The sequence below is a fragment of the Lynx canadensis genome, chromosome D2 (genome assembly GCF_007474595.2).
Source record: "Lynx canadensis isolate LIC74 chromosome D2, mLynCan4.pri.v2, whole genome shotgun sequence".
NCBI classification, from domain to species: Eukaryota; Metazoa; Chordata; class Mammalia; order Carnivora; family Felidae; genus Lynx; species Lynx canadensis.
In genome coordinates this window covers 12,474,990-12,619,168 of record NC_044313.2, presented here as the reverse complement: position 1 = coordinate 12,619,168, position 144,179 = coordinate 12,474,990, and the positions used below count along the sequence as shown (strand labels likewise).

The 144,179-nt window shown below is 43.2% G+C and overlaps 1 protein-coding gene and 1 long non-coding RNA gene across 6 annotated transcripts in view; both read right to left on the bottom strand.

Annotated features, from left to right (window-relative positions):
• Positions 1-45,825: 45,825 nt before the first annotated feature.
• CACUL1 (CDK2 associated cullin domain 1) lies at positions 45,826-129,250 on the bottom strand. 5 transcript variants are annotated; one of them, XR_003972740.1, is made up of 11 exons: positions 128,636-129,250; positions 102,003-102,129; positions 100,985-101,087; positions 78,167-78,262; positions 75,595-75,697; positions 69,797-69,886; positions 65,134-65,272; positions 58,792-58,835; positions 58,170-58,358; positions 46,281-46,385; positions 45,826-46,139 (listed from the first exon to the last, which is right to left on the bottom strand). XR_003972740.1 is itself a non-coding variant. In XM_030333994.1 (9 exons), the coding sequence occupies exons 1-9, from the start codon at positions 129,000-129,002 to the stop codon at positions 58,318-58,320; spliced, it is 1,110 nt and encodes a 369-aa protein (XP_030189854.1). In that variant the 5' UTR covers positions 129,003-129,250; the 3' UTR covers positions 53,424-58,317. The 5 variants fall into 5 exon arrangements, 1 of the variants encoding a protein (XP_030189854.1); XR_003972738.1 differs by lacking the exons at positions 45,826-46,139; positions 46,281-46,385 and adding an exon at positions 53,424-53,845 and having other exon boundaries at positions 54,150-58,358; XR_003972737.1 differs by lacking the exons at positions 45,826-46,139; positions 46,281-46,385 and adding an exon at positions 53,424-54,254 and having other exon boundaries at positions 54,996-58,358.
• A 9,652-nt stretch (positions 129,251-138,902) lies between these two features.
• Positions 138,903-144,179, bottom strand: part of LOC115527604 — a 13,059-nt gene continuing 7,782 nt past the window's right edge. The window contains exon 2 of the long non-coding RNA XR_003972974.1: positions 138,903-140,604. This is a non-coding gene — a long non-coding RNA (uncharacterized LOC115527604). The remainder of the gene's footprint in view (positions 140,605-144,179) is intronic.

Genomic DNA, 144,179 nt, shown 5'->3' with positions numbered 1-144,179 from the left:
ACTCTCTGATTATTTCACTTACGTACTTAAGGCTCAGCCTGACCTGGGGCCAGTCTGGAAGAATGATGTGGGCACACTAGTGTGTATATGACAAGAAGGTGTGCAAACTGATGGGAACCTACAGGCCACATCTAGGAGGAAACGTGGAAGGCACTGAGGCTGTTTAGGTTAAAGAAACCAAAGAAGAGTAATTAGCAAGACCTAGGGGCAGAGCGGGAGAGGCCGAGGGCTCCAGAAAATGGACTCGTAAGATTGTCTTGAATACGAAGTTTCCAACAAACACATTCTTCATTAATATATTTTTACTCCTGAGAATATAGCAAGTAGAATCCTTTATATGCAAAAAATATTCTTGGTGCATATATTTTCCTTGAATATGTTTTTTAATGAGTTCATTAGAGTCAATGAATATATCATCTTAAGGCTATAGCCTTATGAACATGTTCTTATATATTCATGCTGCCTCATCTTCCTGTCTTTTCCTCTGGGACCCCCACCTCTCTACTCCTCATCATTAGTCTCTGTTCTACAGCCTGTGGCTTCGACAACAGGGAGCAGGGGCAAAGACGCACTGAATTTCCTTAAAATATCTCTACGAAGACAAAGGGAAACCAATAAGTTAAAACTATCTAGTTTTCTTTAATTTTTTACTTGATTTTTTTTTTTTTTTTTTTTTTTTAGTCAATGTGGTGAATTGACAATGGGTAGCCGCAAATTGATCTTCTGTGAATTAGCCTGGTGGCGGGTTTGGAAAGCTGTGAGTTTTAGCTGGCTGCAAGTCAGGTATGAACTCACTGTGCTAGTCTATATCAGGGTAATTAGAAATAACACTGGCTAATAAGAAAGCTCTGCCTATTCAGAACAGTATTAATGATAATGACCCTTCCCTTTGACCAAGGTTGAATCAGAGGTGGTCAGCTGACCCTGACCCAAGCAAGGCCATCAGAATTCTTCCCTAAGACTTTTCGGATTGAGGGGCACCTGGGTGGCTCAGTCAGTGAAGCGTCCGACTTCGGCTCAGGTCATGATCTCGAGGTTTGTGAGTTCAAGCCCCGCGTCGGGCTCTGGGCTGACAGCTCGGAGCCTGGAGCCCATTTCAGATTCTGTGTCTCCCTCTCTCTCTGACCCTCCCCCGTTCATGCTCTGTCTCTCCCTGTCTCAAAAATAAATAAACGTTAAAAAAAAATTTTTTAAGACTTTTCAGATTGAAATTGCAAAAGGGAACAAGCCCTCCCTAAGACAGATCCTCGTCTCACCCACCCTGGTGAAATAAGCCGCTACCTGCAGGGAGAGAATAGACCTGACTGGCAGAGAGTGAGTGGCAAAGGATGTGGAGCAAGAGAGCATCTTGACAGGGTTCATGCACCTGGATCCCACTCTTCCTGAAGCCCAGGAGGAGGTGGCTAGTTCCAGTCTGAACGGATGAGTCAGGACATGCTTAGAAATGAGTCTTAGTAGATGAGAGAGATTTAAAGAGGGAAAAAACCTCAAGACCTGGGAGGTGACAGTGGCCCAGCCCAGAGGTGCCAGTGGTACAGGTGGCTGAGCAGTTTGGATGAGGAGAGTTAGGTGCATAGCACCAACTGGGGAGACAGGGCCAGATCTAGAGGAGACCTGTAAGCTAGACGCAGCCAGAGCTTTGCTGTCTAGGAACAGGGACCCACTGACGGGGATCTTCAAAATGAAGCTCAATGCAGGGAGGATAAAGGATTGAATGAAGAATGGCAGGAGGCGAGACATCCATTGGTAGACTGCCCCCTAGAGGTCCAGGTTAGCAGTGAGGGGAGCCCAGCGAGGCAGGGAGAGTCACGGAAGGGTATTGCTAACTCCCTAAACCACCCTTCCCACCACTGGATGCACCACCTTCTGTGTGGGGCTGGGGGTGGGGCGAGAGGTGCCAAAGGGAAGGGAAACAGGCAAAAGCAGCAGCTTCCGATGGTTTCACATACTACCCAGAGCACCTAGAGCGCGCACACCTGCCTGTCCTGGGTTCCTCAAATGCTGGCCTGGCGCATTGCCCCTCAAGGTCGGCTGGACAAGCGCGTTTCTCCTGAGCTTGCCAATTTAGCTCTTGTATCCACTGGCAAAACTTGGTTCCTCCTTCTAAACCAGAGATCCCCTCTGACCTATACATTCCACCCGACTTTTTATCTGTCCAAAAACGGAGCTCAGATAGAATTATTTCGTCCATCTGCCCTTTCTGCTTCATTTTTTCCCTCATGTCACTCCACACTGAAACGTGCTACCAATAAAATAATGATGCTATCCTGGTTGACATAATTTCCCTTATTACGCCATATAATCAATTTCTAGACCGCTTCTTCTGCACAGGAACACCTGCTTATCCAGCCCGATGGCTATACCAAGGAGCACTTTTTTCTTTTTTATCGCCACAGATGGAGGGCTTTGATTTGCTTCCTCGTCCCTCTGTCCTGTGTACCCCATAACTCCTGCCATTTCTCACAATGGTTTTTTAAGTTCTGTGCTGCCCATTGTCAAGGTAAGCTTCTTTCACCATGAAAAGGCAACATCATTTTTTGCCACTGCATTTCGGGGCCTTCTGAGATGTCAAGGGTGATGTCCTTAAAATTAAGCACCTTAAAATTAAGCACCTATGGGGCGCCTGTGTGGCTCAGTTGGTTGAGTGACTGACTTCAGCTCTGGTCACGATCTCACAGTCTGTGAGTTTGAGCTCCGCATCGGGCTCTGTGCTGACAGCTCGGAGCCTGGAGCCTGCTTCGGATTCTGTGTCTCCCTCTCTCTCTGCCCCTCCCCTGCTCATGCTCTGTCTCTCTCTGTCTCAGAAATAAACATTAAAACAAATCTGTTTTTTAAACTTAAGCACCTGTCCCTGGGGGCAGGACCAGGTACTACCAGGTACAGGAGCACTCTGTGGCTTGTTGGCTCCTTGGGACAGAACTCTTCCCTTGCCCTTCCACTGGGGCACCTCTGGGACTCCCCAGGTGGGAGTGCAGGGCGGGGAGGGGCAAAAGAGCCTGGGACAAACAGGCCCCCATGCCAAGGGGCTTCTGTGCAGCATCGTGCAGACAGGTCCATTGTGCCCTCTCCTCTGAAAGGATCTGAGTTCTGTCAGCTTCCGGTCAAGAAGCAAGATGAGCTTGGGTCACCTGGGTGGCTCAGTCAGGTAAGTGTCTGACTTCAGCTCAGGTCATGAGCTCATGGTTTGTGAGTTCAGGCCCCACCTCGGGCTCTATGCTAACAGCTCACAGCCTGGAGCCTGCTTTGGATTCTGTGTCCCCCTCTTTCTCTGCCCCTCCCCCCACACACTCTGTCTCTCAAAAATAAATAAATGTTAAAAAAAAAAAAAAAAAAACAAACCAAGATGGGCTTCTATTTCCCTGGCAAGGACACTTGGGACACAACATTACTTCCCTTATGGCCATGCTCAGAGCTGGGCAGGACCCAGCCCCACATCCACGTCTGGCCCAGCTCTCTCATAACAGTCCCAGACTCTTGGTGGGGACCCTTGTGACCTGATGACATACTGCACACTGTCAGCCTCAGGGTCAGCCACAGGCAAGTGAATGCGCTCACAGCAAGTGCTGGGAAGATTACACAACAGTCCACTTCCTTTTACTCCTGTCTTTCTAGGTTTCACCACCCTGTTAAACATAATCCACCTTTCCCATAAGTACTGCCCATGAATCTCCTAGCTAAACAATCAGAACTTGTGTTTAAATACCTGTGTTTCCCTCGAGGTCTACAAATGTCCATTTCCTTGGCTCTTTTTGACTCTTGGCTTAGCTTTCTGGAATTGACCTCCAAGTGCGTAGGTGTAGACATCACCTGCTGGAGAGCATCTCTTGAATACCAACAATCTGAAAAGAGAAACCCAAAACTCTCCCCAGAGAAACACCAAGGAGTCCTAAGGTACAGAGTACCCAGCACAATTTAAAAAAAAAAATAATGTTTTCATACATTTAAACAGAAGATAAAACTGAAAGGAAGAGAACAGAAAACAGGAGCTCTTACAGTTTAGCTTCAAATCCTCCTCCAACCTCCTCCACTTGAGCTCTGTATTTGAAGGTTTTGGAGCTTAAAAATGTCACTTCTCCCCTAACTCTCACACTCTGCCTCTATCACGCTTACATTTCGGTGCCCAGGTGTGCAGGCTTTTTCTCCGCCCCAAGGATCCAGCCCCAGCAGGATGTCCTCCAATTTAACTCAATTAAATTTAACAATTTAATTTAATTTAATTTGACAATTTAATTCTAATACTCTCTACCTGGAGACGGCATCAGATCCCACAGGGTAAGGGCTCTCAGTCCCACAGATGTGGCCCCTCACCCTTCAGGCACCAGGTTATTTCTTGCCTGTGCTTCTGATGGGCTATAAACTGGAGGTCCCCACAACACGTGCCTTGGGTTTGGTAATTTGCTAGAGCGGCTCACAGTATTCAGGGAAACAATTTACTTAACTAGATTATGGGTCTATGATAAAAGGAACATTATACGGGTCTATGATGACTCAGGAACAGCCAGAGAGAAGAGGTGAACAGGGCTAGGTATGGGGAAAGGAATATGAAGCTACCGTGGCCTCTCCAGGCACACCACCCTTCCAGTACCTCCGCATGTTCACCAAACCAGCATTTTTTTGGAAGCTTCATTATGTAGGCACGATCGATTAAATAAATCATTGGCCCTTGGTGACAGAGTCGGTCTCCAGCTCCTCTCCCCTCCCGGGAGGCAGGGCTGAAAATTTCAACTTTGTAATGGGGGTTGGTTCCCATGGCAACCAGCCCCCTTTCCCCAGTCACCTATTAACATAAAGTCAAGTGTTGAAAGAGGCATGTTATGAATAACAAAAGATACCCATTTTACCTCCATTACTCTGGAGCTATTTCAGGAACTGGGAACAAAAACTAAATATTATATCATTAGAACAAAATATTATAACAAAAGATGTCCCTATAGCTCTTCTCACCTTAGGAAATCACAAGCATTTTAGGGGTTATATTCCTGGAAGCTTGGAGGAAGACCAAAATGTATATGTATCTTGTCATATCACAGTGTCTCAATTTTCTCTTCTCCTTTAATTTCTGTTTCCACTTTTGCTAATTTCTATTTCTCTGTCATAAACACCTTTAGTGCAGAACCCTATCTGTTTTCTCAGAGGGATGTGGATACCTACCGCGGCGCGGTCTCACAGTTCCTTAAATTAACCAAGACTATCAAAAGGAGAAAATCAAATTAATATCTGAAGTCTTCTAAGAAATGTGCTGTGGCAGAGACTGCTCTGTATTCATGGAATTCTATTTCCTTTTCCTCCTGGAGACAAGCTGGACTAAGTTTCCCGGCCTCTTGTGCACTTAGGTTGGCCATGTGACCAAGCGCTGGCCAGTGGAACGAAGGTGGGCTTGTTGAACATCACTTCCAGGTCTGGCTGGAAAAAAACTCCTTCCTTCGTGATCTTTCTTTTCCTTTCTGACAGCTGACTACAAAGAGGGCAAGGCCTTAGAAGATGAAAGACCGCATCATGGAAGTGAAAGGGCGGGCCTACACCGGCCGACTCCATCTTGTTCTGTGTCCTTCACCTTGACCACACCTCCTCCCCTTGAGTAACCGCCCCCCCTCACCTGCCTAACAGGACTCGGACCCTTCCCCAGCCAATCGGCTGAGGCTACAGCCATTACCTCACCAACTGCCCCTAGGCCCCAATAAAACCTTTGTCCTTCTGAAACTCACTCTCTCTCCCCGGTATCCCACCGCTGCGTCGGTGCAGGTGGGGGATTGAGCTCGAGCTAGCTCGAATAAAGGCTCTTTTGCTTTTACATCGGACTCGGCTCCCTGGCGGTCTTTGGGGATCACGAATTCTGGGCATAACATTTGGGGGCTCGGCCCGGGATCCCCAAGACCCCCGAGGGACCCCCGACCCGGAGAGCCTGACTGGCCATGGTTAGTGTCTGTTCGTTCTGTCTTTTCTGTGTGAGCTCATTTCTGGAGTTCTGGTAGTGCCCGACGCGGTCTAAGTGGGCGCACTGGAGGACCACGGGCCGGGAGTTTCGGAAGACGTTCCGATCCTCCCTTCTGGAGGGACGTGGAATCCCCTCATCGGTTTTGGAGGGACGTGGAATCCCCTCAAAGGTCTAAGCTAGCTTTCAGTTTTGCTTCCATGGAGTTGGAAGACTTTCTAGGGCCCCTCTGTCTGTTTTTGTGTTTCTCTGTTTTGTTCTGTGGACTTACTGGACGGACGTTATGGGACAGACTCAGACTACTCCTCTAAGTATTATGACTGATCACTTTAAGGATGTGAGGGGAAGAGCTAACAACCTCAGTGTGGAAGTCCGAAAGGGTCGGTGGCAGTTTTTTTGTTCTAGCGAGTGGCCAACTTTCAATGTCGGATGGCCACCAGAGGGGACCTTCGACCTCCCTACCATCCACCAAGTCAGGAGTGTCCTCTCTCGGCCTAAGACGGGCCATCTTGATCAGCTCCCTTACATTATCACTTGGCAGGACCTTGTAGAAGACCCACCCTCTTGGCTTAAGCCCTTCCTAGCCCCGCTCCCCCCGGAGCCAAAACCCATTCTTGTTTTGCAGGGGACAAAGAAGAAGAAAAGTCTCACCCAGCCTTCACCCCTCTACCCTGTCCTACAAGGGGGGGCTGAGGAAGAATTAATTTTTCCTCCCCCGTATAACCCCTCTAGGATGCCGGAAGAACACCATCCTCCCCCTCCGGGGGAGGCAGACGCTGTTCCGAGAGCCGGTGCGGAAAGGCTCCAGTGGGAAGCCCGCCCTTTACCAGACAAAGGGCTCAGAGGGAGCAATCCGCCTCCGCCGCCGACTCCACTGTTCTGCCCCTGCGAGACACCGGACCCCCAGACACGGAGGGGAATCAGCCCCATCACTGTTGGCCTTTCGCCACTAGTGACCTCTACAATTGGAAAGCTCAGGATCCTAAGTTTTCCGAGAAACCGGCAGGGCTTATTGATTTATTAGACTCTGTTCTTTTTACCCATCAGCCCACGTGGGACGATTGCCAGCAGCTTTTGCAGGTCCTGTTCACGACTGAGGAAAGAGAATCCTCAATGAGGCCCGAAAACTAGTTCCGGGCGCAGACGGGAATCCCACCACCAACCAGGCTCAGATAGATGCCTCCATCCCCTTAACTCAGCCCCAGTGGGATTTCAACACGGCAGAAGGTAAGGAGAGGCTCCGGGTCTACCGCCAGACTCTAATGGGGCGTCTCCGAATGGCTGCTAGAAAGCCAACCAATTTGGCCAATGTAGGAAATGTACAATAGGGAAAAGATGAATCTCTGGCTGCCTTTTTAGAACGGATCAGGGAGGCATTCCGTACCTATACCCCCATGGATCCAGGGGCTCCGGAAAGCAAGGCAGCTGTTATCATGGCCTTTGTAAACCCATCGGCCATAGACATTAGGAGAAAATTACAGAAAATAGATAGACTAGGAGAAAGAAGTCTGCAGGACTTACTGGTGGTAGCCGAAAAGGTATATAATAACCGGGAGCCTCCTGAGGACAAGCAGGCTCGCGCCGTGGCGGCTGCCAGCAGTAAGCAGACTCGAGACCTGGCCAGAATACTACTAGCTATCATTGCTGACTTTCCCGAGGAACGAGACCGCCGTCTCCGGCAGCTGGCAGACGACGCAAGAAAAGGTAAAGGAACCACCAAGGGGGGGATGCAGAGGCTGCAGAAGGATCAGTGCGCATACTGCAAGGAGATAGGGCATTGGGCTCGAGATTGTCCGAAAAGGGCCGGCGGGAAGGGAAGCAAGACTGATCGAGTAAAAGTCCTAGAGCTAGATGAACTAAGTGATTAGGGGAGTTGGGGTTCGGACCCTCTCCCCGAACCCAGGGTAACTCTTAAAGTGGAGGGGACCCCTGTTGACTTCCTTGTCGACACCGGAGCACAACATTCGGTCCTCCGCACCCCACAAGGAAAACTAGCCAGCAAGAAGTCCTGGGTACAAGGGGCAACTGGTATGAGCCAGTATTCATGGACTACCCGAAGAACAGTAGATTTGGGGACGGGCCGGGTATCCCACTCCTTTATGGTAATACCAGAATGCCCCTACTGTTAGGACGGGACTTACCAAGATTGGAGCTCAGATAACTTTCAGACAAGGGGGGCCTCAGGTCACCGATGGCAAGGGCCACCCCATCCAGGTCCTGACCATGAAACTGGAGGATGAATACCGCCTCCACTAGGAGGCGCTCCCGAGAGGATAATATAGACAGATGGCTACAAGAATTTCCCTTGGTTTGGGCAGAGACGGGGGGGGGGGGGGGGGATAGGACTAGCCGCTCACAGGACCCTGGTCCTGGTAGAACTCAAGCCAGGAGAGAGTCCGGTAAGGATCAAACAATACCCCATGTCTCAGGAGGCCCGGAAGGGGATCCAGCCACACATCCGGAGACTACGAAGCCTAGGGGTACTAGTTCCTTGCCAGTCTCCCTGGAACACCCCCCTACTGCCGGTCAAAAAGCCTCACACAAATGACTACCGACCGGTACAAGACCTCTGGGAAGTAAATAAGAGGGTCGCAGACATACACCCAACTGTTCCCAACCCATATACTCTCTTGAGCTCCTTGGCGCCCTCCAGGGTCTGGTATACTGTACTAGATTTAAAGGACACCTTCAGTCTGCCCCTGGCACCCCAGAGCCAACCCCTGTTCGCCTTCGAGTGGCATGATCCGGAGGCAACATTGCTACAGTGGGCAACTCACCTGGACACGGCTACCTCAGGGATTCAAAAATTCGCCCACCATCTTCGATGAGGCAATACACGAGGACGTGGGTGAGTACAGAAGGGAGCACCCTGGCCTCACCCTCCTACAGTACGTAGATGACATCCTGATTGCTGTCGACACGGCCAAAGACTGAACGAGGGACCCAGGACCTGCTGGCTACCCTGGGGGCCTTAGGGTGTACCGGGCATCCGCGAAGAAGGCTCAGATATCCAGGGAGAGGGTAAGTTACTTGGGATATATCCTGGAGGGCGGACAGCGGCGGTTATCAGATGCCAGACAAACTGACCCTAGGACAGGAGATCTGGATCACGACCCCACATGCCATTGAAGGGGTCCTGAAACAGCCTCCTGATATATGGATGAGCAACACACGTATGACTCATTACCAGAGCCTCCTACTCAACCCTCCACGAGTGCAGTTCCACCCCAGTGCAGCCTTCAATCCTGCAACCCTGCTGCCTGACCCTGACCTAGGTGCTCCACTACATGACTGTGCGGGAATCCTGGAACAAGTACATGGATTCTGGACGGACCTGACCGACCGGCCCCTCCCTGATGCCACTTGGTTCACTGATGGCAGCAGTTTTGTGCGAGATGGACACAGGTATGCGGGTGCAGCAGTGGTCACCGAAACGGACACCGTATGGGCGGAGGCTCTACCCTCCAGAACATCAGCCCAGCGAGCAGAGCTCATAGCCCTCACCAAGGCGCTGATGCTGGGAGCTAGAAAACGGCTTAACAACTACTGGACTTGGGAGACCCAGTTTTACTAGACCAGCCCAAATACTCCCAGGAGGAGTTACAGCGGATCAAGAAACTCCCCATGGCCCAGGAGATAAAGGGATGGTGGTATATACCTAACAAGGAGTTCGTGCTGCCAGACCGGCTTGGAGTCTCAATATTAGAGCACATGCATCGGTCTACTCACATGGGGGCCCGAAAATTAAAAGACTTAATCCGACATGCCAGAATCAAGATTCACCAACAAGACACCAAAATAGAGGAAGTTGTATCTGCCTGCAAGACCTGCCAACTCACCAACGCGAGGGGCACGTCAAATAAAAAAGGAACCAGGCTCAGAGGCACCAGACCGGGAGCCCAATGGGAAGTCGACTTCATTGAAGTCAAGCCAGGAAAGTATGGTTATAAATATCTTTTAGTATTTACAGACACCTTCTCTGGCTGGGTGGAGGCATACCCAACCAAGCATGAAACGGCTCAGACGGTGGCTAAGAAGCTACTAGAAGACATCTTACCCAGGTATGGTTTTCTTGCCATGGTAGGATCAATGGACCAGCTTTTATCTCACAGGTAACACAGGCAGTAGCCAAGGCAGTGGGGGCAAACTGGAAATTACATTGTGCTTATAGGCCCCAGAGCTCAGGACAGGTAGAAAGAATGAATAGAACCCTAAAAGAGACCCTTACCAAATTAACCATGGAGACTGGCGGGGACTGGGTGACTCTCCTACCGTACGCCCTTTACCGGGTTAGAAACACTCCTTACACTCTGGATTTTACTCCCTACGAGATCATGTTTGGCAGGCCACCCCTGTTATTCCCAACCTTCGGGCTGAACTTCTTGCTGAGTTTAAAGATCAAGAACTTTTTCTTTCCTTGAGAGGGCTCCAGAGGGCGCACAAGGACATTTGGCCGCGCCTCCGTGCCATCTACGAGGCTGGCCCAACCCCGACACCTCATCAGTACAGGCCGGGAGACTGGGTCTACGTCAAGAGACACCACCGAGAGACCCTCGAGCTGCGCTGGAAGGGACCCTACATCGTGGTGCTGACAACCCCCACCGCTCTCAAAGTAGACAGCATCGCGACCTGGGTCCATCATACCCACGTTCAGCCAGCGGACCCCTCCTCGATCTGGAAGGACTTCGTCATGCGATGGGCCATCAGTCGGGACCAACACAACCCGCTCAAGCTCAAGCTACAGTGCATTCGACCCACCTAATATTGGTAACTCTGTTAACTCTGCTTGTCATTGCTCATGCTGCCAGGAGTCCCCACGCCCCCCAAAACATCATAGACACTAGCTCGGGGACAATACTTAATCAGACCTCCCAGAGCCACCCCAGGGACACTTGCTTCCCAGAACTTTGTGCAAACCTCCAAACTCTGTTCCCCTTGTCACCATAAATGCAGCCGGTCCCTTGATTGGGTCTGTAAGCTACATGACAAGGGGGGAATGAATGGGCGGGCCTATTGCCAGCTGACTCCATCTTGTTCTGTGTCCTTCACCTTGACCACACCTCCTCCCCTTGAGTAACTGCCCCCCTCACCTGCCTAACAGGACTCAGACCCTTCCCCAGCCAATCAGCTGAGGCCACAGCCATTACCTCACCAACTGCCCCTAGGCCCCAATAAAACCTTTGTCCTTTTGAAACTCACTCTCTCTAGCTCTCTCTCCCCGGGGTATCTCAACCCCGCTGCGTTTGTGCAGGTAGGGGATTGAGCTCGAGCTAGCTCGAATAAAGGCTTTTTTGCTTTTGCATCGGACTCGGCTCCCTATAGAACAGACTAAGCCCCCCTCCCCCTTCCCAATGACCACTGCTGAACCATAGTGAACTGTGACATGAGCAAGAATTACAATTTTACGGGTTGCCTGGGTGGCTCTGTTGGTTGAGCGTCAGACTCTCAGTTTCCACTCAGGTCATGATCTCATGGTTTCATGGGTTCAAGCCCCGCGTTGGGCTCTGTGCTAGCCATGAGGAGCCTGCTTGGGATTCTCTGTCTCCTCTCTCTGGCCCTCCCCCACTCGCGCTCTCTGTCTCTCCCAAAATAAATAAATAAATAAATAAATAAACTTTACAAATTATTTAACAAATACAATTTTATTGTATTAAGCCATTGAGATTGGGGACCTTTGTTGGATGGGTCTACCCCAAATTATACTTGTGCCTAGGAAGATAATTTTAAAACTTCCACCCAGGAAGTTTACAGGACAACTGCCATGTCTGTGACCAGGCATCCCCAGACTTAGAGTCTGTACTGTGCTCCTTAGGAATCAACCCACAAAAGGCTAAGACACAGATTATGACAGGTTCAGTTCCACAGTGACCTTACATTTAGATATTTCTCAATATCCTTCCAAACAATTGGCATATTTTTCCCATCCCCAGGAGTTTGGGGAGCCACACTAAAAAATAAAACAAAACTCAGCCAAGTCACCCTGGTAGGGTGCTTGTAGAGAAGCTTTGGTGTAGATATCTGAATGTTTGCATGAATTAGCACCTGTACCTACACTCATAATGTACCTTCATTCAAAAGCCTTATCGAGGGTTACACATCTCCTGACACCTTTCCAGACTTCTCCCCTCCTACCCTTCTCCCTTGCCCAACCCCAACTGCCCTGGGCCATGCAAAGTCTTTTGTCTGGGTCCCCTAAGCAGTAAGAATATCCATCTCCACCATCAGGCTGCTGACCTGCCATTAACACCCGCCTGCACGGTTCTGGGGTGTCACTGCTTCTCTCTTGCTTGCCTCTGCCATGACCGACTGGCACAGGCTTGAATGTCACTTTCAGTTTGGTTCATCGTCCTAACCAGCCACTTAAACGCCTGGCAGCTCAACAGTTTGTTCTTAACTGCTGGACTGTCTAAATAGCTCCCACTCAGACATTTCCAGAAACTCAAAGGCATCAGATTCCAATGCACTTGGGGGCTGATGGCTCAGGTGTGCCTTTTTCTAATCCCCCAGCCTTCCTTTTCCCCCCTCTCCAAGTCCTTCTCTCATCAAGGTCTGGTGGCATCACGGAGTTTCTCCTGGATTTATCAGCTGAGCTCCTATTTCTACTGACTAATGTTGAAGCCTTTCTATCATCCCATATCATAACTTGCTCTCTGGTCAACAGTTGTGTCAGTCATGTGGAGACAACAGATTCTGACCGAGGGGAGGGAAGGACGGGAGGCAGATTCCAGGGGCTCTGGCTTGTGTGATGGTAAGAGAAGCATGCTTAGGGGCAGATGGCCGTTTCACTTTGGGACATGCTGTGTTCGAGGTGTTGTCATCCAACCCAGTGGAGATTCCAGAAGGATTTATGAAGAGGTCTGTTGGGTGCTTCCCTGTGCGGATGGAAGGTGAAGGGCATGGGCGCAGACCCCCTGCCAAGTGTGCTGTCGCAGGGGCTTCTGAAGCCTGGGGGGCAATTAGAGTATCTGAGCCACGGGGATCCGCCAATGCTGGGGGGGAAAAAGAAAAAACAAAAACAAGAACGGAAGAAGCTTTTTGCCATCTAGCAAAGCATCAGTGCGGTCAGCACATTTGTACCAGAGAAACAAGCACGGCAGCTGACACCTGCTGCTCTAGCAGTGACAAAATAAAAACAAAACCTGAGGCCCCCGCTCCTGGGGAGCCACTGCCTCTGCCAGGTCACAGTGGCCTCACACAAGCTCTTTTTTTTTTTCCTGCCGTAATAATGACTCTCTAGAGATATAACCACCATCATATGAACAGCATGGACACTCTGTGAAAAGCCTCAGATGGGAGGACACGGGAAGGCCGCAAGAGAGCCAGTTGGAGGTCGGGGGGACTTGCACCTTCCACCCTCCCCGTGGCAGGAAGGGAAGAGCTAAGGGGGGCCACGGCTCAGAGAGGAGCTGGGAGCTCAGGGCTGGCTGACAAACCAGCTGCACCGAATCGGGTGCAGAAAAGAGTTGGTGACAGCAACTCCGTGACCAATGCAGCTCCTCTCCCCCTCCGGGCTCCCCAGGTGGTCGTAGGGGAGCGTGGGAGTGACAATTTTGCCAGTCCGTTCCCATACTCGCTTCTGACCGTGCAGTGGATGCATGTTTGGAAAAGAATGGGCCCGTGCGAGGGCTGTTGGGACCTCCCCAAGCCCCTCAGCCCTCGGCTTTTTGACACCCCTCACCAAGGTAGGAGACCCTCCAAGATATGGATTCCCTGCAGTGAGGAGGTCTGAAAGCTGATGCTTCTGACTTGCTGTGTGATTATGGAAAATTACAACCCTCTTCTGTGGCTACTTCCCTCATATGATGCATAAAAGGCAGTTAGCATAGTGAAAGGTTTGTGGCAAATGCTCCATAAATATTAGCTATTTTTATGCCCATGGTGATGATAAAGTTAAATAGGGCGTTTAGACTAAGGACCCATTTCCAAGGCCCCTTCCTCACTTGTGGTGGAACCAGCGAAACATGTTCTTAACGAGCTGATATAATAATCATCACAGACACTATTTATAAGCACCTACGTGCCAGGCACTAGAGTCCCGTCATTTCATTTACTTTTCATACATACCTTGCATGGCAGGTAATATTAACCCCTGTTTGGAAGATAACAAAACTGAAGCCCAGAGAGGTGAAATGACTTGCCCAAGGTTACCAGCTAATAAATGGCAGAGCTAGAGCTGGAAACCAAGTCTTTTCATTACACCACCGAAGCCACCTCTGTAAAAAATGGAGAAGTCCTATTGAAACAGTATAATGCTTGCAAAAAATCAACATTAGACCAATAGAATAGAACAGAGAGCCCAGGAATCAATCCAAGCATCACCAGTCAACTGATCCTCAGCAAAGGCATCAAAAGCACACAATCCGGAAAGGACAGTCTCTTCAATAAATTGTGTTGGGAAAACTGGCTATCTATATGCAAAAGGATGAAACTGGACCCCTATCTCACACCATCTACCAAAATCAACTCAAAATGAATGAAAGACTTAAATGTAAGATTTGAAATTCTAAAACGACTAGAAGAAAACATAGGGGGAAAGCTTCTTGATATTGGTATGGGCAACACTTTTTTTTGGATATGACAGCAAAAGAGCAGACAACACAAAAATAGATAAACCAGATTGTAGCAACCTAAAAAGCTTCTGCATAGCATACCATTAAAAGAGCAAAAGACAATCAGTGGAATGGGAGAAGATATTTGCAAACCATATATCTGATAATGGGTTAATATCAAAAATGTTCATACAATTCCTTAGCCAAAAAAAAAAAACACCCCAAATAACCCAATTTAAAACATGGGCAAATGACCTGAATAGACATTTGTCAAAAGAAGACATACAAATGGCCAACAGGTGTATGAAAAGATGCTCTACGTCACTATTATCAGGGAAATGCAAATCCAAACCACAAGATGTTACCTCACACGTGTCAGAATGGCTATTAGCAAAGAGACAAGACAACAAGTGTTGTTAAGCATGTGGAGAGAAGGGAAGCTTGTACAACATCGGTGGGAATTTAATTTGTACAGCCATTATGAAAAACAATGTACAGTTCCTCCAAAAATTAAAAATAGAACTTCTTAATGATCCAGTTTCCCACTTCTGGGTATACATCCAAAGGAAATGAAATCAGGATCTCAAGGAGATATGTGCACGCCATGTTCACTGTAGCATTATTGACAATAGCCAAGAGAGGGAAACAACCTAAATCTGTCCATCAACAGATGAATGGATAGAGAAAATGAGGCCAATCTCAAGTGTTCTCACTACAGAAAAAAGTAAAGGTAAGTGTGTGAGGTGATGGGTAGGTTAATTAGCTTGATTGTGGTGATTATTTCACAATGTACACATTTTCAAAGCATCAAAGTCATATACCTTAAATTTATACAATTGTTTGTCAATTATACCTCAGTACAGCTGGGTAAAAGAGAGAGAGGGAGAAAAGCCCTCTACCTAAGGTGACCACATAATTTATATCCTGGGAGCAAACATTTTATTGGGTGACCAAATGTCTTGGTTTACCCAGGACTGGGAGTTTCTTGGAACATGAAACTTTCAGTAACAAAACTGGAACAACCCTGGGCAGACCAGGACCTTTGGTCACTCTACTTTTGAGGGTGAAAAGGAACCAGAGTATCCATCCATTCAGTTTGTGATACTTTCATATTCTCCTTGTGATTTCTTCTTCGACCATTGGATTGTCTAAAAGTGTGTTGCTTCATTTCCAAAATATTTGGAGATTTCCTAGATATTTTTTATTTCAAGTGTAATTCCATTTTGGTTAGAGAACATCATTTATATTAGTTTAACTTTTTGAAACTTATTGAGACTTGTTTTGTGGTCCAGCATATAGTCTACCTTGGAGAGTCTTCCATTTGCAGGGGAAAAGAACATGTGTTTTCCTGTTGTGGGGCAGAGGTTCTATGAAAGTCAACTAGGTGAAGCAGGTTGATAGTTTTGTTCAGATTGTCCATATATTTTGTCTACTTGCTCCGTCAACTACTCAGAGAGGGTAATAAAATTTCCTACTAGGATAGTAGATTTATCTGTTTTTCCCTTTAGTTCTATCGCTTTTGTTTCTTGTATTTTGAAGCTCTGTCATTGGGTGCATATACACTTAGGATTGTTATGTCTTCTGATGAATTGGCCTTTTCCATTATTAAGAAGGATCTCTCTTTATCCTTGGCAATATTTATCTTGAAGTCAAGATTAAATAATAAGCTCCCTTCTGACTCTAAAAAAGAAAAAGTTAAGAAAGTATGTATGTCCCTGCAGCAGCCTTGACTCATTTAAAGTCAGAGATATTCTGTGGGGTTTTTTTCACTCCCTTTTTTGGAACATGACATATCTCAACATTTAGAACATCCATTTATGCAAAAAGAAATGTTTTGATTGGTTTAAACCTTTCCAGATGTGACTCCAACTTGGCTGCAAGAGAAGCTATTTCTGTCAGCTGGGTTGATAATACCTTTGTCTTGGGAAAAAGCAGAAATTTATCAGCTCTCTTAGACCCAAATCACTGGGGTTGGGGGACAGATGCTAATGCTGCCCTTTGGAAAAGTCAGAAACACAGGTGACCTTCCCCGGTAACAACCTCCTTCCTTGTGGCTTGTCTGTCATTTCATCTGCACAGAGACACTCTGGGATATGATGGGGCCTTAGGGTCCTTTGAAAGCAAATCAACAATTTATTGAAGCTCATTATGAAGCCAGAACTTATAGAGGGCCCATGGGGATGTGTGTGTGTGTGTGTTGTAAAAAAAAAAAAAAAAAAAAAAAAAAAAAAAAAAAAAAAAAAAGATGAGTCAAAGGCATATGTGTGGTTTCTGGTTTAGAAGACAGGAGAATGGCATTTCCAAAGACTGGGGTAGGGGTGTTGGTTGGTCCCACGTTATTTCAGTATTGCAACCCCCATGTTCAGCACAGTCCTAAGCACCCAGTAGATGCTTAGTATGTATTATTGGATGGTTCAATAACTAAATGAGTAACGCCAAAGTCAGAATGTGCTCTCAGAGAAAGTAAAGGAATAAATCTGGGGTCAAAAACCTTGCTCCTTCAGCGTATCCTATTAGTCAGGGTTCAGTTGCATATAACGATAACCACCCTGGTTAGTTTAAGCAGACGTGAATTTAATTCCCAGAATCGAGTGCTTACCGTGTCATTGTTAGGGACGGAAGAATAAATAACCTCTAGGCTAAGAAGAGACTCCAAAAGAACTTCACAGAACTGGTTCACCCAGGAGAAAGAATCGCTACTTCTGCTGTAACCAGGAAGCCGTGGACTCAGGAAGCGACCGCTGGCTCCAGGTCTACACCGCTGGTGGTCCGGCGTCAAGAAGCTGCCCCTAGAAGGGCCAGCTCCAGAGCTGCACTGTGCCTGATGGAAACACTGCCACGAGTCTCGCACTTAACTCAGTTCTGAGCTCCGGGTCCAAGAAAGCGCATCCGGTTAGTGAATCTGAATCACTTCTGGAGCCACAACTGCAGGGACCTTGGAAAACAGAGATCTTAGCTTTTCAGCCTCTGCTGTGACAGGAGTTACCCTAGAAGGAGGCTGAAACAGGATCCACCACAGACACCTAGCTGGTAACCTCAGTCTGGTTGGTGTAAGAAAATCGGGGTGCCTGGGGGCTGGAGGTTCACATGCTAAGCATTTCAAGAACATTGTGCTGGCCACATCTGCCTCTTTCCATGAGTGGAAAGTCCTGGCAGAGAAGGGGCTGGGTAGGGAGCGGGAGGAGACGCCTGGAAGGGAAGCAGGAAAAGCAAAGCAAAAGGGAGAGAAACCAGGAAGGTGGATGTGGCGGGTCATCATTAGAGAAGATGAGGCTGGTCAGCCGCACCCTGGGTTTGACCAGAGGACGCCCTGGTGAGCCTGGAGGAGGGACCAGGGAGGGAGAGCAGGGAGGGAATAACACAGTGGTGGCATTTGGCAGGATCTGGCAAAGCTGGGAAATGCACACCTGAACCTTTGTGACAGGAACTCACGTGCATGCTCAGGGAGACAGGTGCACGCAGAGGCCCGCGGAATTGGGGGAAATCACACCAGCAGAAAGCGGTCTGTTCATACAGTGAATTCAGACGTCAGAAAGAAGTGTGTGTGTTATCTATATCATACCCCTAACACAGATTTCACAGACAAAATGTTGGATGAGACAAGCATGAAGACAAATGACACGTAGAGAACGATTTTATGTCATCGCTTTTAATTTTTTTAATGTGATTTTTTATTTATTTTTGAGAGACAGACACAGAGCACCAGGGAGGGATGGGCAGAGAGAGAGGGAGACACAGAACCTGAAGCAGGCTCCAGGCTCCAGGCTCCAGGCTCCAAGCTGTCAGCACAGAGCCCGACGCGGGGCTCGAACCTACAAATTGTGAGGTCATGACCCGAGCCGAAGTTGGACACTAAGCCACCCAGGCGCCCCTATTTTATGTCATTTTTTAAAGAGTACTAATCCTGCTGTGGACACAGGGGTGTGTGCCCATCACAGTGTGGAAGGGGCTATAGCAGCCTTGCAGGAAGTGACCGCAAGGTCATGGAGGAGAGAGACAGAATGGGGAAGCCGGTTGAAAAACCTTCCGCTCCATTGTTAACGTTTACTTTTGCTTTCTTTTATTTTATGTTTACTATTTGTTTTTTAATTTTTTTTAATGTTTATTTATTTTTGAGACAGAGAGAGACAGAGCATGAACGGGGGAGGGTCAGAGAGAGAGGGAGACACAGAATCCGAAGCAGGCTCGAGGCTCCGAGCCGTCAGCACAGAGCCTGACGCGGGGCTCGAACTCACGGACCGCGAGATCGTGACCTGGCTGAAGTCGGACGCTTAACCGACTGCGCCACCCAGGCGCCCCACTGTTTGTTTTTAAAAAGCATATACGAAAATAGGATAATAGGGTACCTGGGTGGCTCCATCGGTTAAGTGTCTGACTTCGGCCCAGGTCACAATCTTGCATTTATGAGTTGGAGCCCCACACGGAGATCTGCGCTGATAGTTCTGAATCTGCTTGGGCTCTCTCTCTCTCTCTCCCTCTCTCTGTCCCTCCCCCTGTCCCTCCCCCTGTTCTTGGGCACACACGCGCGCGCACGTTCTCTCTCTCAAAATAAACTATAAAAAAAAAAGAAAATAGGATAATACGTTAACAACTAATAAGTGGTGACAATATGGGTATTGGTTATATGCTTTTTGTACTTCCTTTACTGTGGTGTTTCACTTCTCACAAAATAAATTTTTGTTTTCAAGAAATGGACATGAGTGATTCTGAAGTGGTTTTGCACATTTAACACAAGGCAATGACCATTTGTTTCTTGCTGTCACGTGTGGATCCGATGATTGCTGCCCAGAGGGGCCCAGCATATCCTGCCTCTCCCGAGGTTTAGGCAAATTGATGGGGCTTCAGGCAGCTCCTCTCGGCATATGAGATTTTTTTTTTTTTTTTAATTTTTTTTTTCAACGTTTATTTATTTTTGGGACAGAGAGAGACAGAGCATGAACGGGGGAGGGGCAGAGAGAGAGGGAGACACAGAATCGGAAACAGGCTCCGGGCTCCGAGCCGTCAGCCCAGAGCCCGACGCGGGGCTCGAACTCCCGGACCGCGAGATCGTGACCTGGCTGAAGTCGGACGCTTAACCGACTGCGCCACCGAGGCGCCCCACTATTTGTTTTTAAAAAGCATATACGAAAATAGGATAATAGGGTACCTGGGTGGCTCCATCGGTTAAGTGTCTGACTTCGGCCCAGGTCACAATCTTGCATTTATGAGTTGGAGCCCCACACGGAGATCTGCGCTGATAGTTCTGAATCTGCTTGGGCTCTCTCTCTCTCTCTCCCTCTCTCTGTCCCTCCCCCTGTCCCTCCCCCTGTTCTTGGGCACACACGCGCGCGCACGTTCTCTCTCTCAAAATAAACTATAAAAAAAAAAAAGAAAATAGGATAATACGTTAACAACTAATAAGTGGTGACAATATGGGTATTGGTTATATGCTTTTTGTACTTCCTTTACTGTGGTGTTTCACTTCTCACAAAATAAATTTTTGTTTTCAAGAAATGGACATGAGTGATTCTGAAGTGGTTTTGCACATTTAACACAAGGCAATGACCATTTGTTTCTTGCTGTCACGTGTGGATCCGATGATTGCTGCCCAGAGGGGCCCAGCATATCCTGCCTCTCCCGAGGTTTAGGCAAATTGATGGGGCTTCAGGCAGCTCCTCTCGGCATATGAGATTTTATTTTTTTTTTTTTAATTTTTTTTTTTCAACGTTTATTTATTTTTGGGACAGAGAGAGACAGAGCATGAACGGGGGAGGGGCAGAGAGAGAGGGAGACACAGAATCGGAAACAGGCTCCAGGCTCCGAGCCGTCAGCCCAGAGCCCGACGCGGGGCTCGAACTCCCGGACCGCGAGATCGTGACCTGGCTGAAGTCGGACGCTTAACCGACTGCGCCACCGAGGCGCCCCACTATTTGTTTTTAAAAAGCATATACGAAAATAGGATAATAGGGTACCTGGGTGGCTCCATCGGTTAAGTGTCTGACTTCGGCCCAGGTCACAATCTTGCATTTATGAGTTGGAGCCCCACACGGAGATCTGCGCTGATAGTTCTGAATCTGCTTGGGCTCTCTCTCTCTCTCTCCCTCTCTCTGTCCCTCCCCCTGTCCCTCCCCCTGTTCTTGGGCACACACGCGCGCGCACGTTCTCTCTCTCAAAATAAACTATAAAAAAAAAAAGAAAATAGGATAATACGTTAACAACTAATAAGTGGTGACAATATGGGTATTGGTTATATGCTTTTTGTACTTCCTTTACTGTGGTGTTTCACTTCTCACAAAATAAATTTTTGTTTTCAAGAAATGGACATGAGTGATTCTGAAGTGGTTTTGCACATTTAACACAAGGCAATGACCATTTGTTTCTTGCTGTCACGTGTGGATCCGATGATTGCTGCCCAGAGGGGCCCAGCATATCCTGCCTCTCCCGAGGTTTAGGCAAATTGATGGGGCTTCAGGCAGCTCCTCTCGGCATATGAGATTTTATTTTTTTTTTTTAATTTTTTTTTTTCAACGTTTATTTATTTTTGGGACAGAGAGAGACAGAGCATGAACGGGGGAGGGGCAGAGAGAGAGGGAGACACAGAATCGGAAACAGGCTCCAGGCTCCGAGCCGTCAGCCCAGAGCCCGACGCGGGGCTCGAACTCCCGGACCGCGAGATCGTGACCTGGCTGAAGTCGGACGCTTAACCGACTGCGCCACCGAGGCGCCCCACTATTTGTTTTTAAAAAGCATATACGAAAATAGGATAATAGGGTACCTGGGTGGCTCCATCGGTTAAGTGTCTGACTTCGGCCCAGGTCACAATCTTGCATTTATGAGTTGGAGCCCCACACGGAGATCTGCGCTGATAGTTCTGAATCTGCTTGGGCTCTCTCTCTCTCTCTCCCTCTCTCTGTCCCTCCCCCTGTCCCTCCCCCTGTTCTTGGGCACACACGCGCGCGCACGTTCTCTCTCTCAAAATAAACTATAAAAAAAAAAAGAAAATAGGATAATACGTTAACAACTAATAAGTGGTGACAATATGGGTATTGGTTATATGCTTTTTGTACTTCCTTTACTGTGGTGTTTCACTTCTCACAAAATAAATTTTTGTTTTCAAGAAATGGACATGAGTGATTCTGAAGTGGTTTTGCACATTTAACACAAGGCAATGACCATTTGTTTCTTGCTGTCACGTGTGGATCCGATGATTGCTGCCCAGAGGGGCCCAGCATATCCTGCCTCTCCCGAGGTTTAGGCAAATTGATGGGGCTTCAGGCAGCTCCTCTCGGCATATGAGATTTTATTTTTTTTTTTTTAATTTTTTTTTTTCAACGTTTATTTATTTTTGGGACAGAGAGAGACAGAGCATGAACGGGGGAGGGGCAGAGAGAGAGGGAGACACAGAATCGGAAACAGGCTCCAGGCTCCGAGCCGTCAGCCCAGAGCCCGACGCGGGGCTCGAACTCCCGGACCGCGAGATCGTGACCTGGCTGAAGTCGGACGCTTAACCGACTGCGCCACCGAGGCGCCCCACTATTTGTTTTTAAAAAGCATATACGAAAATAGGATAATAGGGTACCTGGGTGGCTCCATCGGTTAAGTGTCTGACTTCGGCCCAGGTCACAATCTTGCATTTATGAGTTGGAGCCCCACACGGAGATCTGCGCTGATAGTTCTGAATCTGCTTGGGCTCTCTCTCTCTCTCTCCCTCTCTCTGTCCCTCCCCCTGTCCCTCCCCCTGTTCTTGGGCACACACGCGCGCGCACGTTCTCTCTCTCAAAATAAACTATAAAAAAAAAAAGAAAATAGGATAATACGTTAACAACTAATAAGTGGTGACAATATGGGTATTGGTTATATGCTTTTTGTACTTCCTTTACTGTGGTGTTTCACTTCTCACAAAATAAATTTTTGTTTTCAAGAAATGGACATGAGTGATTCTGAAGTGGTTTTGCACATTTAACACAAGGCAATGACCATTTGTTTCTTGCTGTCACGTGTGGATCCGATGATTGCTGCCCAGAGGGGCCCAGCATATCCTGCCTCTCCCGAGGTTTAGGCAAATTGATGGGGCTTCAGGCAGCTCCTCTCGGCATATGAGATTTTTTTTTTTTTTTAATTTTTTTTTTCAACGTTTATTTATTTTTGGGACAGAGAGAGACAGAGCATGAACGGGGGAGGGGCAGAGAGAGAGGGAGACACAGAATCGGAAACAGGCTCCGGGCTCCGAGCCGTCAGCCCAGAGCCCGACGCGGGGCTCGAACTCCCGGACCGCGAGATCGTGACCTGGCTGAAGTCGGACGCTTAACCGACTGCGCCACCGAGGCGCCCCACTATTTGTTTTTAAAAAGCATATACGAAAATAGGATAATAGGGTACCTGGGTGGCTCCATCGTTAAGTGTCTGACTTCGGCCCAGGTCACAATCTTGCATTTATGAGTTGGAGCCCCACACGGAGATCTGCGCTGATAGTTCTGAATCTGCTTGGGCTCTCTCTCTCTCTCTCCCTCTCTCTGTCCCTCCCCCTGTCCCTCCCCCTGTTCTTGGGCACACACGCGCGCGCACGTTCTCTCTCTCAAAATAAACTATAAAAAAAAAAAGAAAATAGGATAATACGTTAACAACTAATAAGTGGTGACAATATGGGTATTGGTTATATGCTTTTTGTACTTCCTTTACTGTGGTGTTTCACTTCTCACAAAATAAATTTTTGTTTTCAAGAAATGGACATGAGTGATTCTGAAGTGGTTTTGCACATTTAACACAAGGCAATGACCATTTGTTTCTTGCTGTCACGTGTGGATCCGATGATTGCTGCCCAGAGGGGCCCAGCATATCCTGCCTCTCCCGAGGTTTAGGCAAATTGATGGGGCTTCAGGCAGCTCCTCTCGGCATATGAGATTTTATTTTTTTTTTTTTAATTTTTTTTTTTCAACGTTTATTTATTTTTGGGACAGAGAGAGACAGAGCATGAACGGGGGAGGGGCAGAGAGAGAGGGAGACACAGAATCGGAAACAGGCTCCAGGCTCCGAGCCGTCAGCCCAGAGCCCGACGCGGGGCTCGAACTCCCGGACCGCGAGATCGTGACCTGGCTGAAGTCGGACGCTTAACCGACTGCGCCACCGAGGCGCCCCACTATTTGTTTTTAAAAAGCATATACGAAAATAGGATAATAGGGTACCTGGGTGGCTCCATCGGTTAAGTGTCTGACTTCGGCCCAGGTCACAATCTTGCATTTATGAGTTGGAGCCCCACACGGAGATCTGCGCTGATAGTTCTGAATCTGCTTGGGCTCTCTCTCTCTCTCTCCCTCTCTCTGTCCCTCCCCCTGTCCCTCCCCCTGTTCTTGGGCACACACGCGCGCGCACGTTCTCTCTCTCAAAATAAACTATAAAAAAAAAAAGAAAATAGGATAATACGTTAACAACTAATAAGTGGTGACAATATGGGTATTGGTTATATGCTTTTTGTACTTCCTTTACTGTGGTGTTTCACTTCTCACAAAATAAATTTTTGTTTTCAAGAAATGGACATGAGTGATTCTGAAGTGGTTTTGCACATTTAACACAAGGCAATGACCATTTGTTTCTTGCTGTCACGTGTGGATCCGATGATTGCTGCCCAGAGGGGCCCAGCATATCCTGCCTCTCCCGAGGTTTAGGCAAATTGATGGGGCTTCAGGCAGCTCCTCTCGGCATATGAGATTTTATTTTTTTTTTTTTTAATTTTTTTTTTTCAACGTTTATTTATTTTTGGGACAGAGAGAGACAGAGCATGAACGGGGGAGGGGCAGAGAGAGAGGGAGACACAGAATCGGAAACAGGCTCCAGGCTCCGAGCCGTCAGCCCAGAGCCCGACGCGGGGCTCGAACTCCCGGACCGCGAGATCGTGACCTGGCTGAAGTCGGACGCTTAACCGACTGCGCCACCGAGGCGCCCCACTATTTGTTTTTAAAAAGCATATACGAAAATAGGATAATAGGGTACCTGGGTGGCTCCATCGGTTAAGTGTCTGACTTCGGCCCAGGTCACAATCTTGCATTTATGAGTTGGAGCCCCACACGGAGATCTGCGCTGATAGTTCTGAATCTGCTTGGGCTCTCTCTCTCTCTCTCCCTCTCTCTGTCCCTCCCCTGTCCCTCCCCCTGTTCTTGGGCACACACGCGCGCGCACGTTCTCTCTCTCAAATAAACTATAAAAAAAAAAAGAAAATAGGATAATACGTTAACAACTAATAAGTGGTGACAATATGGGTATTGGTTATATGCTTTTTGTACTTCCTTTACTGTGGTGTTTCACTTCTCACAAAATAAATTTTTGTTTTCAAGAAATGGACATGAGTGATTCTGAAGTGGTTTTGCACATTTAACACAAGGCAATGACCATTTGTTTCTTGCTGTCACGTGTGGATCCGATGATTGCTGCCCAGAGGGGCCCAGCATATCCTGCCTCTCCCGAGGTTTAGGCAAATTGATGGGGCTTCAGGCAGCTCCTCTCGGCATATGAGATTTTATTTTTTTTTTTTAATTTTTTTTTTTCAACGTTTATTTATTTTTGGGACAGAGAGAGACAGAGCATGAACGGGGGAGGGGCAGAGAGAGAGGGAGACACAGAATCGGAAACAGGCTCCAGGCTCCGAGCCGTCAGCCCAGAGCCCGACGCGGGGCTCGAACTCCCGGACCGCGAGATCGTGACCTGGCTGAAGTCGGACGCTTAACCGACTGCGCCACCGAGGCGCCCCACTATTTGTTTTTAAAAAGCATATACGAAAATAGGATAATAGGGTACCTGGGTGGCTCCATCGGTTAAGTGTCTGACTTCGGCCCAGGTCACAATCTTGCATTTATGAGTTGGAGCCCCACACGGAGATCTGCGCTGATAGTTCTGAATCTGCTTGGGCTCTCTCTCTCTCTCTCCCTCTCTCTGTCCCTCCCCCTGTCCCTCCCCCTGTTCTTGGGCACACACGCGCGCGCACGTTCTCTCTCTCAAAATAAACTATAAAAAAAAAAGAAAATAGGATAATACGTTAACAACTAATAAGTGGTGACAATATGGGTATTGGTTATATGCTTTTTGTACTTCCTTTACTGTGGTGTTTCACTTCTCACAAAATAAATTTTTGTTTTCAAGAAATGGACATGAGTGATTCTGAAGTGGTTTTGCACATTTAACACAAGGCAATGACCATTTGTTTCTTGCTGTCACGTGTGGATCCGATGATTGCTGCCCAGAGGGGCCCAGCATATCCTGCCTCTCCCGAGGTTTAGGCAAATTGATGGGGCTTCAGGCAGCTCCTCTCGGCATATGAGATTTTATTTTTTTTTTTTTAATTTTTTTTTTTCAACGTTTATTTATTTTTGGGACAGAGAGAGACAGAGCATGAACGGGGGAGGGGCAGAGAGAGAGGGAGACACAGAATCGGAAACAGGCTCCGGGCTCTGAGCCGTCAGCCCAGAGCCCGACGCGGGGCTCGAACTCACGCACCGCGAGATCGTGACCTGGCTGAAGTCGGACGCTTAACCGACTGCGCCACCCAGGCGCCCCTCGGCATATGAGATTTTAAATCCGCACAGCTTCTGCTCCTGGCCTGGAGTCTGTCCCCAGGGTGGTTGTGGGGCAGGCGGGCAGGCTCAGCAGCCTAGAGGGGGGAGGTGGACGGGCCGCAACCCCCCCCCCCCAGCCCGCTGCCCCCCTTCCAGAGCTGGAGGAAGCGACAGATACCTCAGGACCCAGGGTCCCCTCCCTGAGCTTTCTTGAGGAGTCCGAAGGGAGGAAGAAGGGCGTGAGAATAGGATCCGAGAAGAACAGACAAACCAAGGCAGTGACGCGGAGAGTCCTCAAAGCAGGTGGATAACCTGCTCCCCGCCCCCCTCACGGTGGATGCTCGTCTCAGCTTATCTCCTCCACGTCAATAAATTCTGCTCTCCGGAGCAGAGACCGGGAGAGAGCCCATCGGCTGAGGGACCATGTACACCAGGATCTGAAGCAGACGCTTAATTTTACTGGGAGATGGCCACTCTCCCATCTCCCAACAAACCTGAGGCTGGCTTAGGGCTCTCCGGTCACAAGCAAGAGAAACTGACCTCGGAGAAGGCAAGCAGGAAGGAATCTGTCGGAAGGAGACTGGTTACCTCATGGAAGTGACAAGAAAGCTAGAGAAACAGGATCAGAAGAGGGCCTGCGACCCGGGCACATCCAGGGGTCTAAAGGGCAGTGGGACCCTCTCAGTGGTCTTATCGGGGCTTGGCTGCCAGTTGAGGAGCACCTGTCATTCTGAGGGTGTCCCTACCTAAAGGTGCTTTGATTGGCCCACTTCGGTCACATGATCACTCTGGCGGGGGGACGGGGGGGGGGGGGAGGGCAGGACACCCTGGTTCACGCCCCTCTGATCTTGCACATGGTGGGGATGGTAATTGTCCAAAAGAAAATCAAAGAACTAGGGCACCTGGGTGTCTCAGTCAGTTGAGCGTCCGGCTTCAGCTTAGGTCATGATCTCATGGTCTGTGGGTTCGAGCCCTGCTTCGGGCTCTGTGCTGACAGCGTGGAGCCTGGAGCCTGCTTCAAATTCTGTCTCCCTCTCTCTCTGCCCCTTCCCTGCTCAGGCCCTATCTCTCTCTCTCTCTCTCTCAAAAATAAATAAACATTTTTTAAAAAAGAAAATCGAGGGGCGCCTGGGTGGCGCAGTCGGTTAAGCGTCCGACTTCAGCCAGGTCACGATCTCGCCGTCCGTGAGTTCGAGCCCCGAGTCAGGCTCTGGGCTGATGGCTCGGAGCCTGGAGCCTGTTTCCGATTCTGTGTCTCCCTCTCTCTCTGCCCCTCCCCCGTTCATGCTCTGTCTCTCTCTGTCCCAAAAATAAATAAAAACGTTGAAAAAAAAAATTAAAAAAAAAAAAAAAGAAAATCGAGAAGCTGTTACCGAAGGATGGAAAAGAGATGTTGAACGGCCAGTTAACAGCCAGGGACCCTGGGACACACACCCATTTTATAGATGAGAAAGCTGAGGCCCAGAGAAGTTAAATAATTTTCCCAAAACCACACACTTAGAGCACAACTGGGATTCCAGCTCTAATCTTTGTATTCCAAAGCCCATGTATTTCCCACACCCTATTCCCAGGTCCCCAAAGAACATGAGCTGGCCAAGGGAATAAACATCACCCCACAAGTACTGCCCCGTCTGAGTTTTCCCTCTGTACACTGGCCTTCTGAAAGCTATGACTTCTCAAAATTTCCGTGCATTCTCATCCCAGATGGACATTAAGGCCATGACCAAGCTCAGGACTTATTGCCATGGTGTGGGATGCTGCTAGAATAATTGCCTTATTATAGCAGACCCAGAGACGTAATTTCTCAAACCGTCTGGCTAGAGTACGTGCCTGGGAAGGACAAATTAAGATGCCCTTGGAGAGACTAATCAAATAATAAATGGCAGACACACTCCTGAGATTGCTGGTTCATGGAGAAGTAGCCCTGGAAGCTGTTAAGGACTCTAAGCCCGAGACCGCAGGGACTGCGCACCTGCCTTTACACCCTCCCCACTCTGAGTGTCATTCTAGGGGGATGGGATGGGGAGAGAACTGGGTTCCAAATGGGAAGCTTTCCAAATGCGTGAAATGAGCTGCTTTCCCTCTTGAAGAACCCGGCTGATCATATTTGGGATAGAACATTTTAGATACAATCTCCCAGTGATCTTGTCACCATGATAATGACCATGATTTAGGCTGTGCTTCTCTCCTCCTGTGGCTAGGATGGTTTTGAGGGATAATCCCCTACTGCCCAGCTCTGAGTTAAGAGTGCATGTGCACACGCATGTGTGTGTGTGTATCCCACAATGCACAGAACAGCTCCGAACGAGAGTCACGCACCCCAACATGTATCAGGCTTTCTCAGCCTCAGCACTACTGACGTTTGGGGTCAGTTATTTCTTTGTTGGGGGGGCTGTCCCATGCACTGGAGGACTCTTAGCAGCTACTGCAGGCCTCTGCCCTCTAGACCCCGGGGGCACCCCAGCCCCCTCTGTCTTCAGCTCCTTCGTCCTTTCCAAGCCTGACCCCACCCATCTCAGCAGCAGCTCTGACATCCGAGGTCAGGAACTGCTGGGCTGCGGGCCAATTTGGGTGGGTTTCGTTTAGGTTTGGTTTGCTAGTGTTTTAAAGGCTTTAATCAGCTACCTACCAGCAGAGAAGTCAAACTCCCTTCTTGTCCTGATAATTCAGAAAGTCCAGAAAATAGCTGATTTCTCTGGCTGGAGCACAGTGGGGCCTACTCCAGGTGCCCTGTCGCCCTGGCAACCTCCCACCTTCTCCCACCTTCTTTCCCTCCCCACCTCTCCCCCCACCCACCCACCGAGGGGGTCAACCCAGGCTTCACGCACCTGGGTTTGTGCTGCACCTGAAGAGCACTGGGTGACCCTGTCAACGCCCCCTCCCTACCGCAGGGGAGCCTGACGGGTGTGGGTCCCCCAGGGCTCCCAGCAATCCTTTCTCATAAGACCACCTCTCATTTCGGGGTCTCTGACTGCTTACAAGGCTCTCTCTCGGTTTCACGGCCATCTTCATCTTCGTAACAGTTCCAGAAGGTGGGAGGCAGAGGTACAATCTCCCCAAGAGTACCGGTGGGGAAACGGAGGACCTCAGAGAAGTCACGTCGCTCCACCCAAGTGACGCCACGTGTCGACCGAGACGCTGGTTGGAGCCCAGGGTCCTGCTCCTCACTGTGGACCGGATGTTTGCACCCGTCCCTCGAAAGTCACGTGCTGAATTCCTAGCCCTCAGTGTGGCTGTGCTTGGAGACCGGGTCTCTAAAGAGGAAATTAAGGTCAAATGAGCCCCTGGGGGGATGCCGCTCTGACCGGATTGGTGCCCTTATAAGAAGAAACACCTGGAAATACTGTCTCTCCACCCCAAAATGCTTGCCCAGGAAAGGCCACGTGAGGACAAAGCAGTAGTCAGCCCTTCTCAAGCCAGGAACAATCTTCACGGGAACCATCCTGGCCAGCACCTTGATCTGGGAATCGCAGCCTCCAGAACTGTGGGCAAATAAATGTTGTTTAAGCCCTCCCCGCCCATGGGGTCCTGTGATGGCAGCCTGAGCAGGCTAAGACCATACACCCATTTTATAAACTGCCTTTTGCACTGAATAGTGTATCTTTTAGGGTCCTTCCCTGTAAGGGCTACCTCATCATTTTTAATGCCTACATTCAGCTTGTACTGAATATTCCTGAGATGGAGGCTTTTTGTGTGTCAAAGCAATGCCTCCTGCCTTGGAGCAGGGACTCCCCGAGAGCAGTATCTTGAGCCTGCTGAGGTGAGACCAGGACTGGATCCAGCCGGGAGGGCCAGCCCACACCACAGAGCCCACCACCCCCACAGCGCTGGGCAGAGAAGTGAGGGCACCTGCTGAATGTTCCAGCACCTCCCCCCCAAGCCCCCAGGACCAGAACCCCTCTCCAGGGCCCCCTTCCCAGGGCAGGAGCCTCCTTCTCTGGTTGCTCCGGAGCAAGGAGCAAGCGGTGCTGCCGCGAACCCCTGTCTCCCCCCCTCCCCTCAGCACTGGATCCTTCTGGAGGCGCTGCCATAGGAACTTGCCAGGCAGAGGTTAGTGCGTTCCCAACGTGATTAGGGATAATGGCGCTGAGTCACAAGGGAGGTCTGACTGTTTCTCAGCTCGATTTTTGAAATGAGGGCTGGGAAAGTGTGCTGCCCCCCACCACCACCCAGGTTGGCTGCTCGCAGCGCCACTCCCCTCCCCCACCACCCGCTGCAGCTGCCTCTTCTGTAGCACAGGCCGCCCAGAAATAGAAAAATCCCACTTCTAATTAGAGGGCATGAGAGGCCCAGCTCCCGATATCAGGGCTGTTGATACAAGCCGGCAGGATGCCGAGGCAGGACCGCCGAGCCTCCAGCCCACCCACTTTTAAAAATTTTTTTTAATTTAACGTTTATTCATTTTTGAGAGGCAGAGAGAGACAGAGCATGAGCGGGAAAGGGGCAGAGAGAGGGAGACACAGAATCTGAAACAGGCTCCAGGCTCTGAGCCCCCGACGCGGGGCTCGAACTCACAAACTGCAAGATCTTGACCTGAGCCGAAGTCAGATGCTCAACTGACTGAGCCACCCAGGTGCCCCTAGCCCACCCACTTTTAAACCCTTGGTGCCTGCCGCACCTGGCTTGGGCTGGGAACAAAGATCCTGAAACCTCCAGAGTGGAGCCCCAAGACTGGTCAGGGCTGGCCCCATGCTGGATACTGTGCTCCCTCCCCCTCCAGCGCAGCCCCTCGGTCCTCAGGATATAGCTGAGACAGCAGCCCCCAACCCCTCTCCTCCCCAGGGCGGCCTCTAGGCACCCCTCCCTCCCCCAAAGACAGCATGATGGCAAAGAACGGCTCCCTGAACAGCTCCTGTGTGCCAGGCATCGTCCTGAACCTTTGACACAGACCATCTCACTGAATCCTCAATCTTTCTCTGTGCGATGGGACCTAATACTATCCCCTCCACAGATAGGAGAGGAGATACAGAGAGCTTAAGGAAATTGCTTGGTAAGGGGGTCGTGGTGGGCTTTGTACACGGCATGCACCCGTTCTCAAGGGTGATGTGGTAAGAGCCTGGACGGGTGGAGAAGGTCCCAAGTTAGGGTCATGAGCATCTCACTGGGGTGGGAATGAGTAGCACCTCCATTGGATGATGCCCTGATGTCACCGGCATCTAATGCTTTGACTGGGTCAGTGGTCACAGGAGGGAGGGGTCCCCACACCGGTCAGCTCTCCGAGGACACAGGGCATGGGGCAGACTTGCCTGGTGTGGGTCTTTATACACCCATTTGAGTCTTTGCGCCCAGATGCAGCACCTGCTGGAGAAGTTCCGGCCTCCTGCAGCTGTACTGGCACCGTGCCTGGCCCTGTCCCCTCCCCAGCAGGAGGCTGGGAGTCACAATCTTTTTTATTTTTTTTTAAATATTTTTAACTTTACATTTATTTATGTTTGAGAGACAGAGAGAGACAGAGCACAAGAGGGGGAGGGGCAGAGAGAGAGGGAGACACAGAATCTGAAACGGGCTCCAGGCTCTGAGCTGGCAGCACAGAGCCCGATGCGGGACTCGAACCCATAGACTGTGAGATCATGACCTGAGCTGAAGTCGGACACTTAACCGACTGAGCCACCCACGCGCCCCTGGGGGTCACAGTCTTGAGGAAACTTCCAACCCTGTGGGTCAGAGCTCAGCCACTGGGGTACAGGCCCAGCACCATGCCCCAGCAGCTGCTCTGTCCCCAAAACCCCCACAGAAGGCTCCCGGTCTTTTCCATGCCAGTTTGCTGGGCTTTTTAACCTTTGACGCTTGCTCTGTCCTGCCTGTTCCTCACTGTCCACTGGAGACCAGGGGAAGGAAGGAATGGCAAGAGGTGAAGGACACCTGGGAACATTAGCCCAGCCTCAGCCCTCCACCCCAGACAAGAAGGCAGGAGACCAGATTCAGACCCGCCTCCCTCCAATCCAGACTAACTTCTAGGGCTCAGCTGCCTCGTCTCGGCAAGGGACACGAAAGTGACCTACTGGCCGGAAGCAGAGGCCCGGACCAGAGGGCTTCCTAAAGGTGTGGCCAAATCCCCCACTCTCTGATGGGCTGATCCTGGGGTCAGGTACCCTCCCCACCAGGTCACAATAACACCAGGGACCTTCAGGTGCCCCTTGAAGGCCGCAGGATCTGATCTCCTCCTGGTTTCCGGTGGGTGTGTGAGCCCAGCCCAGCCCTCCCCAGCTACCCAGGCTTCCGCCAGGCGGAGGTGGGGCAGCCCAGCCTCACAGGGGTCAGTGATTCTCTGCTCGGCCTTATTGCGGCTTTGCTGCATCACTGCCGCTTTGGAAGATCCTCCTGCTTTGGGAACAGGGCAGCAGAGGAAGGGCAGGCACAGGCATCTAGCTATTCTCTGGCCTCCTGATGCCTCAGTGGGTCTCAAGAAGTGGCTTTGGACCCTTTCTCGGCACTGACATGAAGGGAGACAGTCATGCTGCTAGGGGACTAGGAGAGCGAGGGTGCTGGGTCCAAACTCCTCCCAGCCCCCTGCCCTGCGGGGTGAGTTCCCGCCCCACATCAGGCTCTGTGCTGACAGCTCAGAGCCTGGAGCCTGCTTCGGATTCTGTGTCTCCCTCTCTCCTCTGCCCTTCCCCTGCTCACACTCTCTCTCTCTCTCAAAATTAAATAAACATTAAAATTTTTTTTAAAGATGTATCTTTCGAACACATTTAGCAGCAGATTCCCCAAATGTAAAAGAAGTGAAGGCCATGCCTGATAAATTTGGGGGTGTTGTTCTGGGACAGTCAGGGGTTCACCCAAAGACCTACCTGTGTGGTTTCTCTCCCCAGGGCTGGCCAAAGACTTTTTTTGTGGACACGGAAACGGCCCATGCACCGAGAATCAGTTGGCCAAATATCAAATCATGCAAATGAATTAAAAATATCTTACGCGGAAAATTAGCATAAGTGCTAAAATTCTCTAATGAAACGCTGGTAATTGACTTTCTGCTGATGAAACATCCTCAGCAAAAATGAACTTGCCTTTAATAAGCTACCATATATTGCATTTATCAATCAAATAGGAAATCTGATTGTGAAGACCAGTTGGTCATTTGACAAATTGATGAGTGAGTTTTCTTAGCATGCAGATTCTGGGGCCCCAGTCCAGACTCACTGAATCAGGATCTGCATTTCAAATAGGGTCTCCCGGGGTGGGGGTGAGGGGCCTGGGTGGCACAGTCAGTTAAGCATCCATCTCTTGAGCTCAGCTCAGGTCACGATCTCACAGTTTGCGAGTTTGAGCCCCACATCGGGCTCTGCGCTGATGGTATGGAGTCTGCTTGGGATTCTGTCTCTCCCTCTCTCTGCCCCTCCCCAGCTTGTGCTCGCTCCTTTGCTCTCTCTCTCTCTCTCTCTCTCAAAATAAGTAAATAAACTTAAAAAAAAATAAAGAATCTCCAGGATATTCCAGCTGCTTTTTAAATTTGAGAAGTGCTCATTTACAGCAATGGTTTCCAGCCTTGGCTACACATTAGAATCATGAAATCACTCTCTCTCTCTTTTTTTTTTTTAATTTTTTTAATGCTTATTTTTGAGAGAGAGAGAGAGAGAGAGAGATAACGCACAAGCAGGGGAGGGACAGAGAGAGAGGGAGACACAGAATCCGAAGCAGGCTCCAGGCTCTGAGCTGGCAGCACAGACAAAATGCGAGATCATGACCTGAGCTGAAGTCGGACGCTCAACCGACCGAACCACCCAGACGCCCCATGAAATCACTCTCTTAAAAAGTTATCTGCATCCCCATGTTCGTTGTGGCATTATTCACAATAGCCAAGACATGAGAACAACCTAAGTATCCATCAGTGGATCAAAGGCTAAAGAAAATGTATAGATCTGTATAGATCTATAGATCTATATAGAGATGTATAGATCCGTATAGATCTATAGATCTATACAGAGATCTATAGATCTGTATATCAAATCTGTATAGATACAGATATCTATAAAAAAGCAGGAAATCCTGCCATTTGCTACAACATGGATGGACCTGGAAGGCATTATACTAAGTAAAATAAGTTGGACAGAGAAATACAAATATTGTATGATACTAAGATGTGGAACCCAAGAAAGCCGAGCTCATAGAAACCCAGGGTGTAGATTGATGGGTGCCAGGGGCTGGGGAATGGGGACAAGAAGGAGATGTTAATCAAAGGCTACAAACTTTCAGCCATAAGATGGGTAGATTCCAGGAATCTAGTGCACAGCATGGTGACCATTGTATACTTGTAAGTTGCTACAAGAGTAGATCCTAAATGTTGTCGCCACTACAACAAAAAGTAGTAACTGGGGTGACGGGTGTGTTAACTAACCTTATCGTGGTCATCACTTCACGATATATAGGTGGATCACATCATCACCCTGCACACCTTAAACGGACGCAGTGTTATATGTCAGTTGGATCTCAACAAAGCTGGAAGGGAAAAACAAATCACCTAAGGTTTTATAAACAACCAGCACCCAGGTGTCGGTCCCAGAAGGTCTGAGTTCGTAGCCTGGGGTGAGGTCTGGGCTCCTGGTTTATGAGCTCCCCAGACAATGCTGATGACCAACCAAGGCCTGAGTGACTGCGCCGTCACCTGCACAGCCCGTCTAGGACCTGTGTTTCTCCATCTGCCCTCCCACCTTCTGTTCTCCTGAGGGTCAGGGAGCTCCAAGCTGTGGCAGGGGTTCTCACCAGGGACTGATTTCTGTCATTGGAAGCTGACAGTCGGTCACACTGAGCCATCAGCCAGTGAGACACCTCCTTTTGCAAACGACCAAGCAGTACATCCCTGTCCACATCGCCCTCCACGGGACTAATTACCAGGCAGATAACAGTCTGAAAAGCCAGCCCTGCAGACCGCTGTTCGTGGTCCCCAACCAGGAGCTGGGCCAGCAGCAAAGGGGACAGAGGCAGGGCCAGCCCTCACTGACCACCCACCTCTCCGCCTTCTCTCATGTCTGTAAGCAGGTCTGGAGGGGGTGCCCTGTAGCCACGTGGATCAGAGGGGAGTCAGGGGGCAAGAGGGAGACGCTGGGTTGGGGAGGGATTTGTATGGGGCCAGTAGAGACAGCAGAAGCTGTGGACCCCAGTGGAACTCAAGACCAATATTCTGAAGGCCCCACAAGCTATGCATCTCAGGCTCTAGTGCCCAAGAATCACCCGGGAGGCTTCTTAAAACACAGGCTGCTGGCCCTTCCCCAGAGTTTCTGATTCTGTTGTTCTAGGATGAAGCCCAAGAATTTGCATTTCTTTTGTTTTAAGTTTATTTATTTATTTTGAGAGAGAGAGAGAGAGAGAGAGAGAGAGAGAGAGAGAGACAGTGGGGAAGGGGCAGAGAGGAGAAAGAGAAACAGAGAGAGAGAGAGAGAGAGAGAGAGAGAGAGAGACTCCCAAGCAGGCTCCATGGTGTCAGTGCAGAGCCTGACACGGGGCTCGAACCCACGAACCATGAGATCATGACCTAAGCCAAAACCAACTAACTGAGCCACCCAGGCACCCCAAGAATTTGCATTTCTAACACCTTTTGAGATGATGCTGATTCTGCTGGTCCAGGGACTACAATTTGAGAGCCGCTGCCTTTGAGGATATATTTCGAAGCAGCCCCTCGACTACAGACTCTTCCGCATGGCGGTTGGTGGAGCGGTCTCAGGAGTCAACCAGACCTGAGTTTGAAGCCCAGGCCTGCCACATCTTCCTGGCTGTGTGACCTGAGGCAAGTCACTTAACCTCTCTGTGTCGATTTCCCTTTGGGCCTACCTGCCAAGTGGAGTCAAGGACAGTAGCTATGCTTAGGGTTGTGGGCAAGAACAAGTACGAAACTATCTATCAGGTATCTGGAGCCCTGGGACTCCTCTTGGCTCTCATGAACTGAGCTGTGGTGAGGACAAACCTGGAGAAGTGTGTCTGCCTCCTGTGGGCCTGGCTCCTGCCAGGGTTCAAGTGCACTTCACCAAATTATCTCTTTTAATCTTCAAACACTTAAAAGCTGATGCTAATAATACTCCCCACGGCCCGCCAATTCACAGATTTGGCTGCTCAGAGAGGCCAAGTAATATGTTCAAGGCTACACAGCTAGGAAGCAGCGGGACCTAGATTCAAATCCAGGTTACAGACTCTATTGCCCTCCCGACGTTCTGTCCAAAGTCATTGCACTGATGTGACCTCAGCCTGTGCAGCTGGATACAAACAAATTGTGCCCAGCAGGATCTTGAAATACTGAGAATGGCTCAGTCTCCAGGAGCATGAGAGTGTCCAGTTATCAGTAATTAATGCTTCTAGAGCTGCGATGCCCAGTATAGTAGCCAAGAGCCACACGTGGCTATTAAGAGTTAAGTGTAAATCCACTAAAATGAAATAAAATTTAAAATTCAGTTCTTCAGTTGCACTAACCCCATTTCAGGAGCCCAACAGACACACACAGCTGGAGGCTACCATATTGGAGGGTGCAGGTCTAGAACATTCCCATCTCCCCATAAAGTTCTGTTGGACAGCACTGCTCTAGAGCTTTGATCTAATTGTTCTCTGTACTGTCCTCTATTTTTTAAATTTTTTTCCAAATAAAGAGAAAAAAAGAGGGCCTTGGTCCATTATCAGGAAGAAGGCAATGCTGATTGAATGAAGCGAACATAAATGCTCCTGAACACGTGGCAGGATGCTCGGATCAATCAATGGTAGAAAAATACAAATTTCACTGTACTGGGAGACCATAGTTTGCCTCTCTGAGAATAATCTTGAACACTAGTAGCGCCCCCTGTAGGTCGGGCCGTGGGAAGACAGGCTGCGTCAGCTACACCAGCAGGAGTCTACATTGACTGTTATCCCTCCTAAGGGCGGCGAGTTGGCGAGAGCAAGCCAGAATTTAAACGCACGTGCTATTTTATTCAGCGATCCCACTTTTGGAAATCAATCCTAGAGATAAGCTCGTTCAGGGCCCAAGTGGCAGAGATGCGGGATTTTCATTGCAGCCTGTGTATATTAGGCAAAGCTTGGAAGCAACCCAAATGTTTGTGGATGAGGGGCTAGCCAAATACCTCGATGCACTGCAATACCACGCAGCTGTGGGAGGGAATGAGGACACGGCCTCTGACCTGCAGGGAAGAGATGTCCGAGCAAGGTGGAGGGGAGGGTCCCGAGGGGGATGAATTCGAATACACGCCCGTAAGTGCTTAGGGTTGCATACGGTTAATACGCAATGAAGCTAATTAACGTGGTTGGTTGTCAGGGAGCAAAGGGAAAGGTGAGGCAATTCTGGGCACAGGTGTTCTAGAGGAAGAGAAAGAGAAGAGAGGGGCGCTCTTGCCCTCACGGGCGCCCAGCCCCGGAAGGCACGGGGAGAGGTGCCGAGAGGTGGGTGACACGTGCTGGCACCTGTGATCCTCCCGACAACCCCGGGAGGTAGGCGGCTCCCGTGGGCCCGCCTGGCCTCAAAAGCCCCGCGGCTCCACGCACACGCCGAGGCTCGGCAGCCACACCTGGGCCACCGGCCTCCCGTCCCCTCCCCTGAAGCTTGGCACCCCCGGCTTCCCTCGGCCCCCAGGCCCTCCGTCGTCTTCTCCACCCGGCAGTCACAGCCGCGCCGCCCAAGAGACCTTCCCGCAAGGGTGGAAGCCACCGAGCTGCCACGCATGGCTATCGACTGCTGGAAATGCGGCCGGTGCAACTGAGGAACTGAATGTTTCAGTTAAGCTTTGGAGGGGCAGAGGAAGAGAGAGGATCCCAAGCAGGCTCCACGCTGTCAGCACAGAGCCCGACGGGGTGGGCGGGGACTCGATCCCACGACCCTGGGGTCATGACCTGAGCCGAAATTGGGAGTCGCGGATGCTCCCCCGACTGAGCCACCCAGGCACCCCTAATTTTAATTGAAGAGCTACATGTGCCCAGTGGTGCTGTGTCGAGCAGCACTGCCCTCAGGGCACCTGGTCCTCTGGTCTGTAATCATTTCTGTTCTGAATGGCAGCTGGGAATCGAGAAGCCAAATTTAAACCGTGCTCAGTATGAGCCGCTGCCCCGCTTAATGAGGTAGAGGGTGTGAGGCACTTCAGGCAGAATTCCTGAAAAGATGGTCAAGTTAAAGAAGGGGCAGGAAGGGGGGAGGGAGGGAGAAAATGGGGGAGAGGGTGAACAGAAGGAGGGACGGAAGGAAGGGCGGAGGGAAGGAGGGGCAGGAGTCCACACAACAATCTGCCGGCTGCCCTGCCGGGAGGGGAGGGCTGCCCCCCTGCAGGGCCTCGCAGCTCAGGCATTTCTGCAGCTCCTTGCTCGCTGGGCAAGGGGAGAGGCTGTCCTGGGGAGGGTCCGGCAAGAGCCAGTCTGAGACCACGAGAGCCCTTAAGAGCCACACTCGCCGAGCCCAAATACTGCCTGGGAGAGACTTGGAATCTCCACCAGGACAGGCGAGAAGCCCATCCGCCCTCCTCTGCCCGGGCCAGCCCTGCCTCTGCGGGCTCTCCTGACTGTGTGAAGGCCTGCCTCAGAGGGCGGCCGGGGAGGCGGCTGGCTCTTCCCTTGCCATTTCCCCATCGGAGCCTGACCGGAGGCTACTGGAGACCATCCATCCGCCGTGTCCCGTAAGCCTCTGCACGGCAGGTGCATGACACTGACAGAGGGACCCCGTCAACCTCCCCGGGGCCCCGGGTCAGAGGGCTGGGACGGTACTGACCCTGGAGTCCCAGACACATGCTCAGGAGCTCTAGGGCCCTCCAAGATTTCAGGACGTAGCTCAACAAAACACGCTCAACAAAGAACTGCTGGATGAACGACGAACGAATGGGTGTGGGTCGTGGAGCCAGACCATACGGGTTTGTGCCGTGCCTGCCGGCTGTGCCACCTCGCACCGGCACCTAACCTCTCTGGGCCTCACGTGACTCCCGGGAGGCAGAAAAAGATCGTGCAGGCAGAGTCAGAGCATTAGGGAGAGCTCAAGAAAGGGGGGCTGCTACGGTGAGGGTGAGAAGTCTACCTGCCCCCGGAAGACTGATTTCCACCTGCCGGGCCTCCGGCATCAGTCTGGTCTCACTGCCCACGCCGGGTCAGCGTTGTGTCTGCAGAGAGAACTCTGAGCGTCTGGGAGTGTGGCCTGGTGCCGACCCGGCTCCGCTTGCCGGAGGTCCCCTTCCCAGTGCTCCCGGGATCCTGCCCGGCGCATCTGCAGAGTGCAGTCTGTATTCCCCAGCTCCTGCCCTTCTTGCCTCTGGAGAGCCTCACAATAGGAGGCCCCAAGAGTAGGGAGGTGGAGGGTAGCACGGGGAGACCCTCTGCAAAGAGCACCCTGACTCCCAGCCGGAGCCCTCCCTCGGCGCCAGGTGGCCAAGAATCCTCTTGGCAGGATGCGTCCTGAATCAGGGCTCCACAGACAAGCCCCACGTGTCCTTGAATGTCAGAACCACAGCCGCCAGCGCTCCTGGCCCCTGGTGATGGGTCCACTGGCCCAGGACTCAGGGGCCCGAGAGTCCACACAAGACCTGCCCTATTTCCCCCAGGGCCCGGCCTCATACCGAGAGGCCAGCGGAGCCCTCGAATGACACCCCTCCTCACGCCACCCCTGCTCTCCCCACCCCAGACTCAGACATTGTGAAATATAAGGACAAGAACGGAGATTCTACAAGCTCAATCTCCTTCCGCTGGATAATGAATGGAGCCAGGCTTGGTTGCCAGAGTAACCATTCAAAATCCATTTATTTGAGGAAATCAAGAATCTTGTTTATGCCCATTAATCTATATTAATAAAGCCCTCGACTGCAGAGGGCTCTGGGGAACTCCAATCTGGAGCGCCCCCCGATCCCATCGTCTCCCCAGCTAGCTGGATTGTCACACCACCCTAACTGGGCCGTCAGGCAACAGGCTTCCAGGGGCCGAGCGGCCAGCGGAATGTGCTATGTGCTCGCTGAGCTACAACCGGGCTCACAGGGTTTCCAGGAAAGGAGGGAGCCCCCGCCAAGCCCCTCAGGGGCTTTGCTCGGGGAGGAAAGCATCACGAACTCCAGAAAACAGGACCCACAGACCCAGCATGCTGGGCCCCCATTTGGAGTGTTCAGCTCCTAGCTGTTGCCAAGGGCTCTGTTAAGAGAAACTACAGCAGGGGGACAGGGCCACGGTGTGTCCCTGTCAGCACCCCCACCCCAGGTCCTGACACCAGAATGGGTGCTCAGAGCATGGTGACAGGTAAATGAAAAGGTCAACTAAATTTGGGATTCTAATTTTAGCCCTGGATGAGAAAAGTGGAAAGGTGACTAAGAATTAACTGTCAGACCACATAGAAATTCACACCTTAGACCGGATCGAGTGTGTGTCCCCTTCCCCTCTGTGGTGGGCCCCACGTGCATCCAAGGCCCCTGGAGTTTGAGGCCAAAATGCGTGTGTCTGGACCCTGGTCCAGACCTATAGAATTAGAATCCTAGTGGGGTGGAGGTTAGGGGAGTAACAAGCCTCCCGGCTGCTAGCCCCGCGCACCAAAGCTCGGGACCCCCCTCTTCTTGCCAGTGACAAGACCGACGGGCAAGGGTTGGCCAAGGACCCTTTGCCAGGTAATGTCAGGAGAAGGCCTGCAACCCATGCCGCCACTGCTGAGATGGAGGGGGGGGGAGGGAGGGAGACAGGTGGTGCCAGACCTCAATGTGTCGCGGGGGGCAAGTAGACGTAAGGCTTTGGGCTTTTGCAGCAAGACGGATCCCAGCTGCACATGAGGGGACCCGGGATCTGGCAGCTCTTCTAGCCAGTGAAGTAGAAGCAAGCCAGGCAGGCAGACTCAGCCCAGTGGGGTCTTTGGGGTGATGCACAGTGACTGGTCTGGGGTCCACTGCCACGCGGTGACAGGAGGGCAGCAGAGAGGACAGCGTAGGGAATAGTTCCTGTGGGGCTCTGATTTGGGTCTGGCCATCTCGGCTCTGCCACCTGGGTACCTCTCTGAGCCTCAGCTCCTCGTCTGGAAACCAGGAATAGGGAGAGTTCCCACTTCCTGGGGTACCTGTTGGTGGACTCGAGCTGTTGGTGCAGGTTGCTCAGTTGTATCTGCCTTTCAGAACCTTTCTGGTTCCCTGCTGCCCACTCTCATCCCTCCCTGTTTCTGAGCAGACCAGGGGGAGGAGGGCGAAACAGGAGCCCCCAGACCTAAGGTTCCCAGCCCCATCAGGCTCCAGGTGGCCTGCCCACAGTGCAGTTAAGGGCGAACTCACCCTATCTCATCGATCACATCTTTCACTGCCCATCAGGGCCAATTCAACTGAAATTAGACTCCCATGTTGACCATGAAGAGTTAACAGCATTTCAGCTGCAGAGTGAGCCAGCCCGAGCAGCATTTTGTGGGTAAACGATCGGTTCCTATTAAGTATCCTGAAATGCTGAGGTGGCTCAGAGCCCCATTCCCGCTCCGAGGTCTTCACTGTGGCCCAGGACCAGAAGTACAGCCTTTGGGGACAGACCCAAGTTGGACCAGAGCTCTAGCCCGTGGTAGCTGAGGGACTACAGATCGGTTACTGAATTTCTCTGAAGCCCGCTTACCCCTCTGTAAAACGGAGCTGAAAATGTTATCAGTTCCCTCATAGAACTATTTTGGGGATTAAATGCCATTGTGTATACAAAGTGCTTAGCTCACAGCCTGACAACAGGTACACTCAGTGATTGAAAGCTACTGTTTTTACCCAAGGACTTCCATTCTGGGACCGCAGTCTAGGTATGAATCTAATAAGATGTGTAGATGTGTTGGATTACCATGGAGACCACCTAATCCAATCCGTGGGGGACGCTCAGTGGCTGTTTATTGAGTTAAAAGAAACAGGCATCTAATTTTAGCCCAAAGAAAAGTTAAAAGGCAATTTGAATAGTGGGCTTTGACTAGACAGTATGATGGTTCTGCTGTCATTCTCTGGCATGTGATAATGGTGTTCCTTAAAGGAAAGAAGTCATTCACACTCACTGCGATCAGAGCTGCTCTCGTTTTCCAGGGACCTTCACTAGCCCCACCTCCAGTACAAGCCCCCCTGAGACGGTGGGGGAAATGCAGGCCACAGCCACACGGCTCTAAGTGGCAGTGCTGGGACCTGCCTGCTTCCAAAGAACCGAGCTGCCAACTAGCACCCTGTACCCAAAGTCAGGGAGAAAACCCCATGACGGCTAACACAGCACCAGCTCTCACACATCAGTCTCACCAGGTGGCAGGGTACACACCCGAGGCTCCACGCAGCCCTGCAACATCACCCCCCCCCCCCAAGAGCCACCGTGCCAGGCACAGGTGCAGGGATGGAGCATTGTTGGAGAGGCGATGGCCCTGGGTGGGGGAGGGGGAGACCTGGATTTATCGCCAGCTGGCTCCCTGGGACCACAGTGTAGCAAAAGTCCCTCTGGACTCAGACAGCCCTGCTTGGGCCCCAGGACTGAACCTCACGTGGAAAATGGGGTGGCTAACAATGGTGCCTGCCTCACAGGGCTGAGTGAGGACACATGACACAAGAGTGACAATGCTCAGCACAGTGCTTGGAACAAAGAGGACTCACTCCGTGGCGCTGTTCTTCCTAAATGACCTCATTTAGAGACAGAAACTGAGGCCTGCAGTTCTCATAGCGCTCTTTCCAGATATCACAGGGTGGGTAATGAGGGGGCCGCCCTCGCCCCTGCCCACCCCCAACTGTTAGATTCCACTGTGTCCCCAAAAGGTGCCCAAGGGTCACCCCCTCCCTCCAGGCTGACCTGGCTCCCACTGTCCCAGAAGGTCACCAGTTCCCTCGATGCCCCAGAGACCCAGTGCAGAGGACCAGGGCCCCGGGCTGCAGGGTCCTCCCCGCCAGCTCCCACGGTGGCAGAAATACACTTACTGCTGCCTGAAGATTGGAAACGCATTTTTCACTCTGTCGGGCACTGGGGCAAACGTGATTTACAAATGGCAGGAGGAGAGAAGAGCTGGAAGTGTTTTGCGGTTTGTTAAGCCGTGGTGACCGGGGCGTTGAGAGACGTCCCAGCAGCCATGCAGGGGCATCGCTCACGTGACCAGAGGCTTGGCTGCGCCTGACGGAGGGCTGGGGTGAGCGGACACCTTGATTTCTCTGCAGGGAGCGCTCAAGGACGGGGGCTCCCAGGGACCGCACACCTGGTTACTCCATTCTGGATCCACTGTGACATCTCCCTTTTCTTTTCAACGTTTATTTATTTTTGGGACAGAGAGAGACAGAGCATGAACGGGGGAGGGGCAGAGAGAGAGGGAGACACAGAATCGGAAACAGGCTCCAGGCTCCGAGCCATCAGCCCAGAGCCTGACGCGGGGCTCGAACTCACGGACCGCGAGATCGTGACCTGGCTGAAGTCGGACGCTTAACCGACTGCGCCACCCAGGCGCCCCTCCCTTTTCTTTCCAGAGGGAAAATGCAGAGGAGGAAGAAATCGCCGTCTCCATATTTTAAATATATTAATTTTTCTGCCCCGCACATTGTCTCAGAAGAGCTCCAAAGTGGATAACAAAGTCCCTGCTATGGAGAAGGGATCCCGCCCAAGAGATCTGGGGGTCTTGGCCAGGGCACTTGGGCTGCAAACACCAGTCACTGGCCATGACCCTCTAAGGCAGCGGTAAGGCCGTGGTGGACAAAGGGACAGTGGTCACCAGTTGGGAACAGTGCGGAGAGCCAGGCTTTGGAGCCCCCACACCTGGCTGGGCCAGGGATCTCAGTGACAGGAACCCCACCCAGTCCCTGGCGTGTCCATTCTGGGGAAGGGCTGACTCCTGCCCTTTTCAGACTTCAGACTGCCCCATATGCCATCCCAGCTCCAGGGAAGGAAGCCTGATAACTCAGGTTACCTGCCCACCCAGCGCTAACGGAGGAGGGACAGCTCCCCCAGCAGTGCCCCCGAGACTGTAGTGAAGAGGAGGAGTAATTCCCCAAACAAAACTATATGAAGAAGAGAAAAGGACGGTCAGAAGAACCAAACAACAATGATCACCACCATGGGCCAATTTTTTTGTTTTATAGATGAGGAGACTGGAGGTCAGAGTGGTTCAGTGACTTTCCGGGTGAATTAATGATGGAGCCAAAATTCCCAGTCTGATCCAGATTCTAAGCTGAGCTCTCCCTGCAACAGGGCTCAGTCTCCTCTGAGTATGTTTGACCACGGCTTAGATCCCTCTCCCTCCAACCAGCAAGCAATAATTAGCCACTCGATTGTGATTTCTGGTTGGGCTGGCGGGGCAGTCATTTTAACTCGGGGTGTCTTTGGCTCTGCTGAGAGCGGACTCTTGACAGACCTGTTGGGCACCTCTTCTTCTATGTGTCCTGAAAGTCTGGTCTTCCCTGAGGCTAGGGCTCAGATGGGCTCAGATGGGGCTCTGTTTGCAGGCCGAGCAGCCACCCGGAGCTTGGCAGGCACTGCCCAGCAGAGAATGCTGCTGACACGAGACAGCACGCAGGCTGAGGGCTGAGCATCAATGACAGTAGGCTGAGTTCGTGCCCTGTGGACACTGTCCTCTGCCATCCAGACACCTGGGGCCACCCCAAGGAAGCAAAGTGAGCACTTCCTGGGCACCGGCCCTTGCCAGGCTGTGTTCTGGTTACATCTTGTAGCCCTTACATCCACCCGACAGTGTGCGATCATTAAGGACTGGTTACTAGGTCACCAGCGGGTGACCTTGGACACTTCACATCCGTGGGCTCCGGCTTTGTCACTGGAAAATGAGCATCATTGAGATAGTGGACAGAGTGCCTTGCACAGTGCCAGGCACACAGCCAACACTCGGCGACAGAACGGTGGGAGAGTAACCATGGTGGCGGTTGTTATTCTCACTGAAGGATGAGAAGCACCTGAACCACGGGAAAGTGAAAGCCTGGCCACTCTGGCTTCATAGCAGGAGAAACTGAGGCTCAAAGAGCTGAAGTACCTGCACAGGGACACACAGCTCATACACCAGGAGCTAGCTGACCCAAAGCATCTCTGAGTCTGAAGCGTATGTTCTTTCAACTGCACCACGCTGCCTCTCAGAGGTTCTGGTCTACATCCCAGCTCTGCCACTTGCTCCCCTGGCCTGAGTCTCATGGCCACTCCCCCACCCTGCCGTGTCTCCAGGCCCCGATGGGTCACACTTCACACTGCCACCTTGAATTAGCTTGATTCAGCAGGATTTTCAACCAGCTTGAGAATTCCAGGTCTTGGGAACCGGTGGGTACCCACTAGACCCAGACTATCCTTGGAAAGCCTGAGAGCAGAGGGTACAAGTAACCCAGGAGGGAGGGGCCCCCCGAGTGCCTGGGGAAGACCTCCCAGTTACAGGAGACCCAAGTGCCACGGACTTCAACTGCCCCTCTTTAGAAGCTGCCTCTGATGGGTTGATGGGTTACGATGTCATTTTACCTAAAGCTAGGCTGGTAATACCAATGTCCATCCGATTCTCCAATCCCTCATTGGAAAGCCAAAAATGTACTGTCAACACCAGCAAGAGGACAGTAGGAATAAAACACAGCTTGTTAAGCTCAGACTCTCAGATTTGAAGATAAACACTTATGTCATCTCAACATGGATTTTTTTTATGACAGAGCTTGGCGATCAGCCACGACACCCAACAGCCACGTGCACATTGGAATTATCGTGGCTCCCTGTACGGCTTCTGAAAGAGGAATTAGAAGCTCAGATTCCTTGAGGACTGTTATTTCACACCACTTTATAACCGTGAGAAACCCATGGAATTTTTCAAAAACTCTTTTGGGAAACAGTTTTAGATTTATGGAAGAGTTGCAAAGATCGTACAGAGGGTTTCTATAAATTCTTCCCCCGTTATCCCTGAGTGTTAAAACCTTACGTTTGGTACGTTCATCAAAACTAGGGAATCATCACTGGTACAGCGCTATTAACTAAGCCACGAAGTTTATTCCAATTCCTCCAGCTTTTCCACAAATATCTTTTCTCAATCCCAGGATCCCACGCTGCACTTAAGTCTCCCTGTCTCCACAGTCACCTTACTCCGAGGCAGATTTTGGTCTTTCCTCATTTTTCACGACCTTGACACCTCTGACGAGGGAGCAGTCAGGTGTCCCGTAGAAAGTCCCTCACTTTGGATGTGTCGGACGTTTTCTTGTGTGTAGACTGAGGTTATGGATTTTGGAGAAAATACCAGAGGTGAAGTATCCTCCTCGGTACATCCTACCGGGGGGTACAGGATACCTAAAGGGGTACAGGATATCAGATGACACATGAACAAATAGCTGGGGGAGAATAACGTACTCAAGCAGTATTCCAAGAGGTGTTTTCAGGCATAGGGACATGACAGTCTGTAAAAGAGCCCATGTGGCTGAAAAACACTACCTGAAATCTCTTGCTTCCCAAGAGCTCCATTGGACTTCATGCCAACAGATAGTGCTGCCTGAGAGGACAGGCCTTTCCTGTGGCTCCTCCCACCTCCAGATGCCCCTGGAAAATGCAGGAAACAGTGCAAGTGGGACTCAAGTACCCCATGCAGCTAAGGCCTCACCCTATTATCACCAGAGGAGAGCCACAGACTGGCCTTGAGCACTGGCCCTAGAGGACTCGTGTGTGTGTGTGTGTGTGTGTGTGTGTGTGTGTGTGTGTGTGTGTGTCTAGTTCCTGGCTTCACTAGTAGCTTTTGAGGCTGCTTCATGAGGAAAATCTCTTCCAGGGGATACTCAGGGCATTTTTCTCCCCAGAGCACACCTCGTGATTTTCTCCTGCTCTGCTTCTCTCTCCCCACTAGCCCTTCTCAACCAGGGTTTCTGAGAGAATTAATCCCTTATGCCCCAAAGGCACCCAGTATATGGAACTTCTCTCTGTGCATCTATCTAGAAGCCATGTACCAGCCTTGGGAAAAGTGAAAAAAACAAAAACAAAACTGTTCAAACCATTTTCTCTAGGGCTTCTGTCATGGAACCTCAGTGGAGAAGGTTCTCTCCTAAGGTTATTATAGACATGGTTGAACAGCTTCGGCTAGGGAGGTATGATTAGTAGGTCTTAAGAATTACACTGGGACAGAGCTTACCTCCACCGGAGGCTGTCAGGATGATCAGGTGGTAGAGACAAAAGCATCCTGGCAGATGAAGGCTCAAATCTGCCGCTGCTATGTAACTTTGGACGAGTTTTTAAATCTCTGACATCTTGACTCTTTCATAATTGTTATCTATTGCTCTGTAACAAATTACTCCAAAATGTAGTGGCTCAAAACACCATGTATATATTATCTCATAGTTTCCTTGCAGCAGGAATCTGGGCACAGCTTGGCTAAGTTCTTTGGCTCACCATCTCTCACAAGGCTATGAGCAAGGTGTCAGCCAGGGCAGAAATCCTCGTTGTGTTCAAGTGGGGCAAGATCCACTTCTAAGTTCGCTCAGCAGCTGTTGGTAGAATTCAGTGCCTCATGGGCTGGTACTGAAGGTCTCAGTTCCTTGCTGGCTGTTGGCCCCATGCTACACTCAGTTCCTTGCCAGGTGGGCCTTTACATTCAAGTAAGCAAGTTAGAAGAGCCAGAGTATACACCAGTAAGGCGGATGTCAGTCTTCTGTAATCTAATTATGGAAGTGACACCCATCACTTTTGCTGTATTCATGAGAAGAGTCATTAGGTCCAGCTCACTCTCAAGGGTGAATGAATACCAGGAGCCGGGGATCACCGAGGACCAGGCTAGAAGCTGCCTACACTTCAGTAGAGTAGCACGAATTGCCTTGCTCAAATGCTCTTAAAATTTGCATACAGCACCTGCCACACAGGCAGACGGCCAGTAAACAGCAGCCACTACCATAAAGTAGGTGCTTAGTTCACATCTATTTCCTTTCCCTCTCTTATGCATTTGAGCCATCCTTTTTCATTGACAGAGGATGTGTTTACCAAGCACTAGCTCAACAACATGGTCTTATTTTTGTTATAGGTGAAACTAGTCATACCCAAGAGAGAAATTTTCCCAGCCAGGGACTTGGGTTTTCTTGGGTCTGTGTTCAGGTAGCTCAAGCTCTTCCCAGCTTTGGGTTCTCTACAGTTCCCTGGCTATTCCAGTCAGGGGTGTGCCTATATCCTTGTTGTTTATGGATTCTAGACCTGGACTACCATGACTTTCAAACAAGAGTACATCAGTTCATTCTGAATGAGAATTGGTAAGAGTTGGTTTTTGTGTACATGTGTGGAAAACAAAGCTGATGTAGAATCAGAGGGGTTGTTTTTGGCATCTCCCCGAGGCTCCTAAGTAGCAGTAGTCATTCCCCCGTGCGGTAGATTCAAGCAAACCGATAGTTGCCAACAGCCATTTTCTCTTCCGTCTTCCTAACAGAGACATGGCTCAGTTCTAGCACATCCTCCTCTTGAGGTCAGTGGGAAGGTGAGCCCAACCGAAGCCCCAAGAGGTGAGACTTATTTAAGTCTGCCACGGTGGTCCCAATCTCTTTCCCGGTTATTAGTTTGGGCATGTTTATGTACCCCAACTTCCCTAGTGAAAAGTGAGAGGAACCATGCAGGTGGGCTCATGAGCGAGTTTCTTTGCTCTTAAAAAAAAAAAAAAAAAAGCTGGGAAACAAGGTCTTCTTCTCAAGTGGTTGGCCTCATGTCTGGCAACTGTGCGAGCCAAGACCCTGCGGGAAGCAATTCCAGAACGAGGCTCACATATGGAGGCTGGCAGAGCAGAAAGCCGGAAGGAACCTGGGTCCTTGATGACATCCATGAGCTGCCACATTTATTGATCCTGGAACTGCCCAATCTTGCAATTTCTGTGAGGTAATTCACCTCCCTTAAGATTTAAGCTAGTGGCCTCTGAAGTAAACAAGATGATCCACAGAGGTGCAGGAAGAAATCAGGAGCCAATTATGTTTTTAAAAGTAAAGAAGAGGGGCGTCTGGGTGGCTCAGTCGCTTGAGCGTCCAACTTCGGCTCAGGTCATGATCTCGCAGTTCGTGGGTTCGAGCGTCGAGTTGGGCTCTGTGCTGACAGCTTGGAGCCTCGAGCCTGCTTCCGATTCTGTGTCTCCCTCTCTCTCTGCCCCTCCCCTGCTTGTGCTCTGTCTCCTCTCTCAAAAATAAATAAACATTTTTTAAAAATAAAAAAAAAAAAAAAAGAGTAAAGAAGCTTTGCCCAAACTTCATTAACACAGTGTCTATGTAAGTGGCCAGGTAGCACGCAGAAAACGTGAGGTACGTGCTTCAAGAAGCAGTTTGAGCTCCACAAAGTGCAGCCATTGACAATGGTGCCATCTTGCAGAATACTTATTTTGTATGTCCCCACAGAGCGAGTGGTCTCATGGATGTTATCTGACATAAGGGCACCCTTGCAATACTTTATTATGGACCAGTGCCTGTCTGTAATATGGAATGTGGAAGGTATTAAAAAAAAACAACAACCACTTTATCTGATCCTTCAAGGTAAAGATGACATTCTAACATTAAGAAAGTAGATATTTTTTCCAAAAGAATTCATGTTAAAAGCACTTTCAAAATGGTCAGACATACTTCAACTTTACCAAAATGTGTTACCAAAAACTGTCACCTATAAACTCTCATAAGTGCACACTGAAAGCTTGGGATACAAAATCCAAACAGGAGTTTCAGTAGGTTTTGAGCCCGTTTTTTTTTTTGTTTTTTTTTTAATATATACCAACAATAAAAATGCCACACTTGCAATTGAGCAAGAACAAGTTACTGACAGTGAGAAAGATGGAAATTTATTATAAAGATTTCAACAAACACTTTTTAAGACTAATAGATGGAATTGAAAATGAGCATTGTTTTTCAGTAAGCAGTCATTTGGATACTCAGATCTTAATCAAGTGGCTTTTTTAGCTACAATAGCCATTAAAACCCAGCATTAAAATAAACTTACCTTAAAACCAGAAATTATTTTTTATCACAAAATGTTAAAATTAGAAGTTTGAAAAATGAAGCATTTTTTAATCATATAGCTCTAAAAGAAAAAAAATTTTTAGAAAGAGCAAAAGGTATTTTTTTACAATACACACAAAAGATATTTTAAAACATTTTCACTTTTTCTATTTCTTTTTTTTTCTTTTTGCCTATGTGTCTTAGTATAGTACATAAACATTAATTTAAAAATATACAGGTCTATATACACATGCTGGGGGTGGTGTTCTACGTGCACACAGGTGACTGGTTTGGACAGCAATGTTTCATGCTATTGCTTACATCCTTAGAAGAAACTTCTCCAATCCTCCCAAATACTAACTATATTGTCTTCAAGTTTTTGTAACTTACCCTTTTAAAATTTTTAGTCCAAATGGAATTTCTTTTGGTGAATGGTATGATGGGAATAAATTTAATTTTCTCTACCTAAACCAGCACCTTTTACTGAATAATCCATCATGGTCAGAATTATTTCAAGAAGCCACCTTTAGAGTACTCTAAGTTCTTAAAAGCATTGGAGTCTATTTTTTAAACTCTTTTCCATTGACTTTGTCTATTTTTATATGAGTGTAAAAATTTAATTGCACTTAAAAACAATTTTTTTGGTAGAGCAAGTTCCCTTTTTTCTCCCCTTTCAATGAAGATCCTATTATCATCTGTATTATCTGTATTATCATACTTCCATGTGAATTTTTAATTTGTATTAAAAATAAATACTCTTTGGCATTTGGATTGGCTTTGCACCGAATATACATGTTAACTCAAGAACTGATCTATTTACAACGGTCAAAACGCCCCTCTATCAACCTCTATCAAGGGTTTATCAGCCTGTGTTCCTCTCTGCTTTCCTTCCACCCCACCCCCAAGAAACTATGATCTTAGATGTTAATCTTTGTTTTCTTTAGTTTTACTACTCATGAATCCCTACCCTAAACAATGTACTAAGTTTTTCCAGTTTCTGAACTTTATAGCCAAATTATTCATCTTTCAATGGTTTGCACTTCCTCTTTTGTTTACAAAATCCTGCCCTTCCCCAAAGTCGTAAAAATATCCTTTTCTTTTTTTAAGTTTATTTATTTTTGAGAGAGAAAAAGAGAGACCAAGCTGGGGAGGGGCAAAAGACAGGGAGAGAGAGAATCCAAAACAGGCTCTGCAATGTCAGCGCAGATCCCAACGTGGGGCTCGAACTCACAAACTGGGAGATCATGACTGAGCCGAAACCAAGAGTTGGATGTTTAACTGAATGAGACACCCAGGCGCCCCATAACAATATCCTTCTGTATTTATTGTCTTCTAAAAGTTTCATAGTTTTAACTTTCTTAAGTGAATCTTGAATGCGCCTGGGATTGCTTTTTGCAGCCGGTGCAAGGTAGAGGGGGGTTCAACTCACTTTTTTCCTTTGTGAAAAGTTATTCAAGCACTGTTTATTAAATAATCCATTCTCTGCTCCGCCCCCTGCCCCCCGCCCCCCGACTGGTCTGCACTGACCTCCTTTTAAAAATTAAGTTCCTGTACTAAGTGGGTCAGTTTCTGAGCTCTTCAACCTTGTCTGTTCCTCCACTTGTAATCTCTGTACCAATCCCGCATTGTTTTAATGACTACATTTGATGTAAGTTTTTTGTTGTTGTTTCTTCAGATGTCTGAGTAAATGGCTTCTGGTTTTGTTTTTCATTTTAGAGTAAGCTTTTAAATCTGCTAGTGCTAGTTCCCTTCACACTTCATTGTTTTTTAGTAATGTTTTGAATATCCTTGGCCCTTTGCTCTTGCATTCACATTATGGGATCAGCTTGTCAAGTACCACAGTGAAAACCATTGGGATTTTTTGTTGGGATTGCATTAATTTACTAATCAATTTGAACAAAGAGCTGCGACCTACATGATCTTCTTATCCATATCTCCCATTTATTTAGGTCAATCAAGGTGTTGGGGGTTTTTTCCATCATCGATTTCTCATTAAAAGGCTTATATAGCTCTTAAGATTTATTCTTCTATACTTTATACTGTTTTGTTCCTACTGTAAATTTTCTTAACTAAAATTAAAATCTTAAGACGTTATAGATTGTTGCTTGATGCATGGAAATGTAACTGACATTCACATGTTGATTTTGTTCCAGTGAACTTGATGAACTCTTAAGTCTTCTCATCTGCCTTGCAGACTCTTTGGATTTTCACAATCTGATCATATGTTAATCTGTTAACAGATGAGTTACACTGATTGATCTTCTAATATTAACCAACTTGCTTCCTCAGGTAAATCCGTTGTGGTCATCATTTGTTATACTCTAAATACAATGTTAGATTTAATTTGCAAAAAATGCTTATTGTCTTATTGGAAGGTGCAAGGTGATTTTAGATATCTCCATCAGGTCTAATTTATTAGCTGTGCTATTTAAATCTTCTATGCCCTTCATCGTTATGATTTTTGTCTTCTTCATGATCTATTAACTCATGAGGGAGGTATGTTTAAAACACCTATTATATTGGTAGATTAATGTATTTCTCTTTGTAGTTATGGCCATTTTTAAAAATACATATTTTGAGGTATATTATTAGTCACTTAGGGGCGTAATTGAATTTAAAACTGTTATATCCTTCTGGCCAATTAAGCCCATTGCACTATGCAGAGGCTCTCCATCATGAGTAATTTGGGGAGGGAAATGGGCCTCCCCAATGGGGACACTGAAGTTCAGAAAAATAACCTTACCCAAGAACACACAACTCCATTAAGCTGAGACAAACATTTGCTCTCAGATTACATGTAGGATAGTCCTTCTACCAAAACACGTTCTTTGAAATGCAAAATGTTCTGGAATTCTAGATTGTTAAAGACACATGCCAATAGAGGAAATAAACACACATAAGCACACATAAAGAACTGACTCTAGTAGAAAAGTTTTATACTCCGTAAAAAACAAAATCTGCTATAAGAGAGGGGAGAGGATTTAAACAACTCCCTACCTGGCTGGGGAAAAAAAAAGAAAAAGCTGAAGAAGGCAACTGTCAGGTGACTTAAATGCAGAGAAAAAGAAAAGACAGTCACAGAACCCCGCTGGGTATGGTAATCTAAGAGTGGGTGTCACTACAACACAGCTTGGGTTTTAAACAAGTGGAGGACGAAAGTTGAAAACCGGCATTCTGAGCACACTGTTAGGAAGAACACTTGTATAGAGAAAGTGAGAGGAACTAAAACTGGCAAGAGGGAGCACAACACCCTAGGGGATAATACTAATATCACAGCAAGAAAACACAGGGGGGTTATTTTTTTAAAGCATGGTGTCATCAGTGCAAACAACCACAAGTCAAAAGTTCTGATTAAAGGTCTACAATGTGCCAGTGTTTAAAGAAGAAAACGACACATATATGTACATAGGTATAGATACTACATACGTATGCAGACTATGTACTAAATGTATATAAATACACACACCCCGTTTCTTTTATCGCTGGTACAGAGGTCAAGATGGACACTCACCATGCCACTGATTATCCACGACAGAACAGACATGTGCTGAGTGTGCTTATCGTTTAAGAGGGAATTGTGAATACACCATAAGCAAAATCCTATGTTCTGTGCCATAACAAAGTTCCAATGAACCAAGTATCAACATAACAAGCCAAGGACATCTGTACAAGATTTATTTCATTAACCACAATGTTTTAGAGTGACGGTTATACACCCTAATACAGAAGGAGTGATTCCAAATCCATCCAGAGTTAAAGGTCAGAGCCAAAGTCAGTGGCTTTAGTCCCCAATCAAAAAGAGTTTCATTCACAATTTTGTTGTTCTTAGATTAACAGAAGAACTGATGTACAGAACACCCTGTTCTAAGCTCCGCCATGCTTTCCAACAAAGAAGCACCACCAGGGATTAGACTTCATTGCTTCCTCCTTGCTCTGGCTGTGCAGGTGGCTGGCAAGAGCCTCTTGTCTGTCTTTGACTCCCATTTATTCACAAACATTCCTGTTTCCAGCCACAGTTCCCCACAACGTCACATCTGAATTAATTTCTCCTGAATTGCATGGCTGTAATATTGACAAACAGGGCTAATGAGAGCAATTAAATTGCCATCTGTTTAACAAAACATACCCTTCTAAGAGAATATCCACAGTCCTATTGCATTTAGTACATCGTCACCACATTGAAATGACATGTTAAAATCAATACAAAATTTTTTTTTTCAAACCACAAAATTTACCCCAGAGCCACTCTGTAAATTTCCTAGGATTATAAACCATTAACATTTTTCTAAACAATGCAATCCAACCAGAAATGAAGATAAATTTCCCACCAGCAGGGGTACAGTATGTACTGAGGTCAAGAATGTACCTCTGATGAGGATTCTAATTCTCCCACAGCCACACCACCACCGTCAGCAGAATCAGTGTATGGACTTGTGCCACTCGGCTCTGGAAAGAAGTTCAAAATAGGGTCCTGGCCAGGGGAGGAGGGAAAGCGTCAGTGACTTAGTTAATCACCAGTGGGGACAAAACAGGAATCAACACCCTTGAAAAAGAACAGGGGTCCTTTCATCGATTCTGGTGGCCAGAAACTGGGGCAAATTGCAACAAGGTAATGAAAGTAACAAGAAAGCCATTTCTCCAAGAACTCCTATAACTTCTATCTTAACTTCTGATAAACATGAAATTCATCTTAGGCAAGCTTATTGAAAACTGCAATCACAACTGAAAAGGTCCTATAAACCTATGCTAGTCAAGGGATTCACATTCTGATCTTAAATTTTAAAGTCCTTAAGAGGCCTAGACCTGGGGTAAAGTAAACATAATACTCTGAAGCGCAATGAGACACCATAAAAAAATCAACTCAAAATATCAAAACTGACTGGATACCTAATGCAGCTTTTTAAAATTTTTTTACTATCTCAGATTAGTGTCTATTCATAAAACAAGGTTCAGTTATTTTAATAATAGCTGCTTATTAAACAACTGAATTTTAGCTCAAGGGCAATGCCTCTGTAATTACCGTGGAAAATATTAACTGCCCTAAAACAGAGAAAACATAGAAGAAAATATAACTAGTCTCGATAAGAAAAGAAGATAAAATCTGGAAGGGCTACTCTGGAGATTAAACAGGCTTATTTAAATACTATGATACAAGTGCCCCTGCTCACTTTATAACTGCAGAAACCGATCGTGTTTGCTAGATCACCATTACCTTTGCTAGAACGGGTGCACAGACCACCACTCTGAAGTTCTCCTTTTGTGCTGAAAAACTTTCAAATCCCTTGTTCGGTCAGTACAGAATATTGCGAGGCGATGCATGTGCAAACTCTTCCTGAGGAATTCTTCACGTGTGCAAATCTGCAACCTGACAGAAAGCGTGGCATTTATAGCGAGGGAAGTGGCAGCTTTACGGGGCTGGCGCACTCGAGACGCACACGCAGCACGAACGGCCACGGGCACCTGTTCCCCTGCGATCTCACTCACAGGTCAGTGTTCACCCCACGCCTCAAAGAAAGGGAGAGAGGAACTGCCTCAAATTTGTAAAAGGGACACGGAAAAAAAAAGTGACTTTCCCACAAACCTGACCAATGCCCAACTCCTGCCTCCGGGTTTGCGTTTCTTCTAACTCTACCTAAGAACTGTTCAGAGGCACTATACCAGGTTCTGCTTTCTGCTCCACAGAAAACAAGTAGATCCTGTCGGGTTAGGGTGCAGCTGTGACAACGGGGACCAGGAGATGACACCGTTACTGAAGCATGAGGCCAACTCTGAAAGTAAGTACCGTCTCTCAATTACAATTACCAATGAGTTGGACATGGCATTATTTCGAGGTGACTGAACTGCTTTCTTTTGGAGAGCCTGGTTTCAGGCTGCACATGCTTGGCGGTCAGGCTTGCCGAAGCAACTACGTGCCGATTAACAAGACAATCGGTGGACAGTTTTCTGTCCTCAATGATTTGGGCCCCACAAAAGCCAGGATTCAACTGGGGTGGAGAAACTAGATACTGTACTGGCAAAGAAGAATACAAGTAAACATGAGAAGAAAACACTTTCTGGTAAATGGTGCTTTGTCAATACAAAACGGAGGGCAACTCTGATTTCCCCTCGTGTTGCAAACTAAGAATTCTGTTAAGAAACCCAATTAAAGAAGGAAGGTCAATTTCTACTCAAAAACGAAGAAATAGGTTTTCCATACTGCAATGTACCTCAAGGGGCCAACAGGTAACAACCACGTCACATGCACTAGGAGAACGTGTATCTTCTTTCTATAGGGCCTTCCACTCATGGCCTCGCAGTACCACGCCCTGGCCCATAGCTAGCTGCAGTCGCTGTGCAAATATTTAGAGAAGCTGAATTTTGCAAACTTTGTCCACTTTTTGTTAACACATATATAATAAGAAAAAGAAGACAACATAAAATGTTTCTCCATTAACTTAATAATGCAAAAGCATCCAAAGATTTTAACACCAATTCACATCATAATACAATGCTTTTGTAGAGAAGTTCCCCTGTTAGCCAAAGAAACACTCTCCCAGAAAAAGCATTTGGGTACATTATTAGGATAATGAAGAATTCATCCCACATTTAAAGAAGCATCCCAATTTTATTCCTTTCAGAAATATTCCTGAAACCACTCAGGGGAGACTTTAGTTGCAGGTGTTATTTATAAGCCTGCAGCAAGCGTTCCATTGAGAAAGTAAACTTTGGACTTCATGATAGAGTGGAGTTCTTCCCCGATACCAGAATGCTACTGGGGTAGCAAATCAAACTGTATAGGGCACAGTGAGAACCTGTATATATTCTTCCAGTAATTCGGTGTGTATCAATACAACCCAAGATGCTCACAGGGTTAAATGAGTCCAATTCAAAGTCCTCCACAAAATCCAGCTCTGGTTGAGAAGTACTTAAAAAATAAATCTGCCAACTTTTACGTTTACTTCTCGGAATAATAATTTTACAAATAGAGGACTTCTACTAGAGCACTTACTTGCTCCTACTATCACACTTCTAACTCTCCCACCCAGCCTGCTCCCCAAAAAAGGACAGAGTGAATTGGCAGAGGCCACTCTATGAAAAACCCGACAATCAGAAGCGTGGCAGTATCCCTGATCCATCTGGTTTTGCCCCAAGTTCTCCGAAGAGCTAAATATTAGTGTCACATGGCCAAATACAGTCAAGCATATGCTCGATTTAGATCCAAGCAAAATTGAGGAGAAAAATATTTTCACCTGCCACATCTATTTTTCTTTGCCTTCCCAAAACGGCTAGAATAAGCTTTAGAGTCTTTTATAAGAAACTAAATAGCACTGTGGGTGTAGAAAAAAAAAAAAGAGCTGTGTCACAGCTGGAACGAAGCTTCAAAACAGCAGTGTTACTTCTCTTCTGTTATACTCGAATATAATGCTGCAAAAGATGCAGACTGCAGACATTTTTTTTTGAAGTACCTGTCTCACCCATTTAAAATGAAATGGACCAGGAATGCCACATCACTGATTATATCTGGATTTAATAACCATATCTGCTCCCCGGAGTATCCTAGTAACTAGCTGTCACCCTCTGATAAGTCTCCACTGTCCTAAAAAAGGGAGTTTTGGTGCTAGAGGACAGCCCATCCTACGCTAGCATCATGCCAACGCTACAGCAGCTGGTGAGATCATGGAAGTGATGGAGGGAATGGATGTGTTCTGTAAGAGTTGGTCCCCAACATCAGCATGAATATGCCACAGGTGAGGCAGGGGGGAATCTGACCAATGAGCAACGTGTTTCTATCTTCCCACTTACTTATTAGTATCCTGCTAAAGTCACACCTGCCACCTCAGTGGGTTAGTCTGTGACACCACAAGCTTTTTCAGAAAGCATCCGGGAGTCGAACAACTGGTCACGGAGTTGCAAAGTGCACAAAGCTCAAGGCACAGAGTAGAAAACAGTTGTGAACTGGTGAGGGGAGATGTTATAGCAGAAGCAGAGTTATTAGCATTTTCCTTGAACAAGACTTTCTAACGCTAAACAAAGACCAACTCTTTTAAACGGGGTTTGTTTTAGTTATGGGTAAAAAACACTGTATTGTAATGATCTGCTCGATTTCAAAGCAAAAGAGATCTCGATGTGTAAAAGCCAATGTGCTGAAGTGCCACATCCACAAATGAACAAAACAAGTGCTTCAAAAAAAAAAAAAAATTCTTCTGCTCTTATACTTTTGGAGGAAGCTGCTGACGGTCGCTGCTGGATTTCCCTTAGCAATGGTCGCTTTTCAAGACGCCTGTTCCTCACGGAATCTGTAGATAAACTCATTAAAAGATTGTCCCCTTTCAAAATCATCCCCAAGTCTAGCAGCAACTGACTGTTTTTTGTTTTTGTTAGTTATTTGTTTTTTAAAATTACAAACCAAAGTAAGAAGTCCAACATCCTCTTCCAAGAACAACTTTGTGACAGAGCTCCTGAGTGTCTGCAGGACCCCCGCTGTGCTCCCAATACAGTCTCTGCAGCTCCAGTGTGTCCTCTTTTCGGGAAGGAAAGTACATTCAATACATTCACTATCTGTACCCTCTGGAACTTGCACACGCTGATGAGCTGTCTGGAAAAACAAAAAACATTGCGACAGGAAAAGGTATGAACAGCAGACGGCATTTGATAATGGTAAGAATCTGTTTATTTAATACATAGTTCTCACCCCTCTCCCAATCCCTCAAAAGGAGATTAAAAAAAAAAAAAAAGTGAGCGAAGTGAAAGGAGGCTACATGGTCAGAAAGGAGACTGGATCACTATCACACTCTAGCAGAGACTAAAGAATCCAAGAGGCTCTTGACAGCTGCTTGAGAACCACCGCCCCCAACTGGACTTCGGGGCCGTCACAGCTTGCAAAACAGCGTGAACTTGATCACACGGACAGCCTCGTGAGACCACCATCAAGAGCACTGTGGACACGATTACACTCACCGTACGGTCACCACCAGCAGCTGCCTTACATAATAGAACCATCAGAAATGGTAAGGAACATCATTACTTACTATAAGCCAACTCATCCCCAGCTCTTTTCCGGGACTGGTCACCTCTGGGGATAAGAAAAGAAGAGGGAATCAACCAGATTACACAGACATCTTCATACATCCAAATGGGAGAAGTGAATTGACATAACTGGTAATACAAGGAAAGCAAGTATTTCAATTCTAACAACCTATCTTAAAATAGGCATTAAACTTAAACAGCAGTACAGTCATTTATAACCTGAATATTCTTAGCTAAAAGGTGTTGTCTTTTAAATATAAAACGCTATTAAACGAAGGAAGGATTATCTAGAAAAATGGCTTACACTGGGTTCTAGAAATAGGTTCAGACTAAAAATGTGTTTGAAGATAAACCTGGGTTCTGCTACCAACACCCACAGCGACCGCCATATACTAGGACACATTTCAAATATGAAATAGAGGATAATTCAAAGTCTTCCCCCCAAAAAAGCCTTATTATAAAACCAAAAACTGCTTAAGGCTTTAGAAAAATCTCAGAATCTTAATGTACATGAATACCCTTCCTACAAGTGGAAGAACATGAGCCTTCATAAATATTAACCAGTTCCATCTTAGACACCTAGAGAAGATTCTAGTTCCACTTTACAGATAAGAGATTCTGATTAGGTCCTAATGCTACCCGTAAATCCTACCTTTGTCTCTCCAGTTTCTCAGACTATAACCCAGACAAATAACTATAATGAGTAATAACAACCAATTTGCTAGCTTTTCCTTGCTCGGTCACTTAGCAGCATATACCTTGTCCCATCTTTTCCTTCCTTAAACACTTTTGGCTCCACCCAGCATGGTCCTTGGCCGCTTTTTCTTTCCCACGTATATATTCTCCGTAGGCCAGGATGGTGATCATACATACCAGTGCAAAGACTGGAAATACTATCCATATACCAATGACTCCCAGGTTTGTCTCCAGCTCTGATTCCTTCCCTATGCTGCAGATAGGAGGTCCAGCTGTCTCCCCTCATCTAACTGGGTGAGCCAGGACTGCTGGCAGTTCAGGATGGCCAGAATGCAGTCTGACTCCACGCCACCCCCACTCCTTCTTCCATCTGCCTCAATAAATGGCACCACCATCTGCCCAATTACTCAGATCAAAACCCTGGATCATTCTTGATTTCTTTCTTTCTCTTGCTCTGGAGCATACTGTCGCAAAACATAATCCAAACTCAACCACTCCCCATCATCTTCATGGCTCCACTCCCAATTCAAGCCACCATCACCTCTCCCCGAACACAGCTGCAAGAGTCTTATTATTAGTCCAGACCACAGCCAGAGCCATCTTACATAAAAGCATAAGTAAGATTATTTCATGCCTCTGATTAAAGCCCTTCAGTGGCTTTCCATCACAGTTAAAAATCAATTCAAACTCATTTTCTCAGTCCTGTGAGACATGGCTCTTGCCTACCTCCCTACCCTCATCTTCTACCTCTGTTCACTACACTCCAGCCATGCTGGCTTTCCTTCTGTGCTGGGACACGCCAGCACTTTGGTACTTTCCTTTGTCTCTGCGTGCAGCACTCTTCCCGCTAGTTAGCCACGTGGCTGTCTCCTTACCACCCAGGTCCTCACTGGAATGTCTCCTCCTTGGAAGGCGTTTCATGTTCAAGTTGGCTGGACCAGCCCTTCACACGTGCTCTGGTCACTCACTCTTTATCCCATGCTGTCTCGGTTTGTTCACAGCATGTTTTATTATGTGAAATAATTTGCGTACATGTTTGTTATTTATCTCCCAACATTAGAGCACAAGCTCCATAAAAACTGGGTCTCATTTTTACCCATTACTTAGAATAGTGTCTAGCACATGGGCAGAAAATAAATACCTGCTGAATTAACAAATCAGTGAATAATTCATAAATGGCCTCTACAGATGGATTATGAAAATGCTAGCTCAAGTAATTATTTCATGCTTTTGAGTGATCTTCTAGATTAGCAGAGTTTCCCACCCTCCTTCCCTGGCTGTGCTCAAGACCAGGACAGAAACCTCTTGCTGGACAAGGCGAGGAGTCTCGATTACCAGCAGGAAGAGAAGATACCAAATGGCCTCTGAAGGTTTTTTCTCTAGGCTGGGCATGTAGAGAAAAACATGCAGCACACATATCATGAACTAGCATCAACAAGCCTTAGGCAGCCTAAAGAACTCTCAACAAATCTGCCCTAATGCCACTTTCTTAACACCTCTGCTGTTAACACTACCCCTGGCCAAAGCCAGCTGTATCATCACAGTTAAGCATTCACCAAATATTCTGAAGCAAGTAGGTTAATGCTGATCAAAAAGGTAGACACAGGATTTTATATCCAGAGCCTCAACTTGTATACACAACCTTCATTCCCACTCCCAAAGGGTTAAATAAAAGCTGAACACGTAAAAATAAGAGGAAGATAATACAGATGTGCAAACAACAGAAGGCACAAAGGGATGTGAATGTGATATGTGAATGTGATATATGCGAGAGGCTGTGTATGTGGCCAAATATCTATGTGGCCAAAGATATTATCTAATGCCCCAAGTCTGGCAAGCTATGGCTGCCCTCAAAACCAGACCCCTGCTACTAAATAAAAAAGTGCCAATTCTAGAGTGACCCTCTCAACTAAAAGATCAACAAGATCCCTGCAAGGTTCTATTTTTGTTGCAGAAATCCAAGTAACAAGTACTCTGCAAGATACCTGCTTTTAAAAGCTATTCGGCACAAGCTCTGAAGAGACCCATAGTCTGGTTTGAAAGAGAACGTTCTGTCTAAGGGCACTCATGTTAGAAGTTCCCAAACAAGATTACATAATGTCATCTTTGATACCAACCTGCCCTCCCCCACCCTCCAATAATCAATTTAATCATGCAGGTAACAGATAAAGACAAAATTCTGCTCTCATATGTTAAGTCTAGTACGTGTATTTCCATGTACATAAAGATGCTGCACATGAACTCCAGCTCCGATGAGAAATGCCCATTAACTGCAATCGAGGATATATTTGACAACATCCACACCTCATTTCAAAGACACTCTGTGCCATCCACATCAAAGCTGTGTGATGCCTATTCGGGACTACACCACGTAAATGGAACACGATCTTAAATGAAGAAATTGTTTGTGAAGCTGAGCAGGAATCGTGTAACTGGTTAGACATAAATCATAAAATGACTGCTCAATCAGGACAGCCAGCAACAGAATTCTGGTCAGACAGTCTGTACTATATTCTCAAGGTTTTCTGCATCGAAGGACATCATTTCTTCCAAAACAATCCTAGCCAGATAATGAACGAAGAAGGCATCAGGCCTGGCAGGGCAGACTGCAGAAGACCCACATACAAGAGATTCACGGCAGCATGGGCAGCCTTTCTCTCAGCTGTTAAGTATATGATGTGCGCACACCTTTCCAGGGGGGGCGGGGCGGCTCAGCAGTGGAGTGAGTCCAAGAATGTCAGCTTAGACAGAGCCTACTCTGTGCAAAGCACCCTTCAGCATAACCTGTGAGGCAGACTTTAGTCCTCACAGCAATGCAGAAGTTGTTAATTTAATTCCAGAAGGGGCCCAATCTGGTTTGTAACATAAAACATTTTAATCATATCACCTCTTGAAATACTAACATTTAAATTTCAGGCAGAAGTTGTATGAAAGAATTCCACTAAGAGAAACAAAAATTCTAATACACACCAAAAATCCAAGGGACCTTTCCCGACTACAACCCACTTGGCCTGGGCAGAGCAGCGCCGTGTTAGTCCTTCACGTACAAAGGCAACGTCACACTAGGCTATTTATGGAGTCAGTTCCTCTTTCATCCCGAGCAAATTTTAAGAGCTGCTGCACACTAAGCAGTCCTGCACCCTGTCCTCTTCTTCCAGTTCCAAAATCAGGCTTAGGAAAATATCTGATGTGTTTACATAGTTCCAGACACTGTTCTGGAAGGTGAATTCAAGGTGTTCAGAGAAATCCACAAGAGCTATCTTCACACAGTGCTTCACAGAAATAAAGGTTTTCAGAAGGCTGTTTAGTTTTTAAAGGCATCAATAAACTCACCTCTAAAATTAAAAGCAAACATTCAAATAAAAACATGAATGAAAGCATAAAGACTTCACTATTATGGTAAGCCTAAATTAAAGAAAACCATAAAAGGTATACTCAGATTATTTTCCATTCCCTTAAAAACATTTAAGAAAAAACTTTCAACTGCGATTCAAAACCCATACGCCATAAAGAAAAAACCTGATAATCACACAAAAATAAAAAACTGCTGCATGACTTAAAACAAAAAAGCCACCATGAGTAAAGTCATAGACAAACTGAGAAAACTAACGGTCTTATCTTGGGCAAACAATCTCTGCACCACACAGAGAGCCCCTAGAATTCAAGAAAAAAAAGACTAACAAACAGAAAAGTAAGCAAAGGTCATAAGCAGGCAGTTTACCAAAAAAGAAATACAACATGTTCATATTCTCAGCCTCACTCATAAGAGAAATGCAAATGAAACCAACTCTGAGTAATTATTTTTCACCTGCCAGACCAGAGAAAATCCAAAAGTGTAACGACATACTCTACCGGCAAGACCATAAAGAAGAGGTACTTTCAAAATTTGCTGGTGGATATGCAAAACTGCACAATCCCCTGTGAAGGGAAAACTGGTGATACTGATCAAAATTACACCTGCCTTTTATCTTCGGCTCAGCAATCCCACTGATGGGAATTTACTCTCCAGATCGACCTGCAACAGGTACAAAATTATGCACGTACAAGGGTATTCATTGTAGTACATGTGTGACAGCAAGACTGGAAATAATTCAAGTTGCCATCCACAGGGGAGTGGCTAAACAAGTTCTAGCTACACAACAGAATGTGTAAGAAAGGAATAAAAATGAGAACACATATCGTGTCTGCTTGCATCGGTATATTAAAAGGCATACCGAAAGGAATCATCAGCAGCTCATAAAACGGTCACCTAACGAGGTAGGAACAGATTGGAAGACAAGAAGGAGCAAAACTTCTCAATGTATGCTTTTTATATCATCTTGACTTTTGAACCGTATGAACAGAACAGCTCTTCAAATATGACTAAGTAAAATGCTATGCCATTAAATGGCTTCATTCTGTGTATGAAAATAATACCATTATTAGAAATACTGCAATTAATGTCAGGAAACACCTGGCCACTGGACATCAAGGAGAAAAATTAGCCTAACATTCCAGCATTCCTATGGCCTTCCCTTAACTTGATCCAAGAAAGTCAAGATTACCAGACCTATCTACGCAGCTTCCGTGGGCCTTTCCTGTGCGAGCTGCCAGCAAGGGGGCAAATGATGAGTGGATTACTCAGTGCCCCCATTACCACATGAATATAGATAGCACAAGGGCAAAAGGGGAATAAATACCAACCCGTGAGGCTACAAAGAACAGACTTTCTGCTTTCTTTCCTAACCTGTGCTGAGACTAGAGACAGTAACAGTGATCTTGGTCAAGACTGGTGTTCCGAAACTTAGCTTGGCTTCAGAACCAGTGAAAGAGAAGGTCCATCCCCAGCCTAGCCTTAGATAAAGTGAATCAATATTCAACCTACCATTGTGTTCACAACTATGCCTAACTTTCCGTAACTTTCTTCCTTTAATGTCAGGAATTGAAACAAGAGAAGGTATGTAAGAGTGCTGAGAGTAGGGATTATGAAAATATAAGGCCTGACTGCACCTTTCAATGATTTGGTGACCCAACAGGGTATTTTCCCATAGTATAATCTATTTCAGTTGAAAAAATGCACTTTGCAAGACTTTCTGGGATATAGCTACGATACTGAACTGCAAATTTTAGAAAAATTAGCCAAGTGTATGTATCAAAACCAAGGAAGGCAAATTTTCTGGACACATGTAAAGATATACTCTAATTTTTAAGAAAAAACAAGTAGAATTTAGGACAAAAGTGAAAATATGAAAAACAGAATCTAAAATCCTCTTTACTGGTTTAGTCGTAAAACGAAGTCATTTGCTTGTACCTTGTAACTAAAGTACCTTGTAACTAAACATAAAATTTCTCTGTTTTCCCAGGTGTTGAGAACTAACGTAGAGGATCAAAACTAGAAGAGCACTTAGAGGCTTCTCAGTCTAACTACTCACCCACTGAGAAATCCTGTCTTCAAATCCATTTTTAGTGACAGGCGGCTTCCATGGAATCAAACCCCAGCTGTCCCATCTCTGTGCACAGACAGGGAGCCAACGGCCTCTCCCCACAGTGTCACCTTGACCATTCAGCAGTTATTTCCCACTCTAAGAACTCTGGCCTCCCTCCCCTGCCAAGCCAAGCTGGCCTAAGGAAATGGACATATTTTGTCAAAAGGGGGGAAAAAAACTTGCCTCGTAAAACCATTCTGTATAAGTTCTCTTTGAAGTTTCTGATCTTCAGCAGCATATTCAGAAAGTTCAGACTCCACCGCCGGAGGGAGAATGTTTGGAATAAATTTAGAAAACAGAGTTGGAGCCATCTGAACCCACTCTGTGAGGAAAGGAAAAGATTCATTAAGGAAATCAGACAAATTAAATGAAAAATGTAAAGTTTTCTTTTGTTCAAAGAAAGAATATATATTAAACCAAACTCAAAATGGGGGGAAAATTAGTGTAATCCTATTCTGATAAAAAATATACAACCAGGTTAAATTTCCTTTCTAAAATGAATTTATAGTCAAAGAAAGCAGATATTTTTCCATTTTGCTGTTTTAACAAAATTTAATGAAAATCTCTAGAGAATCTGTGAATGGACCTATCAAAAATTGTAATTAATATGGGGGAAAAATGAGTGAGACAGGCAAAGAATTCCAAGTGGAAGGGACTTAAAAGCGAGGGTTTGGTGGAAATACTAACCCCTATAAGCATTAATTAAACAAAACAAACAAACAAGCAAGCAAAACAGACTCTTAGAGCATGGTCCAGATGGGAGATGCACAGAGGTATGAGCAAAACACATAAAGGGGATTTAAAAAGTATACATTTCCAGTTATACTAACAAAGTCACAGAGATGAAAGTACAGCACAGAAAACATAGTAAAAAATATTGTAACAATTGGTGACAGACGGCGGCTAAGCTGATGGTGGTGAGCACTGAGTAATGTACAGACGGAAGAGTCGAACCAATGTTCTATACCTGAAACCGACATAACGTTGTATGCCACCTATGCTTCAATACCAAAAAAAATTAAACAAGCACACCACATATGTACATACACACATACATACATACTGGCCCAAGAATAGAGAATAGTACAGGTAATAAGGAAGCATACAAAAAGTACCACAAAAATGGGGGAGAGAGGTCTAAACATTTAGGAAGTAGGCTGAAGATAACTAGAGTAAGTACTTTTGAAATAAAAACCTATTTTGGCCCAAACTAAATTATAGCAAATTAAATGTATGCAGTATTGAAAGAAAAGAGAATTAACATGGGTATCAAATTATTAAGAAAGAGATAAAAGATAAAGAGAATACTCTATAGAAAAATAAGCATTCATCTATCAAAACAGAAAAGGCAAACATTTGCATCAGACATGACAAAGGTGAATCAGTATCCTTATTTATAAAACATTTTTATAAATCAGTAAGACCAAATAAATGAATGAAAGACAGGACAAATAATATACAAGACTTATAATTTACAAGAAAAAAATAAACACAATGACAGCCTTGTTAATATTCAAAAAACTCAAGCTAAAATAAACACTCTCTTCCTCTTATTTTGTGAATGCTAAATACAACTAACATCCACCTGTATCAAGGGCATGCTAAAACTAGCATTCCCCTACCCTGTTGGTGTTCTTAATTTAGCACTGTTATCCCTTTTAGATTCTTTTAGTCTTGTCCTTTCAAATTTTCCCTTTTGGAAAACATCTTAATGTACATATCAAAAACCATAAAATGTCAATGCTGTATTTAATCCAGTGAGCTCGCTTTAAAAATTGTAATTTGAGGGGCGCCTGGGTGGCGCAGTCGGTTAAGCGTCCGACTTCAGCCAGGTCACGATCTCGCGGTCCGTGAGTTCGAGCCCCGCGTCGGGCTCTGGGCTGATGGCTCGGAGCCTGGAGCCTGTTTCCGATTCTGTGTCTCCCTCTCTCTCTGCCCCTCCCCCGTTCATGCTCTGTCTCTCTCTGTCCCAAAAATAAATAAACGTTGAAAAAAAATTTATAAAAAAATAAAAAAAAAATTGTAATTTGAGTAAATAATTCTAAATCTGAAACAAACACAAGCAAACAAATATGTTTAATGCTGTGTGATGCTGGGTCACTGGTAAGTAAAAAAATGCCCAACAGGAGGATAGTAAGTTAAACACGACCAGAACAAAACAACAACAACAACAAAACAAATACCACAAAAACACCACCAGGGCCAAGCCGCTCACCCACTGTATAAACTCATGGCAAAAATGTTCTCAATAGTGTCCCTCCTGTCAGCTCAACTCAAATATGGCTTTACGGTCTCCACACGGTGCCCGGGAGAGCCACTAGCCATCAGTCAGAGATGGCAGGAGTCAGACCGATATGCCATTTTCAGGAACTCCAGGCAATCATTAAAATACAAGATGAAGGAATCAAAGAAAAGTGTGTGTATTAAATGAAGAAGGGCCGGCTGGGACAGCTGGCACTGTGTCTCAACTAAGCTTCTAAAGATCGGATGGAAACACACCAAAAATTGTAATAGTCATAAGAATCTCCAAGGATTAGGGTCTAGGAATTAGTTTAAAAAACTTTCTTGGGTGACTCTCATTATACAAAGATCAGTGCTTGAGAACCACTGCAATGAAAGAAACTTCCACATTTAAAATTCAACTTTTAAAGTATTTTAACCTTAATCTGTCCAGTGACTAAAACTACTTTAACAAACCAGGAGCACAACAGGCACTGGCAAGACAGGTAAATGTCAAAATATGTTTAATAGTATCTCAGAAAATGCCTAGGGCAGCAAACGGTTAGTCTGTGATAAAATTCGCCTTTTCAAAAGGACAACTCTCAAATACAAAATTCTCCTCACAAGTAGTATGAATCCTATTATAAGAGCTCGAACATGGATAAAACAGCATTTGGATAAATACATATCTGTAAGTTTTCCTACCCTTAGTGATTAGTTTTATTATGCAATTTTGCTATAGATGATAAAAGCCAGAGCTGATCAAGCTGCCTACTTGGGAGGCAGAATTTAGAAATTTGTCATACTGCATTTGGATGCCTTCCAAAATTAAAGAAAAAAAAAAAAACCATTCATAACCTATAGCACTAAAAGAAAACTTCATGAGCCATTTTCATCATTTAATAAAATGAATACAAAATTCTGAGAAACTAGAAAGCATCAGTTTACTGGACATATGTAATAAAATATTTTTGCTACTTTATGTAAGTAATTAATTACTTTATAAGAATAACTTGTTTACAGTTATCAAGAGTAGAGCAAGGCCTGATCCAAATTTAAGTAACATTACATCTGAATATTCTAGCAGACACTAATCATTTACAAAGTAACCTGGGAAAGAAGGTATTTCTGACATCACAGTCTACTACTGGTACCACAGTTTTTAATTGGTTTCCATTTCAGCAAGCTAAATTCTCACATGTCTTTCAAATTAATTAAGCAAACAATCAAGCCGTCAATTAATGAAAATAAAATAACCACTGGACCCAACTGAAGAGTAATCAAAACAGCTAATATCAGCCATGCTTATTATCAGGTACCATGTTAAGCTCTTTAGATCATGTTTTATTTCATTCAATCCTTAAATGACATAAAGAATTCCACAAAAAAGCACTGTCAAAAAAGCATCCCTTAAGGTTTCTAGATTGTAGAACAATGTTCTACCCTGAGATCTTTTTTTTCTGTTTTAATATTTATTTTTGAGAGAGAGAGAGAAAGAGCGAGAGCAGGGGAGGGGTGGGAGGTGGGGGGGACGGGACAGAATCCGAAGCAGGCTCCAGGCTCTAGGCTGTCAGCACAGAGCCCAACATGGGTCTCAAACCCACAAACCGCAAGATCATGACCTGAGCCGAAGTCGAACACTTAACTGACTGAGCCACCCAGGTGCCCCTACCCTGAGAGCTTTTGCAATCTCTCTTACTAAAGGCATTTTGTAATTCGCTGGACAACTGTATGACAAGATTGAGGTTCTGGCTTATAAATAGGAAGATAAATACAAAAACATCTTGGGGTTCCTTTATATTCATAATTTTTTTTAATTTTTTTTTTTTTTTACATTTATTTATTATTGAGAGACAGAGAAAGACAGGGCATAAGCATGGGAGGGGCAGAGAGAGGGGGAGAGACACAATCTGAGGCAGGCTCCAGGCTCTGAGCTGTCTGCACAGAGCCTGACGCAGGGCTTGAACCCACAAACCGGGAGATCATGACTGAGCCGAAGTCGGATGCTCAACCGACTGAGTCAACCAGGCGCCCCTCATAATGTTTTTTTTGTTTTTGTTTTTTTTTTAATTCTAAGATAGATACATTAAGACAATTTACAAGCCAGGCCTTTGAATACAGTGATCTCTGATTTTTGGTTCTGCTATTCTGACTCTCTCTCCTCACAATACACTTATGAAATGACTGTACATTTACCAACACTTCTAGATTCCTTGCAATTTATAAAATAGGCTTGAGAACATGAAGTTGTGGGTGTGTATGTCTACATATACTTGCAGTGTGGGGTACAAGCAAAGGAGAAACTCCATAACAAAAAAAGAGATTAATACTGGATATGAGTGAGATTCAATTTCATCCAAAACGTCTGCTACAAATTCATTCCTTGTATTTCCTAACCGAGTTGGTTTTCACTAGTGTGGAAAGAATTTCAAGCGAGTCCTGAGTTTACATTTCATAATGATGAGTGTAGTATCTACTCAATGTTTTCTGGTTTTTTTTGCTATAACAAATCCAAATACCATTAAGCCTCAAGAAACAGATAGACAAACACTGTCCTCTTGGATAAGCTGGAGCTACCATAAACAGATAAACAAGCCCAACCCCAAAAGAAATGACCACTATTTACCTGGTCTGAGAGTGTATAGGCCTTTCACAATATTTGCCATAGTTGAAGGTGTGACCTGAAATGGTGTTGACTGGGCTTCTAAGAGTAAAGCTGAAAGAAGAGAAAATGGGTTATAAAAATGATAGAACACTTATTGTCAAGGTTTCTGTTACTATTTTTCCCAAAGACTAAAGAGCAAACGAGGACAAGAAAAGAACAGCCTCAGAGGACAAACCAAGTTTATACTCCAAAGAGTTTTAAAAATCCAATGCACTAGAGCTCAATCTAATAAGTAAACACGTGCAGGTCTGTTAAAACACTAAGGGAGATTATTCAATTCATGGAGGTTCTGAAAATAAGCTTTCCAAAAGCAATAGTATTCACGGTACTTAGCAAGTGAGCTGAGAGTACCTCCCACTAAGTTCATGAGTCAGGAGGTTTACATTTGGAAAATAAAATGGTCTCTAACCCCCTTGAATCATTTCTCTTTCCCCAAATCGCCATATTTGAGGCTCCTGGATACTTCATTCGTAATTTTAGGAAATGCAATCAGTCAGAAAGTCACTTTTCCAAATGCTACAACCACATGTACTTTTTTCTTACTAAAAGTAAAGACAAGACACTGCCTGGCTCATCCTCACTTTCCTGACTCTCACAACCACAGGACTCCGACCGACAGTGACAAGAGAGTCAGTTTTCTTTTAGGTTATCTTCTCCAATGAAAATTTTATTAAAACATTTTTAAATAAATAGAAATAATTCCTCCAAATAACATCACTAACAGATATCAACATATTCCATCATTTCGTAGATACAACAGACACCACTGACTCAGAAGTTAATTTTTAATTTATCTCTCAAAGACCTACAATTGACTACCCCCAAACCCATAAAACTTGGCATAATTTTACTCTAAGCCAAGCTTGTAAAGTCATATATAAGCTATGCCTTTTCAAAAATGAAAACACCACCTCACTTGGCCAGCAATGATTTTATAGTTTTCAAACACGCAATGCGAGTTACATCTGAACTTATGTGATGACAGTAAGAGGTACACTGTTCAAGGTGATCCTTCTGCTTCTATGGTCAGGAGAGAGCTGCTAACTCTGAATGGCACAGATAGATACATTTTAAGGATGACAAAAGCACTGCAGAAAATGTTTTAGAATGCAATTATTTTTTTATTATTTATTTTTATTTTATTTTTATTTTTTTAGTAATTATTTATATTTGAGAGAGAGGGAGAGCTCGAGCAGGGAGGGGCAGAGAGAGACAAAGACATAGGACCCGAAGCGGGCTCTGCAGTGACAGCAGAGAACTCGATACAGGGCTCGAACACACGAACTGTGAGATCATGACCTCAGCCAAAGCTGGGTGCTTAACCGACTGATCACCCAGGTGCCCCTAAAAATTGCAATTCTAAATTTTAGACCCTAGGAGTCTCTTCAACTCAAGGTTATCTCTAATTTCAACATATGTCCCACATGCAGACTCTATCTCAAATCATTTCCTACCTTTTGACCAATCATTTTGGCCTTCGTAAATCTTGATCCCACTAAATCTTCATGTTCAGTCACATGTTAATTATGTAATCAAATATATACATTTACAAATGAAGAAATGATACATTCACAAATTAAATTATACATAAAATCTATAAAAATTAATTTGGGGTGAATTAAATGAAAAGAATTATATTCAATAACAAACAAAGTTGAGAAGGTGTTAACAGTTCACTAAAATCCTCTCCACCTAAATTATTTTTAGGAGATCAGTGTTTAGAAGACTTGTAGTTGATCTCCTCTTTTAAGAAAAAGGAAGAGAATCTGGGGAGGCAGCAGCTTGAGACTGGGAAGAAAATATTTCTTGGGTATTTAACAGGTGCTAGGTACTTTACAGGTTTCTCATAAACTTTACTTACAATTTACTTTCTCACAAGCTTAATTATCATCTTTTTTTTTTTAACAGATAGGGAAACAGAGGCTAAAAACAAAACAATATAAAACACAATGAAAAATGCATCCAAAGTCACAGAGCTAGCAGGCAGCAGAAGAGGGCTGAGAACCTATGTTTCACTCTAAATTTGCATTCTAATTCACCATGCCACCGTTGAAATACAGATCTTACATGTAACAGGTACTAATAAAGTACTAACTAGTACTAAAGCCACTGTTAACTAAACCCTTAGTTAACAGTCCCCCCCCCCCAAATTATATAGTTAAAAAGACAAAACAAGGATTCTCCAACAATCCCACTGATGGAAACTAGAATTGGACTTTAGTGAACTTCTAATGCTCTCACCTCTTTCTTTACAGTCTATGATATTAAAGTCCAGAGAGATTAAGTGCCATCCTGAGAGTCACACAGCTTAACAGTTGACCTGGAACCAGAACGAAGCTCCTCCACTCATCCAATTATTCCTCAGAGCTACAAGCTGACCCCAGGGCTTCTCTCCTCTTTTAATATGAGAAGTAATTCTTAAAATCAAAACTGAAATTAAAAATATTTTTTGGGGTGCCCAGGTGGCTCAGTCACTTGAGTGTCCAACTTCAGCTCAGGTCATGATCTCGTGCTTCACAAGTTCAAGCCCCACATCGGGCTCTGTGCTGACAGCTCAGAGCTTGGAGCCTGCCTCAGATTCTGTGTCTCCCTCTCTCTCTCTCTGTTCCTCCCCGGCTCATGTTTTCTCTCTCCAAAATAAATAGACATTAAAAAAAAAAAATAAAAGTTAAAAAAAAAAACTACCTTTATTTGCAATGAGAAGTCACTATCTTCATTCGTGAAACAATTGTTAAAATAGGGCATTAAAGGGACACCTAGGTGATCATTAGGGCATTAAAGGGACACCTGGTTCAGCTCAGGTCATGATCTCGTGGTTTGTGGGTGTGAGTCCCATATCCGGCTCCACACTGGCAGGGCAGACAGGCCTGCTTGGGATTCTCTCTCTCCCTCTCTCTCAACCCCTCCTATCTCTGTCTCTCTCTCTCAAAATAAACTTAAAAAAAAAAAGCCTGCTTTTAAAAAATAATACACATATTTTTAAAAACCAGGGCATTCGAATACCAATTATTCATTAGCAGAGAGGGTGTTCATTTTGCTCTGCTGTAAAACATGGCCCCTAAATTGTTTCAACAGGTCTCCCACTGAGAGGTGTCCCTGTCCAGTCCCCTGGAATCTGGGTTCTATAACTGCCTGCTCAACAGAAGACAGCAAAAGTGACACTGTGCCAGTTTCTAGGCCCAGGACTTAAGAAACTGGCAGTTTCCATTTCCTAGATCTTGGGACACTCACTCTTAGAGGGAACACAAGAGAGAAAACTACAGCCACCACAACTTGCCAGTCATATGAGTGACCCATCTTCAAAGTCCCCGACCCCTGGGTGAGTCGCATCAGCCGATGCTGAGTACAAAAGAGATAAAGTGCCCCGCAAAGCCCTGCCCAAACTGCAGATGTGAGCAAAATAAATGACTTTATAAAAGATTATGTGTTGAGGTGATATGTTACATGGTAATAATAAACACTAGCATTTTCAAATGTATCTAAAGCCACAAAAAGGAAATTACTGATCAGAATTCAGAAAATTATACACATGGAGTGTAGCTGTTTTTGCTGAAGGGGATAAGTATAGGAAAATGTCAACTAGGGCCAAGAAATCAATTCTTAATAGCTGTGTTTTTCTGATTTAATTAATATTAGCCTTTCTATGCCTCATTTTCTCCATCTGTAAAATGGAGGTAATGACTGTCCTAAAGTACCTAGAATAGGCCCTACTACATAGTAAGCACTATATGTGTGTTTATTTTTAAAAAATCTTTTTTTTTAAACATAACATTATTAAACACTTAAGAGTGTCTCTTGTTGTTACAGAGCCCAAACTAGGCCAGTGATCACTGTGTGAATCCCTTACTCTAAGCACAATGCCTGGTAACTGCTCAACAGATAACTGATAAGCTCAGGTTTATCCAATTTACAAAAGCTTAAGGAACTTTACAGTTCCTTGGAAAAGAAAAGCCTGTCTACCTTTAAATATAATTTTGGTTGAAAATCAGATTCTATAATAAACAAGATGATAATTACTTTTTTTTGAAAAATAAAGTACAAATTAATTGAAGGTTTAAAAGGAAAAAAAATTTCATTTTTTTCCGGATTTTATGTCTTTATGTGGTCTGATCTTATAAAAGATCATGAATTTATAGAAGGCTTTACATGGACTGAAGACAGAGTTGTCTCACCAGATCTGGACTACTATATTCTCTTTGAATATTTTCTTTGGTTTTGCCTAATAAAATTGATTTCCAAATTAATGACAAATATAAAAACATACAGAGTAATCAAATAAGCTTTTCTACCAAATGGCAGCGTTTCTCAAAGAATTTTAAAAGGAAAGACTTCAAAATACTCTGTTCTAATTTACAATGAAGGCAAAGACAATGTCAACATCAGAGATAATATTTAAGTGGTTGTAACAGCTGCAATATCTCATGAGATTACATTTAAAGATGTTTATAAACATATGTCCTGTTTTTTCAAAAGTCGTACTCCCAAGATATCAGTCTCTATTCTGATTCTAGAATCTGTTGGGAACATAATAATGAAACAAATATTATCTTCATCTAGCATATTATTTGAAAATTCTGCTTTTCTAAAATAAACCAGCCCAATGTTTAACAGTTCCTTCTCTTAATTTAAACTCAAAAATTAGAAAGAGTTTATGGTCAAGCTTAGAATAATTCTTCTGTAAATACTAATAAAAGTTTGCTGTGGTACAGACTATTTATGACTATTAGGAAAGCAAAAAATACATACTACAAATCCAAATATCTGCCAAATTCTAAAAAACGACTTCAATAATATACTGCATAAAATAGGAGCTTTTAAAAGATGCTGAGACATTAGGTTGTAGGGACTTCCTAAACTCCACGTAGAGAGGTATACTCTTTCAGGAAAGGTAGGATAAGATGCCACCTACTGGGATGGGGCAGGGGGCCAGGGAATAGGGGGAGAGGAAAAACTAACTGAACTTGGCACTTTGATCTGCTTACTTGCTAACTATGTTGCCATTATAGTAAACATTTTACAAGTCCCAACTAATAGAAGAAAAACTCAGGACCAGAGGCTGAGAAGCTTGCTTAACATATAGTTAATAAGTGACAGAGCCAGACTAGAGATTTTTTTTTTTTTTTTTGAGAAGAGATTTTTATACCAAAGGGTAAAAAAACCAGAGAGGATTCTGTGCTTCCATTTCAAAGATACAGAATTGTGCTCCTTCTAGAATTACCCGTAACAAAGTTAGGGGTTAACTTCCCCCATTGTTGGCGGAGGGATGCGGGGGAAGAGGAAGTGTCAGGCCAGATAATAAAGGCACTCACTGCCCAATAACCTGGCTAAGTGCCCCCAGCTCTCCAGGGGGCTTCAAATCACATTTTCAATTCCTTTGGGTCTCTCTCTACAGAACTGAACTTCCAACACTTCTTGCTATGATTCAGAAGATGTCAACACTGGGCTTTATATGCCGATACTCTCTAATCAAAAATCAAAAAGATCACTGGGGTGCCTAGGTTGCTCAGTCGGTTAGGAGTACGACTCTTGATTTCAGCTCGGATGGTGATCTCACAGTTTGTGAGGTCAGTTCATGAGGTCGAGCCCTGCGTTGGGCTTTGCACCAACAGCACAAAGCCTGCTTGGGATCCTCTTTCTCCTCTCGCTATGCTCCTCCCTTGCTCATGCTCTCACTCTCTCTCAAAATAAATAAACTTAAAAACAAAAACAAAAAAAACCTTGTTAGTGTTAACTCATCCCTATAAGTTGAAAACACTTACGCATTAGGCTGTAAATGTGCTTTTCTGCAACATGTTCCGTAAACAGCTTTATAAGGTCATCTTTTAGGTCTCTGTTAAGCTTGGTTTCGATGTAAAACTTATTCTGAAAGAGAAAATACATTATGTTTAGTGTATCGATTAGGGGGAAATGATCTGTCTAATGAACTGAAGCACTAAAAAATATTTTAGGAAACAATTTATAAGGGCATCAATTAAAACATTAAATCCCAATATCAGAAAACAAAAGCCCTGCTACTATTAGTTATATGTCTTTCTGGCAAGGGGTTAAAGTACATAAAGATAAAATGCTATGAACCACACACACACTCCAAAAGAACACGGGAAGATACTCAACATTAACTAAACAGATATAGAGACACATGGACCACACTGCGGGAGAGGCACATAACATGCCCTTTAGAAACACTCCATCATTGAAAGGCAACAACAGGAAACACTAGGGAAAGGTACCCCTTTTACCAACGATCTAGGCTGAACAGGCACTGGTTGACTCCCCAACATACAATCCATTGTAATCATTAGTCTAAGTTATTCACCTGTGGCATTTCTTAGGAATGGTTTTTGATTCAAAGGCAGACACATGACCCAACATAGAACAATCAGACTGAGGGAAACCTAGGCTTTGGTGCCAAGCATCTTATAGTCACTTTACGACCGTGAGAATAAGATGAAACAGATGCTGTGTACAGTGAAGAGACAAAAAAGAACCTGAATCCTTGGTAACACTACTGAACCATGGATTCAACCAACCCTAGAGATAGCCTTATTTGCAGAGTTTTATTCCAAGGGATTAATACTTTTCCTAATTTGCTTAAATCACTTTGAATCAGGTGTTCTGTTTTTTTGTAGCCAAAAGCATCCTGATGAGAACGACTGGCAAGTCAAACAAGATTGAACTTGTTCATATTTAAATGTCAACTCCATGGACAGATGTGGGAAATACAAGGAAGAACATTAGCAAGTTGCTCTCTGATTCTCTTAATTCTTAGACAGAAGATTATAAAAATCATAATAATAAGTACATGGTGACAAAATAAAACCATGCAACCAAAATAAGTCTCACACAACAGACCCTCTGTCGCAATCCCAAAGGCCCCATTCTACTGCGGAAACTTTTGTATATTCTTTCTAAAATGCTGCTTGCATATATATGAATATGCTTTATTTTCCATAATAAAGAGAAAACACTTGCTATAAAGAAATATTACATACTGCTTTGCATGTTGCTTTTTTTTTTACCTAATGTATCTGGAGATTTCTCTCTAAATGTACATACATGTTATTACCTTTTTTTTTTTTTTTTTTTCAATGTTTATTTATTTTTGGGACAGAGAGAGACAGAGCATGAACGGGGGAGGGGCAGAGTGAGAGGGAGACACAGAATCGGAAACAGGCTCCAGGCTCCGAGCCATCAGCCCGGAGCCTGACGCGGGGCTCGAACTCACGGACCGCGAGATCGTGACCTGGCTGAAGTCGGACGCTTAACCGACTGCGCCACCCAGGCGCCCCCATGTTATTACCTTTAACTGCTTACTTTTCTACTGTTAAGTATCTCCCACAAGTTAAGTAATAGTCCCCTGCTGATAATACAGATTTCTCCCAGTGTTCTGTTTTGTTTTTTCAGCAAGGTATTATTTTATGGAGAATAAATCATTTTGGAGATTAGTATTTCACAGATAGCAATCTTTATGCTACAGAATACAGATCAACCCAAACATCCCATTTCCTAATCTAAAAAACAAAGAGGAATTGCAAAAATGGTTCTTAAGGGCCCCTGCCTTCAGTAAGAACACCAACATCAGGGTTCTATGGCTTGGGCACCTGGGTGGCTTAGCCGGTTGACTGTCCGACTTCGGCTCAGGTCATGATCTCACGGTTCGTGGGTTCCAACCCTGTATCGGGCTCTGTGCTGACAGCTAAGAGCCTGGAGCCTGCTTCAGATTCTGTGTCTCCTTCTCTCTCTCTGCCCCTTCCCCACTTGCACACTCTCTCTCTCTAAAATAAATAAAGATTAAAAAAAAAATTCTATGGCTTTATATATTTAGGAGAGAGAGGGAGGCAAATCAACAAAGTCAACAGACTACAAACTATACTCATGGCATAATTCTCCAAATGAAAGAGATCATAATGGAAGAAAATTTTATTATTCTACTTTTTTTATGGGGTGACTTACTTGACATTATCACACATCATGTTTTTAAATATATTGCTTAACTCTGTACTTTCCGAGGACAAGAAATCTTTCTTATATATCTTTATTTCCCAAGCACAGGATCTTCCATATGGCAGAAATAAAATAAATGCTAACACAGTGACTGCTGATTATTAATGCCTAATTGTCTATTCAGCAGTGTTATTTATGGAGTTTTTAAACAGTAAAAGGGTAAAACAAGTCTATGTCAACACAATCAAACATTACTGAGGTAGATTAATTTCCATTTCTAACATAATACGTAGTGAAAGAGAAAGAGAACATGCTTAATTCTGTATCTATCTGTATTTAGGCCAATAAACTGAGATACTTTGGAAAGGGAAAACAGCTCTAACTTACCATATATATGAAAAGAGGCACAATGCTCTGCAATGCTCCCATATATTGTCCAAGGGCTATATTAAATCTTTCAATATAGAGATCTGGAGGGCTGGCCTGTGAGAAAGAACATAAATGTGATCATTATGGGAAACCAAGTATAAAGACCTTCCAATACAAATCTAAAATGCAAATACACTCAGAAGTCCAAGTCAAAATTCATAATGAAATTCCCAATAAAGAAAAGGAGAAGGTGTATATCCTGAAGTTTAGTTTAGACTTCTATCTTTGTTTCAAAATCTGCTACGCAAAACTGAAGTTTGGTTTTGCTGTCTTTAAAAACTGTAACTTTACCATGCTAGCTAAAAGGCTTGCTCGGTTAAGGAGTAAAAAGTTGAATTCACAAGTTGTATTTATTAAGATAAATGATTTTTAAAATTATCACTAAACTATGTGTACATTTCTGATAGGAACCAGGCTGTATATGGACCTAGAATAAGGGGAAAAAAAAAAAAAAAACAACTCAAGGAAATGGCACAGGCTTAATACACTATGAGAATGGCTGTTGGGGGCACTTGGGTGGCTTAGCTGGCTAAACGTCCAACTCTCTTGGTTTCAGCTCAGATCATGATCTCACACTTCGTGAGCTGGAGCCCCACATCAGGATCCATGCTGACACTGCAGAGCCTGCTTGGGATTCTCTCTCTGCCCTCTCTCTCTCAAAATAAATAAATAAAATTAAAAAAAAAAAGTTTGCTGAATTTTTATAATTACCTTAGGCACAGTAATATTCCGAGTTCTATACCACTTCTATAGCTAACCAATTAGTTAGAAAGCAGAGACTTAAATGGTGCATATACATCTGCAGCTCTGGAGAGCAACAAAATAAACATAATACATGCCTGGCTTTTAACTCATTGTTACCAAAATACCAGGTCATAAAGCCATCGAAAGAAACACTTCCAATTTTACTGCAGGCTATGGACTGAATTATGTGTCCCCCTCCCCAAATTCCTGTGTTGAAGCCTGAACTACTGTGCCTATATTTGGAATAAGGAAGCAATTAAGGCTAAATGAGGTCATAAGAGTGGAGCCCTGATCCTTTAGGATTAGTGTCATGAGAAAAGATACCAGGGGGCTCAACCTTCCTCCCTCTCTCTTTCTATCTCCCTCTTCCACCTATCTATCCCCCACCAACACACTCAGAGGAAAGGCCATGTGAGCACCCAGCAAGCCCATAGCTGTCTACAAGCCAGAAAAAGAGCTCTCATCAGAAACCAAATCAGAGGCTACATTAATCTTGGACTCCCCAGGCTCAAGAACAGTGAGAAATAAATTTGTTGTTTAAACCAACCAGAGTCTGCGGTATTTTGTTACGGCAGCCCAAGCAGACTAAGGCACTGTGTTTTATGAAAGTACATCCATCTACCGTTGCATTTTATTCTCTAAAGGTAAATTAATTAGGTGCCATTTTAATATTGAAGAAACGCTCAAATGGGCAAGTCATTTGTCTAAAATTAGAGAGTAAATAGGATAGACCCAGGTCTCCCAGCTACGAATTCATTCCAGAGCTAGAGAGTTAGGGGGATGGGCATGGCACAACCTGCCATGCAAACAGGTGGTTCCAACCCGGCGAAGTCTCACTACCTGACAACCATAACCTGCACAGAAGGTCTTGCTTTCAAACAAGGTATAAGGAAATGCTATGCTGAAAAGATTCCTAAGTGCTAAATTTAAGCAATGAAATTATAAAACCATTTCAGCTATACTGTTTTAGAAATGTCCCAATGTTCTAATACTATTTTTAAAATAAGACTTAATTTATACTTTTTTCAGTTCTACTTAGACGTTAGAGTATGTGTAGTGAACTGTCCTTACTTCTAATTCATCTCTCATTATTGAATAGAGGGTTGGCACAAATTAGGTCCTTTTTTCACATTTATTTTTCTTGGTCCTCGTAATTACCTGCAAATTGAATGTTATGTCCATTCTACGTATGAGGCAACTAAGGGCTCAGGAGTCACTTGTCTACAGTCCCACAGCCAGTGAGCCCAAGAACTAGGACTCAAACCCTGGTCAATCTGAGTCCTTCCATGTATCCACCCTCCTTATTTGGCACCCTGTAACCTTTAGAACAATTCAGGGCACACCATCTGCCTCTCTGTTTCACATCTTGCTCCTTCTTGTACACGGCCCGGCACAGCACTCACAAGGCACTCCTAAACAGTTCCCAAACAACGTCGGTGTGCTGTTTGAGACCTCCTTGACCCCTCTTCCTGAACGTCTCTATCACTAGGCCCTGATGAGACTCACCCTGGGCTAACTTCTATTCACCCTTCAAGATTTGTGTCCCTTTCTCAAAACTATCTGAGATATAGGCCGTCCAACAGGGCACCATCCCTCTTCTTCACTTCTCCCGCTAGCTGGTCTTTGCCACTAAACTTCAAGTCCCCGGAGGGCAAGACCTGTGTCTTTTCTTTATGCCTCCGCAGCTGACCACAGAACCTGGAACACAGCACGCAGAGATAAATGCATTTTTGCAAGGACAGTCTTCCTTAAATCTAAATTTCTCTAAATGTATCTAAATCTAATCTAATCTAGCCTTGTTTTTATCTAAACTGCTGTTTTATTATCTGACAAGACTGTATGACCTTAGGCAATTCATTTAGCCTTCTGAATTTCAATTTCCATAAATATGAAATAGGAAGAATACTAATTGTGCTACTTCTAAGATATGCCAACAATCAAAGAAAACAATATGAATATGCTTTGAAAAATGTCAAACATTACAAATGCATATGCAACTAGTGAGGATAAATAAACTTTCAGAGTTAACCACCTATTTGTCTAATACTTCAGAAAAACCTATTAACATTATGAAAGGCAGTCTTTTGTTAACTAAAGAAGTTGGGGGAAATGGTTCCACATTATAAGCATACTTTTAACTATAACTAATGGGCAGAATCACATGTAATATCTTTTTCTAAACTGCTGCAAAGAGCTCTGGAAATGATATTTCAGCATCCAAAGAAATAAATTTTAGAAGTATTATATGAGAAAAAGAAAATCTGAAGAGTTTTTGCATTAAAATAATTTTCCCTTTTCATAAAAGGACACTTTATCTATTCAGAAGTTAAAAGTATGAACACTGATCAAAAGGCACACTTAATAGCAGACAGAATAAATAAAATTGAATTCCTTAGTTATTCTTTTCAAGAATTCCCAAAGCCTCAAAGGTTATGAGTATTAAAAAGCACTTTTTGTACTAAATCAAATGTCAGAACATTTACTTAGCTTTTTTAGTTCCACATTTCATGCAGCACTTATTCAAAACCTTTTAAATGACAGGACTATAAATTGTAACAGTCTTCTAAAATAAATCCAATCTCTTTACTAGGAACTAGAAATAACTGCTATTAAAAAAAATAACAGATTGTTCCTCCTTAAAACTTAAGTTCAGTATACCTTGGGCCCCACTGGGGAAATTGCTACCTATTTGATTTACATCATTTCAATATGAATGTATTTGGCTTGGACATTAAATGCAATTTTTTATCCCTAAAATAAGCAAGGTTCATTTTTCTTCTAAAAAAAAAAAAAAAGAAAAGAAAAGAAAAGAAAAGAAAAGAAAAGAAAAGAAAAGAAAAGAAAAACAAGAAAAAGCAAGGTGCCAGAAAAATGACCATTGCTCCAAACTTGCTCCAACTTTTCATAACAGACCTAGATTCCCTGAAATTCATAACACAGCTGGTAGGAATGTTTCAATCTCTTCTGTTTTTAAATGGGTAATAAATTCATCTGGTTTAAAATTCAAATGCATTCAAAAGGAAGTAAAGAGTTTACCTTTACTCCTTCCTCGCTGGACCAACCAACACTTAATTCCTTTATATCCTTCCAGAAGAATTTTACATACATACAAGAAAATAACTATCCCATTTATATCCCTTTCCACCCAAATGCTAATATAAAACCAAAACAATGTGTACCTTTCCTAACAACATTATCTTGGAGACTTTTATTCTAGTGGCTCTCAAACGTTTTGGTCTCAGAAACACTTGACACTCCTAAAAATTATTAAAGCTTCCAAAAAGCTTGTATCATATGGATTGTATCTATCAATAATTACCATACTAGAAACTAAACCTTGGTTTTAAAAATATGTATTCATATTTATTCCAAAATGACAATAATAAAGTTATTTCATTTTAACACTTTGTTATAGTATATACTTTAGATTACAAACTAGTTGTATGTAAATAACTATTTTCCCAAAAAAGGTAAGAAAAATGACATTGTTTTTACATTTTTGCAAGCCTCTTTAGCACCTGGCTTAACAGAATCTAGCTTAACTGCTAGATTCTCATACCTGCTGTGGTATGGAATCAGTCATGGTATGTTGTTTTAGTTGAAGTAAATGAAGAAAATCTAGCCTCACACAGATATGTAGGCAGATAAGGAAGGCATTTTTAATATCCTTTTCAGGTAACTGTGGATATTTTTCTTTGAAACTTGACAAGTGGTAGTTTCTCAAAGGTTAGTTGCAACAGGAAAGCTGAAACTATCATGAATTCTTTGTACTCTATTACATTAAAACCCACTGGTCTATCTTGTACTATGAATGGATCTTTTACCACATACATTTTATATCATCATAAATTGGTCATTTATAAAATACTGACTGAGTTATGCAGATCTTCCACACGTTGACACGTTTCACTATACATGAAAAGGAAAAATTACATTTGTTACTATCACCACCTATCTCATCAGAAGAGTCTTTTTAAAAGTCCTAGAAAGCTATCAAGGTCATGGTGGTAGACCATGCGGGTTTTCCAAAATTCTAATTTTTACTTCAAAGCTCGAATTTTATCATTGCCAACAAATACTGTCAGTTGCTTTCCTTGAAGTGACACACTTGATTTGAGAAAATGTCGAATATACCAAAGTCTAAACAACCACAGTTTGTCGTCATTCTTTCAAATAAAAATAGTGTCTCCAGGAAAACAAAACCCAGCTAGTTTAGCTCAAAATTTATACAACCACACACAAGTGCTTTTTCTTAAAACAATCACTGTACTTTGGTATGTAATTTCCCATTTCTTCACACAGGATTTTTTTAAGTTTATTTTTTTTGTTTTTAGTAATCTCTACACCCAATATAGGGCTTGAACTCCCAACCCCAAGATCAAGAGTCACATGTTCTTCCAACCGAACCAGCCAGGTGCCCCGCACAGAGTATTTTTTTTTTAAAAATTTTTTAATGTTTATTTATTTTTGAAAGAGAGAGGGCAAGCACAAGCACAGGAGGGGCACAGACAGAGGGAGACACAGAATCTGAAGCAGGCTCCAGCTGTCAGCACAGAGCCTGACGTGGGGCTCAAACCCACGAACTACGAGGTCATGACCTCAGCCGGAAGTCGGACGCTTCACCGACTGAGCCACCCAGGCGCCCCCAGGATATTTTTTAAAGTACCCAAAGTTACCATAAAGTTAATAATTTTCACTGCTTCATCTAGGATATTCTTAAGTGAAATGCTTTGGTTTTCTACTGCAGTATGTGAAAGTGAAGATTTGTGCGAAGGCACCAACAGTTTGCACCACTGCTTGTGCACCACCAGAACAAGTATCAACACAGAAAAGGGCAAAAAACATCTTAGTAGTACTAGAGACAGTTTCAATTTTGCAGACCCCCTGAAAGGATTTCAGGGAAACTAGTAAGTTCCAAACCACACTTTAAGAAACCTGTTCTAAGTACAATATCTGAATGTACTAGTTAATCTCCATATTGACAGCTTGTTTTCAATCTTTTGTTACCGCAATGTTGCAATTAATAACTTCAAATAGATGTTATTTTATAGACAGCACTTTTTAAAAAATTTTTAAGTTAAAAAAAAAAAGAACTAGATGATAGTCTTATGGATTATGGTATAGGAACCAAAAGAACTTTGGCAGCACCTAGTTTTGAAGACCCAACCTGCTAAGAATCACTAACATTTTATATATATACACACATGTATGTATATATACATATATACATACACATACATATAATATTATATTATACATATAGTATGCGTATTGTATTATTATTATACATATAGTATATTGTATTATATTATACATATAGTATATATGTGTATAATATTATATTACACATATATAATAACATATATTATTTATATATAATATATATAAATACATAAATAATATATATAAATTATATATATATATGATTAAGAATATTCCTTAGCGCAAGGAGGAAAGAGCTGGATTTGACATACCATACCAAGCCTTCATAGAAGGGAAGGAAAACAAAAGTTTATCTTTAGTTTTGAAAGCTAGATAAAAAAGTGTGGTCAGTTATTCTAAAGGGATGTATATTAATTTTACAGCAACATGATTTATTTCAAGAATTTTACTAGACAATAGACTTAAAAATACTTACGATCGAGGTCAGTACTGCCAACAGGACTTTCTGCGATGATGGAAAAGTCCTATACCTGCACTAGCCACGTAGGGCTACTGAGCACTTGAAATGTATTTAATGAAACTAAGGAACTGAGTTTTTATTCCATTTTCATTTGAAGAGATGCACATGGCTAGTGGCTATCAAAATGGACACAAATGTAAGATACAAACAAGTTCCACAATTTCCTATTTGTATCCCTCCTCTTCTGCCTCTGCCCCCAACCCCATCCCACCAAAATGAAACATGAAAAAAATTTTTAGAATATGTGCTTTGGGACACCTGGGTGTTGCAGTCAGTTAGGCAACCAACTCAGGATTTCAGCTCAGGTCATGTCTCACAGTTCATGAGTTCAAGCCCCACATCAAGCTCTGTGCTAATAGTGCAGAGCCTGCTTGGGATTCTCTCTCTTTCCCCTTCTCTCTCAAAATAAATAAAAAAATTAACCTAAAAAAAAAGAATATGTGCTTTTATGTTCATAATAACATTGTCTTCAAATAAAGAAATGACTTTTGCATGTTAAAATGAAACAGGGAAGAAGAAAGGATGGGAGAGAAGAGTCTAAAACACATAAGGCTACTAACATGTATCTTTACAGAAGTAATACATGTTTACTAAAATTTTAAAAGATTAAAAACGCAATTATAGAAATACCACCACTACCAACATTGGTAGATAACTACCCTTAACATTTCCATCTGTTCTTGTATGTGTGTGCATGTTTTAACAAACATGGAATTACATTATTTTGTAATCTGCTTTTATCACTCAGCTATACAGCAACATCTCCTAGGTCAAATACATTTCTACCACATAATGACCATCTGGACACACCATTGTCTATTTTACCTGTCCCTCTTCATGAGACACTTAAACTATGCTTTACTGTTTATATTATTCGGTCTGCATGGATACTTCTCTAACCCAGACTAGAACTTCAGTGGTGCAAATGTGTTCAGTGGCTTCAGCCATAACACAGTCTTCTATTTAAACAAGATGACACCACTCCTTGCTTAAGAGAGACCAGGTTCAGCAACAGTGGTGCACTTCTCCAGGCCAGCGAGTCTCAAAGAATGTTGTTCTCCACATCACCCGAAGGGTTTGTTAATGATGCAGGTTCCTGAGCCACACTCCAAAGTCCTAACTCTGAAACTTTCCAGAAGTGTATAGATATATATTTTTAAAATATTTATTTATTTTGAGAGAGAGAGACAGACAGACAAAGCATGAGCGCGGAAGGGGCAGAGAGAGAGGGAGACACAGGACTCAAAGCAAGCTCCAGGCTCTGCACTGTGAGCACAGAGCCTGACGTGGGGCTCGAACTGTGAGATCATGACCTGAGCTGAAGTCAGACCCTTAACCGACTGAGCCACCCAGGTGCCCCTCCAGAAGTGTATATTTTTACTGAGAATTTCAGGGGATTCTTTAAACAGCTGGTCAGCGGCCACTAAATATTTAGAAAAGTCAAGCATAGACCACTGTGAAGGAAAAGCAGTTTTATGGGAAGGAAGCCCAGAGGATTCAAGAGAGGGTTGAGCAGTAATCACCCATGCAACACAAGGCATTTACTGCATGACAACAGGAACAATTTAGCTGCAAACTATACTCAAATTAGTAAAAAATGATACACTAACATTTTAACATTAGTGATAAACTCTACCTAAATTTTTATTTTAAATGTAACAGCTTCTTGACTGTTGTCAAATCACTGTTGTGATTATAAAGTTATTAAAATGTAATGGAAGTTCCACATCCACTCAGAATGCAGAAAGCTGCTAGAAAACATCAGTCCCACCCTCATGATAACAAAAAAACTAGTTAAAATACATAATCAGTTTTCCAAACTCATCAGGGATCTGAGGTCTCTGTATTTTACAGCTGCACTGTCCAGCTAGGTGAAATGAATTCTAAAGAGTGACCAGCTCCGTAGTGCCTGCCTGGCTCAATTGGTAGAGCAAATGACTCTTGGTCTTGGGGTCGTGAGTTTGAGCCCCACGTTGAAGGTAGAGATTACTTAAAAAAAAAAATCAGATATGTATATTTTTTAAAGTTTATTTATTTTGAGAGAGGGCAAGCATGTAGGTCGCACACAGGGGAGGGACAGAAACAGAGAGGGAGAGAAAGAGAATCCCAAGCAGTTTCCACGGTCAGCATGGAGCCTGACACAGGCTCGAACCCATGAATGGTGAGATCATGACCTGAGCCAAAATCAAGAGCCAGATGCTTAAGTGACAGAGCCACCAGGTGCCTCCCAAAAATAAAATCTTTTAAAAATAATAAAAATAAAAAGTGACCAGCTCGTCTAAGGAAAGAATGGACACACGAACAGTTTCTCCATCAGTGATGGCAGCCACAAAGGCTGGTAAGAAAACAACAGAAACGGTAACAAATCATTAAAGGCCACGTATAACTAACAGTTCAGAATCCCTGTGAGCCCCAACACAAGGATAGTCCACACCTATTCTCCAGTTCCTTTTTTTTTAAGTTTGTTTGTTTGTTTGTTTGTTTGTTTGTTTATTTATTTTTCAACATTTTTTATTTATTTTTCAACATTTTTTATTTATTTTTGGGACAGAGAGAGACAGAGCATGAACGGGGGAGGGGCAGAGAGAGAGGGAGACACAGAATCGAAACAGGCTCCAGGCTCTGAGCCATCAGCCCAGAGCCTGACGTGGGGCTCGAACTCACGGACCGCGAGATCGTGACCTGGCTGAAGTCGGACGCTTAACCGACTGCGCCACCCAGGCACCCCTCATTTATTTATTTTGACAGAGAGTGAGTCGGGGAGGGGCAGACAGAGAGGGAGAAAAAGAGAATCCCAAGTAGGCTCTGTGCTGAAGCCCAGGGCCAAATTCGAGGCTCAATACCAGGAACCGTGAAATCATGACCTGCGCTGAAATCAAGAGTCGAATCCTCATCCAAATGAACCACCCAAGCACCCCATTCCAGTTCCTTTATGTAAGTTTCCACTGAGTCTTTGAGAGTAAACTGAATTAAAAGTCCAGCCTCTGTGACCCTGATTCCTATAGCTTACCCACATTAACAGTGACTAAGCTAGGTGACATGGCAGTTACAAAAGGTTCAAGGATTACTTAACACAGGAAAATATCTAAAGAAGTCAGATGGACTAGGATGACTTCTCACTTTCTACACACCTCACCTCTTTTAATACTTAACAAAAATTACCACTTATCCCTATTTGCTTATTTTTTAAAGAAAACTTTTTCCCTTATCTTTTCCAATTTAAATACATGACTCTGTCTCAAAACAAAAAGTTTATTTTAAAAAGAATATAACTGGGGACTCTTGACTTTCGCTCAGTTCATGACCTTACAGTTTGTGAGATCAAGCCCCACATTAGCCTGCTTGGGATTCTCTCTCTGCCCCTCCCTCATTCTCTCTCTTTCAAAATAAATAAATGAATATTTAAAAAATAAATAAAAAGAATACAACTCATATTTGTACTCTGTATACACTGTAATCATAAATAACTACAAACATCTATTCATTACTGGAGTGATTTGACTCTCTTGCTAATCACAAATTTCATCTTCAGGATGCTGTTTTAAGTAACAAGTAGATGGTTCTAGTAATCTCAGCTGTAAAGCAAGCACATGCTTTTTATCAACAAGTATTTTATTGGATCTCTCTCTGAGTCTGACACTATGTTAAGCCCCATGAGGGCATATAAAAAGAAAACACAGTCCTTATCTTGAAAAACTGACAGTGAACTTATTAGAATTATGGTCTGCAGAGGGTTGAAGTATCTCACTAGCAAATTCAGTGAGACAAGAACAACCTTGCTATAACAAGTGCTTTAAGTTTCAGTTTGGATAAAAAAATAGATCTCAAAATAACTTTTTCAAAACAAATTCAGTGAAATACACATATGAAGAGCTGCCTACCAGTTGGCAATGATAATTATTTTACTTGAAATCTATGTAGAGACAATAGGCAATTTTCTTATTATCTAAAATCATCCTGGGGCTCCTGGGTGGCTCAGTCGATTAAGCATCCAACTTCAGCTCAGGTCATGATCTCGTGGTTGATGAGTTCGAGCCTCATGTTGGGCTCTGTGCTGACAGCTCAGAGCTTGGAGCCTGCTTCGGATTCTGTGTCTCCCTCTTTCTCCCTCCCCCGTTTGCACTCTGTCTCTCTAAAAAATAAACATTAAAAGAAAGTTTAAAAAATATCATACTCAGTAAGGATTAAATAGCATATTCGGGGGATGAAAGTTTTTTTCAAAACACACTCTGTAGTTAAACAGAGTACAGAAATTCTAGCCTCTAAAAAATACGTAAAATTTCAAATTGGCCACCAAGACAACCAGTTGAGTTATGCTGCCACCCACTGGACAAAACACAAACAGCAAAGCAACCCTTGCTCTGACTTCAAACACCAAGACAATTTGGCTCAGTTTGTTGGCGGTTTGGCAGTAAAGCTTTTATTTGTAATCTGGTGTCTCTGAAGAGCGACACAAAGTTAAGTAATGTTGACTAATTATGGTTTAGTTTCTATTAATTTCCATTATTACAAATAGGTCTAGAGTTAAATTATATTGACCTCAACCAAGATATATTCAGCTCACGAGACATTAAAACTACTCCAATCTTAGTAAAATAAATGCTTTAAACACAATTACTTGACAAATACTCATCTAACCGTTCCAAATTCAACCCTACTGGGGAATAAAAACTGCAACATCTTTCTTCCCCATGTCTGTTTCTGTGGCCTCTCCTCCTCAGAACCCTGAACTCAGGTTAGTATTACCGGTACCATTCCTAACACGTCAATGTTATTGTCCTGGCCTGAGAACCAAGTCTGTTTAAACACAGTATTCACGTACACGATGTACAGCGCAAGCTCCAGATCACTGACCAACTGCTGGAAGGAACACACTTGTGAACAGGTTACTGGCTATAAAGCTAACAGATCAAAACATCAATAGTTGTTGTGAAAGTGAAAATATACTCTCAAAAGAATAAAGTGCATTAATGTATACAATAAATTTATCAACATTACATGGGGAAAAATGCCTCATGATTGCTCTAATGGATTCTGGATTCAGATGTACACAAAAATAATCAAAGTATGGAAGTGTCATTTAAGACAGTTTTAAGAGTACAGAATGTTCTATCCATTAAATTCAATTATCCAAATGTTGGGGCAAATAGGATATTCTAAATACTGTCAACTCAAATACTTATCTCAGTGACTTAAAATAACAAAGTCTGGATAAATAAAATGTACTAAAGGGGTGCCTGGGTGGCTCAGTCGGTTTGAGCGTTTGACTCTGGATTTTGGCTCAGGTCGTGATCTCATGGTTTGTGGGTTTGATCCCCAAGTTGGGCTCTATGCTGATAGTGTGGAGTCAGCTTGGGATTCTCTCCCTCTCTCTCTGCCCACCCCCCACTTGTGCACACTCTGTCTCTCTCTCAAAATAAATAAATAAGCTTAAAAAAAATAAAAATAAAATGTACTATAACCATACAATGCAATGTTATTCAGCCATAAAAAGAAATGAAGTATTAATCATGATATAAACAGGAATGAACCTTAAAGCAGATTAGTGGTTGCCAGTGGCTGAGAGAAGGGGAGGGTGGGAAAGTACTGCCGGTGACTAGCGGTTTTCTTGCTAGGGTACCTACAATGTTCTTTAAATTAGCAGTAATGTGGGGCGCCTGGGTGGCTCAGTCGGTTGAGCGACCGGCTTCGGCTCAGGTCATGATCTCACAGTTTGTGAGTTCGACCCCTGCGTCGGGCTCTGTGCTGCCAGCTCAGAGCCTGCAGCCCGCTTCGAATTCTGTGTCTCCCTCTCTCTCTCTGCCCCTCCCCCACTCATGCTCTGTCTCTGTCTCAGAAACAAATAAACATAAACAAACAAACAAATAAATAAATAAATTAGCAGTGATGGTTGCACCACTTCATGACTACACTAAAACCAAGTTTGTACACTTTTTCAATGAGTTCAAACTGGGAAAAAAATACATAGCAAAGCTTTCTTCCTCAGGCTACAGGCCCATCTTGAAAGTCTGTTCCATGTCATACTTACCCAGGGACCCAGGATAAGAAAGCCTCTGCCATCTGAAACACTTAGCAGGCAAAGGGAAATTCAGAAAATCGGACAGCTGATCTTAAGGGCTTCAGATCTTTGGGTACACACTTCACCATACACACTTCACTTTCTTTCACAATTCACAGGCCAAAGCAAGTCACTTAGCTAAGTCTAACTTTAACTTCTATGAGATAGAGACATATACTCCTACCATGCATCCCATAAGTAAGAGAAATGCAAACATTCAATTAATGGCATTATGACTAGAATATTTATCTAATAAGTACTTAACTGAGCTCAAGACTACAACAGGCCAAAAGAAACCAACGCTAGTACGTCAGGATTCTTGCCCTCAAGGAGCTCACAGGCTGCACAGATGGCATCCTCCTGGGTAACTAAATAGACGTCAAAGTGCTCAACTAAGGACGACAGTAGCAATACAAATAAAATGCTACAGAAGCAAAGAAGAGAAAGTGATTAATTAAGCCTCTTGGGAACAATGGAGTTAAAATTAAAAGCTCAGCAAACCCTAACAGACAAGTAGAACGCCCCTTTCCAGAAAGGGGGGAGATGATCCTCAAACAACACGGGTTTGAATTGCATGGGTCCACTTATTCACGGATTTTTTCCATACGGTACAGTACTGTAAATATATTTTCTCTTATGATTTTCTTGACATTTTTTCTCTAGCTCACTTTATTGTAAGAATACAATATATAACACATATAATATACAAAATATGTGTTAATCAACTGCTTATGTTATCAGTAAGACTTCCAGTCAACAATAGGCTACTAGTGGTTAGTTTGGGGGAAGTGAAAAGTTACATTCAGATTTTCAACTGCATGGGGCACCAGCCCCCCCCCCCCATTGTTCAAGGGTCATTGTTCATAGTGGCAAAAGAAACCAAATGAGAAAACACATAAGGATGAAAACACACAGCCCATTTAAATTTTAACAGCAAAATAATGTTACACTATCTTGCTGAGTTCACAGTGTGAAGAGCCTTGAAATCCTAATTGTTAAGGAGTATGGTCTTTGCTCTTTAGGTAAATAGAGAGTCAAAAGGTTAAGAAAATAGCTGATAAGTCTGAAAAATAAACAAAACGGACTAAGGCAAGCTGCATGGCCAAGATACAAATTAGAAATCTTTTTCTATTTTTCAGCCAAGTCCCAATGAGGACCTAAACTAGGGACATGGCATGGGATCAATCTGAGACACTTTACACGGGGGAAAATTAGCAAGACTTGGGACTCATTTCCTACCTCTATCCGATTACTCATCACATTCTCATATATTAAAATGATCATTACACCTTTCCCCTAAACAGTACTAAAGAATATCCCTGCAGCCTTAGCATCTAGCACATTTGCTCACACATGGACACTCAATGTTTGCAGACCTGAATGTTCTCAAACCATTATCTTCCTTCCCTATCTCTCAAGTCCCCTTTAGCAACTGCCAACATCTCTATGGAAACCATATCGATCTCTCAATCCACTCACCCTGCCTCTCTTCCAACTGGTCATGGTTTTAGCTATTCTGTTTCTCTGATCCCTGCAACACATTCCAGATGCTGCTTTCTCCCTTCTCCTTACCAACAAGTCCACAATTTCTTGTCCAAGATTCCTGGGGCTAGAGGTGTGCCATTAATTCAGAACTTTTCAGATTCAGAAGGTATCATGGTATCTACACAATATATTATGTGTAGAGATTGGGAATATGCAGTAGAGATTGGGAATATCAACACACTGATCTTTTGGGAGAAATTCGTAACACACGGATATCTCTGAGAAAAAAAATATGTAAATGTTCCCACCAAGTTCCTCACGAGTTTAAATCAAGTTTTACTACATGAGTTTTGACACCAAACTTACAAAAAGAAAAATACACTTTCAAAGCTTTTTTTTGGATTTTAGAATTTCAGATAAGGAACTGTGGACCTGTAGTTCACCTGGTCTACTGCAACCAATTTATATTTATATAATCTTTGGTAGTCTACATTGATCTAAGACGCAACTCCTGGTACGTAAGGGCTTCTACAGTTTGGTTCCAACCTGCCTTTTTCAGCCTGATCTCCTCCCAGTTTCCCTCAAACACCACATCTATCTTCACAGGACCTCTCTTTGCTACCCAAACCTCCCCAGAAACTGCCTTTGCTTATGAAGCTTTCTTAGCCCAAAAATGCTCCCTCCCCAAACATCTACCCATTCTTCATGACGTATCATTTTTAATGCTGCCTCCTCTCTACTCCTCCATTTGGCTGTGACTATCACACTGTTAGTCTGTCATGGCACTTTTCTTACTCTGTTTTGTACCACAGTTTCCTGAATACTTCTGATCATTTCAACGGTCTACTAGCAAAGATTGTGACTTAATTCTTTCTCTGGGTTTCATCTGTATTCTTTTTCTAATTTCTTGAGATAAATGCTGCTAACATCACTGATGTGTTAACTTCTCACTATGATTATGGATTTGTCTGTTTATCCTTTTAGGGGTTATGTTATTGGGTGCATACACATTTTAGAAATGTTACATACCTTCCTGGAACTGGAACTTTTTATTATAAAAAGTTCTCTTTAAGGGCAACTGGATGGCTCAGTCAGTCGGTTAAGTGTCCGACTCTTGATTTCAGCTCAGGTCACGATTGCACGGTTCGTGGGTTCAAGCCCTGCATCGGGCTCTATGCTGGTAGCACAGAGCCTGCTTGGGATTCTCTCTCCCTCTTTCTATCCCTCCCCAACTTGCACGCGTGCACTCTCTCTCTCAAAAATAAATAAACCTAAAACAAGTTCTCTTTATATACAATAATACCTCTTTCTCTGAGTCTACTTTTTATGATATCAATGTAGCTATATCATCTTTCTTTCAGGCTTATGTTTGTATGGTATACCTTTTTCCATCATTTATTTTCAATCCTTCTGTCTAAAATTATGCTAAATATGCTGCCTCATATTAGCAGCATTTCATAAGGTTGCAGAATTGCATTCAGTTTGATAATCTGCTTACTTTTTTAAATACAGTAGTCTTAACATTTCACATAATAATTGATACACAGAAGTTTATTTTTAAATGATTTTTTTAATTAAAAAAATTTTTTTAAGTTCATTTATTTTGAGGGGGAGCGCAAATAGGGCAGGGGCAGAGAGAGGGAGAGAGAAAATCCAAAGCAGGCTCCACCCTGGCAGCACAGGGCCCAACATCGGGCTCAAACTCCCAAACGGTGAGGTCATAACCTGAGCCAAAACCAAGAATCAGATGCTTAACCGACTGAGCCTCCCAGGTGGCCCTTGCTTGATATGCTGAAGTTTAAATTTATTACCTTACTATTTGTTTTCTATGTGTTCCATCTGTTCTCTGTCCTTTTTTTTTAATCCTTTCTTGATTTCCTTGATTATTTTTAAGTTATTCCATTCTCTTCCTCTATTACCCGTTAATTATACTTTCTTTTACCATTCTTTTAGTGGTTACCCTAAAATTATAGACTGCATCCTTGTTATCAGTCTAACTTAGTATTTTACCTCTTTCTACACAATGCAAGGGCCTTAGAACATTTTACACCCAGGTACTCCCCTCCACCTTACATGTAATTGTCATGTGTTATGATTACGTAGATTTTTACACTCTATAAGACATTATCATTATTATTATTCTACACTCACATATTTATCTTCTGTTGTTCTTCACTTCTACCTGATTCTCCAAGTTTTCATCTAGGAACATATTCTTTCTATCTGAACAACACTCTTCATTACTTCTTTAAGGTGAGAGACTACTGATGATGGATTCTCTCAATTCTTGTCCAGAAATGGATTTTACCATTTCTTTTACTTTTATGCTCACCTCCTAACATGACTAGTTATTTCTGATGGAGTGCCAGATACTGTTTATGAAAAATCAGAGAACCATCTGATGCCTCAGATAACGTTATCTTTCTCAGAGACAATTTACTTTTGCTTCTGGTAAGCAACTAGAGGCACTAGCAAATCCACACCACCTTAATGCAGTCAGGAATCAGGCTCCAGTTACAACAGTCGGTAACTTATTATTTTTGCTACTGTTGGGATGTGATCCTTCACATTTGATGGACTCTAATCTCCCAATTTTTATCACCCTACCCCCACAAGCCCATCAAAACTCTATTAAATTCTCAGCCAATTAGCTTTCTTTTCCAGAATAAACAGGGGCCCCTAGTGGAGAAATGGCTCAAGTGCTAGACTCCCCTCTCTGGGTTTCCTTCTCTCCGATTGTGATCCTATAATTCCTTACACTTTTTATTAGCAACCTTGTCCATTTTTTACATTGTAATCAGTAAAGCGTTGGTCCAAATTATCTAGCCTTATCAATCATTTATGTGCTGTTATACCTAACAGACTACCTTATATACTTGGATGGAAGGCACTGGCTACATCAGGTTTCCCACTAGGAACCCCCATAACCAATCAACCAGCTCAGTTTTTTATACTAACCAAAAAATTGACTGTGACTGAGAAAGGCAATAGGGAGTCTAAGGTTTCTGAACAAGAAAGTGTGCCCATCATATTAGTGTTTTCAGAAGATTACTTAACCAAAGAGTATAGAAAAACCAATTGGGAGAATACTGCAGACATGAGCCAATACTGACATGGAGAAGAACAACAGCAATTAGACTGAAACATGACAGAAGCAAGGGAAATGATAGTGTTCTATCAACCTTGACAATCACCTGGAAACAAGGGGTGAAGGAGAAAAAAGGAGTCAAAGATGAACATGAAATCTCAAGTCTGAGAGTGAAAATTATTTGGGTGAAAAGGAATTTAGATTTAGACACGAATATGAGGTATCCACAAGAAGAAATCCCAGTTGAAACGGCCAACAGACATTTGGAGAACCTGGTCTGAGCCCTCACCAAAAGTATGGGGACTGCTAAGAGTTTCAACAGAATTTTCCACAACTAACCAGAATATCGTTCACTAAACTAATAAACCTGTTACCTATTTCCATTCACTGGTATATTAAAAAATCAGAACTAGAAATTCACATTTGAGGCTTTGGAGATACAGAAAAAGGAAAATGTATTAATAGAGAATTTATTTAAAGAAGAGAGGAGTTAAATGCAAGGGAGCAGAATGGCTTTAAAACAACCTGAGGCAGAGGGAGTGGGCAGGGGGATGAGCTAAATGGATGATGGGTATTAAGGAGGTCATTTGTGGGGCGCCTGGGTGGCGCAGTCGGTTAAGCGTCCGACTTCAGCCAGGTCACGATCTCGCGGTCCGTGAGTTCGAGCCCCGCGTCAGGCTCTGGGCTGATGGCTCAGAGCCTGGAGCCTGTTTCCGATTCTGTGTCTCCCTCTCTCTCTGCCCCTCCCCCGTTCATGCTCTGTCTCTCTCTGTCGCAAAAATAAATAAACGTTGAAAGGAGGTCATTTGTTGTGATGATCACTGAGTGTTACATGTAAGTGATGAATCACTAAATTCTACTCATGAAACTAGTATTACACTATATGTTAACTAACTGGAATATAAATAAAAACTTGGAAGAAAAAAAAAACCTAACGCAAAACACTATCACAGCTCAAACAATCTAGTAGTAGGTAAAAAAGTATAGATATACATGCTGTGTAGTATAATGTAAGCAGAATACTGAGTAGGGTTAGCTATTTAAGTGATTTTTGAAACTTAATAAACTAAATAACAAAAAAGCCTTTTAAAGTTACTTAAGTGGTAGAAAAGTCATTGTTTCCAAAATAAAAGAACTAGGATTTCCTTTTTTTAAGAGTGAGTGTGAGCAGGGGAGAGGGTCCAAGGAGGAGAGAATCTTAAGCAGGTTCCACACTCCGCATGGAGCCAGACACAGAGCTCAATCTGATGACCCTGGGATCATGACTTGAGCCAAAATCAAGAGTCGATGCTCAACCAACTGAGCCACCCAGGTGCCCCGATTTTTTTTTTAAGAGTCAACACATTAGAGTATACAGTTACGTAGAAACATTTAGGTTTAACTAATTAAAATCTTTTGAAATCTCTGAAAACAGTAGTCTCTAGTTTTTAAGTCAATAACTGCGCAATATGGAAAATTATTTCATATACCCTTCAGTCTCCCCAACAGGATATGACTTAGAGATAAATAAGTCACTCTGACACATAAACCATACAAACCTGCAGCTATTTTAAGATGTCCTTGAAAGATAAAGGCCCATGCCCTGAAGGTCTAACTCATGGATTTATCAACACCAGCACTACATTTCTGATTATGTGCCAAATGCAACTCATCCCACTTTTGTTTTAGCAAATTTTAACAGTATTTCATTTCTAAAATCAGAGTTGCAAACAAAATGTTCCACCCAAATTAAACTTTTCTGGCTCATGGAGCCTGGCATATAGTCTTGTTCTGTTCCACATGAAAACTTATGCCACGTATTTGTAACAATGAATAAATCAATAAACAGAATCAACTGAACACTGAATACATTTATAAAATGCCTAAACATCTAGAGATTAGTGATGGTATGTACCTAATTAGGCTACTCTTTCCATAGGATAGGTCAAATTTAGTTGCTGTGTTGGGAGTGTGCCAGACATGACGGATAAAAAGACAAACACAACAGAGTCTGTGCCCTCATAGGAGGACCTGCGAGATGGCCAAACACGGACGCAGAAACAATATAACACAACAACTGCTCTAACAGGGTTGTCATTGCCAAGGTGTTGTAAGTATCCAGAAGGAAAAATTCCAATGGTCTGTTTTGCTTTGAGGGGAGCGCAAGGAGTCCAGAACATTCCACACAGGTGGACACTAACAAGCTTGAGCCTGGGAAAACAACGAAGAAGCATTTGCCAAGCAGGAAGCAGTAGACAAAATACCTTATTACTTTGCTTAATGCAACCAGATATTTCAGTAAAGCCACTTCATTTCAATGTTGAGAAAATTTACAAGATACCAGCATGTTTAGTCAAGAGGCACACAACTACTGAGTGGCAGAGTTGAGACCAAAACGCAGGTCCCCATGTTTTTACCCACTTCACCAGGCTATTTAATAATGGTTAGACTTTAGAATCTTACAAAAGATATCATTCTGAAGTAAAATATTTTTATAGGCCATATTGCTGAACTCTTAAGTAGAACATGTACGGATTCTAAAAATCAACTACATTCCCTTGGTTTTATATACTACCTTTACATTTATCAATGTGGTTTCCAAAATACTAACATCAAAAAAGATACTACTCTTATGTTTTCGTTTTTAATAAAAATTACTTCATTACCTAAAGTGAAAATTTAGTCTTCTAATATGCTGTATTAGTAAGGAAGGGTGGGGGAAAACAGGCACTCCGATCTATACGTAACTGGTTAGACTGTTCGTTGGTACGACTTTGGTGAACTGCAATACGGACGGACGTAGTAAAACACTGCAGCACTGTTAGTAACACCCAAAGATTGGAAGCAATCTAAATATTCATCAATCAAAAATCAGTTAAATAAATGAAGGTCCATCAATAAAGTAAGGTTAATGGACAATCAGACATTCATGATAAAGAATGAGGGAGCTCTAGGCACACTGACAGGGACCATTCTCCAAAACCTCAGAAACTTAGTCTCTAAACCTTAGTGACTCCAGAGTACCGACTGGTACCCCAGGCAGCACAGCCTGGGCAAGTAACAGGTTACCTTCATATTATTGATAATTGGTCAAGCAAACACACGGCAAAGATGTAACCAAGTGACCTTCCAAAACTACCAATTTGATTGAGCTTGATAATACAATACTATTGTGCCCTCTAACTTTAAAAATATAACACTGTAACTGTAAGAATGAAAAAACGTCTTACAGTGCTTAATATGACTAAATACAAGAAAAATCTACTCAAGCAGAAGCTCCAATTTAACAAATGAATTTAGCAAATCAGAGTTCTATTGGTCAAATTAATGATCTACATGTGAAGTCAGGGCCCAAGTGTAATACACATAATAACATTTTCAACCCACATTTCATAGATATAAATAGGACAAGTAGCATATCTTGCCCTGATAATTGAACTGAAATGGTTTGCTTTTTTTTCTTTTAGAAGATTAATCAGTATTATTTCAGTAACAGCAAAACAGTGTTAATAAAATCATCCTTTTTGAGGATACTGAGTTCTTTGCTGTTCTAATAAAAGCTCTGGTACTCCTGAACCCCAAAACCACCTAATGCTTGAAGTTAAAAAAGATGATTACATTCAGATTTCTACTAGAAAAAGGTTATTCAACAAGCAGTAAATTATTTGTTAGTAAATATTTGATATACATTGCATTCAATAGGCATGTAATGCCTAGTATGTATCAGATACTAGACTAGGTACTAACAACACAATAAAAACAGCTAGGATATATCAGATACCGGGATAGGTGCTAAAGACACAATAACAAAGAAAGCAGACATGTTCCTCTGCCTTCCCAGAAAATAATATTGGGGGCAGGTGGAGGGAAAGGCACAGCTAAACAAGAAGTTATAATACGCAGAATGAACTACAATAATATACTAGGTGTTGCAAAGGCACAGGTGAGGGGCCCCCAAACCCAGACTTGGGGGAACAACGTATCAGAGAATGTTTCCCAAATCAAATGATGTCCGAGCTGCAGCCAAAGTAAGATCACACCAGCCAAAAAAATAAGAGGGCAGAAAAAAAGGAAGAATTTTCCAGGCCATCGAGTTAACACGGCAAAAGCCAAGAAGAGTACATAAACTGTTCAAGGAACTGAAGTAAGTTCAATACACAGGAGCAGAGACATAACATATCAGGCTACAGAAATAAGCAGAATCAAATAATGAAATGTTTCCTAAGTCATATGAAAAAGTTTGAACTTCCATCTAGTAGAAAAATGATAATCAGATTTATGCTTTAGAAACAGTCACTCTGAAATGAAGAATAAAGCAAGAGATGTGAAGACTAGAGGCAGAGTAACCAGCTTAGATGAGTGTTTCAGTGCCTGGGTTGGTAGTGGCTAGTGAAGAGAAGTGGACAGAAGCCAAGAGAGAAATAGGAAGCAAACAAGATCTGATAGTAAATTGTATGTGAGAAGTAAGGGCAAGCGTAGAATCAAGAATTTGTAAGCAAGTAACTCAAAGCTATCATGCACAGATCCTGGGTTTCATCCACAACTTATAATGCTTAGGTACCAAACTTTTTTGTTAGGGGCACCTGGGTGGCTCAGTCGGTTAAGTGTCCTACTCTGGGTTTCAGTTCAGGTCATGATCTCAGTTTGAGTTCGAGCCCCATGTTGGGCTCCATGCTGATGGTGTGGAGCCTGCTTGGGAGTCTCTCTCTCCCTCTCTCTCTCTGCCCCTCCCCGGCCTGCTCTCTCTCAAAATAAAAAAAACTTAAAAAAAATTTTTTTTTAATATATAAATTTGTTTGTTAAATGAGTAAATATTTCATATTTGGTGGCAAAAAGATTAAGAGAACAATTTACACTCTTAACAACAGGAAAACTATGTATTTGGCCATGATAAACAGCTCTGGCTACAATCAAAAAATAAAAAAATAAAAGCTACTTAGGGCAACTGTTTGCAGTAAACAAGACCAAGATACCTCAGACCAGAAGGCAAGTGAGGAACAATATCCAAGGCCAAAGCATGCTAGAAACTGTGGATATTCCAGAATTGCTGGAGCACTTCCTAAGTGTGGTATGGATCCTGGTCATCTATTGCTGAGTGACTTTTCTATACATGTCACTTCTGCACCAGAACTAAAATATGATCTGGCCCTGGCATAAAGATTGTCCCTGACCTTCAAGCACTGGAAACTTTACTAAGGCAGGGAGGGACAGGGATCAGAGGCCAAGTGCTTCCTTCAACAGAATACTTTCTGCAACCTGCCCTACCCAAATTTTACAGCTGGGATGATGTTCATCTACAGAGGGTTTATCAACAAAATGTGACTTCACTTGTTTATATTAGCAAATATTAGAAACTAGCAGGCCATCACCAATCCTCAAAGATAATATCAAAAAAGTTACAGTTAAAAAATTAAAATATACCTACATTTATATTATAAAAGTCATCAAATACTAAGGTTAGCAGAAACAATCAAGTTTTAAATAAAAGCAACACTGACATAATAAATGGAATCTGTTAAAGTCTGAAGTATATTCAATCTAAAAAGTTCCACAATTTATATCTAATTCTCTAACAAATTACTCTAAAGGTTAGGTACTTTGGTCAATACTCATCTAGGAAATATTTATAAATTTGTACTTTAATCAAATTAACAAGCCTCCAAATATATATCATAGAGACTACTTTCAACCAGTCCAAAAGTCCCAAGGAAGCAAAAATCAGTATGATCAGTTCTTTACCTGCAGCTCCTTCGAGACTCTCTCTAGGTGATTAGTTATCTTTTTAATCAGATCACTGTACATCTGTTCTGAATGCTGCTGGCAGACACATTTATACACACAACTGTGGGGGAAAACCAAAACAGAAAAACCAAGTTAACAACAAAGAACTTCATTCAACCTAAGATGAATGCATACTTTGGATATACGGACACTGGTCAAATAATCGATTCAGGCCTAAAAAACTGACCAATCACAACTTTTAAATAGAAGTTTACCTTGCCCCAATCAGTGCTCAGATGAAAGAGATACTACCACCAGCTGCAAATCTTTCAGAGTAATGCATTACACATTTTGCCAGTAGTAGATAATCTAGTATCAGGTGAAAATCTGAGAATCTGACTATAACTACTTACAAACTAGCTTCTCACTCACTCTCTCGTTTCAATGAATATCAAAATAAGGGAGAGAGAGTGATAATTAGCACCAAGTTTCTAACTCACAAAAGGTTTGCAATGTAATCTCTTTGTGCATCACTTGTGTCGAACAACACAACTATCGCTTCCTCCTCTGTGACAGGGCTGATCTCATGTCCTACCCCAGGTCCTCACTAATTTGCTGTTTCCATTTACCAGGACCCGGGGAACAAAATAACCAAAGACAGAATTGTGTGTCAATAAACATCAACAGATCGAGCAAGGGTCTCCCCGTGAAACAAAAAATACATTATTTTTGCACCAGATACTGGTCATTCGTGTCTTTTTCACTGACCTCCAAAGTTTCTTCATTATGTATAGTGGGGGTAGCAGGCTGAGGTGGGAGGAAGTCTAATCGAGTTGAGGTTAACTCTACCTTGATTCAAAAGCCATTCTGAAGCAGAAAGTATAAAATCAAACCTCCAACCACCAAGTGTGGAATATACAAATCACCTATAGAACCTCACCATACATGTATTATATGCATACCTACTGCCGTAATTCAAGGTGTCATGAATCTCAACATACCCTCTCAAACCCAGGCAAATGAAATCTTGACTTACCTGTATATCTGTTCATAGGATATGGGGATATAGTCACCAGGACTCTGGGTTAAAAGCTGATCTATGGCACCATCCAATTTTGGCCAGTAAGTGCTCTTATAATCTTCAATAGTTATAACATTCATTACTAAAAGTAAAAAGTAAAATAAATATTACTACATACCACATGTAAACACAAATCAAAGCAATTTTGTGCTCGCAAATTCCTTTCACTTATTCTAATTTCTTTGACATTCAATCACCTAAATACAACTCAATTATTATCCCATTTCAAAAACAAGGAAACAGCAACTTTGCCAGGGATTTTAAAGAAGCCATTAATTACGATTTAAAAAGGAATGACCATGAATCCATCTTTAAAAATAAAAACAAAACAAGCAAGTATCTTTGGTTTCCTTTTCCAGTTTTCGTATCTATTATCAGTGGAGCATTTTCAAACACACGTCACCCTCAAATACATGTTGCCAATGATGTGACAAGGCAGCCTATCCATGAACCACAACAAAGTTCTGGAAAATTATGAACCTCAACAATCAATCTTCAGCGACACCCCCGAGAAAATTCACATAACATAGGACTATCCCCATACTATAAGTCCAAATGCTACAGTGACAAAAGAGGTTGCTAGAAACTCGCAGGCATTTTTGCACCACCAGCACTTCCTGGACATTACTAAGGCTCGGACTCAGACTCTACCAACTTACACTTGATAAGCCCAACAGGAAAACATCAATGAACTGGAGACTTACATTGAGGCTGACCTCATTCCTACTGTCTGGCTCTCCTTCCTTCACTAAAGGTTTCATAAAGTTTTTACAACAGCTGGTCCTAACAACTTTGAAATCCAGGGTGACAGGGGATTCACACCAATGAAACGCCAATGTTAAAAAGAGCTACTCTGCCCCCGCCCGCTGGAAAAAGGAGCTATCCAAAGAACCTAAAATACCCTGAGTCTTATAGAACCACCACCATCTCAAGAGGCAGAAGGTAACAATACTACATCAAGTATTTTACTACTCATTTTACCAGCAAGTGGGAAGCAGAGTTGACTTCCCTAAGAGTACATGGCTAATTACTGTCAGAAGTACCAGATAAAGAAAGCCTTTACCTACTGATTTCCAAATTCAGCTTCAAGAGGTCTCTCATATGTATGTACCACCTGTCATCGTTGCTCAGTATTTTCTTTAAATGAATTCACTTTTTCTTGCTTAAATTTATTCTTTTTAAAAAATGTTCATTTATTTATCTTGAGAGAGAGAGACAGAGAGAGAGCAAGCGTGCATGCACATGTGTGAGCAGGGGAGGGGCAGAGAGGCAGAGAGAGAATCCCAAGCAGGCCCCATGCTCAGAGTGGAGCCCAATGTAGGGCTCAATCCCACGACCTTGAGATCATGACCTGAGCTGAAATCAAGAGTCAGATGCACAAGTGACTGAGCCACTCAGGCACCCCTCTTGCTTATATTTATTCTAAAGAACACATTCATACGACATGGAATAATCTTAAATGCATTTTGCCAGTTGAGACTCAGACCAAAATGGCTATTATAAGATTCTCATTTATATAAGATGCCAGTAAAGTCAAACTATAAAAAGGAAAACAGACTAGTGGTTGCCAGGGGCCGGAGGGTGGGGAGGACTGTCTACAAAGGGTAACATGGGAGAACAAACTGTTTTGTGTAGAATCGTCTGGGTGGATACGCCACTCCAGGCAGTTGTCAAAACCAACAGAAATTTATACAATAAGTAAATTTACCGTCTGAAAATGTAAAAAAACAAAACAAAAATCAAGCAGGATGGGGTAGTAAAGATGGAATGAAAATCTTGACCAATGAATTCCTGCATTGAAGGGAATGAAGAAAGAAAAGTTTTGGCTACATAAAAGGCTAAAACCAAAAGGAACTGTATATGCACGCACACACAGACACACAGACACACACAAAAGGATGGGCGAAGCCAGATCACAGAGGGCCTTAGAGGACATTTTAAAGACTGGCTTTTACTCTAAGTAAGATGGGGACATCTGGAGAGTTTTGGATGGAGAAGTGATGTGTTCTGACTTGGGTTTTCTATGGGTCATCCAGCTGCTATGTTGGGAGTAAGCAAAGTGAGGAGGCTGTGAGATGATGGAGGTTGAACCAGGTGGTAGCAGTGAGGGTGAGAGAGGTCAGACTTTGTACATATTTTACAGATTGAGCCAACCAGATTTGCTGACAGTCTAGATGTGAGATATGACAGAAGGGTCCAGAATGACTCCAAAGTTTCTGGCCTGAGCACCAAAGGATGGGGTTGCTGTGTACTGAGATGAGAATGGATGTAAGAGAAGCTCAGCATATCTGAGAATACAGCAGAAATTGTTGGTGCCCCACCCGTTTACTCTGTCCACAAACACAAAGGCCACTGTCAGCGATCTACCGAAAGCGATTTTCTCTTCTACGTGGTTCTAGTTTACTGAATCTCCTATATCACCTAAACCAGATCACATACCCACTCTACACCAAAAGGTGAGGCTTAATGAAGGTAAGTGACATGCTCAGAAAGAAAACTTCAAATACAGAAGCCAAGAATTAACATAATCATCCCATGGCACCCCAACTGCTGAGTTCGATGATCTCCACCTCTGCTTGCAACTGGAAAGCACTCCTACTTCTCAACCACAGGCTTTACACTTCAGCAAATCACCAAGTCAAGGATACAAAGGAGAAAAAAGAATCTAAAATGTAAAATCCTGCGGCTGTAAGTACAGAATGGAGTCCCACTACAGAAGCAGTAATTGCTGATGCCTCTCAGGTATCTTTCATGTGGCATTTTTTTTTTTTATGTTCTGCTTTTAAGTATCTTTGAAAAGAGACTTTAAAACCAAAATGAAAAAGGCATGATCACAGAAGAAAATCTTAAAGCCTATTTCCACATCAAAAAAAGCCGTATCTATTTCCACTTTACATTTCCATCTATAAATATAATATACGTCTATTTCTACATATATTTTGCTTCGAAAATAAATAAATAAGTAGCCAATTTGGCTGACCTCTATTAAATGCTGGCTATTACAGACTACCTGTGTTTCTTCCCCCAATATTCATATGGTGAAATCCTAACCTCCAATGTGATGGTACTGGGAAGGGCCTCTGGGAGGTAATTAGGTCATGGGAGTGAGGCCCTCACAAATGGAATTAGCACCCCAGAGACATTCCTCACTCCTTATGCAATAGAAGTCGCCAGCAAGAAGACAGTCTACAGGAACCTGGAAGTAGGCCCTTGCCAGACTGAATTCGCCAGTGCCTTCATCTTGGACTTCCCAGCCTTCAGAACCGTGAGAAATAAGTTTCTGTGATTTATAAGCCATGCAGTCTCTGATATTGTTCTAACAGCTGAATGGATTAAGACACTAGCTAACATCACTTTCTTCTAGGAAACCAGCTGATCTTCACCATGGTAGCAAAAGAACAGAATACAGACAAGCATCAAGAGAACCAGAGGTAGTATGAAGAATGAGCACATGTTGGTGTAAACTCTTAGCCAAAGATTAGTTAAGTTTTTCATGCCAATCTGCAATCAACACTTAAAATGACAATCCAAGAAACTTCAAGGTATCTATTATTTCCTTGCTAATCTCAACCTAATCCCTGATTTAAAAAAATATATACACATACATACAAAGCATGTGTTTGTATGTGTGCAGTATGTAGCCTTGAATTTTAAAACTAGATCCTCTTGTTAGAGAAATGTAGTCAGTCACTCTCAACTTTGTCCACAAAGAAGTTCAGACTGACCGAAAGAAATATAAAGCATGGACACCGAACAAAAATTACCATTAGATTTCTAAATTTTATCTAGGTTGTGTTTTCCAGCTTGAAAATAATGCACTACTTTTTAAGCAGTTTAAAGGTATTAAAACTCAAAACCCAACAAGGCCCAGGTCAGTAATATAAATGAGTAAAGCAGGCCTAGTATAAAAATCAGAACAATGAGCATTTCAATGAACTGAAGAATGCAGTGCTCTCTAGAGACAGTCCGGTTCAAAAAATGTAAAATCCCTAGTGTTAGCCTCAAAACATCATGCCACAAGACTTAAACCTAGAAACACGTATTTATTAGATAGCAAGTTCATGCAGTCTAAGTCCTACTGAGAAAGTTGCTTAGTTGATCTTTACTAAAATAAAGTGAAATAAAGTCTAAAACACATGGAATAGTTGAAATCTAAGGTTCGGGAATATTAGCAGGTTATTAATAAATAAGAAACTATTAGAGATATATAATTCACACCAGGCAGGAATACATATGTTCAATTCTCATACTTATTTATCCAAGTAATTCATCAAAACTTGACATATTACATACTGTCCATCTCCCTCAAACTAGACACTCGCCCCCTGGAGGAGGAATTTACTACTACAGCCCCAACTCCCGCCAAAGAGTGCCTAGCACATGACAAGTACTCACTAACACGTGAATTAATTTACCGAAAACCAAAATAAATGCTTACTATAAAAACAGTTGATGGCATACCACTTAGTGGTTGTTCTGGAATTAAAGTTTAAAGCATATTTTATTTCACATAGACTGAAGCAAACCAGGTTAAGTTCTACTATTCCTTTTGAATTTCTTTGTTATTTGTTTGTAAGGAAGGGGAAGATGTATTCAGAAATTATATCAGGCATTATTAATCTATACTTGGTCTACTGCAAGACCTTTCATTACCTTATATTAGTGGTTCTCCAAGCGTGATACTCAGAACAGTGTCAGTATCATCTAAATTTGTTGTAAATGCCAACTGCCAGGCCCTAGCCCAAAACTACTGAATCAGAAACTTGGAGAGGAGCGGGGAGTGATTCACAATACAGGGATCTGTTTACCAAGCACCCCAGGTGATTCTTACACCTGCTCAAGTCTGAGTGAGACCCACAGCCTAATGCTACTCCAGCAGCTCAGGACAGCCAGGGTCACAGGTGTATTCTGAACAACTTGTAGAGTCAAATAAAGGTGTAAATGTATCAAAGAAGAATGGTGAAACAACAGCTAGGAGCTGTTTTCATATCAAAAATTCCTTAACTTTATATATTCCTCTATGTCTCTTTTCTTCCCACCAAGAACACTGCCTTCATTCAGAATTGACTCCTGAAGAATACAGCAAAGGCAGGGCAGGGCGCCCGGGGGACTCAGTGGGTTAAGCATCAGACTTCGGCTCAGGTCACCATCTCACAGTTCGTGAGTTCAAGCCCCGTGACGGGCTCTGTGCTGACAGCTCAGAGCTTGCAGCCTGTTTCGGATTCTGTGTCTCCCTTTCTCTCTGCCTCTGCCCTAACCCCCTCCCCGCCCCCCCCCGCCCCCGCCCCCACCCAATGCTCTGTCTGTCTCACCCTCAAAAATAAACAAACTTCAAAAAAAAAATACAACAAAGGCAATTACAAATTAAATGATTAAGCCAAATTTAATAGGCCAAATTATGTCTCAAATGCAATGACTTCTTAACTATAATTAATGACAACTAGATAAGGTGACAGAATGGACTAGGGCAAAAAGCTCTGGGTTTTCTATTTAACTCTGGCTAGTGTATGTGATCTTGGGAAAAAAAGTATGACTTCTTATTGCCACAGTCTGCCTGCGCATCCATCATCAGTAACAATCCAGTAAACCTGTGTTGTCCAAAACATTACCACCTGGTAGAATGCTCTACTCTCTCCAGCACAATGGGATGACTGAACACTTTCAAGTAATGGACAGAGAGAAGCTGAAGGCCAAGAACAAAGCCTGGGGATTGGGGGAAAGTCCGTGGGAATGAAGAAAAGGAATAGAATAAAACAGGAGACTCTGAAGCAGAACAAAGTAATGTATTCTAATAAATAAATGGGGTGTTAACTAAAAAAAAGAAATTTCCAATTATTTATTTCTCTCAAAAGGAAAATAACTTGATACTGACACAAGAGATCGTTAATACTTAGCTGTTCATAAGAGAACTAGCTGGTTTAAAAAAAAAAAAAATAGTAACAGGGGTTACCAAATACTTTAAATATCCTTTCCCTTAGGAGAAAAAAACCCCTACAAGTTAGGTATATTCTGATTTGCCAACAGAGGAGGGCAGCTAATGTTAAGTCCTAATGAAGCAACTGTTTCTTAAGTAGGCAAAAACCTGGGGCACCTGGGTGGCTCAGTAGGGTGAGTGTCCAACTGTGGCTCAGGTCATGATCTCACAGTTCATGGGTTCAAGTCCTGCATCAGGCTTTGCCCTGACAACATGGAATCTGCTTCGGATTCTGTCTCCCTCTCTCTCTGCCCCTCACATGCGTGTTCTCTCTCTCTCTCTCTCTCTCTCTCTCTCTCTCAAAAATAAATAAATAAGCATTAAAAAAAAAAAAGCAGGCAAAAACCTTTTAAAAGTTCCATGCTTCAGGTATTTGTTTAGGAAGTTTCTAAGACTTAGAGTTTGTGGTTTCATTCAATTAAATACTATGGACAATATAAAATGTCTCCTGTGATCATTAAGAAATCATTCCATGTAAAAATGAAGTTACATTCACATAAACAATTAAATTAACACTACTATCTTATTTTTATTTCTGTAAGTCCTTATTAATATTGTTTAAAGGTTCTGTGCTTCCCACCCCATCCTATCCTATCCTCCCCAAACAGAATCCACAAAAGACTTTTTACATACTAACTATATGAAACTAAATATATAACCTGCTTTGCCTTGGTTAAAATAACATGTTTCTTTCCTAAAAACACTGTAAAACTTGTATAGGAAAAGCACTTCATTACTGTTTTACTGCTTAAAAATCCACACATTTCTCAATTTGACAAAATGTAATGAAATGTAATGATGCAAATGTCCTTCATCACTACTTGATCAGAAAACCAGCTACAGCAGCCAAACAGCAACAATGAAATCTACAAACCTCTAGAAGAATTACTACACATTATTGTACAATTACAACATCACACTTGAGACTGTGACACACATCCTAAAACGAACATGTTATAACAGTATATATGAAAAGGTCAAGGGCTATCATTATAGCTCTAATTCCAACTAATCCCAAATCTCTTAATATTCATATAGAAAGTATCTGTCCAACTGAATACACAGGTGTAAACCATGCCAAGTGCAAGTCTGCCATAGTTTTAGAAGTCTGCTGATTTCCTCAAAGACTTATACAAGTCAATCTCTCCGTGACATTAAGACCAGGTAAGTTTAACTTTGAAGTAGTAGCATAAGGCAGTGTGTGCTGAGGTGCAAGCATCAAAAAGTAGCTAATTTTGCCCTGCAGGACCTTGAGAAGTTCAGGGCTCGAAGACAAGATACAAGGAGTATGGGTTAGAAGCAGAGAATGGGCAGTGGGAAGGAAGGAAGATTGGTTGCATGTCTACAGAAGGGTTATTCTGTGCAAAAACTGAAAGATAAAAGCCTGGGACTCTGAGACATAGATACATTAAGGAGGTAAGGGGTACCTGCACAAACGTGTGCACAAAGCACAGGACTGATTTAAGTAAAAGCCAAAAGTCAACAGAAGAGGGGCATCTGGATGGCTCAGTTGGTTGAGCATCCAACTCTTGATTTCAGCTCAGGTTATAATCCCAAGGTCATGGGATTGAGCCCCGCATCAGGCTCCGTACTGACTGTGGAGCCTGCTTGAGATTCTCCCTCTATCTCGCTCTCTCTTTCTCACTTTCTCCCTCTACCCCTCACCCCCACTTGCTCGCTCTAAAATAAAAAATAAATAAAAAGATTAAAAAGTCAACATAAGAAATGCTCAAACATCTAATCCTGCTCCTTTTCGTAAGTTAGGGAATGCCATGGACCAGGAAAAATGCACTTTACTTCCTGTTCCACTTACCCCTCCCCCACCATTCTCCCAGAATGAAGATCCTCCCTCTAGAGAAACTCAACAGTGCCAGAGAAAAGATATTCACATACTAATATTTGGCAGTTCTCCAACAAAATAGCAGCTCTGCATCTAAATAGCCTAAAATGAAGGCCAACACTTATACTTGGTAAGGTCCCTTGTAAACACACAACTACCACAATTAGCCTTTTTCAGTTTTAAGTATGAACAGACTACTACAGATCACCAATATCTGCAGAAAGTTGACATGAGAAATCAAAACAAAAATTGAAAAGATAAAAAGAAAGATATGAGAACTTTTTAAAAACTTTAAAAAACCCATATAATTACTATCCTTGGAGATGTAAAATAAAAACTAAAGACTGCCATGAAAAAGAAGCAATCCAAATGATCTTAATGTAAAAATATAGCAACTGTTAAAAAAAAAAACCAACTGAAGAAAATATCAAGAAATTCTCCCAAAACATTGAGGAAGAGATTAAATATGGCAAAAGTAGTTAACAGAAGACAAAAACAGGAAATTTAACATATAACCACCAATAATTCCAGAAAAAAAGAAAGAATAGAAAAAACATAAAGGGAAAAAAATATTGACACATTAAAATAAGAAAACATCCCAGAAATTTTCTCAAGGGGAAAAAAGGTCACATACAAAAGAACAATTATTATTATTTTTTTTTAATGAAATTTATTGTCAAACTGGTTTCCGTACAACACCCAGTGCTCATCCCAACAGGTGCCCTCCTCAATGCCCATCACCCATTTTCCCTACCCCCCCACCCCCCATCAGCCCTCAGTTTATTCTCAGCATTTAAGAGTCTCTTATGGTTTGCCTCCTTCCCTCTCTGTAACTTTTTCCCCCCTTCTCCTCCCCCCTGGTCTTCTGTTGAGTTTCTCAGGATCCACATATGAGTGAAAACATCTGGTATCTGTCTTTCTCTGCCTGACTTACTTCACTTAGCATAACACTCTCCAGTTCCATCCACATTGCTACAAATGGCCAGATTTCATTCTTTTGCATTGCCAAGGAGTATTCCATTGTATATATAAACCACATCTTCTTTATCCATTCGTCAGTTGATGGACATTTTGGCTCTTTCCATAATTTGGCTATTGTCGAAAGTGCTGCTATAAACATGGGGTACGAGTGCCCCTCTGCATCAGCACTCCTGTATCCCTTGGGTAAATTCCTAGCAGTGCTATTGCTGGGTCATAGAGTAGATCTATTAATTTTTTGAGGAACCTCCACACTGTTTTCCAGAGTGGCTGCACCAGTTTGCATTCCCACCAGTAGTGCAAGAGGGTTCCCATTTCTCCACATCCTCTCTAGCATCTATAGTCTCCTGATTTGTTCATTTTAGCCACTCTGACCAGAGTGAGGTGGTATCTCAGCGTGGTTTTGATTTGTATTTCCCTGATGAGGAGTGACACTGAGCATCTTTTCATGTGCCTGTTGGCCATCTGGATGTCTTCTTTAGAAAAGTGCCTATTCATGTCTTCTGCCTATTTCTTCACTGAATTATTTGTTTTTCGGGTGTGGAGTTTGGTTAGTTCAAAAGAACAAGAATTAAAATGGCACCCGAAGTCTCCAGTGTAATACTGCAAGCTTAAAGTCAATGAAGCAACGCTTTAAATTCCAAGGAAAAGTTATTTTCAGTTAATAATTCTATACCCAGTCAAAACATCAATCAAGTGTGAAAGCAGAATTTTTAGACATGGAAAGACAAAACTTTATTATATATACACATTTTCTCAGGAAGCTAGTAGAAGATAAGTTCTACACACACACACACACACACACACACACACACACACACACACCGGAAAACACTATCTGGGAAGCCCCTGAGTAGCAACTGGGCAGTGGCCCTAAAGAATAAATAGAAACAGATTAACAGTTTCACAAGCAGACACGAAAATACTGATTAATGGAACATTTTTAAAATACCAGTGACAGATACATGGTGAATCTGATGAAGCCACTGAAGAGTTTTAAAAATAAGTTTGACACATTATGTAAGTGTAAACAAAGCAACTAATAACGAAGATCTATGTGTAGGAAAATGTAATCCGAATGCATTCCTGGCCATAATCATAATGTAAAGATGGCTTATTAATTGATCCAAAAATTGTGGTATTAAAAGAATTGAGGGGTAAGGTAGGTAGAAGTATAAGAGAACTAAAACCTCACATTAATAACAGGAAGCCAACAGATCATATAAAAGTGAAAAATTAAGCAATAACAGCAACTGAAGTATGTAGATAAATACTAGAAGAAACAGCTAAATGAACCAAAAGTTGACTCTGAGTTAGAGGGTTAGAAATGGAAAGTGGAAGAGGAGGGAACCACTGATTTTCATTACATAGGTTTTCATATAGTTTAAGTTTTTAATTTTTTTTTTTCAACGTTTATTCATTTTTGGGACAGAGAGAGACAGAGCATGAACGGGGGAGGGGCAGAGAGAGAAGGAGACACAGAATCGGAAACAGGCTCCAGGCTCTGAGCCATCAGCCCAGAGCCTGACGCGGGGCTCGAACTCACGGACTGAGAGATCGTGACCTGGCTGAAGTCGGACGCTTAACCGACTGCGCCACCCAGGCGCCCCTAGTTTAAGTTTTTAAATGATAAACCTGTACCTTAATAAAAACAAAGTTTTGTGCTGTTTTGTATTAAGGCCAATGAGTTTGGTGAATCTCAAATGCTCAGAAAAACAAATGCACTGGAAAGAAATTTTTGTTTCAGTATTTCAGGATTTCCAATATTCTAAGGCACACGGAATGAGAAAGCTCAGATTTTACCAACTGCGCACTAGACCTTTCTATGTGACTATTCCATAGACCTTAAAAAAAGACACATACACACACAGAAACACACACACACACACCTCTACCTACCTATACTCTTCCCACATCTATATCCTCCCTCCTTCACCACCAAATTTTATAGACTCTAGTCCCCAAATATTTCTAAAATCTGAAAAATGATCTCTTCCAATGCTTTATTCATTCACATCATCATTTCTTGTCTAGACTACAACAAATTACAACCCCCTAGCTAGTCTCAAGGCCTCCATTCTCTCCTTTCTAATCTAAATTAACATGCTAAGACAAATTTTGCCAAGCTGACTCCCTTAATACCCTCTGTGGCTCCTATTCCTACAGGAGAAAATCCTATCTTTAACATGGCAGGCCCCTCACATCTACACAACTTTCTATCCATTTAGGTTTAATTTGTACCACTCCCTCCTCAAACCCTGTGTTCCAACAATTTCAACTCTGGGTCTTAAGCACAGGCTGCTCCCTCTGCAAAGGAAGTCTCCTTGAGCCCAATCTTGCCTCCTCAACCCACCTGACAAACTTTTATTGGTTTTCATAAAGATTCTCTTTTTCCTCTATGCTACCATGCACTTATATAACTTTACTATAGCATTTAATCATAACGTATCATAATTATCTGTCATCATCTTCCACACTAACCTCTATCTCATCAACAGAGACTAAAGTATTACCCTGGCATACAGAAGACCCTAAATAAATATTCGATGAATAAAATGCCATTCAGATGTCTGGTCAGAACAACTGCAACTACAAAGTATGGACCTATATATAACTCTACCCATAGAGGTTAAAAGCCTAATGACTACAAAAGTAGAAAGAAAAAGGGAAAGCCAGTTTCTCCTGCCAAGACATGTTACAAAAGGCTATCAATAATAATTTTTATATGGTATTTAACAGTTTACCATGTGATTACATACAGTCTACAGCTTACAGAGTTACAGTTTAAAGAGGAAGTAAGCACGGCACCTGGGCAGCTCAGTCTGTTAAGCGTCCCAACTCTTGGTTTCAGCTCAGGTCATGATCTCACAGTTCATGAGATCGAGCCCCACATTGGGCTCTGTGCTTACAGTGTGGAGCCTGCTTGGGATTCTCTGTCCCTCCCCTGTTTTTGGGTTTGTTCTCCCTCTCTCCCTCCCTCCTCCCTCCCTCTCTCTCTCTCAAAATAAATAAACATTAAAAAAATAATAAAGAGGAAGCAAGCAGCATTCATTTCCTTTAGGGATTTGGGACTGGGCCTTATATAAACATTACAATGACTTTCCCTTAAGGTTTCATCAGTGTCACTTTATGCAATACATGTCAAAAATGGCAAGACAAGACTCCCAATGAGATCCTGAAATCCGGCCAATCAATCAGTATCATAGTGCCACTTACTGCGGCACAACTCCACTAAACTGAAAGGTAAGAAAATACCCAGTCACGACCACAGATGCTATAAACAGAGCATATTTTAAGACCTGAATGTATTAACTGATACGCTTGCCAAAGGATCAACCAATCTGGAAACTGGCAGATGCAAAGGGTAGGATTTACTAAAATCAGTTAACACTTTTCATCCAATTCAAAAGTCCATTTTAACACATTTTTAATCATTAATTTAAAAAAAAAAAACAGTGATTTCACGGAGTTCAATTTAAAATACCGTGAAACTTTTGTTTACCTGAAGAGAACCATTTGGTGCACTAGGTTAATCACTTTCCTGAGACCACTGCACAGTATTGTCAGTCAAGGCAAGATCCCCCCCAGTCCCTGTCTTTATCCGTCTTTATCCCCTCACTGCCTTTTACCCTCAAACCCCAGTCCCACCTGCCTCCATCCCCAATACTTTGCAACAGGGAACCATTCATTCCACTCTATTTAATATATTTGCAATATGAGCAGATGTGACGTGCTACATCTGAGCAAAAGCTTTAAAAGCCATTTAGTGCTTCTGTCCACTTTCCTCTGTTTGCCTCTGCCAAGAGTGACAGGACCCAGAAAAGAGCTGCTCTTGCAAATGAGAGGACATGTGAAAAGCCACAGCCAACTGCCAGCCACAAATATAACATGAGCAAGAATAAACCTGCGCTGTTCCATAAGCTCCTGAGATGTGGGGAGTTATTATCACAGAAAGCTAACCAATGTACAATGTAAAGCTGAACTAAATAATTACACTTCCCAAATCGGATTCCACCAATGAGACACACCTGAGTGAAATCTGGAAGGCCAAAGTGAGACAAAGGATGTATTATTGCTGCCGGTGATTCTGGCAAGTCAAGAGACGTTAGAATTTGTGGCATCCCAACTCCAAGTTCCAGGGTCTGGTGACCAGCTTCAGGGATGAGGGAGGCAGGTGTGATGACGTAAGCATAGTGGTGTCGCAGCACCAGCAGGAGCCTGCCTTCAGCTCGAGTGGAGCAGCCTCACTGACTTCTATACCTCCAACCTCTTCAACAATTTTTCAAGGACCTAATTCCAGTATTAAATCTCTTCTTGCTTTGGATACCTAGTGATTGCTTGCACTGAACTATAAATGATAAAGTATTTGGTACTGGAGTAGTTAAGGACACACTCTCATAAGCTAGGAAGCTGGCTCTGGTTTTCCCATCTAGTTGGATTTCTTTTGTTTTTAAGTTTATTTCTTTTGAGAGAGAGAGAGAGAGAGAGAGAGAGAAAGAGTACGTGAGCTGGGGAGCGGCAGAGACAGAAGGAGAGAAAGAGAATCCCAAGCAGGCTCTGCGCTGGCAACAGAGTCTGACATGGGGCTCAAACTCATGGGCCACGAGATCATGACCTGAGATAAAACCGAGTCAGACACTCAACCAACTGAGCCACCCAGGCACCCTGCGATCTAGGTGGATTTAGACAAGGATGACCGTGCCAACATCAGATAACATAATACAACAGGACCTGTCAGGCAGCAGTAAAGAGTTAAATTATCACCTATGGATACCCAGAATAAAGTTCTTGAGGAAACGACACGGCAGACTGTTCTGGCAGTTATGATGGAAATGAGAAACACAGACTGTGGAGTAAACTGATTCTGGTAACAGGTGAAAACTTTAAGAAAATTATTAGCTCAATGAACAAAGACCAAAGAGCATCCGTGACTGTCATAAAAGAATCTCTTAATTCTTACAGGCACAGGGTTGACATACCTCAAAAATCAGAAACAGAATGATCCTGCAAGTTACACACAATAACCATACAAAAATAATTTAAAGCTTAGATAAATCTTTTTAAAATTTTTTTTTCAACGTTTTTATTTATTTTTGGGACAGAGAGAGACAGAGCATGAACGGGGGAGGGGCAGAGAGAGAGGGAGACACAGAATCGGAAACAGGCTCCAGGCTCCGAGCCATCAGCCCAGAGCCTGACGCGGGGCTCGAACTCCCGGACCTCGAGATCGTGACCTGGCTGAAGTCAGACGCTTAACCGACTGCGCCACCCAGGCGCCCCATCTTAGATAAATCTAAGTGAAAGGGTACTGACTGTGAAACAGTACGACCTTGAGACTTGAAATGGAACCAGTCTGGTGGACTCTGATCAATCTGGGAACTCTGACCTCACAAAAGTCACTGAGCCTTCCCTGCCTAAGAAGTACCCGTCCTCCACAATATGAAGCTAGTCTTTACCTAACTAAAGACTCTGTCATGACATTACCTGAAACCTACAAGGGAATGCAGATCTCCACATGCCTTACCTACAAGCTGTCCCTAAACCTCCAACTAAATCAGATTCTCCAGGGGAACAAGTACTAAATATAAACCAACGGGAGTCAGCTTACATTCCAAAAAACACTACAGACTCTTGGAAGACTCTAAGATGTCCAAAGACATTAATATCTTATGTTGGAGGGGTGCCTGGGTGGCTCAGTCAGTTAACCATCCAACTTCAGCTCAGGTCATGATCTGGTGGTTCGTAAGTTCGAGCCCTACGTTGGGCTCTGTGCTGACACCTCGAAGTCTGGAGCCTGCTTCAGATTCTGTGTCTCCCTCTCTCTGTACCCCTTGCCTGCTCACACTCTGTCTCTCTCTCAAAAACAAACACTGGGGCACCTGGGTGGCTCAGTCGGTTAAGTCTCCAACTTCAGCTCAGGTCATGACCTCACGGTCTGTGGGTTCAAGCCACAAGTCGGGCTCTGTGTTGACAGCTCAGAGCCTGGAACCTACTTCAGATTCTGTTTCCCTTTCTCTCTGCTCCTCCCCCACTCATGCTCTCTCTCAAAAATAAAATAAACATCAAAAAAAATTTTAAATAAATATTTAAAAATTAAAAAAAAGAAAATACTTTATGTTAACAAAAACCTAGAGAATACACATGGGATCAGATTCTACGGGTACTGAGTAGAAGGAAACATAACTTTAGATAACACTTAAGTTATCAAAAGGAATATACTCACTAAAGATTATTTATTGCACTACCTCAAGCAACTAGATATGGTTATTACAGTTTGCTCCGTTAACTGGCTCAAACCTGGACTCAATGATGGCCTACATTACAAACAGCTCGACCTCCTGCTGAATAAAAGCAGGATTAACAGCAGATCAGATACCAAGGAAGACGTAGCAATGGAAACTATCTGAACTGAGGCACAGGGAGGGGGAAAAAAAAAAACGAAAAAAGATAATGATCAGAATCTCGGTGATTCAGGGCACAATAACAAGTGGTCTAACAATATGTGTAACTGACGGGGAATGGTAAATCTAAATACGTATATATATTCACATATACATATAAAATGAACGATAATGTTCCAAATTTGACAAATTCTTTTTTTTTTTTAATGTTTATTTACTTTTGAGAGACAGAGAAAGAGCATGAGCAGATGAGGGGCAGAGAGAGAGGGAGACACAGAATCCGATGCAGGCTCCAGGCTCTGAGCTGTCAGCACAGAGCCCAAAGCAGGGTGTGGGGCTCAAATCCACAAACTGTAAGATCATGACCTGAGCCAAAGTCAAACGCTTAACTAACTGAGCCATCCAGGCACCCCAAATTTGACAAATTCTAAAACCCTACAAATCCAAGAATCTCAATGAATAAAAAGAATAAACATAAAGAAAACCCTACCCCAAGGAATGTAACAACTAAACTGCTGAAAACTTAAGGCATAAATGAAAATCCTAAGAGCAACCAGAAAAAAAAAGACACGTTAGAGAGAGTAACAAAGATAAGACTATACAGACATTTATTAAATAAGAAACAAGGCAGGCCAGAAGACAAGGAAAAACATCTTTAAAGTGTTGACAAAGAAAAACACAACAAAACACAAATTGCCCATCTAGAATTCTATATCCAACAAAAATATCCTTAGAAAATAAAGGTAAAGTTGGCACAAAAACAGACACTCAAATCAATGGAACAGAACAGAGAATGCAGAAATGGATCCCCACAAACATATGGCCAACTAATCTTTGACAAAGCAGGAAAGAATATCCAATGGAATAAAGACAGTTTCTTCAGCAAGTGGTGCTGGGAAAACTGGACAGCAACATGCAGAAGAATGAACCTGGACCTACTTTCTTACACCATACACAAAAATAAACTCAAAATGAATGAAAGACCTAAATGTAAGACAGGAAGCCATCAAAATCCTCGAGGAGAAAGCAGGCAAAAACCTTTTTGATCTTGGCTGCAGCAACTTCTTACTTAACACACCTCTGGAGCCAAGGGAAACAAAAGCAAAAATGAACTATTGGGAACTCATCAAAATAAAAAGCTTCTGCACAGTGAAGGAAACAATCAGCAAAGCTAAAAGGAAACCGACAGAATGGGAGAAGATATTTGCAAACAACATATCAGATAAAGGGTTAGTATCTAAAATCTATAAAGAACTTATCAACTCAACACCCAAAAAACAAATAATCCAGTGAAGAAATGGGCAAAAGACATGAATAGACACTTCTCCAAAGAAGACATCCAGATGGCCAACTGACACATGAAAAAATGCTCAACATCATTCACCATCAGGGAAATACAAATCAAAACCACAATGAGATACCACCTCACACCCGTCAGAATGGCTAAAATTAACAATTCAGGAAAAAACAGGTGTTGGCAAGGATGCAGAGAAAAAGGAACCCTTTTGCACTACTGGTGGGAACGCAAGCTGGTGCAGCCACTCTGGAAAACAGTATGGAGGTTCCTCAAAAAATTAAAAACAGAACTACCCTACGACCCAGCAATTGCACTACTAGGTATTTATCCAAGGGATACAGGTATGCTGTTTCGAAGGGACACGTGTACCCCCATGTTTATAGCAGCACTATCAACAATAGCCAAAGTATGGAAAGGGCCCAAATGTCCATCGATGGATGAATGGATAAAGAAGATGTGGTATGTATATACAATGGAGTATTACCCGGCAATCAAAAAGAATGAAACCTTGCCATTTGCAGCTACGTGGATGGAACTAGAGGGTATTATGCTAAGCGAAATTAGTCAGAGAAAGACAAACCTAGGACTTCACTCATATGAGGTCTTTAAGACACAGAACAGATGAACATAAGGGAAGGGAAGCAAAAATAACATAAAAACAGGGAGGGGGACAAAACATGAGGGACTCTTAAATATGGAGAACAAACAGAGGCTTACTGCAGGGGTGGTGGGAGGGGGGATGGGCTAAATGGGTAAGGGGCATTAAGGAATCTACTCCTGAAATCACTGTGGTACTATACGCTAATTTGGATGTAAATTGAAAAAATAAAATTAAAAAAGAGAAAAGAAAATTTTAAAAAGTAAATAAAGGTAAACTACTTGTGCAGGCAAACGAAAGCTGAATAAATTCAAGGCCAAAAGGACTACACGATAAGAAATGTTAATGGAAATTCTCAAGGCAGAAGAAAAGTGGTGAAAACTTGGGTCCAAGCAAAGGAATAAAGAGTAATAGAAACAATAACTAAGTAAATATAAAATACTTTCCAATTTTTGATTATTTAAGACAAGTTTCATATATTATGATTCCATTCATATGAAATATCCAGAATAGGTGTACCCATAGAGACAGAAAGCAGGTTGATGGATGCCAGAGGCTGATGGGAGGGAGGAATGGGGAGTAACTGCTTAACAGGTAAGACACGTTATTTTAGGGTGATGAAAATGTTCTGGAACCAGATAAAGAGATAGTTGCACTACACTGTGAATGCACTAGATGCCATTGAATGGTTCACTTTAAAATGGTGAGTATTATGTTACATAAATTTCACCTCAATTTTTTTTTCAAGATAAATCTTTGTTTTAAGCTGAGTTAGCAACTCTATATTTGACACGTTATATGTAGAAGATTATAGCAGTGGCAACACAGCGTAAAGGGCAGGAAGAAGAAACGAAGTATACTGATATGATTATTATACTATATGTGAAGTGGTCTAATACTTGAAGGTACACTGTGATAAGTTTAGTTTTCATACCGTAAATACTAAATTTACTAAAATATATATAAAAAAAAAGGCATGCTAATAAGCCAAACTGGAGACAAACAATGAATCATAAAAAATAATTAATGAAAAGACAGGTAAAGAGGAAATTTAAGAAAAACAAAAGAACAGAGGAGACAAAGAGAAAATAAATTGGAAGATGGTAGATTTAAACCCTACCATGTCATTAATTACATTAAGTGTAAATGGTCTAAATGTTCCAATTAAAAGGCAGAGGTTGTTAGACCAGATTTTAAAAAGCAAAACAAAACCACATGCTGTATACAAGAAATGCACTTTAAATACATACAGATTACAATAAAATAATAGGAAAAGATACATTGTGTTAACAGTAATTCTGAAGAAAAAAAAAAACTGAACAGCTAACAAGAAAAGCATCCTTCAGAGTAAGATAAAGACAGAGTTCCATAATGATCAACCAACCAATTCAACAAGAAGATTTAACAATCCTAGATATGATACACCCAACAACAGATTAATGGAATTTAGACCCACAAATACATGGTCAGCTATTTTTCAACAAGTCGCCAAAGTAAGTCAGTAAAAACAGGATAATCTTTTTTTTTTTTATTTTTTTTTCAACGTTTATTTATTTGGGACAGAGAGAGACAGAGCATGAATGGGGGAGGGGCAGAGAGAGAGGGAGACACAGAATCGGAAACAAGCTCCAGGCTCTGAGCCATCAGCCCAGAGCCCAGCGCGGGGCTCGAACTCACGGACCGCGAGATCGTGACCTGGCTGAAGTCGGACGCTTAACCGACTGCGCCACCCAGGCGCCCCAAAAACAGGATAATCTTTTAAATAAATGGTGTTGAAACAACTGGATATCCATTCAAAAAAAAAAAAAAGAACTTTGGGGCGTCTGGGTGGCGCAGTCGGTTAAGCGTCCGACTTCAGCCAGGTCACGATCTCGCGGTCCGTGAGTTCGAGCCCCGCGCTGGGCTCTGGGCTGATGGCTCAGAGCCTGGAGCTTGTTTCCGATTCTGTGTCTCCCTCTCTCTCTGCCCCTCCCCCATTCATGCTCTGTCTCTCTCTGTCCCAAAAAAAAATAAAGGTTGAAAAAAAATTAAAAAAAAAAAAAAAAAAAAAAAAAGAACTTCAATCCTTATCTCTTACTACACACCAGTATCAACTCATAACTTAGATCACAGATCTAAACGTAAAAGCTAAAACTATAAAATTTCTAAAGTAAAATATAGGAAAAAAAATCTCCCTGATTATGAGATAAGCAAATGTTTCTTAAGATTAAAAAAAAAAAAAAAAACAGTACAAGCTGTAGGAAAAAAACTGATGTTAGACTTCATCAAAACTTAATACATCTATTCTTTGCAGGACATGGTCAAGAATAAAAAGACAAACCAGAGAGACAGCACTCATAATACATATTATCTCATAAAATATGTATCTAAAATTAATGCTGAATTCTTAAGACAACCCAAGAAACACAAAGATTCTCACAAACAAAATTACATTAAAGGGCAATAAGCACATGAAAAGCCAAAGGCATGTGTAAAAGAGAAATGCAAAACAAAACCACAATGAGATATTACTACTCTCCCTCTAAAAAGGCTAAAATTAAAACAAAATACAAAACCAAAAAAAAAACCTTACAATTCCAAGAATGTGAAGCATACTTAGTATAAATAAATATGTGCAGCAAATGGAACTTTTACACATTCCTAATGGGAATGTACAATGATACAGCCATTCTGAAAAAACAGGTTGGCAGTTTCTCATAAAGTTAAACATATAACTAATGTATGACCAAGCAATTCCATTTACAGATATATTTATGAAAACCTATGTCTAGGGGCTCCTGGGTGGCTCAGTCAGTTGGGTGTCCAACTCTTAATTTCGGCTCAGGTCATGATCTCACAGTTCGTGGGTTCAAGCTCCGTATTGGGCTCTGCACTGGTGTGTGGAGCCTGCTTGGGATTCTCTCTCTCCCTTTCTCTCTGCTGCTGCCCCACCTGTGCACATGCACACTCTCTCAAAATAAACAAATAAGCATAAAAAAAAAAAGGAAGAAAGGAAACCTATATTTACACAAAATCCACATGATGGTTCATAACAGCTTTATTCATAATAACCCAAATTGGAGACAACCCAAATGATCACCAACAGATGAACAGATACACAATTTGTAGTATCCCAGCCAAAACAGAACTCAGCCCTAAACTCAGTAACATGCAAGAATATGAATGAATCTCAAATACAGGGTGAAGGAAAGAAACCAAGCATGAAATAACACAGATTATATGATACCATTTATATGAAAACCTAGTAACAGAAAGCAGTGGGGCTAGGGGGTGGGGAACTGAAAGGAAAGAGGCATAAAAGTATTTAAATTATGAAAATGTTCTCAACTGCAGTCATGGTTACCTTTGGAGAGGTAGTCTTCCTTGGGCTTCTTGCACTCCTACATGTCTTGCTGAGTGTGCTAAGACTGCAAGACCCAGACCAACTGCTCTTGAACCTGAGCCACTCTACAGCTGGTAACCTTGAAAGGTGAGGTATTATCTTCCCCTGAACAAAGAAGAAGCTTGCTTACTGCTTTCTGTAAAAGCAGTAGATTCCCCAAGTTCAATATTCTTCAGCTGCAACACAAGCCCAATGAGGGAGCATCCATCTTGGCCGTACTGTGCTTGTCTCTGGAGACTTGGGGGGTAAGGGGAACCTATGCAAATATGCTGATTCTCACCCTATTTGTGGTGCCATGAATAACATTTCTTTCTCTGATCCAGGAGTTTCCTGACTTCTGCCAGCATTCGTAGCAATAGGCTAGCTTCTAGCTGGCTCAAATCCTAGATAAAACTTTATGCCTCAACTGGGTACAATTTACTGAATATAAATGGAGAAGGAAGGAGAAAAGGTGTATGAGAAAGAAGGAAATAGACAAAGAGGAGAAAGAGGAAGAATAGAATGAAGAGGACGAGGGAGGGAAGGTGAGTTTGGAACACCAGAAATTCCTTAGTATGCAGAAGAATGAATCTAGACTTACGAAGACAAGACTGTTTGAGTGTTTTTATCATATTCAACTCTCTCTACCTCTCTCTCTTAAATGTCCTCCAAGACCCTTCATCAAGGAATTAAGAAATACATTGGTGAAGGATACACGGATTTCCTTGAAAACTGCTGTGGTGGCTGTCCTTTTTAGTTCTGGGCTAAAGATGGGTAATACTGCCACTAAAAGGAGCTCCCTGATTTCAATGGGAAAGTGGGATTTCCAAGGTGATAAAGGACAAGTAGAAGCACTTAACCGTCAGATATAAAGTAGGCCTGGTTATTATAACAGGCAGGAGGGCCAGACCCGTTATCAGAATGGCTTGGATCTCTGGTGGTGGCTAACCATAGTGTCCATAAGAAAAACAGATGTGGAGTATACTAATGTATTACTTGACGAGAAGAAAAAAAGACAATGAAAACAAAAAAACTCTAGATATATCAAACTGAGGCTTGACTTAAGTGGCCACAATGGAAGAGTTATGGCATATCACCTAATACGCAGGCTGAACTTGTTCAAAGACACAGAGCGCCTGGAAAAAAGGAGATAATGGGTTCCATTGAGGAAGGACCCTACAAAATTCCATCAAGCGCATAAAGTCATTCTCCTAGCCTTTTCCAAATAGAACATGAAGTTTTTCATCAAGGACACAGTGCATGTGGGAAACAGAATCACTCAGGCTTTTGGGGGGGGGGGTATTTAACGCCGGCTCTAAGCCCATATTAACCCTAAGGGACCAGAACGTCACTATGGTAAACCAGTCAGATCAGGAGCTGTGATGTCACATTGAGAAAGTGTTCTGGCTTCCATCCATTTCAGTGGGCCCAGTGAATCCACAGACCCACCCTGTAATTTCCCCAGTTCTTGAACACACAGTTAAAGGCTCCCTACACTATGTAGTAAGGGTTATGAGCATAAGAAGGGCCAAATAAAATCCCCTAGATGTATCCCTTTCTAACAAAATAAACCCAAAGCAAGAGCACACCTCTGTGGAAACGAGAGGACAGAACCAACTTCAAAGACGTAAAAGACACAGGGATGGTAACTGTTACGGCATTCTGTTTCACTAACCTAATGGGTCAGTGCAGAGAACCTGAATCTTGGAGAATGACTGTGGATTATAGTAAATCATCAAGTGGTGACTACAGTTGTAGTTGTTGTTCCAGATATGGTCTCTACTGGGACAGATCAACACAATCCCTGGCGCCTAGTATGCATCTATCAAGCTAACAAATGCTTGCTTTTTATCTATTCCAAATACAGACCGCCAGAAGCTGTTTTCATCTTACAGTCCAGAAACACACCTTCACTGTCACAGCTCAGGGCTTCATCAACACTCCAGCTATCTTCCATTATTTGGTCCACAGAGACTCTGGGCATCTCAACACCTCACTGGTCCACTACACTGTCAGTGCAACCAGCAAATCCTGTATCCATACCCACACTTGGTGCCATCTCACTTTCTACTTTTTGCCAATTTAAGAGGTGGGAAAAGATACTATTACTCTTTCAATTTGAATGTCTCTTGATTACTTAATTCCAAACATCTCTTTCTATGCATGTTAAGATTTGCTATTCCAGGGGCGCCTGGGTGGCTCAGTCAGTTGAGCGTCTGACTTCGGCTCAGGTCATGATCTCACAGTCCGTGAGTTCGAGCCCCGCATCGGGCTCTGTGCTGATAGCTCAGAGCCTGGAGCCTGCTTCCGATTCTGTGTCTCCCTCTCTCTCTGACCCTCCCCCATTCATGCTCTGTCTCTGTCTCAAAAATAAATAAACATAAAAAAAAAATTAAAAAAAAAAAGATTTGCTATTCCATAAGCTATTTATTAATATCCTTTGCCTATTTTTCTACAAAGGTTGTTGCCCTTTTCTTAGGGATGTGTAGTTCCTTGTCTAGTCTATATATCAATCCCTTATCAATACTGGGCACTACAAATACCTTCTCTCATGCTTTCATCTTTCACTGAATGAAAATCTTTAATTTTTATATAATCAAAATCACTACTTTTTCACCTTCATATTTTTGAAGCATTAGGAGTCCCTGCTCCCTAAGAAAAGAACTTCAACAATGTCTTCCATTAATTTTATAATTTCTCCTCTCACATCTAGGTCTTTTTAATTTATCCATAACCCATTCTGCCTGTGCTATAGGGTTTGTTTTTTTCTCCATATACTGAGCCACTCTCCCTAATAGGACTCCTTTCTCCAGTGATTTCTCTTAAGCTCCTGAACACATATGGGTAAGTCTCCACTATCTAATTTGTTCCCAAGTCTATTTTTCCGTTTGTGTACTTACACTACAGTTTTTATTACTACAGCCTTGAAATAGTATCTTAATTTCCAATAAGGCAAACCCCACCAAAAACAAATCTTTAAGACTGCTTTAGCTATTCGTAAACTTTATTCTATCTGCCATATGAGTTTTAGATCTAGGTTACTGAGTTTGTTAGACAAACCAACTGGAATTCTGATGGCAGTTTAATCGAATTTATAGATTAAAATGGAGAAAACAGGGGCGCCTGGGTGGCTCAGTCGGTTAAGCGTCCGACTTCAGCCAGGTCACGATCTCGCGGTCCGTGAGTTCGAGCCCCGCGTCGGGCTCTGGGCTGATGGCTCGGAGCCTGGAGCCTGTTTCCGATTCTGTGTCTCCCTCTCTCTCTGCCCCTCCCCCGTTCGTGCTCTGTCTCTCTCTGTCCCAAAAATAAATAAACGTTGAAAAAAAAAAAAATTTAAAAAAATAAAAAATAAAAAAATAAATAAAATGGAGAAAACTGACCCTCATAATAATAAACAAACATATCTCAAGAGCATGGAAAGATTTATTTAGATTCTCTTCTGGTTCCTTATTCAAGTTTTAAAGTTTTCTACAGACTTTACAGTTTTGTTGCTTTTATTGTATATGATATTTACTTCTGATTCCCTATACTAGCTGTTTATTGCTAGTGCGTAAATGTTATTAATTTTTATGGTTTGATCCTATTTTTTGTAATGTTTGTTTATTTTTGAGACAGAAGCAGAGTGTGAGTGGGGGAGGGGTAGAGAGAGGGGAAGACACAGAATCTGAAGCAGGCACCAGGCTCTGAGCTGTCAGCACAGAGCCTGATGCAGGGCTTGAACTCACGAGCTGTGAGATCATGACCTGAGCTGAAGTTGGACACTGAACCGACTGAGGTACTCAGGTGCCCTGTGGTTCGAATCCAGGAACCTTGCTAAACTCTTACGAGTTCTAATAGTTTCTCTTAATTCTAATGGTTCTTCTAGGTAAGTGATGTTATCTGCAAATAATGGGTTTTATTGCTTCCCTTCCTATCCTTACGCTTATTTTTTCCCTTTGTAGTGTTAGCCAGGACTTTTCTTAGAATGTTAAACAATAATAGTGATAAAGGGCATCCTTAACTTGTTACTTATCTTAAAGTGAATGAATCTAAAATTTCTCTATTAAGTATTATTATTTGCTGTAGGTTTTTGGTAATGACCTCGATCTAGTTATCTCATATCCCAATCGTGGGAAAAGAGTTTTTTATCACATAGCTATTGGATCTTATCAAATGCTTTTATGGTATCAAGATAATCATGATTTTCCTCCTTTAGTCTATTAATGAGATAAATTATATTGACAGTAAATAGATGTTGAGTCATATTTACATTCTTAAACTCCATAGATCAGGATTCTTTTAACACATTGTTAGATTTGATGTGTAGGATTTTCATATCTATGCTAATAACTGAAACAGGTCTATAATTTTCTCATATTGTCCTTATCTAGTTTTAAAATCAAGATTTCACTAACCTTATAAAACAAACTAGGCATCTTTTTATTTCCGTTTCTAAACTTGTAAAAAGGAATTGTTATTTAAGAGTCCAATGCAACTCATTTATCTCAGTCCAGTTTTTGAAAGGGGAGGTCTTTACCCTTCCTTCCACTTTGTTAAATATTTATTAGTTCAAGCTATCCATTTCTTCTGATACCAACTTTCAATGTGTATTTTTCTAATAATTGATACTTTTCATCTTATTAACCTACAGGAATTCATAAAATTCTTTTCTGAAATCTCATGCTTGTAGTTACTTCCCATTTTTTTTCACTTAATTATATTTTCATGTATTTTACTTGATCAGTCTTACCAGAGGTCTATCTAGCTTATCGATCTTCAAAGAACGATCTTTTGGTTTAGCAAGTCTTTCTTTTGTTCCTAATTTCATTGGTTTCTGCTCTTGACTGGATGTTTTCTGAACTCTCAAATGAACTGTTTAAGCACTAAAACAAGATCCTGCAGCATTTAGATAAGTCACTAGGCCACACTGTCCAAAGCCTGGTTTCACTACTAGACTTCAATACACAAACTATATAATATATTATTCTCACATACACATGATACAAAAAAAAAAAAAAATCATATCCAAATCTTACCAACCATACCTACATATGAATGTCTTTGACCAAAGCTGTATCTTGAGGGCAAATAAATTAGATTATGGGCTGTTCCCACCAAAAAAATAAAAGCATAAGGTTGTTAAATATACATTTGAATCAAGGCAGATATTTTCTCTACACAGCTAATTGGACAATTACTGGTACTGCTTGATAAAATTAGTAACTAGAAATGAAATCTCCAGTTGCTTTACCAGATGTCATTTAAAACTTGCAGTTATTAATAGGAGAGAAAAATCTGGCTGCCATGGTCACTTTTCACCACTACCACCACCTCCAAAAAAAAAAAAAAAAAAACACCCCACTCAAAGCAAAAGCACTCTTTTTTCCTAGCTATAGAAATTACGTTTAGGGTCGGTTTAGGGTCAGTTTCAGATTACAAAACAGATTTTGGTCTTAAATCTTTCCGCCTGCAATTGAGCATTAACGCGGACCACTAACAAAGTTCAACGTTATCTTGTACACATGCTAAATGGCTTATTCTTATGAGTGTACGCTTTGACAAGTAATTTCATACATTATTAGCTTCAAAACGGATGTCGCTCCCACCGCATTGGTGTCACTCTAAAAACAACTACAGTTCTCTATCAGGACGTAGAAAGTGCACGCTAGTGAAGGGAAAGAACGAGGTGTTAACTATTGGTCAGCTTTCTAATTCCTTACTTGTCGAACGCAGACTAGCTAAAAGCACAAGAACACAACTTGCCAGATTTCTGACTACAAAAAAGAAAAAAAAAAGAAGAATCCTTTAACGAAACTCAGACGGCCTAATTTTCCCCTCACGTTTGAGGGCGAAACTTTTCAGGGGCAACGGAGAAGAAAAGGGCTTCTTAATGTTGAGATAGCCAGCTGTGATAAGGATCACATTTGCAGGAGAACTTGGGGCTGTGGGCGCACCAGGCTGCTTCTCTAGGCCAGGTAACACAAGAAGCCAGGGCCGCTAAGGCGCTGGCCGCAGACACCGAACGAGGGGGGAGGGAGGCGGGGAGGGGAGGAGAGACCCAGGCCTGAAACAAAGGAAGCGGGGCTGGCCGAGAACGGTGGATTCGGTGTCCGGGTGGGGAGGAGAAAAGCCAAGGCTGCAGGGAAGAGGCTGGACTCACAGAACTTGGAGGTGGAGGTGTTGATGTTGATGGTGGAGCTGGGAGTGGGGGCGGGGGCCGCCTTGGCCACGGCGGCGGCCGTGTCGCAGCTCTTCAACATCATGATCACCCCATTGGCCTCCGGCGGTGGCGGTGGCCCCATCGAGAGCCCCTCCTTGGGGCCTTTCCTGTCCACCGAGGCCGCGGGCACCGCCAGCAGCTGCCCCCCTGGCGGCTCTCGCGCAGGGGCTGGGATCGTCGAGGGGGGTGGCGGCGGTGGCGGGGGCTGCCGGAAGCCGTCCACCGCGGCCTCCCAGTTGTTGTGGTTCTGGTCGTCCATCATCGCCACGTAGCTGCCCCACTCCTCCTCTTCCATGCTTTCCTCCATCCTGCAGGCCCCCAGCACCCTCCCGCCTCACAGGCACCTGCCGCCCGTCTCAACCCCGGGCCAGGGGGCACCGCAGCCACCTCGAGCTCACATCGCCGGCGGCCGGCACGGGCGCGGCGGGGCGGGGAGCGGCGCGCCGGGTCTCTCCGTCTCAGTCGAGCAGACTCTTCGAGACAGGGCTGACGGCGGTGGGCGCTCCCGGGCTCTTGCCTGGGAGAGGCAGCCGTAAAGCGGCAGCGCCCCTCACGACATTTTACAGCAACTTCCAACAGGCAGTTGGAAAGGGCAGCTGGGGGCGCGGCCAGGAGGGCACGTGGTGCGAGGAACGCGCCAAGAGAGACCAAAGTGAAAAGGGGCAGGAGCTGTGAGTCACCCCCACGCAAAAGGGCAGAGGTTTGCCCCGCCTCGGCTGGCCTCGGCGCTGAGAGGGGAGGGGCCGCGGGTCCGAAGGAGCAGCCGTCGGTCCCGCCCCCGACACAGCCCCACGTGACAAGGAGTTTGCGCAAGCGCGTTCTTTGTCTGGTTACCGGGACGACCGGAATCTGGCTGGCCCTTGAAGATGCGCCGCAAACCGTTCGGCGTTCGCTGTGGTCCGGGCCCCCGCTTCAGTGGTGTTTTTCGTACGCCCTCCGGATTAAATGGGCCTCCGCACCGCGCAGAGCTTCATAGCCCCGGCCTTTGGTTGACGACAGAGCTAGGGAGCCACGAGAGGCCCTGGTTCGCACGTTACAAATGGGTGGGACTATCCTGGGTGGCCCTTGATGAGTCTGCTCGTGGGCCTCAGCCCACACTGCGGAAACCTTCAAAACCAAGAATAAAAACCGAAACGTAGCAAGGTGGCTTAAAAAAGAATGCGAGTGAGCTCTTCATGGATTCTTCTTTTTAAGTGTCTTAACTTCTCCATACACTGAGGCCAGGAATTTTAAATTTTTATTTTTTTTAATGTTTATTTAATTTTGAGAGAGAGCGAGCAGGAGTGGGGAGGGGCAGAGAGAGCAGAAGACACAGAATGTGAGGCAGGATCCAGGCTCTGAGCTGTCAGCACAGAGCCGGTCGCAGGGCTCGAACTCCCGAGCCATGAGATCATGACCTGAGTCAATGTCCCACGTTTAACCAACTGAGCCACCCAGGCACCCCAGGAATTTTAAATTATTAAGTGCAAAGCTTTTTATAGTGTTTAACAAATCTGTCTACAAATTTGAGATTATATGGGAGAGTTCAGAGGGGCAAGGGGGAGAGGTTATGTAGCTCTATTATAATTTCTTTAATTCCTCTGCGTTCTCCAATTATAGCAATAGCAGTATATTATATGAGAATATATGTTATAATTGTTTATTGTGGAGCACATTCTAGCTACTTGTGGTAAAGTCGAGAAAACACCGTTACTACACTAAACTAGCAGATAATCTTTATTTCCACAGATACGAAGTTAGTGTAAAGAATCCCTTCAGCCAGTGAGAAATCATTGTCTCGGATGTTCTTCAATGTCCACGTTTATTTCGGCTCCTCTACCTATGTTTTCCCATATATTCTGTACTGTACTTAATGGAACTGTTTACCAATCACTTAACAATGATTTAATCAGACAGTGTTCTCACATATGAATTAATGGCATATAGTTTTTGAAGCAGTGCATGTTTTTAATTGCCTGGGGCTAGAACTATGCTAATTATCTGGCCCTGGGAAGTTTGGGGACTACTTCTTTTTTAGTTTATTTGTTTTGAGAGAGAGGACACATGTACGGGCAAGGGGCAGAGAGAGAATCCCAAGCAGGCTCCATACTGTCAAAGCAGAACCAGAGATGGGTGGTGGAGGGTGGAGGTTGGGAGAAGCTTGATCTAACTGTTAGATCATGACCTGAGCCAAAATCAAGAGTCAGAGGCTTAACCAACTGAGCCACCGAGGCACCCTGGAAATATTTTTTTAAGTAAAAGATAATTGAGTGAAACCCTAAGGGTGGGGAAAAAATGTAACCTTAGAATTCTATGCCTAGCAAAAAAGACGATGGAAAAGGGAAAACAAATCATCTTTTTCAGACAAATAGCAACTGGTAGTTTTTCATCAATAGACTTTCTAGGTGGGTGGGTATGTGTGACTGGAGATAAAGAGAGGTCTCCACATAATAAAATATTCAATATACAAGGAAGATACAAATCATAAATACATCTCTAATATACAAAATATGTGAAGCTAAAGTTGACAAAAGTACAAGAAGAAAGAGAACTCTATCATCATAGTAGCTGATTTTTCCATCTCTCTCTAATAGATTTTAGTGGGTTGAATAGTAGCCCCCAAAAAGATACATCCATGTCCTAATCCCTGAAACCTTACTTTATTTGGAAACAGGGTCTTTACAGATGTAATTAAAGTTCTTGAGATGAGATCTTTCTGGATTGGTCAGGTAGGCCATGACACCAATGACCAGAGAAAGACAGAGGGAGATGTGAGAAGAGAAAACAGGAGGTAATGTGACCACACAAGCAGAGACTGGAGTGATGGAGCCACATTCCCACTTGCATGTCAACAGCCACCCAAATCTGGAGGAGGCAAAGAATGGATTCTCTAAAGCTTCCAGAGAATTCTGCCCTGCCAGTGCCTTGATTTTAGACTTCTAGCTTCCAGAACTGTAAGAGAATACATTTCTGTTGTTTACCACACTATTTGTGATAATTTGTTACTGCACCACTGGAAACTAATGCATAGATCAAGGGGACAAAAAAAATCTTTAAGGAACCAGAAGATCTGAATAACACAATTAGCAAGCTTGATTTAATGAATACATGTAGAACAATGCACTCAACAACTACAGAATATAAACAAGAATATGTAGAAAGTTGACAGAAATTGAACGTACTAGGTCATAAAGCAAGTCTCTCTACAATGTCTAAGGATCGGTATCACAGCAACAACTTCTCAACCAGTATGTAGTTAAATTAGAAATCAATAACCAGACAGCTGGTAAACCCTCAGGCTTCTACTGTTCCAATCAACTCACAGGTGAGAAAACCATAACGGAAATTGGAAAACATTTAGAACTTAAGGTATTGGTACTCTCTTAGCAATGTAACTTCCATTCTATCAAGGCCCTACCAGCATACTGGTGGCCACTGAACTCTTCATGTGTGTACTGCCAAAATGGTCGATATAAGACATTCATTTTAGCTGCAATTAAATATACCATTATGGAAAACTATAATGATGATTGGGCCAAAGCAATCACTGACAGGGTGCAACTTGCCATATAAATAAGAAGAAACAGGGGCCGGGTGGCTCAGTTGGTTAAGTGTCTGACTCTTGATTTTGGCTTGGGGTTCTCTCTCTCCCTCTCTGCTCCTCCCTGACTCATTCTCTCTCTCCCTCTCTCTCTTTCTCAATCTTCCTCTCAAAATAATCATTAAAATTTTTTTTTAATTAAAAAAGAAGAAGAAACACCACCTGGGGCTCCTGGCTGACTCAGTCGGTTAAGCATCCAATTCTTGGTTTCAGCTCCAGTCATGATCTCACAAGTTCGTGAGATTGAGCCATACATCAGGCTCTGCACTGACAGCACAGAGCCTGCTTGGGATTCTCTCTCTGCCCCTCCCCCCCCATTCCCGTGTTAGCTCCTACACGCTCTCTTTTTCTCTCTTGAAAAATAAGTGAACGTTAAAAAAGAAAAAGAAAAAGAAACACCATCTACCAAAGAGAAACCAAATGGACATGTTGACAACTGGGTTTTTTTTATGGATATTCTGAGACATCATTATATTACACTTAAAAGCATATATTTTAATAGTTATTAACTTAAAATCTTAGATGATTTGTTCTGGGATATGGAGATAGGGAATAGCATTACTAGCAACCACTGACCTGACACTGGAGAGTTATAACCCAGGTTAATAATTACTACAACCTTCCATAGTTCCAGGTATCAATCTATTTGTTTGATCTTTAGGTTGGTTTGTTTGTTTCTATTTCCCACTATGCTATGAGTTTCATTAAATCAGGATAAATGTATATATATATTTTTTTTTTCTTTGCTCCTTTTCCTGTTTCTATTCTTGCTAGAACCTGCACCCCTGCCTTACACATGCCTTAATGTATGTTCTCCATGTGAAGGTCAAGGAGTTGATGATTTCTTTGGATCCTTCCAACACAATAGATAATATCTGAAGAGTGATTGAGCGGGGCCATCATGAACATTCTCCAAGACCACTGACTCCAAACACCTTGACACGAAGCCCCTGGCTCCAGGGCGTAAGTCACGACAGAGGACACCTGAGCACTCGTCCTTGTTCAAACAGGTTCTTGGATGCCTGATGGGACATGTACACCAGACCACCACCCTCAGTAAAAACTCCAGACCCCTGAGCAAAGATGAGGTTCATGTTCCTTTTCCTTTCTGGGTCTCCTAGATGCCGTGTCTGTATCTGCTGTCTCTCTATGTCCTCAACAAACTCTGCTCTTCCTTCCACTCAGCTTGCATCTGATTCCATCCAGTGCAAAGCCAGGGACACTCTTGGGTGGTCTTGTGGGACCTGCTCTGGGTCCTTAGACCCGCCAGCCTGCATCATAAGTTTGTACACATAAAGAAAAGACTAATTCAAAATACTAATAGTTATCTAGGGATAACAGGCTTATGGATGGATTTAATCTTCTTTTAACCTTCAATGTTTTCTATTCTCTACAATGAGCGTGTATTATTTTTATAATCAGAAAAAAATTCCGAACCTGCAAGTTTTGAAAAATAAACAAAACAACATGAAGAAAGTATAAATTGGAATTCTATACACTAAATGTTCATTTTGGCTCCCAGAAACACAAATCTCGAGTAAAAAATTGCATAAAAACGAAGGCTATTCATTGGCTAACAAACTGACAAAGTCTAAGCAGGGCAAAGTGAGGTGTGGTTCAGCACCGGCTCCAGCTCTGTTCTCTGTTGTGCTCCTTGTCCTGATCTCCTCTTTCACAAGCTTCATCCTCAGGCTGCTGGCATAATGGCTGTCACAGCCCCAGGCCTTGTATACATGGACACCAATGGCAAGAAGAAGGCGGCCGTAACTTCTGATAGCTGTCTATTATAAGCAAGCAGGTCCTTCCCCAGAAGCCCTCGGCAAACATCCTCTCAGTGCCTCATTGGCTCATTCCTGAACTGATTCACATGACATTTACACATATTCCAGAGCCATTTACTGGAAAGGGTATGGATTTATTCCTGGCAAATAAGGCCCACCCCTGGAGCCCAGAGTGGTATCAGCTTCTCCTTCAGTACATCGGCTGAAAAGTGAGGAATAGATACAAGAACAAACCTGGGGTCAAGTTGGGAGGTTTAAATAAGTGCTGGCTAGGCAACAGTGCCCCTTAAAGGCACAAGTACCTAATCTCCTCAAGCCTATCCGTTACATAACTTCATCACAAACTCTCCACTCCCTCCCCTTCATTAGCACCTACCTAATCAATATATTTATACAAAATTGCGTATATACAGATTAGATAAATATATGGCTAATTGTCTAAAATAGTTAAAACTTGGGGCACCTGGGTGGCTCAGTCGGTTAAGCATCTGACTGCAGCTCAGGTCATGATCTTGTAGTCCATGAGTTCGAGCCCTGCATCAGGCTCTGTGCTGACAGCTCAGAGCCTGGAGCCTGCTTCGGATTCTGTGTCTCCCTCTCTCTCTCTGCCCCTCCCCTGCTCTCTCTCTCTCTCTCTCTTTCTCCCTTTTTCTTTCGACTAAATAAACCTTTAAAAATTTTTAAAAAGAACTAAAAAATACATAGTTAAAACTTGGAGGGGGTGGGCGCAGTCTTTAAGTACTTCATGTCACCTTTCCCATGGAATAGTTCGTTGTGATTGTTCAATATTTTTGAATGCATAAATGCATGACTAGCTGAAGTCTACCTGAAAGCTTATTCATATCAACTGTTCTTTTCCCTTTCATCAGCTCTTAAAACATGATCTATATGGTGAGATACATTCTTCCCTAAGAGAAAGCAAAGTTTATTATTGCCATTTTTACATCTTTTTATCTTAGTTCTTGCATTGTTAGTAAAGGATGACATTGCTCAGAGGTGAACAAGAAAAGGAAAGAAGACAAGAAAAGTTATGTGAAAAAATCCACAGACTGTACATGCATCTTCTAACAGTCAAGTAAGAACTAATTGAATCAGAGAAGATGTTGTAGACAACATACAACATATAAATGATTTAATTGCTGTTTTATTTCAAACTTACTATTAATTTCATGAAGGCATTAGCATGGAAAACTTAAAAAAATTACTTTGATAGAGATAAACTATATTAGGATAAAGAAGAATGAATACTTTGTTTTTTGTGTCTTGTTTTAATTTTTTTTTTAATGTTTATTCTTGAAAGCGAGAGACAGAGCATGAGTGGGGGAAGGGCAAAGCGAGAGCGGAACACAGAATCTGAAACAGGTTCCAGGCTCTGAGCTGTCAGCACAGAGCCCAACACTGGGCTCGAACTCCTGAGCCTTGAGATCATGACCTGACGCTTAACTGACTGAGTCACTCCGAATGAATACTTTTTTTTATCCTAGGAGATTATAATGGATCAATACAGCATTTGACAGAGAAGTGACTTGTAAACGTATAATGCAATTGGAAGTCTAAATGCAAAGCTACTGGAATGATCTTGATTAGAAGGCAAGAGGATTAGAGACATATAAATAACTCAAGCCTTATTCGTTGCACAGAGATTGCTGCTGACGTGAAGATGTGTAGCCACTCGGGGGAGTATTCTTTATTCGAAATTTCTTTCCATGTTGGATTTTGTTCCTTCCTTTTACATCTTAACATCTGAATGCTAAATTCCATCCTAGCAGGGAAGCAGATAATGATGCAGATTCTCCCTGTGGTGAATTTAGAAGCTGAAGGAAATGACTTTAGGCTGAAGGAGACTGTAGAAAAAAAGTTCTTCCTATCAGCACCTTATTGCAGGCCGATCCCTTTCACTCAGTCACTCACAAGTGTATCTGTATCCAGGCACATGCTGGGCCTCGGAGAGTAAACAGGCAAAAAGAGTTTCTGCCTCTCGTATTTCCATTCCACTGCACTGCCAAGTATTAAACAATTAACCACATAAGCCAAAGCATGACAAGGCATCATGAAGGAAAATACTAGATGCCGTGAGAGGGCACAACAGAAAAGTATTTTACTTTGGGTGACCAAGGAGGATCTTTCTGAAAAAGCATATTTCTGCTAAGTTGAGAGAAAGGTAGAAGTTCATCCATCAGCAATTTAGGGAGAGAACACTCTGGGCAGAAGATTCAGCAGGGGAAAAGGTGTTTGACATAATCTAGGAACCCAAAGAAAGTAATGAGACTCGTGTAGAGTGAAGGAGAGGAAAAGGGATATGGAATATCCCTGGAGGAAAGGTAGGAAATAGCCTGGTTATACAAGTCCTTGTAAGTCCTGTTGAGGATTGTGTATCTGCTTGAATGGAAAAGGAGTGAGGAAGTGCTGTGGTATGCTTTACGTTTTTATAAGGATGTCTAACTGCCCTGAGGTGAGTGGCCTTTAGGAAAGGAAAGAGTAAAAAAAAAAAAGAGACCAATTAGAGAATATGGCAATACTTAGGGCAAGAGATGATGATGGCTTGGACTAGGGGGATGGCAGTGGGCGTAGAAACAGGTGGTGGACTGCAGATTGATTTTGGAGTTAGGCTGGACAGGACTCGATGCATTAAATCGGGAAAGTGAGAGAAGGAAAGGTTTTAAGGATAACTCAGCCACTCTGACACAGACCTAGATAGACGATCATGGTCATCCATAACTGGGGTTTTATCAGATGCATGCAATGGAAGGAGAGTTGGGTGAGCAATGGAAATGATGAATCAGCTACGGACTCCAAGCTGGGTAAGAAAATAAAGACAGATGGGGCAGATGGCTAGAGAGAAGGTAAAGTTGTTTATGAATGAGAAGTCTCCATGAAGTCGAAGAGCTATTACAAGGATGTCTGTCTTTAATTAAGAAACCAGCAGGATAGGTCATAACCCAAAGGTAGAATGTTTGAGTTGGCAAACATTCTCTGTACCCCCTGTCCTCAAAACAAGTGACCTCTCCTGGATGCCATGAAGGCTTTTGGGTGGTGTCCACCACCTACACATGAGACAGAGATATATCAAAATGCAGAGACCATTTGAATGACAGAAACACTTAACTGAAAGGGAAGACAAATTAATTAACTTCTGAAATCCTTTCCACTTGCAATAGATTCTTGCATAACAAAGTAACATTTCCCACTTGTGCGAGCTGTCCATTTTCATGTTCTAATTCACGGTCTTGGAGTTACTTGCTGTGTTAAAGCAATTTGATATAATTTAGACAAGATAGATGAGATGCACTTGAAGAGTTAAGTGAGACAATAGAAGATTCTCAGATCTGAGTGTAGTCTTTAGAAGAAAGGGTAGTTGCACTATCCCACAGCTATTTGGTATGAACTGTGGCTGACAAAAGAAAACCAGAGTTAAGTTTGTCTACTTCATTTTTTAAAACATTTTTTTTTATTTTTAAAGGAAACAAAAACTTTGCATGACTATGAAGGAAATTCATACAACATTTCCCCAAACTAATTTCTATAGAGACTATTTTGGGCCATTACATCTCAAAATGTAATCTGGAGAAAAATTTTAACAAATTAATAACATGTTGTTGTTGTCAACATTGAAGAATTTGGAAGGAAAACACTTTAAAATACTGTATCGATCTTGATATTTCTTTCGAGAGACAATAAAAATTTGTGATATTGATGATTAGCAATTTACGTAACGAAATTAATATATTTTATGCCATTTTCTGTGATAATGTGATATATAATTGATAATATACAACCTAACCCCATCAAAATGTTGTATGTTAAACTCATGATCTATCATGATATGAATGTGATATATGAAACTCATGGTTCCCTTCCAATCCAAGTATTACTTTAAGAATTTAATTGACAAGTCCCAGCTGCTTCAACCTCAGCCAAACATAGTTTCTCCACTTTGAAATCGATGAAAAACACCTTAACAACCACAATGTCCCCAGAAGGTTGTCTAATTAGTCATTACTCTCAATAGAACACAAATTATGTGAAAGTCTTGATTATAACAACATAATTAGTAATTTACTTAAATGAAGGCAAGAAAATTAACTTTTAGGGAATAAATATAATTTATGAATTATGTATGACTTTATTTCATTACTTACCCAAATAATAGGCTCGTGGAAAGAGTGCGCAGACATATACAAAAGTAGTTCAGTTCAATCATCCTTGATATTTTACCATAACTTTACATGTACCTTTTTTTGTATCAAGGAAAGGAAATAGGATATGTGTTATTTAACAGTTGGTTAGCTGGATGTGTAACATTTAAATACTGGGACATACAGATGAGCCTCCATTTGTGCTCCTGCTGCAAATATTAGAATTGGGCCTGATGGGAGAGCCAGGGATGGAAGAGTTCAGAGGACTGGAAGGACCACCCACATGCATGTTGAAGTTTCCCTCAAGGGAATGATGGCAGAAATTGATGTAGAGATAAAGGTCATCCAGAAACAAAAGTGAGGGGTGCTAATAACCAGGAGATGGTTGCTCTGTGAGGATGGGGTGGGAAACTCCAATGGTGTATGCCTCATTGGAGCTTACAAGGGGGAGGGAAGGAACAAGGAGGATGCCAACACCTCCCTATCAGAGAAATACTTCAGGGTATGAGAAACATGTGTCTCCTAGACAGGCCACAAAGATGCTGTGCTCAGACAACAGCTAAGTTTGGGTTAAAGCAAAGACTTGGAGGAAAAATTTGAAGGAAAAATACATGAAAGAATGTGCTGATCATGCAGCAGTGAAAGGGTTGTGTAGGAGGAGTGGGGTGAAGGACTGTGTCAGGGGAGAAAGTTACAGAGAACTCTGGAGATGAGAATTCAGAAGTTTATTAAAAGTCATTGTTTGCATGTTGAGTGATGACACAGCTTTGAAAGATCCAGTGCGTCCAATCCCAATGGAGTCTTAGGGGAAGGCAACACCTGGGCCCAACACAGTTCAGCTGTGGCCTGCAAGTGAGGCCCCTCCTGTGGTTGAAATTGAGGACTGGCCCTTCGCCATCAGCCAGCACCGGCAGGTGCCATGGGCATGTCTGTGGTTGGCAGCAGTGAGCACGAAACACCTGGTTCTTCATGGCCAGTCAATCTGGGCAATGCTCACTGGCATTCCAGGTGGTTGGACCAAGATGCTTCATGATCATGAGGCCAGCATTCTCAGTGGCTTAGCCATGGGCAGAAGCCAGGACCTTTTAGAGGCCACATTGGTCATCTGGTAGGAGTTAGTATCTATCTTGTCATATTTAAGAAGGGGCAGATATAAATGGGTCTCAACTCCATTTTTTTTCACACGTTAATCAGCACTTTCATACTTCACACCCCAAATTGCCCTTCATCCTCTAAACCCAAACATTTCCAGCTTTGAAACAGTGATGCATCCTGCCAGCCAACAGGTCAGTTTTGGAGGCTCCCTTTTATTATGTGGTCAACAGTATATGTTTTTGAAAATTGCATGTTTTTGCCTTATTGTTTCATAAAAACGGGAGAATGGAAAACTGGATGAACTGATACCAGTGATTTTTAAAAAGCTGTAAAGTTAATCCTATTTGGACACAGATGGAAACCATTACAAGTGCTTCAGAGACTCTAATCTCTTTCGGCCATTCACTGGACTTCAGCCAGTTAGTCATGTGTTTAATTGCAAAATAAAAGAACAAAATTCATTTCAAAAGGTAACAAAACACTGTTAAGGACTGTCAAAAAGGACAATTATGATCAAGGACTTTATAATATATTTAGCTTTCTGAGAGTGCAACGTCATTACTATGGGGATCCATTGTTCAACTTTCAGGCATTCAGTTGCCCCAACATTTTGAAGATGTTTTTTTTTAAAAAATGGAGGCGGCCTGTGTAGTCATCAGAGATTCAAAATGGAAACCTGTCTCCTGGAGCACATTGTCTCCAAGGTGACAGTTTAAGCATCACTCCAAAGGCTTGACAGGAGAGAATAGGAAGGCCATTGAGCTGATTGTATAATTTTAAGACAGGGAGGGTGACTAATAGTTATTGTGTACTTACTATGTGCCAGGTCCATACCAGGGGCTTTTTGCTTCCAGCATGGGCTGCTTTTTCTGCTCTGTGCTCAGAGCTACCCTCCAAACCAATGCTGAAAAGGATTTTGGGGGTCGTGATGGCCAGAGCATTAGCCAGCTCTTCCACTTGGCCCAGAATACCATGAATTACGGGTGGTAGTGAGAAAAATAGCAAATATCCATTGCCTGTTGACTATCTGCTAGACTCTGTGCTAAGAATTTTCTATGGATTATCTCATTCAATCCTCACAAGAACCCATAAAGTAGAGTTTTTACAGATGAAGAAGCTGAGGCTAAGAGAGCTTGAAGAAACTCCCAGGGTTGGAGGTGAAAGGAGCTGGAGTGTGAGCATGAGGAGTCTGACCTCAGGACCTACCTACATGTCCACCACACTCCACTGTCCATAGGTGGGCCATGCATGGCAGCAGAGGGAATTCAGAGCCTCAGGTGATCTGCCAGCAAGAGGATGGTCACTTCTCCAGGCAGCCTGGTGTGGGAGAACAGTTGAGTCTGGGTCAGATAATACTTCAGAGGACTGCTGGGAACATTACCTGAGGTGCTGAGGGTCAAACCCATTCTCTCTGATACCCTCTTTCCAAGGCAGAGCTCCCGATATTCCCCAGAGACAACTGGGGTGGTTTAGCCACTCCCACAGCTATGTGCACTTCTGTCTCATCTTCTAGTTGGCTTGCATGATCTTCTAAAATGTCTTCTCTTTTTCATCCTTGTTCTTGCTTAGCCATGCCTTATATGGCCAACACCATCTACAAACAATGCCAAAGCTTAGCCCCGAGGAATAGAGAGAGCAGGTATCTGCTGGAGAGTTAAGAACCGGAGCTGAGCTTAGCCATTTCTGCAGGGTGTGGCAACACTGGCCTCAGGCAAGGACCTTTGGTAGCCTAGCCAACAGCCACTGCCCTTCCCCACGGCCTCTCCTAATTTGCTGGTGGGTATCAGGCAATCATGGGCTCCTAGAAAGACTCTACTTGATTTGCTCAAGTCAATCATGGTGACTCGTTAGGGATGGTGACTTAGGAACGGGTCTGTGCTGCAGTCCTGACCAAGGAGCCATGAGAAGTCTGCTGGAGGCTCAAGGGACACAAGGAAGGAATGTCTCCCTCTGGGGGCATAAGAAAGCTTGGGGCTGCAGCAACCATCCCATAAGCATCTAGCAACAAGCTTGAGAACAGAAGCCAACATGTTTAAGTTGGTAGAGCAGGGAGATGAAATCCTTAAGGAGTTGAGTCCTTAAGGATGTTTTGAAAGCAAATTAACAAACCCTCGGCCTGCATACCTGCGTGTGTCTTATTGTGTGTGACTTTAAGTCCCCTTGAGGTTTGGGCTTTTCCAGTTGGATTCTTTATTACAGGCAGCTGAAAGTACCCTGATCCAACAGCCCAGTAGCATCTGGCGGCCCTTGCCACCAATGGGTAGGTACCAGGTCCAAATCTGCACCAGACTGGGGGTGTCCTGGGAACTTTAGTTCAGTTACTACCACCCCAGACCTGTGGGCAAAATCCAAGTGAGAAACTGGGAAGTTATATAATGAACTTTCCGTGAGGCCAAGAAGAGTGTCAAAGCACTTTACAATCAAACCTAATTGAAAACAACAGCTCTTTAATCTAAATTTACAACATAATCAGCCTTCTGGTTACCTAATTATAATTAAATTAGATTGGCAGTGTATTTCATATATGCTAATTAAAAGTACCAAAAGAAAAATCCACATTTGGAAACTGTTGTGTCTATTCACTCCCTGTGAGTGCCAAGCCAAGCTTTCTGGGCTATAAATTTGGAGACCTGTGTTCTAGCGCTGCCTCTGCTCGAAGTGGCTGTGTGACTTTAGGCAAGCCAATTAGCCTCTCTGAGTCTTCTTGTACATGGATTCCGATCAAAACCAAGGGGCATCATGGGTTCATTTTGCTTGTTCTTGAATATCATATAACTAAAATCATACACAATGCACTTTTTTGTGTGTCTAGTAAGAAGCCTCCCATTTTTAGGTGTTTTATTGCCAAAGAAATGACAAACCCAAACTAGCAAATATTTTGACTGTTCAAGCATTAAACAACCCTTGGGGCCCTGAGATTGCACAGGCAGGAAGTCAGCTTGTGCAAGCTGCACAGTCGCTAAGTAGAGCAAACTCTCCAACATTCATTTTAGATGTGGCCCAGGAGATAATGATCAAGGCAAAATCTCCCAGAGGATGGAGTCAGGGCCATAAAGAACAATGGGCCAGGGAGCTTCTCCCAGAAATTATAATGGGGTCTAACAAGGGAAATTCTCCATCCATGGTCCCACCTCCTCGGTGCCTGCCCAGCCAGAGCTCATAATTGTCAGGGGCCAGGGGCTGCTCTGTCTGCCTGTCTTCCCCTTTCAGAACACAAGTTTGTATTGTAGTCGTGCTGTTTCTGCTCTACCTCTGGGTGTTGGGTGCGAAGGTGAGGGATTCAGATAACTTGTCCTTCTAGTTTGTATGTCACCAGAGCAAGGGAAGCCACGTCTGAAATCAACAGAGGACAGGACATCCTCAGCTTTAAGCTGGATACAGTGTCCTGGGAGGTCTTTGGATTATCTCCCCTTGGGGAGGAGATAAGTGTGTTCTGGAGGAAGGATGAAGAAAGATGCACACAGATGCTTAGCTGGTCACCAAGGACACAAGACCCCCTTCAGGAGTGTGGAGTTATCCCTAGGAAGCAGCCGCTGCCCTACCAGGGATGACACTTCCCAGCCCCCTTGCATTTTTTTTTATTGACGTGAAATTCACACAACATAAAATTAACATTTTGGAATGTACCATTCAGCATCACTTCATACGTTCACAATGTTGTGCAGCCAACCCCTATATCAAGTTCCAAAACATTTCATCATCCCCAAAGAAAACTCCATACTTATTAAGCAATAACTACCCATTCTTCCCTCTCCTCAACCTCTGGTAACCACCAATTTGCTTTCTATCTCTATAGATTTACCTATTCTGGGGTGCCTGGGTGGCTCAGTCAGTTGGGCATCCGACTCTTAATTTTGGTTCAGGTCCTGATCCCAGGATGGTGGGTTCCAGTGCCCTGTCGGGCTTCATGCTGAGTGTGGAGCCTGCTTAAGATTCTCAGTCTCTTTCTGTCTCTCTCCCTCTGCCCCTCCCCACAACTCTCTCGAAAAAAAAAAAAAAGAACAAAACAAAAACAAACATAGATTTACCTATTCTGGATATGTCTTATAAAAAAGGAAATTGTTCATTATGTGACCTTTTGCATTTGCCTTCTTTCACCTAGCGTAAGTTTTCTGGGTTCACCCATGTTGCAGCACATAACAACACTTCGTTCCTTTTTGTGACTGAATATTCTACTGTGTGGATATCCGTACAATTTGCTTATCCATTCATCTGTTGATGGACATTTGGGCTGTTTCCATTTTTTGGCTTTTGTGAATAATAATGCTGAGAACACTCATGCACACGTATTTATCTCAACATCTGTTTTCAGTTCTTTTGGGTACATACCTAGGGGTAGAATTGTTGGGTCATTTGGTAATTCTATGTTTAACTTTTCAATTTAATTATTTTTTTATTTTTATTTTTTGAGAGAGAGAGAATGCATGAGGGGAAGAGAGAGAGGAGAGAGAGGAGAGAGAGAGAGAGAGAGAGAGAAAGAGAGAGAGAGAGAGAGAGAATCTCAAGCAGGCTCTGTACTGTCAATGCAGAGCCTGACACAGGGCTCAAACTCATGAACCAGTAGATCATGACCTTAGCTGAAACCAAGAGTCAGAAGCTTAACCAACTGAGCCACCCAGGCACCCCTCTACGTTTAACTTTTTGAGGAACTGCCATACTGTTTGCTAGAGCATCAGCCCCCTTGCATTTTGGTGAGATCATGTGAGTGACTACTCATTCTCTTCAGTGGCAAGTGAGTAGAAGGGATCTTTGTCACATCTGGGCAGGGGTGCTTCCCCACACGCTCAGCACAGTCATGGGTGAGCACAGGGGAAGTATTATGGGAGGGAGGAGCCACAACATGGAGGGATCCAGGTTCCCGGATAAAGGTTGTCTGATCAGGAACATGCACA

Bases quoted from the DNA above. Each gene is read 5' to 3' on its own strand.
- CACUL1 (XM_030333994.1), bottom strand. From the start codon at position 129,002: ATGGAGGAAAGCATGGAAGAGGAGGAGTGGGGCAGCTACGTGGCGATG. The intron at 101,088-102,002 runs GTAAGTCAAGAT...TTTCCCCCACAG, and splicing joins TCCTATGAACAGATATACAG to TTGTGTGTATAAATGTGTCT. The intron at 69,887-75,594 runs GTAAGTGTTTTC...CTCTTCTTTCAG, and splicing joins GCACATTTACAGCCTAATGC to CTTTACTCTTAGAAGCCCAG.